This window comes from Peromyscus leucopus, chromosome 5, assembly GCF_004664715.2.
Source record: "Peromyscus leucopus breed LL Stock chromosome 5, UCI_PerLeu_2.1, whole genome shotgun sequence".
NCBI lineage: Eukaryota > Metazoa > Chordata > Mammalia > Rodentia > Cricetidae > Peromyscus > Peromyscus leucopus.
Window position 1 is genome coordinate 63,816,982 of NC_051067.1, and position 105,199 is coordinate 63,922,180.

Here is a 105,199-nt window from a genome sequence, read left to right on the forward strand (position 1 = left end):
AGACAGTTATGAGTTACATGTGGGTACCTGGAACTGAACTTGGGTCTTCTGCAAGAGCAGCAGGTACCATTAGCCACTGAGCCATTCTCCATCCTTGATTTTACCATTTACTTATTTTATTTTTGAGATGTGGTTTTATTATGTTGCCCAGGTTGGTATTGAAAGTGACCCTCCTGCCTCAACTTCCCATGTACTGGGATTACAGGTGGGTGTGTGCCAGTCTGTCCAGCTAATTGTAGCATTTTTTGTTTATTAACCATTTGATTCATGATTTGAATAATATATATATATATATATATATATATATATAAGTTTTCAATACAGATTTTATCTTGCAAATATGCTTCTCATTTTATAATTTGCTTGTGGTGGTAATCTAATTGTACTGAAATATTATTTTGATTGTATGTTAATAAAGTTGTCCGGGGGTCAGAGCTATTAGAGCCATAGACAGAGTGTGGCGGTGGTGGCACACGCCTTTAATCCCACAAGATCTCTGTGTGTTCAGGGTCAGAGCTATTAGAGCCATAGCAAGAGTGTGGCGGTGGTGGCACACGCCTTTAATCCCACAAGATCTCTGTGTGTTCAGGGTCAGAGCTATTAGAGCCATAGCAAGAGTGTGGCGGTGGTGGCACACGCCTTTAATCCCATAAGATCTCTGTGTGTTCAGGGATACAGTCAGCATTGGAGACATATACCTTTAAGACCTAGGGGGCTGTACATTCAGACGGTGACGAGGCAGTCATGTGTTTGGGTTTACAACCAATGAGAAGGCAGAACAACATACTTTAAAAAAACTAACCGACAGGAAGTAGGTCTCTTTTCGCGAAGCTGGGACAGCAGAAGGAAGGGTGAGATTTAGCTCTGAGCTCTGACCTCTTGGCTTTCTCTTTTACATTGTTTCTGTGTTTCTTATTTAATAAGACGGTTGGTTACATCAACATCTGGCGCCCAACGTGACAAGAATCCATTAAAAACTGCTTGGCTTGGCGGCAGGTCCGCTTTCCCGCAAGGGCGGCAGGCGGCCCGCGGCGGCGGCGGCAGCGGCGGCGGCACGTGGCGGCCGGCGGCGATCGGCTTCTTAGTCCTTAGCCTGGATCTAGTTCTGCTTGACCTCAGGCTGGACTATCGGTGAGCTGCTTGCTTAAATCCTGCTTGCTTAAAGCCGGTGCTACAAACAACTCAGAGTTGCCCTGCCGAACAGGGCCCTGCCTGTAAAGCCAACGCACGTGGTCGGAGCTTAAGGAAGCCAGACCCAAGCCTTGATTCGGCACAAGAGGGAACACGTGGCTGCATTTAAACTTTAGCCAGCTACGCTTTCTTGCTCTCTCTCTCTCTCTCTCTCTCTCTCTCTCTCTCTCTCTCTCTCTTTCTCTTTGGATTTACACCTGGGACACTAGGTGGCTGCTTTGAAAATCCCCTCAGATTTCCACTGTTCTACGCAGATTTGGTAAGTCATAATATATCAGATATTTTAAAGGAAACTATCTAAAAGAGAATTTTTTTTTCCACATTAAAAAACAAATGGGTTTTATGTGTACATTGGAAGAAAATTGGTTTTTGTTCGAAATTTTAGGCAGTCTGGCAATGGAGCAACTATATAATATTAGTATTTGTGGAATTATGCACCTTATCACTATAATAATCCACATTTTAATATTTAAAAAGATAGTCAATTTAAGTGCCAGGATAACAGCTTTAGAAGAACTTGTTAAACCTGTAAAAATTCAGACAGAAGAAATTAACAGTGAAGTTGTTTCAAGTCGGGATCATAAGGTTGCAGAAAGAAAGCCTGTTTTCACACAGTCACCCTTAATTTATCCTGTAACCGTACAGCAGATGCCTGATCAAATGGCTACACAAAATACTTGGGCTCCAATTGAAATGTTGGATTTAAAAAGGTTTAAGGAGGCAATAGTATCTTATGGCATGCATTCCCCATATGTAAAGCAAATGTTAAACTCTTGGTCAACATATAATAGGATAGTACCACAGGACTGGCGGGACCTCGCACAAGGTGTTCTGGAACCCAGCCAGAGACTTCAATTTCTGACTTGGTTTAAGGAGGAAGCTAAAAACATAGAAAAACAATGGAGGGATAAAGGAATACAAGTTTGCCAGGATCAGCTTATGGGCGAAGGCCAATATGCTTCAGCACAAACACAATGTTTATATGATGTCCAAACCCTAATTTTATGTCGAACGGCAGCCTTGAATGCATGGGACAAAGTTGAGGAACCAGGAAAAAAATCTGAGTCATTTACAAAGGTGAAGCAAGGCCAAAAGAGTCTTTTACAGATTTTTTACAAAGACTGACTTCAGCAGTAAAGAGAATGGTCTCGGATTCAGAAGCTAGTAAGGCAATAATTGAATCTTTGGCCTTTGAGAATGCGAATGCAGCATGCAAAACAATAATCAGGCCATTAAGGGCAAGATCTGCACCTATGGAAGATTGGATTAGAGAAACAATTAATGTTGAAGCTGATGAGCATGATGATACATGGGTAGGAGAAGTAATTTCAAAAGGTTTGAGGAGTGTTAGATGTTTTGGATGTGGAAAGCAAGGACATTTGAAAAGGGACTGTAGACAGGTCATTCCCAGAAACAATGTTTCTTCAAGGAACAATGGCAACAGAATGCCCCTTCCTTCTGGAGTATGCAGAAGGTGTGGTAAGGGAAAACACTGGACCAACGAATGTAGATCAACAAAGGACAGACAGGGTAATCCTTTGCCTCAGTCTTCGGGAAACTCCCAGAGGGGCCTCAGGCAGGCCCCAGTGCAAATCCAGTTCAAACCTTTCCTGCAGCCATAGAGGAAATGCCTGCTCTGGAGAGCGATTAAATAACCAAATGCCTATTGGAATAAATCATGCTGGTCAGGAAGATGAAACAGAGAGAATAGAAAATTCAGGAGAAAACATAAAGAAAATTTTTTGGCAAACTTCTATTAATGAACAAAGACCAAAATTAACAATAAAAATAAATGGTGTTTTGTTGTCTGGTCTGGTAGACACAGGTGCGGACGTTACCATAATTGCACCAGAATTTTGGCATCCAACTTGGCCTCTTCAGGAGGTAAACGTTCAACTGTTAGGAATTGGGACATTATCTCAGGTGAAACAGAGTGCAAGATGGCTCGAATGTATAGGTCCAGAAGGACAGAGAGGAAAATTAAAACCATATGTGGCTAACATAACTATGAACCTGTGGGGTCGAGACTTGTTGCAACAATGGAATACTCAGATTAACATCCCTCCAATCTCAGAAACAAATCATAAACCAGCACATGTTACTGAGAGAAATATTAGAAGATATTGTTCTAATGAGTGGTCACCAGCCATCCATATTATACAAGAACAGGGCACAATAACTGATGATCTTTCAAAGACACCAACAGCTCTACCTTTAAAATGGTTAACAGACAAGCCTGTATGGGTCCAGCAATGGCCTTTAACAACAGAGAAACTCCAGGCTTTAGAAGAGCTGGTAGAAGAACAGTTAAATGCTCAGCATATTGAAGAATCAACCAGCCCTTGGAATTCTCCTGTATTTGTTATTAAAAAGAAATCTGGTAAATGGAGAATGGTAACAGACCTTAGAGCAATTAACAAAGTAATTCAGCCAATGGGCTCTCTACAATCTGGGATGCCTTTGCCTACTCTGTTACCAAAAGGATGGCCTCTCATAGTTATTGATTTAAAAGACTGTTTCTTTTCAATACCCTTACAAGAAAAAGACAAAGAAAGATTTGCTTTTACAGTGCCTACTTATAATAATTCTCAACCGGTTAAAAGATTTCAATGGAGGGTCCTCCCACAGGGAATGTTGAATAGCCCAACTCTGTGCCAATATTTTGTACAACAGCCATTGGAAGTGATACGTAAAAAATTTCCTAAATCTATAATTTATCATTATATGGATGATATTTTACTAGCTGACTCAAATGCAGATACTTTAGAAATAATGTTTGAAGAAGTAAAGAAAATTTTGCCTTGCTGGGGATTACAAATTGCTCCTGAAAAGATACAAAGAGGAGATTCTATTAATTATTTAGGATATAAAATAGAGCTACAAAAAATTAGACCCCAAAAGGTGCAAATTCGGAGAGATAGACTACAGACTCTTAATGACTTTCAAAGATTATTTGGAGACATTTCTCATCTACGAACTATTGTTGGGGTAAAAAATGATGAACTGACTAATTTGTTCAAAACCTTAGAAGGTGACAAGGACTTAAATAGTCCAAGAGAATTATCACCTGAAGCTGAGAAAGAATTAGCCTTGGTAGAAAAGAAAGTGCATGAAGGACACGTGAATCGTATTGATCCAAAGCTGGATTGCATTTTAGTTATCTTACCTTCTAGGCGTTCTCCTACTGGAATATTAATGCAGAGGGAAGATATTATATTGGAATGGATATTTTTACCAAATAAACCAAATAAAAAATTAAAAACTTATGTGGAAAAAATCTCTGACTTGATTTACAAAGGAAAATTGAGACTTCGTCAATTAGCAGGCATAGACCCAGCAGAAATTGTCGTACCATTAACTAAGGAGGACATTGAAAAATTATGGACAGAAAGTGAACCTTGGCAAAGAGCTTGCAGTAATTTTTTGGGAGAAATTAACAGCAAATATCCCAAAAGCAATAGAATTGATCTTATAAAGAGAGCTGAGTGGATCTTGCCTCAAATTGTACGGCAAAAACCCATATCTGGAGTTCGTACATTTTATACAGATGCCAACAAAGAAGGAAAGGCTGGTTACAAATCAGAAAATTTAAGTAAAGTGGTTCAAAGTCCGTATAATTCAGTTCAAAAATCAGAATTGTATGCTATTCTGCTGGTATTAATGGATTTTTCAGAACCTCTCAACATAGTAACTGACTCTCAGTATGCTGAAAGAGTGGTGTTACATATTGAGACTGCAGAATTTATCCCTGATGCTTCAGAATTAACTTCACTATTTATTCAATTACAAGATACAATCAGGAAAAGGGATCATCCTTTATATATAACTCACATTCGATCCCATACTGGTCTGCCAGGCCCTTTGGCACAAGGCAATGATGAGATTGATAAATTATTGATAGGAAATGTGCTGGAGGCCTCAGAATTTCATAAAAAACATCACGTCAATAGTAAAGGTTTAAAAAAGGATTTTTCCATAACCTGGCAACAAGCCAAAGAAATAGTAAAGAAATGTCCTACTTGTTCCTTCTACAATCAGACGCCATTACCAGCAGGATGTAACCCAAAGGGTACTCAGAGAAATGAGATCTGGCAGATGGACGTGTTTCACTTTGCAGAATTTGGAAAATTGAAATATGTACACCACACTATCGATACTTATTCAGGATTTCAATGGGCAACTGCTTTGAGTTCTGAAAAAGCTGATTCTGTAATCACTCATTTGCTAGAAGTTATGGCCATCATGGGTATACCTGCACAAATCAAAACTGACAATGCTCCATCATATGTCTCTGTTAAAATGAAACAGTTTTTTGCTTATTACAATATAAAGCATATTACAGGCATACCACATAATCCTACAGGTCAAGCAGTTATAGAAAGATCAAACAGAACTCTAAAGGATATGCTAAACAAACAGAAATGGGTAACAAAAACCCCCAGAAATAGACTGCATAATGCTCTTCTAACTTTGAATTTTCTGAATGCCAATGAGAAAGGAACAACAGCTGCAGAGAGACATTGGATAATAGAAAAAACTACAGAATTAAATCAGCCTATATACTTTAAGGATGTGCTGACCTCAGAATGGAAACCAGGGTATGTATTACATTGGGGACGTGGTTTTGCTTTTGTTTCTACAGGAGAAGATAAGCTGTGGGTACCATCAAAATTGATAAAGGTTCGATTTGAACAAGAGAGACCTCTTAATTGAGGAGGTGATAGTTCATCAACCAGCATGAACATCCAATTTAAACTAACTTGTATCAATAACACATGCCTTTTCATTTAATCAGATAATAACTTGTCAAAAGGAAACATCCCCAAAATTAGTCTTGGGGAAAGGTTTTTGTTTTTGTCTTGTAGGAGAATGAAGGTTAAGGAATCTGAAGAACACTGGACAAATGAGACAACTGAAGAAAAGTGACAAATCATCTATCCCAAGAAACAGAGTGAAACGGTGTATGGGTATATATTATCTAAAAAAAATTTTATGTCTTCCTAAATGTTTGTTTCTGCTTTTCTCTAAAGATTTAACACTATTGGTCTTCTAACAGTCCCAGTTCAATTAAAATTTAAAGCTGACTTTGGAGTTGGAGAATGGCTCTCTCCTTCTTTAAAATCAAGCATGTTGTTAAAAGGAAAATGCAAACTCCCTGTATCATGCCAGAATAAGAGCCATCTTCTGCTATGGTACAGGACAAAAGTAAAATTAATTAAGGGACTATTCTATTACTAATCTCAACTCTTTTGATTCTATTCTGATTCTTTAAACTTTTCTTAAAGTATAAATTTTATATCAAAATTTACAAGATTAATATATATATATATATACATTTTAAACTTTGTTAAGATATGAATGGTCACATAGAGTACTAACTAATTCTAGAAAAAAGGCTAGCTGCATATATATGTTTTTGTGTTCGAGTCTCTTATCAGTTTTCTGCAGGAAATCACGGCCAGGCCTAACATCAACTGAAGTCTCCAGAAAGAAGATGGGGCCCCACAACAACAACAATTCCACGTGGACAATAATAATATCATTAAGCTGACAAACATCATCCACAGATCAGCTTTGAACGACAAGGTGCTCAGAGCAAATTTGAGATGACTAGCTGAGATGATCCAGTCTCAAAGACTACTTGAATAAGGACTTGAGATAAACCCTGAACTTTGGCATTATACACAGACTGGATAATGAAGGATATAGTTACCTCTCCTAGAATTTGACAATTAACCTAAAATTTTTCTTTCAGGATAAAGAAAACTTCGCCCATACCCAGCAGGAAGCAATTTTAAAAATACGACGCCCACATTCCCAAAGAGGTGGTGTGGGGCGGGTGGTTTTTTGGTCTTTTTAATGGGTTTTGGGTCTGGGATAAATTTCAGTATTTAGGGGGTTGGTTACAAGTTATTGTCAAGGGTTAGGAAAAGGCTAAGCAAAGGAGATTAGATTTAAGGTTCTTGTTTAAAAAAAAAAAAAAAAGAAAGAAAGAAAGAAAAGAAAAAGACAATTACTAATTTTAAATACTTTACATTGGATTGGATTGTTTTATATTGTATACAAATTTGAAACTGATATTGTTAGAAAATGCTATATGTATATTTCTAATTGTATTTATTCCATCCATTTAACAATGTAATGCAAATTTCTGATCCTTGAATGTTATTATTATCAACTATTAGGATATAAAGAAATGAAAGCTAGTAGTTAGACATTATCATAGAACTTGTAGTCAGATTAGATATGTTTTAAAAATTAAGCAGAGATGTTTTAGACAGGTCATCTTCAAACCCTTCAGAGATCTACAGAATATGGCATTTAAAATGTTTTAATAACTTAGAAAATTTTTTCTTTTTTGAGACATGTCAGCTCCTGGCAGTACTAATCTACTTCAGAGAAAATATGGGCATTGAAGAAACTGCATATGGAGTCAACTTTCCTTGTGGCAAAAGTTAGCCACTGGACAACAAAGTATCCTCGAATCAACAGGACAAAATGGACAGACAGAACACGAAACAAGGGACTACTGATTCTTGCCAAAACAAGTGTGGTGATGGCTTTATCAAAAGGCATCTTCTGAGGCCAGGACAATACGGCCCCATCCCTGAAGTGGCCTTCGCATCCGGAAAAGGTACGGTGCCCTTTTCTTCAAAGCAGCTTAACAGGCAGAGGGCCGATGGATTCTGTTGTACAATGGAACAGCAGCTGAAAGCTCATGCCTCTCGAAAGTAGACTGGCATTTAATAGAGGGATGTGGAGAAGAAGGGGATGCTGAGATGAAGCCATATATACACAGCCAAGAAGAATGGACAGCTGAATTAAAAAACTGTCAACAATTTCCAGAATTTAAAATCCTGAATCATGACAGGACACTAGTGGAATTCAGGTGTTTCTGGTACGTGGACTGCTCTCACCCAATGTGAGGTTGAACTGTTGACCTTGTGTACATCCTACTTCACAAATGAGTCTGTCAGATACACTAAGCCTATAGGCTGAAGATGATGCCCCAACACTGCGGAGAAACCTCAGGTGACTGCCCAGGCAGCTGGCTGTTTCTGTCAACTCACAAAATTTTTTGGAAGTTGCTTGCATGCACTTCCTGTTTTTATTTTTGTTAGCTAATATTATTCCCTTCTTGGGTCTCTGAGGGAGTTGAAGATTAGTTAGTTATGGTTGAAGATTAGTTAGTTATAGTTGAAAATTAATTAGGATAGAAAGTGCATTAGATACATCTTGGATTTACCAAAATAGGATAGATAATGGAATTATTTCCTCTGATTTGTCAAATACCTGTTTAGGTATTTATTACTTGTATATATTGTATATAGTTATTGTACTTTTGTATATAGTTTTTCTTTTGTTAGTTATAACCTTTTGCTTTTTTTCTTTTTATTAAAATAGAAAAGGGGAAATGTGGTGGTAATCTAATTGTACTGAAATATTATTTTGATTGTATGTTAATAAAGTTGTCCGGGGGTCAGAGCTATTAGAGCCATAGACAGAGTGTGGCGGTGGTGGCACACGCCTTTAATCCACAAGATCTCTGTGTGTTCAGGGTCAGAGCTATTAGAGCCATAGCAAGAGTGTGGCGGTGGTGGCACACGCCTTTAATCCCACAAGATCTCTGTGTGTTCAGGGTCAGAGCTATTAGAGCCATAGCAAGAGTGTGGCGGTGGTGGCACACGCCTTTAATCCCATAAGATCTCTGTGTGTTCAGGGATACAGTCAGCATTGGAGACATATACCTTTAAGACCTAGGGGGCTGTACATTCAGACGGTGACGAGGCAGTCATGTGTTTGGGTTTACAACCAATGAGAAGGCAGAACAACATACTTTAAAAAAACTAACCGACAGGAAGTAGGTCTCTTTTCGCGAAGCTGGGACAGCAGAAGGAAGGGTGAGATTTAGCTCTGAGCTCTGACCTCTTGGCTTTCTCTTTTACATTGTTTCTGTGTTTCTTATTTAATAAGACGGTTGGTTACATCAACATTTGCTATTTAATTTGGCAAACTTTTTGATACATGACTTAAAACTGGTACTGAATAGAATGAATTAATTTTTACTTGGTAATTTCTTTTTTTTTTTTTTTTTTTTTGTGATATATATTTTTTATTTTACAATACCATTCAGTTCTACATATCAGCCATGGGTTCCCCTATTCTCCCCCTCCCACGCCCTCCCCTTACCCCCAGCCCACCCTCCATTCCCACCTCCTCCAGGACAAGTCCTCCCCCGAGGACTGTGATCAACTTGGTAGACTCAGTCCAGGGAGGTCCAGTCCCTTCCTCCCTCCCAGACTAAGCCAAGTGTCCCTGCATAAGTTCCTGGTTTCAAACAGCCAATTCATGCATTGACCACAGGACTTGGTCCCACTGCCTAGATGCCTCCCAAACTGATCAAGCCAATCAACTGTCTCACCTATTCAGAGGGCCTGATCCAGCTGGGAGCCCCTCAGCCTTTGGTTCATAGTTCATGTGTTTCTATTCATTTGGCTATTTTTTTCAATAATTGAGTAAAACTGAAATTTATTATATGCCACAGTCGTCCTAGGGACCTCCATGCTATATATATATATAGCCTTTATGGTTCTATGGGTTGTGGTCTGATTGTTCATTTTATATCTAGAATCCACCAATGAGTGAGTACATACCATAACTGTCTTTCTGGGTTTGGGTTACCTCACTCAGGATGATTTTTTCTAGTTCCATCCATTTGCCTGCAAATTTCATGCTTTCATTGTTTTTCTCTGCTGAGTAGTACTCCATTGTGTATATGTACCACATTTTTTTCATCCATTCTTCCGTTGATGGGCATCTAGGCTGTTTCCAGGTTCTGGCTATTACAAATAGTGCTGCTATGAACATAGATGAGCATGTATCTTTATATATATATAAATTATATATATATATATAAGTTTTCAATACAGATTTTATCTTGCAAATATGCTTCTCATTTTATAATTTGCTATTTAATTTGGCAAACTTTTTGATACATGACTTAAAACTGGTACTGAATAGAATGAATTAATTTTTACTTGGTAATTTCTATAATGTCATATTTTCAAGTTCCCTTTCCCCCTTAGCTTATGGAAATATTAATTATAACATTTTAAACACATTTTTATGACTTTATCTTACTTAAATGCTTGGAACTCATGCCCTTTGGAATCTGCTGCTGCAGATGCTCTCCGTTCCCTGGCGTCCACCACATGGCAGGTGAAGAGGGATTTCATTGTGATTTTGTCTTCCATTTCTCTGGTGGCTAATGATGGTGAGCATCTTTTCATATATTTATTGGCCATCTTGCCCACTGTGCATCTTTTCTGGAGAAGACTGTTCAAAAACCTTGCCCATTTTAAATTAGGTATTTGTCTTTTCACTTCTGAGTTGCAAAAGTGCTTTACATAGTCCGAATACAAGGCCTTTCTATGAAATGATTTGCAAATATATTCCCCCATTCTGTGAGTTTTTTCTGTCCTGGATTATTTGTTTGCACTGTGAAGATGTGGTTTTGCCAAGGCGCCCTCTAATTGATTTAATAAAGAGCAGTTGGTGGCACACGCCTTTAATCCCAGCACTTGGGAGGCAGAGCCAGGCGGATCTCTGTGAGTTCGAGGCCAGCCTGGTCTACAGAGTGAGATCCAGGGAAGGCACAAAGCTGCACAGAGAAACCCTGTCTTGGAAAAAAGAGAGAGAGAGAGAGAAAGAGAGAGAGAGAGAGAGAGCGAGAGAGAGAGCGAGAGAGCGAGAGAGCGCTAAATGGCTAGTCAGGAAGAGGGTAGGTGGGACTTCCAGAGACAGGGAAGAGTCTGGGAAGAAGAAAGGCAGAGTCGCCAGCCAGACATGGAGAGGAGACAGGAGGTGCAAGATGGAAGAGAGTTGACACCATATATGAGAGATAGTTGAGACAAGCCTAAGTTAAAGGTCAAGCTTTCATTATTAATAACAAGTCTCCAGGTCATTATTTGCGGACTGGCAGTCCAAAGATAGTCCAACAGGAAAGCTTGCTACATTTTTCTTTCTTTCTTTCTTTCTTTCTTTCTTTCTTTCTTTCTTTCTTTCTTTCTTTCTTTCTTTCTTTCTTTTTTTTTCATGTCTGCACCTGTGTGATATAAATGTGTATGTTTATGTGTGTTCACATGTATGTGTTGTGTGTGTACTCATGGAGGTGATAAGCTGATATCAAGTATCTGCTTCTGTTGTGCTCCATGTTATTTATCAAGGCAGGATGCTTGCAGAACCTGAAGATTGACAATTTGGTTACTCTCCCCAGCCAGCTGGCTCCAGAACTCCACAATGGCAGCCTCCCGGTGGCTACGGTTATTGGTGGGCCACCACACATGCCTGGCTTTCCTGTGGCTCTGAGGAACTTCAGCCTTCACACCTGTACAAGTGCTTTAATCCACTGAGCTGTCTCCCCACCCCATGCTGTGAGTTCTCTTTCAGGTTCTTGAAATTCTCCACAGCATAAAACCTTTTTGTTCCTATCATGTCCAACTTACTTATTTTTTCTTTTGCCATTTGTGATTTTGGCATCATCTATAAGCAACTGTTACTTGACCCTCAAAGCATGAAGATATGTGTCTGTATTTTCTTCTAAGAGCTTTATAGTTTTAACTCTTATTTTGAGTTGATCTTTGTATATGTTTAACCTTATTTTTTACAAATGACCTTGTCAGTTGCCCTCAACACTACCCTCGTCCCTGCAATTAAAATGGCATTGGTGACATGATTAATATTGTTCCAGGCATTAACTCTTCTTCTTGTATTACTAGAACCAGTTTTTTCCTAAGCACGGAGCCATCCAGTTCAAGGCTCTGTGCCTTTGCGGCTCGGTGTAGCCATCCGATCAAGTTCCAGCCCAGGAATTGTAAGCGCAAGTGAGACAGACATACAAGCCCCGGAGGGAAATTTTCACAAAGAACTTGCTTCCTCTTTGCTAACCTTTCTTCTCAAAGGCTTTGGTATACACGCACGGGAGCCAGTTTTGAGGATGCACACATGAGTATCTCTAAAAGGTTGACAGAGAAACAAAATGGACCAACCCGTGTTTCTGGATGACCCCCAGGGGCCAGCGAAGTGCTGACTACTACTCGTCCACCCAGCTTTGGGCTGTTACAAGCTAGAGAGGAAAAGCTTTCAGTAATGCTACCTCTTCCTGGGGTCGGGCTTTGTCCTAGCGGCTTACACACGATGCTGATGGTTATGCCACCTTTAGTGTCTATTTACATAGAATAGGTTTTGTCTTCCGTCTGTCTCCACAACTCCACCCCTCTGTGTGTGTGTGTGTGTGTGTGTGTGTGTGTGTGTGTGTGTGTGCGCGTGCGTGTGCACACTGAAGCCTGAGGACAGATGTTTTCCTCAGACGCTGTCTACCTTGTTTGAGACAAGGTTTTTCATTGGCCTGGGGCTTGTCACATAGGTGAGACTCGCTGGCAAGTGGTCCCCAGGGATCATCCTCATCCTGTCTCTGTCTTCCAGTGCTAGGATCCCAAGCACACATCACCATGCTCAGTTTGTTAAATTAATTTTTTTTTTTTTTTTGATAAACCTGGGTACTGGAGGTAAAACCCAAGCCTTCCTGCTTATTTGTGAAACACTGGAATGGCCGAGTCGTCTTCCCAGCCAATGTCTGTCTCACTTTCATACGGCGATCGAAGTTTCCATTTCTGCAGTTCTACAAACCACTTGACTGAAGGTAGTGGAAGTCTTTCACAGTCTTAACGTTCATCTGGCTCTTCACCTGCATAGGCCAATGGACTTTCAGACCAATTTTGTTTACTCTGTCATCCTCTGCTTTCTGCTCCCAAAGTTTTTGGATTTTCATTTTCTAAAACTCTGTATTATCACGAGAAATAGCTATAATGGCACAATCATGATGTGTGTCACAGTCTGTGGCCCATGTACAGGAGTCAGTCCAACATTTCTAGTATGGTCACACTCAAGACTGGCCGGCCAGTCCCACTGGAGGAAGGCACAGGACCTGCCTCAGACACCCTGACATCAATGGGCACCCATACCTCTTGACTACTGCTGTACCTCTCACTCAGGAGAGCCAAAGCTTTCGAAATTACTGGTCCATTTTACAAGGGGCATGGGTGAAGGGCAGGAGGGGAGGGAGTGGGTGTGGTCATGTGAGGTGAGGAGCTTCCCCTTCAGGATGGGGCCGCATGATGATGTTCATAGCCAGAGCAGGGTGGGGCCAGTCCAGCGCTGGTTAATTGCCTTACTTCTGACTTTCCTCATGAGGTGGTTAGAAACACATCGCCGTGGGATGCTATTTAATTTGGTATGACACCAGGTGAGTGCCCTCTATTAAAACAGCCTCTTCCCCACTCCGGCTAGAAGATACAGAAAGTGGTTTTTCTAACAAAATATGCAGTGGGCATCAGTCACTTAGTCGTAACAATTTAGGATGCTCCATTTCCCCTGTAAAATTGATTTTCACTTCATATTCACCAGGGCCCTCCACCTTTTCAAAATTGTCTCAGCCTTGAGTAGAAGAGTTCATGTAACAGGAAGAGAGGGCTGGTGAGAAACCGTTCAGCGCACCTGCATCGGCTGCACTTCCAGAGTAGTTAAGAGGAATGACCTAAAGTATATTAAATGTAGGCTTTACAATGGAATTTTATCTGTCTGCATGGGTGTTTTGCCTGCATGTATGTCTGTGTATGCCCGGTACCTGAGGGGGCCAGAAGTCATCAAATCCCCTGGAACTGATTTCCAGGTGGTTTGAGCTACCATGTGAGTGCTAGGAGTTGAACTGGGTCCTCTGGACGAACAGCCAGTGCTCTTAACCATCAGCCATCTCTCTAGCTCCAAATTTTAGTATTTAAAATGTCTAACTTCTCAATGAACAAATCTAAGTGATACCAAGTAAAACAATGAAAAGGCCTTTGAACATCAACTTAATTTGGGTTGTAAGTTATATGTAAAATGTACTGGGGTATTATATCATCTGAATTCTGTTTCTAGAACATTCTTTGGCCTTTTAACTATCCTTCTTTGAATGTTCATTTTCACTAATAACAAAATAAGCACTAACCATATATACATGTGCATATATGCATGTAATACATATCTCTATATATTGCTGTTTGAGGGATGTCCAATTTCATGTACTTTGAGTTATCAAATATAGGAGTTGATCTGTGTACACCCAGAGCATTGGTTGGAAGTCTGAGTTGTGAAATCCTCATCAAACATGGCCAGTGTCTCTTTGGCCACCAATTGTCATAATTTTGCCATTGTTTATGGAAGCAGTAGGTGGGTGGCAGAGTAGCCCACATGATCTAAACTATAGGATGAAAAAGGATGGACAGTATTGTGTTAGGTCTCGGCCTTCCTGCAGAGAAACCAGCATGGTGTAATGTTGCCAGTGGCCTGGTTCTTCTTGGTTCTCTGATAAATGATTCAGCACTTGGGTTGGTGAGAGGTGAGCTGCTTTTTTAATGGGTGGTACTGGGGTGGGGGAGGGGTCTAGAATCTAGGCTTGGACTTCAGGGCAGTTTTCAGAGGTGGAGGTCGCTGAGGGGTGGCTGGACTTCCACTGATGAGTTTATAGATGGATGGGCTAGTCAGAGTGAGCCTAGGTAGAAGAAGGAGGTCACTGAGGGCATGTCTTCTAAAGGTTCTGACCCCCTCTCCCTTTTCCTGCGTCCTGGCTACTATGAGGTGAGCAGCTATACTCTGCTATACATTCGTTTTTAGAGGGAAGTTTCTTGGTCCTGCCTAGATTTGTCCCTATGGTCTGGATGAATCTCTCCTCTGAGCTCTCAAAACCACTTATAAAATAATCACACAGAGGCTTATATTAATTACAAACTGTATGGCCAATGGCTCAGGCTCTTTATTAACTAGCTCTTATAACTTAATTCAACCCATTTCTATTAATCTGTGTGTTGCCACATGGCCATGGCATTACCAGTCTGCTGACCTTGTTGCTCCTTGGGCGTCGGGCTGTCATCTCTTTGACTCCACCCTTTTGCCTCCACCTTTAGTTTTACTGTACCGCCTAATGTAGCATGAATTGTTAGAAGGTCTTATTAATAAAATCAAACCCGGTGCCAGGTATTGGGGTGAATGCTGGAAGATCAGAGAAGCAGAACAAGCCACAGCCACCTCACCTTGCCTGTTCCTCAGCTGATCCTGTTTCCTCAGACTGGAAGCCTCTCATTCCCCATCCAGAATGAATCTCAGCTGAACTGTTGCTCAAAAGCCTAAAAGCTTAACCAGGCCCTAGTTCCTCATTTTCATACCTTATATACCTTTCTGCTTTCTGCCATCACTTCCTGGGATTAAAGGCGTGAGTTACCATGCCTGGCTGTTTCCAGTGTGGCTTTGAACTCAGAGATCAGGATGGATCTCTGCCTCCCAAGTGATTAAAGGTGTGAGTGCCACCACTTTCTGGCCTCTATATCTAGTAGCTGTTCTGTTTTCTGACCCCAGATAAGTTTATTAGGGTGCACAGTATTTTGGGAAACACAATATCACCACAGCCTAACCTTATTCTGCCTCACCACTGGCCAAAAAGCTTAATTTATCAACCAACGAGAGCAACACATATTCACAGCGTACAGAAAGACATTCCACTGCACTCTCTCCCATGATCCTCTGCATCAACACAAGCCACAGCAATGTGGGATCTGTTACATGTCTGAAACTGTGAGCCAAAATAAAAATTCCCTTCCCTAAGTTGGTTTACCCCAAGTGTTTTGTCAAAGCCAGGGAAAGATGAGTCATACACCAGAAGACCACAATTGCATGTAAGTTTCTTAGCCAATTCACCTTTGCTGGGAAAGCTGGCTACAAATGTTTTTAGAGGGCCAAAAATCTTAATGGTCTCCTAGGTGAGCTCCCTGACATCATGAGGCCTAGATCCCAGCAGAACATTAATAACCAAGTACACACAAATGATTCCAGAGGACATTAAGCAACCTGGGTAAAATTTGATTAGATGGAGCTTGGTGGCTACTTGTGAGTGGATAGTCCTTGACGATTAGCTAAGAGATGAACTGAGAGAAATGAATGGTGCTACAGATGGTAATTGCTCCCACTTTGGGACAAAGCTTGCAAGTTGAAAGCCTGTCCTTTCTGGTAAAGTTGTTTAGGAATACAAACAGGCCTCAAATGTAGCTGTTTCCCACAGGGTTCTGCTGGATGTCCCAATGGGTAACATGTTGTTGAGTGAGTGCTCAATGAGGACATCTTAAACTATTTTTTTTTTTTTTTTACTAATTCTCTGAGGCTTTCAGACAGTGTTGTTTTGACTTTATTCACCCACTCCTCCTCTCAGATTTGTCACTACCTTCCAACCCCCTCCCAACCTCATGCCCCCCCTTTAAAAAAAACCCACTTAGTCCATTAGTGCTGCCCAGATACTCAGGGTGTGAGGTCCGGTCCCTGGAGCCACACCTTTAAAGAAAACAGACTCTCCTTTCCCTAGAAGCCATCAACTGCCAATCAACAGCTCCTCAGTTAGGGGTGGGGACTTGTGATTCCCCCCTCCTCCATGCTAGAACGTTGACTGGTTTAATTTTGTACAGGTCTTGTAAGGCAAGTTCATGGATACAACGGTCCTGTCAGGTCTGAAGACAGCTTGGCTCCAGTCTTCCCTCCTCAACCTTTGGCTCTTATTTTTTTGTCCCCTCTTCCAAGAAATGAGGACATCTTCCCCATTCCTCATTTTCATGATCTTGATATAGTTCCAAGCATGTTGTCAACAGTTACAGAATGAATCACTGTGTTTATATGTAGATGAGACTCACCTATCCTTCTCTGAACCACTCACTACCTGTGGTCTGTATCTGGGCACAAAAGAGGGTCCAGCTAGCACCTCCAGCCCCAGCTAGCACCCCCCTCCATTCTCCAACCTCAGCTGGCACCCCCCTCCATTCTCCAACCTCAGCTGGCACCCCCCTCCATTCTCCAACCTCAGCTGGCACCCCCCTCCACTGTCCAAGCCCAGCTAGCACCTGCCCCCATTCTCCAGCCCCAGCTAGCACCTCCCTCCATCCTCCAACCCCAGCTGGCACCTCCCTCCATCCTCCAACCCCAGCTGGCACCTCCCTCCATCCTCCAACCCCAGCTGGCACCTCCCTCCACTGTTCAACACCAGCTAGCACCCCCCTCCATCCTCCAACCCCAGCTGGCACCTCCCTCCATTCCCCAGGCCCAGCTAGCACCTCCCTCCATTCTCCAACCCAAACTTGTCACTTTTTGTTTTCTCCTCTTGCGCATGCACGTGGCTGGGTTTGCCCTGTGTTCCTTATCTCTCTCCATAGCTCTTCCCACAGAGGACTGACCCTTACTTCATTCAAATGGATCAGCATAAGACACTAACCAGGACCTTATTCAAACTGTTCCAGTGGCTGACCTGATGTCTAATGTTTTGGGAGGGAAGGAGCCTGGTACAGTTTGGTGCGAGGTGCCTTGGCCCTTGCACCTCAACCTGGTTGTCCGGAAGCCATCACAGGGTCTGACCGGGTTGTGATGGGTACATGGTGGAGCTGGGAAATAAGCCCATGGCACCAGTCAATCACTTGGTAAGGCTGGGGCACTGGAGGAAGACCACTGACCCATTTGTTGGGCTTCCCCTGCTAGTGGGTCCTCCTACTGTGGACACCCCCTTGTTCACACCAGATTAGAAAGGCCATGGGAGACCCTCTGCTAGGGCCAGTCCTTGCCAGCATAAGGGAGCGAGTGCATCCCAGTGGCCCTGGGCACTAACGCATCACATGGACCCTTCAACAAGTATTTTCATGGATACAAGGAACCCACAAAGGAGAGGGTATATGGCGGGAGGGGATGGCTTGTGGCCGGCTCCCAGCTTCAAATAGGGAAAAAAAGAGTGTGAAGATTTATATCGACTGCAGAGTTTCTTTTGCAAACAGCTCACTCTGCTGCCTCCTTTCTTCCGGTCCAGCTGTGTTCTTAGCAACAGCTACCCCTTGCCGCCACAAGTCACCACTCCAGTTCTAAACAGCTCAAAGGCCTCTTCTTGGAACAGACCCTGAAGTAAATCCCCAGTGGAGCCAGATCCCAGCCTGGGAGTGCCACATGCTCTGGGCAGGGGACTGAGTATGCACTTGGGCACAAGACTGGAGCAGTCCCAAGCGAGGCACAGCGCCCCCTGTGCTGAGAGAAGAGAACAGCACAGTCCGCTTTAGCTGCCACTTTACACACTGGCAGAGATTGATTTGGCCTTCTGGTGTGTTGTTTCCATAGAAGCAGGGCTTAACCTTTTAAGTGAAGATTAAAAGGCTACCTAATTCATTTAAAATTAGGCTTTGAGCCTCTCACTACTTAATGCCCGAGTGTTTCAGCGGGACTTGCTGTAGCCATTGATCCGACTGCCAGACAGAGCTGTGACTCTAACATCTACCAGACTCTCACTCTGCTAGAAATCTGTTTGCATTATTTGTAAACATAATTTTCCACAGAGGCATAGTTCCTAAGAAAAATCATCAGAATATTCATAAATACCTTTTAATTAATGAACAGCATAGACTTCATAAACACAGAAGACTGGGATGCAAGCAAGACACACGTGCATTCAATTAAAGTAATTTTATTTTTCCAGAATGGACATAAAGGGCATCTTGGGAGTTGATATCACAACACAGTGTTACACACCATTTTCACAACTAGCTTTGCATTGAATTCTTTTTAAAAGAACATAGTAATTTTAAAAAATCTGAATATTTACATATTAATAAAACATATGTACAGAAAGAAGGTTGAGACACATCCATAGATATGGACCTTTTTTTTTTTTTGCTAAGAAAGCCTATAAAAGGGGTTTCTGAACAAAGCTGAACAGTAGTCACAGTAGGTTAACACAAATACAATTTAAACTTAAAAAGTATGATTTTACTGTTGCAGTTTTGATCTGCCTTTCCAATTTGTGAATCCATTGCACGTATCTGTGAGTTGAACGATGCCCACCCTCCTCAAGTACCATGAACTCCACGCTGTCACTGAGGCTCCGAAGGAAGTGTGTTCTGAAGGTTTACAGTGCATATTGATCAGGCCTACAGTGGTGAGTACATGTTCTCCCTGTACTGAAAACAAATTCACCACCATTTCATAGTCTGAAGGGTACTAATTCAGCTTCTCTATTCCCTTGAGGAGTATTTCATTCTAGGAGGCAGAAGACTTTTTTTTTCCTTTCAGGAACTGTTGCAGAATTAAATGAAAGTCCTGGTATGTCTGCCACTCATCAGTCCACTCAATAAAACAAAGGGTTTAGGACCGGCTGGAAACATAAATCAGTAACTGAAGGATGTGATGGGAAATTTCCAAGCTGTCCCTGTTGCTTCCAAAGAAGGAGACATAGAAGGAACACATATGAGATGTTGCTGTCTAGTTGCTAAATGGACTACAAGCAACACCTAAAATCACATGTTGTCACATTCCAGGGATATCACACACCATCTTCATTGATTAGCTGGTCTCAGTGGAGTACTGCCCTAGTCCTCCGATCTTCAGTAGTACATGTTCAGTATGAGGTAACACGGTACACTGGAGGTCTAGGTTCTATGTCCAGCTGGCCACGAAGGGTGACCTGACCCCAGGCAACCGCATCCCTACTTCTCAGTTCTGTCAGGCAAAGCAGGGGGGGTGGGGGGGCTCAGCCCCAGCAGCGTTAACTGGTGGTTCTAACCTGCGGCTGAAACGAACACTCGGCAAAGGCTAAGTGTCTGGCATGGAAGTTTTTATCCCTGGGGTTTGGTGGATTGACAGTCACATACATGACTTTTATGGCAATTTTGGCTTTCTGTGTCAAGTGCCCAAGATTCAAGGCAATTTGCTTTACATGATAAATAAGGTGTAAATGCGAGGTTTTCTAAATGAGTGGTATTTTCAATGCACTATTTCACTAGCAAAACAAATGTGGAGGTAAATATTTCTGTAAAACAAATATCCACACAGCAAAGATTTCTTTAAAATAAACCCAGATTTTTCTCATATTTAGTTTTACGTAAAGTGGAAGGCAAGTGTATGAGGGACCAAATAAGCTCTAGAATGAACATGAACACAGGGTCAAAGCCACTCCGTTTAAACCGGATTCAACCGCTTGGCGGCTGGTTACTTTCACTTTTTTGCAACTACATCATCATAATTATGTGAAAGTGCTTTATTTCCTAAAAACTCCTACCTCATTGGTACTTCAGTTCTGAAGGACTGTTTTGGGTTACTATGACTGACGTCATACAGGACTTCACAGACCAGGTCAGAGCTATCCCATCGCCCAGAACGGCCTTTCCTTCTCTAAGCTGAAGGGTTAGTTAGGGCTGCTTCGTAACCACCGTCAGTCCTGGAAAGAGGAGGTTTCCTCTGCATGCAGCTACGCATTTACAATCAAATAAATATGTTTAAAAAGACTGTATCAGGCAGAGACTATGAATGAATAAAAACGGGAAGAGAACTGCTTCTTTATGATGGGTCACACACGCTGGACTTTTAAAAGGTAACAACTCTAAGCATGGTTTCTTTTAAGAAAAGATTATGCCAAATTGGAGTTGTGATACCACATGTTACAAAGAAATTATTCAGACAGGACAAGCCACCACAGAACACCCACACTGCAGGAACCTCAACTCCTCCGTGGACCTTTGAGAAAATGCAAGAGTGTGCTACAATCCAAGTCTAGGCGATGGAACCTGGCTCGGGGTCCTCCACGGTCTCTCTCCTGGCGACAAACACATTACCTACGACAAAGACAACACAATGAGGGAGCTGTGTCTCCAAGGCAGAGCTGTGCATTTTCCCCCACAGCCGGGGCTGGGTGGGGAAGGATGGGGGTGGGTACACACCTGTGCTGTCCAGTTAAGTCACTAAAGCATCAGCTTTAACTGTGCTAAATGAATGATCTCAAGAATTAGGAATTTTTGATGATTTTAAAACAAGAAAGCCCATGACTATATATTACCATTAGTGAAGTATTGTCCAGCAATAGAAAATAGCTAACTATGACTTACCTGAAAACAATATTCAATAGCTAGTAATGTGTGTGCAGACTTGGATAGAGTGGGAGAAAATGCTTAGGTGAAACTCAAAGAACTCAGAGGACAAACTCCATGTATTTGATCTCCATTAGATAAATAAACGAAATAGAGAAAAGTTGAATGTAGGGAAACAGCACTAACAGTGTCTCTGAGTAGTAATATTATGTACATTTTCTTACTCACGCTTTCTAAAACACAAAACCCACAAAAGAACGCTGCTTGATAATGTAAATTGCTAAGTTCAGACAAACGTTACCCTGTCAAATCCAGAGGCCCAATCTTCAAACTGAAAAGGAACCACTTTGATTTGACTTTACACACTTTTTCTTTAAACGTCAATTGTTCCCAGATTCTGGAAGCAGTTCCTGATGGACCGCTCCTCCACATCTATGCCACAGTGTGCAAGTAGTTGCCTCTGTCCCGCCCCGTCTGAGGGCTGCATCAGACCCCAGGACGGTGCTGACTGCTGCTACCAAGGCTCACAGAACAGGTTAACACATTTCAGCAGGGTGTGATGTCCATGCCTGTGTCCCAGCCCTCAGGAGGTGGGGTAAGAGGATCAGGAACGCAAAGCCAGAGGCTAGCCTGGGCTACATGAGGCCCCTTTTGAGGCTTAACTGTAGCTGGAAACAAAGGCCATCTGACTGACTGAATATAATTCTGCCCTGATCGTTACAGGCTCACAGCAACATCTTCCCTCATCTCTCCTTGATTTAAAGGGGCAAAAGGACATTTAAAGTAAAAGAGCACCACTGAATCTTCACGAAGGATCAACTTCTGTCAGCTCAGATGAATGAGGAGCTGGGGATGTGGTCTGAATGTGTTGTTTCCACAGGTCTGCGGGTGAGGCTGAGCCATTGCAACTATGTGTACACGACAGGGGTCTACTGCTTTGGATGGCCGTGTCAGAGCGTGTGGAGGGGTGATGTGCAGCAACACTGTAACCATAGCAACCGGGCCACATTGTGGATTTTACTTTAGAAGGCAACCATGAAGTGTGCTATCAAGATTATTTGATACTCAAAATTTAAGAACCAATCTATGACCTCTTTCCCCCTTCTTCCAAAGTGATAAATACTTTAAAAAACATGCTGTTCAGTAGTTTGTATCTGTATCTATCAATAGTCTACTTCCTTCTTTATCACCTCTGAGTCTCAACAGAACTTAAGAAAGGAAGTGAAGAAATGAGCTACACTGGAGTGAACTTTAGGTAGACTGATGCCAAACATTGTAATGTGAAGACCGAAGCACTAAAAACAGAACCCTAATGGGACTGCACGCCCATCGTCTCCCAGGGTCTTTAAGAAATACCGAGAAAGCTGGTTTGGGGTTAGGTATAAGAAAGCCCTATGCTATAATGGCTGGGAGTTGAGGAGACTGGGCTCAGCCATGCTATCACCAGCTGTGACACCTTGGAAAAGTCATTTAATGTTTCTGGGCCTCGGGCTTTTTTCCCTGGAAAATAAAAGGGCTGGATAAAAAGGAGGGATTGGTCCAGATGAGCTCCCAAGTTCCCTTCTGTACAGGAATAATGCTCCTGTACACTGTAAAGATTTGTCACTTGAATTGGTGTAATAAAATGTTGATTGGCCAGTAGCCAGGCAGGAAGTATAGGTGGGGCAATCAAACTAAGAATTCTGGGAAGAGGAAGGGTGGAGTCAGGAGTTGCCGGGCAGATGCAGAGGAAGCAAGACAAGAATGTCATACTTAGAAAAAGTACCAAGCCATGCGGCTAAACATAGATAAGAATTATGGGTTAATTTAAGTGTAAGAGCTAGTCAGTAATAAGCCTGAGCATTTGTAATTAGTAAAAGCCTCTGTGTGGTAGTTCGGGAAGCAGCTGCTGGGTATTTGGAAGTTGCTGGCAGGACAGAGACTTCTGACTACACCCTTCATTTTCAGATTCCTTTGCAGCTTGTCAGTCCTGTGAAACTCCTCTAGCATCCCTGGGCTGTCTTTTCCTCTGAAATATCTCTGCCTCAATCTTCAAACAGTTAAATGCAAAGGTATATTTGCAAGATGCACAGTCTTCAATAATAAAGCAAGAGCCCACTATGTCATGTGACACAGGACAGCTGCTGCAGATGCCCAAGGGACAACTAGAAAGTATGACATTCCTCTTCAAGGCCCCTGAGCCATAATTTCATCATTATATTAGTATTTCCTTCACCTGCTGGGAATGGGTCAAAGATGATAGAAGAATTGTCAGTATGAGTTGTCCTGGTACTCAGAGGGTGGTAAGGAACAACAGAGATCACATATTCTACTCCCTCCACTCACAAGTACGGAAACACAGACAAACGAAGTGAGAAATAAGAAGAAGATCCTAGGAACTAGATATACGTAGACATTCTGTGCACTATTGTGGCTCATTTCATTGATCTGTCCATTGATCTGTTATTTGGCTACTCAAGGCAGAGAAGCAAGGTGTAATTTACATGGCTGGGGTTTCTGTCAACTCTGAGTTTACCTATGAGCTTCACTTTAGTGAACACCCCAAGACCCATGTTATTAAGACCATGTGACCACCAGGACTCCACCAAGAGTTCCTGAAAATATACTACATACTTCATTCATATTTTCTCAGTTTAATTCAAGTCTCACTGCCCCAGATCTAGGAAAAACAGACAAAACAAAAAACCCACTGAATTGAGCTTATTTATTTATTTATTTATTTTTTTAAAATTTTTATAGCTCAAGGTTTGTTTGTATTGTCTGGATTTTATGGATGGAATATTCAGAGAATCTTTGAAGGGCAACGAATAGGGAGTCCCGGGACTAAGTGAGGGATACATGGTTTGACACATGGCTCACTGATCAGGCACCTACTCTTTTACTCTTGGGTGTGAACTCATACACAGGCAGGAAGTCAGGGTCAGAGGCATCACACCAGAGTCTTGTGATGAGGTCACAATCAAGCCCACAGTTGAACACAAGTATGCAGCAAATGCTTCAGTGCTCTGTTGCATTTTCTGATCTGGTTCAAATACCAGGAGTGAGCCATCCACACCGGATGGGCTGACTTGTTCAATCACACTTAACACAGGAGTTACTAAGCCAAGAGTGCGGAGGCATGCCTCTCAAAGGCCTTTTGGTGGAGTAAGACAAAATGGGCCTGAATTTGGTCACACGAAGTTGACAATCCTGGTTTAAAGCTAAATGTTGTTTTATATTAAAAATGCCTTTTAATGCCTTAGGATTCACATTTCTAAGATTTTTATGAATATGAAATAGGGTGTGAGAAAAACATGGCATTTCATATCTAATGTAAAAACAGCTCTGAACCTAGGCCTCCAAGAAACTGGGGACTGTGAGGGCCTGGGCCTATTCCAGAAGCAGCTTGCTCAAGCCCTTGCATCCCTAATGGTAAGAGCATTTTCAATGCAAATGTTTCCTTGCAGCGGGCGATGAAATGGAAATGTGTTTTACCTGTTGGTGGTAGAGAAATGCCGTCCAGTCTTTCATCACCGTCAGCTGCCTCTGCTGGTTACAAACATAAAACACAAATCTCATTAGTTGTAGGGAGCACATTCATTTTGCTGAATACAGGAACACAATTAAAGAGACTCCAGTGTACACAGTGCCTTTCATCTTTCTTTTCACCACTCACTTGGCTCGGTTCACATTACAGGTTTGAGCATCATTATTTAAACACAATTTCGTTTGGATGATCATGACAGGAAGTCAACCTTCCTGTAGTAAAACTTGAAAACTCCCTGACCTTATTTTGTCAATCATGGGTGATTTCAGTTCATTCTGTCTTATTCTCATACGCTTAAACCTCCAAGCAGCAGTGGATGGATTGTTCGACCACACACTGGAGGCACTTAACTTACTGCCTCCAGTAGGTAGAATTGTAATTTTCACACACACCCAGCCCACACAACCCCCCAAGCCACTCATAGTTGGAATTCTCAGAATGAACTTTCTTTGGAGATGCCTGGTTCTGGAGCTGTCAGTCCAACTCTTGGATCCATTTAGTCATAAGGAAAACCATGGAGAGAAAAATCTGTATTTCTTCAAAAGATTCCTCTCTATTGTGATTTAAAATGCAAGCCTTGCTCTTCTGATGTTTCAGTCTCCTTAATGGTTTTGCAAAGTGTGATCCTTCACACACACACACACACACACACACACACACACACACACACACACTCACACACTCACACAAACCTTCTATTAAATGTAAAGAGAAGCAGTTTATAAGTCTCCTGGTAACTCAAGGGAATGAGCCTTTCCTCACATACTAGGGACAGAGGAAGCATTCACATATGGCTACTGGGATCATTCTGGTGGCATCCTCTATATCCTTTCTGCACCCCTCCAAAGCCCCTGCTGACTGCACTGTGTGCCCTGAGGCTGCCTTTTGCTCCACCTTGCTGTGTGGAGATGGCAGGAAAGCCAGAGCAGTGCTATATTCTCGATTTCACTGTTGGTGCTTTAAACACACCAGGACAGACACAGTCAGAAACGTTCCAAGCGGTCTACCTCTAGTTTAGTCTCTAATATCTTGTCCTTAGGTGAGTAGATCTGGCATCAGTGTCTGCTGGCCCATGTGATTTACCAGAAAGAAAACAGAGAAGACATGGAATAGTCACAGCCAATTGTGATTGGAGTAGAAACTATTAAAAATGATGTTGATAATATTTAATAGCTGGGTAAGGTGATTCACAGAAAATTTGTCAGACGTACCAAAATTCTCTGGATAAAAGGCATTAGGTATTCTGGCTGGACTCTGTGTGTGCACATGTGTGCATACATGCCCTTGAACACACGGAGACCCCAGGTTGTCACGTGTCTTCCTCTGTCACTCTTGACATTAATTTTTGGGATAAGTTCTCTTACTGAACCTGTAGCTAGCAGTTTTAGCTAGACTGGCCAGTCAGTGAGCCCTGGGATCTGCCCGCATCTACCAGCATCTAAGTGCTGGCGTTACAGATGTGCACCATCACACCTTGCTGCTTTATAAGGGTGCTGCTGAGGATCCGAACCCAAGTTTTCCTGCTTGTGCAGCAAACACTTTACCCATGGATCCAGTTCCTTAGCTTGGTTCTTAGGGTTTTTGAAAAAAAAACTTTTTATATGTTAAGAAACAATGAATGCCTTTTCTATTTAGAAATCATCATTTCCTTCTGACTGGTTTCAATGAAGCAGAAAGGCAGGTGGTTTACATCGTAGTTGTCTTATTAGCAGAGCTTAAAAATTCTTCAGTAATAATAAATGGCCTCAATAATAATTGAGTACTTTATGTGCAATTTGTAATCTGACTGATAGAAAGTCTTATGGGGTATGTCTGATGCTATGCTTGGTTTAATATAGGAATCAGAGGTGAGGAAACTAAATTATGGCTAGTAAGGGACAATGCCAAAGGTAAGAATGGGCTTCAAGTCTGGACTCTCAATCTCTGGCTCTTAATAATACATATACAGCCCATGTGCAGTTACAAGCTAGTTTTTTAAAGTCTTCAAATTCTAGTTCACTTTTTATTTTAGTAACTTCTTCTACCTTAACATACGTCTGCTTTTCGTTTAGTTTTGACAAAAATTAGTTTGGGGTCTGAGGTGGCCTTCCTTTGTAATTCAGCTACTCTTACTTAAAAAAAATATATTTAACAATTTTGTTTATTAGTGTTTTGCTTGCATGTATGTCCATGAAACACTTGTGTACCGGGGCCTGTGGAGGGCAGAAGAGGGCAGGGGAGCTCCGGGAACTGGAGTTACAGCCTGTTGTGAGCCACTGTGGAGGTCTGGGAATTGAACCCAGGTTCTCTGGAAGAGCAGCCATGGTGTTAATTGCTGAGTCATCTCTCCAGCTCCTACCCATATTTTTTGTGAGCCGTCATGTGGTTGCTGGGAATTGAATTCAGGACCTCTGGAAGAGCAGCCAGTGCTCTTAACCTCTGAGCCATCTCTCCAGCCCTACCCATACTTTTTATATGCAAACCTCCACGATCATGTGCTTTTGACAGAACAGAACATATATAGTTTACATATACTTAGGTTATATATTTTGTCAGAATGTATAACCTAAATATATGTAAACCATATAAATTCATATATACTGGCTGCATGTGCAGGGCAAGTGTCATGGGTGAAGAACATCAGGGTGTTAATTATAACACCCGTCTGTAACAACAAGCTCACAGCCTCTCTTCTCTGGCGATGATCAAGTTGTAAAATTTGGAAAAGACTGAGCAAGTCCAATAAAAATTTAGTAGCAGTGACAGCTTTACCCCTAGATCTAACACAAACAATAAATTGTGATTTCAGCTCTGAGGAAGTAATCTAATAAAGATGATAAAAATCCACACCAGGAACGGAATTCTAGTTATAGAAAAAAATTATTATGTGTGATGAGAGCCCCAAATGAATTTGTTTGGATTTGCATAACGACCTTTCCAGGCGTGTGGGACATCGCTTTCTCCTCCAGGCAGCACAGGCTTCCCTATGTGGTGAGCTGATTAGCTCCGTCTGGTCAGAGTCTGGACCCAGTTCTAGGAACTGAGCCAAGGATGATAAATAAGGCTGTGGAAGTTGTGGAATACCTTTAACACACTGTATTATCATTTTGATGGGAAATAATCAAGATGAAAATCCCAGAGCCAGTCACATTCTAGAGCCTGGCCTCATTCAGGAAGGGCAAGTGGTTCTCATCTGTTGCTGGAGTCTCACTCAGCTTTGTGCTATAGAGGAAGTGGACCAGTGTTTCACACACAGAAACAAACTCTGTCTGCCATGGCTGGGGTGCCATCCTTTGATCTAGTTTGGCCTAGATGTCAGGGTGGTTCTTTCTTAGAGGCACCTTCCTTCTCAGTGGTTAAGACAGTCTACTCAACACATCATAAATGTCCAGGTAGAGCATGTGTGTGTGTAAACCTGCTGATCAAATGTTCCAATGTCTCAAGTCATATCCTTGCGCTGATGTCTCAAGTCAATCTCCAGAGCTAAGCAGTGAAGGGCTTCCATAGGAAAGGGGGAGTTAGGGAGCATGCAGCAGTTTAGGTCTCTTTCTGAAGAAACAGGTGTGTGTGTGTGTGTGTGTGTGTGTGTGTGTGTGTGTGTGTGTGTGTGTGTGTACATTTGGGACGCAAATTATTAACAGAAATGCTGTGATGCTTAAGAAATAGTCACTGGCCAGTGTGGGAGTAAGGATGGAGGGAAATGCAGGGGCGCGTCCCTTCCGTGTGCAGATGTGTGTGCTGGTGTGAAGAGTGGAAAGGCAAGAGAGACCAGGACCTTGACCTTGGTCTCAGCATCTGACAAAGGAAGGATTCAGGTCTGCAGCCCCCTGCCCCGCACTGGCCTCCTGTGTCTGAATACTTGCTTCCTAGCTGGTAGTCCTGTTTTGGGAGGCTGTGACACCTTTAGGAGGCCTGGCTGGCAGAAGGAGGTAATTGGGAGTAGGCTGATGGGCTAGAGCCTGGGCCTGGTTTCCTGGTTCCAACCGGAGCGGCTCTACTTTCTGTTTTGCAGAGATGTGAGGAGATGAGGAGTCCCAGTGACATTCCTGCCATCAGAAAGTCGCCTTCCTCATCAAGATGGACTACATCTCTTCAAACCGAACCCAAACAGAGCCTCCCTTGAGTGCCCTTTGTCATGTGCTTGGTCACAGTGATGAGAAACCCACACAGGTGACATGGAGAACTATTTTCACCTTGTGGTGCAGCAGGACTGTGCATCTCTTTTCCATAGGAATAGCCTTCTCCAGTGTCCTGACTTTCTATGATTCCCGCCTTTACAGATTTTCTTAAAATGGACCATTTTTAGGTCCGACAGGACTTTCTTTTCCTCCAGAGGTGCCAGCCCTGGGACACAAAAACCCTGTCTTTTTCCAGGCAGTCCTGTAGTGTTGTAGCTAGGAGCATCATTAGTCTGGGTCCAGATACTTCCTTTTCCTTAAAATCCCAAGGAGTGATCTGGGCCATGGTGGCTTACGCCTTTAATCCCAGCACTCGGGAGGTAAAAGCAGACGGATCTCTGTGAGTTTGAGGGCAGCCTGGGCTACAGAATGAGTTCCAGGTCAGGCGCCAAAGCTACATAGAGAAATCCTGTCTTGACAAACAAACAAAAATCTCAAGAAGCTGACACAATTCTCACAGTTTCCTGTTCATTCTCACCAGTCCCCAGGAAATGGAAAGGGAGCAGCCGCATGCGCAGGTAGTTGCTTGCCTATGGAGACATCTGAAGTCAGTACGCATCTGGCAGCAGGGTGTGGCAGAGGCAGTAAGGGGGCTGACTTGTGGATCGCTGGTCCTCTCTTGCTTTTGGCTTGCTGATACTAGATTTATCTCTCTTCCTCATGACATGTTTATATTTCTCTCAAATCTGAATATTTGGTGTTTTTGTATTTTGGGCCAACAATTTCTCCTTTCAGATGCACATGGATGAAGTCCTTACATATCCAACAGCTGAGCCGTTCAAGGCAGAAGCTAGGAAACACAAACCAACTTCATACTTACTGGCACAGGTGCCACTCAGGCCCAAGGCTTGAAACCTGCCTGCCTATAAAACTGAAGGAACACATCACTGCCCAGTCAGGACTAATACTGGGTCGATCCAATGGGGCCACTTACGGGTCTCTCACCTGTGCATTTCCTCCTTCCTTTCTTCTTCTTTCCTTCCTATTCCTGTCTTAGTCCCTCCCAGGGGTGGGAGATGGGTATCAAGTACTACAGGGGAGGGGCTTTTGTGATGTGACTTAGGGCAGAAGCATGCACCCGAGTGGAAAGTCATGTTAGGAGGTTCATCTCCTGGATGAGGTGAGTCCACGGGATGTGAGACTCTGAATCTCTGGGGGAGGACGGGAGAAGAAAAGAGACCGGAAAGGAAGTATAAAAGCTGAACCGGAGAAGGAAGTGAGAAAGTGCTGACGAAGCAGAACTAGGAGGATTCTGAGATGACGCCATGAAGCGACACTAGGGGTCTGAAGGACTTTCCTCCAGGGGGCAGAGTTCAGGACACTGCTGCCCATGGTCTACAGGGAACGGAATCAACATTTGAACCGTAAGTGAGAAACTACTTCCTACACTACTCTGCAGGATTTCCTCTTCTGACCAGGAAAACAAGGTGTTTGTTGTGGACCGCTGTGTCTTTCTTTTTGTAATTACTGACGTGTTCTTGATTCACTCAAATATTTCTTGAGAGTCAGCCCTGGCTCACACTGTCATGTGGGACACAAACATGACTTAGAAGCAGACCCTGCTCTTTTGAGGAGTTCATCATCCAGGGGACAGGAAAGGGACCCTACAGGCGACAGAAGTCAGTGTGCTGGAGCCTCTACCGAAGGTTTCAGGAGAAGGGAGGCTCTGCAGTGCTTGTGAAGGGTGGGAGAGAGCAGCCAGGTTTAGTACCACAGAGAAGGCCATCTTGGCTGTCGAGTCCGAGGCCGGAGACAGGGCTGTACTGGGAAGGATTCAACTAACAAGCACCTGTTACAGATTGCTATGGTCTGAATGTGTCCCCCAAAGATGAGGTGCTGGAGGCTCAATCCTTAGATAGCAGTGCTGGGAGAAGTCTGATGAGAGGTGGCCAGGACGCAACCCTGCCACCGAGGAAGGGTGAGTTTGTCCTCCCTTCCCCTCTCTCTCACTTTCTCTGCGCCTTTCTTTCATGGGCTGATGCAGCAAGAAAGCCCTCAGCCTTAGGTTTCCAGCCTCCAGAACTGTGAGCCAATAAACTTCTGTTCATTAGAACGAACAGACTCAGTTGTTCTGCTATGGCAGCATCAAAGACTCAGAGATGCGGAGTGTGCCCTCACACACCTCCACAGCATCTTAAATGAGGAGCACCTCAGTCCCCAAGTCTACCTTCCAAACTGTCTAACGCTCCAGCCACGCAGATCCCCAAGGCCTGCTGTAAAGGTGATCTGGACTTCATTTTCATTTGACAAATAAAAATCATGCAATAAATTTAATAATAATAAAAAAGACATAAACTAAGTTCATGTGTCAGGGCAGTTCCTTTCTGCAGGAGGCCAAATACTAGTTCATGAGTGTCGTGTTAGCTTGAACTATCAACGTGACACACCTAGATGAGCTTGGGAAGAATCTCAAGGCACTGTTAAGATGATGTGGCCTGTGGGAGACTGCCTTAATTATGTGGGAAGATCCACTCTGAATGTGGGCAGAACTTTCTAGTAGCTGCTTGGATAAAAGACACAAGAGGAAAGTTTTTTTCCTCTCTTGGCCTTTGCTCTCACTGGGGAATTCATCTACCTTGCTGCTGCTGCTGCTGGTGCTGACTCCTTTTGCTGACGTTAGAAACAGCTTCTTTAGGATTCTCATGTTGATTAGGGAAGAGATGCTCTCTGGGAATCCCCAACCTTCATTCAGAGTAGGACTATGAGGGCAGAGTGGATGTGGGGGTGGGGGAGGGGAACCTAGCCCCAAGGACCGAATAACCATTGGGTTCTGAGACTCTCTACTGTTGAACCATTCTAAACATATTATGGAAGCAAACCTAATAAATTCTCTTTTAATATAAAAAACATGCATATTTATGATATACAACATGGCATTTTTGAAATCATACACATGTAGAATGGTAAATGTGAGAATTAATCTATGTATCATTCACATACTTTTAAGAAAATACATGATATGAGCTCAATTATTTTCAAGGATATTATAAATAACCCTGTGAGTCATGACGTCACATAATCACTCTCACTCCTTTTGTCTAACTGAAATGCTGTTCCTTTGCCCAACATCCTCCCAGACCCCCAGGCTCTTGGTGACTGACCATCACTCTCTCTGCTCTGCTTCTGTGAGTCCAGCTTCTTCAGATTCCTCAGTGCAAGTCCGTGGTACCTGCATTTCTGTGCCCGTTCACTATCCTTAACATAATGTTCCCCATGGTGATGCAAACCAGGGCATTCCTTCTTTTAGAAGATACGTACGTACGTACGTATACACAGCACATTTTCTTTATCAATGATCTGGTAAAGTGGATGCTGATGTTAATTCTATGTTTTAGAAGCTGTTAGGAAAATGCCTCCATGAACACAGGAATATACTTTTATTAATTTTTTTTTTTTTTTTTTGTGTGTGTGTGTGTGTGTGTGTGTGTGTGTGGCACCAGAGGACAACCTCAGGTATTGTTATTCAGGTGCTGTCTCTCACTGGCTTGGAACTCATCAAGTGGGCTAAGATGGCCGGCCAGCCCGCCCTATGGATCCAGTGCTGAGATTACAAGGACATGCTTTATTATTTACTTATTTTCTTATATGGGTTCTGGGAACTTAACTCCTTGTGCTTACAAGGTCAATAAATTACCAACAGAGCTATCTCCCTGAGACCCTATTTTTACTGTTTTTGAGAAATCTCCCTATTTTTTTTTTTATAACAGGTATACTAATTTACATGAAATTTAGAAATAAAACCTAGAGACTTGTGATCTAGTAGAGATAACTATTCTCGGATGATAGAGAAAACTGACCCCAAAGGGATTTCTAACTGGTAAGGTGGTATACGCAGTCAGATTTGGGAGGCTGAGACTTCGATGACCGAATCTATATAGTCACAATTCAACTGGTATTCTCTTTGCCTAGAAAAATAGCTGCCAAGCTGCCAACTCTCAAGTTTCAAACATGCTCACATGTACGCGCGCACGCACAAACACATGCACACGCACACTGCTTAAGTTCCTTCCAACTTGATGTGGTATTGTTGACAGGATGAATTTTGCTTATTTTGGATTTTTGAAACAGGGTCCCTCCACATAGCCCTGGCTGTCCTGGAACTCACTCTGTAGACCAGGCTGGCCTCAAACTCACGGAGAGCTCTGTCTCTAGCTCAAGGGCTGGAATTAAAGGCGTGGACCATCCTGCTACTCCCCCGACCCCTTTTTAAACTTTGAGCAATTAGTCCCTTAAAAACTCATGTAGATATAAACAAACAGAAATCAATAGTTAGATAAAAGCAAACCACAGAAGACTCAATTCTGCATGGGAAACACATTAGGCCACAGATGAGATTAGCAATCTTTTCCTCTTATACTATTAAAAGCAAATGGCCTACATAATTTTTACTATTCAATCTTAAGACAACTTTCAAAATTCACTAGAGCCAACCAGAACACATTACATAGAACGTCTCCTTTAAGAGGCAAAGGATGCCACAATGCCCGAGAGAGAAAGCACTGTGTTTTAAAAGGCGGAGGGTTCAACAAGGTACTTCCACAATGGCTTCTTTCCCAGCTTATTCATACCTGAGCCTCTTTTTAACCTTCTTCTGGCCAGTTTAATTTGATCCTGCAGAATCTGTACCCAGTCTCTTGGGCCAGGAAGTTTATCCACATGGTTCGCAGTACAGTACTTTTCTGTAAAGACTGAAAGAAAACATGAAATGCTACTAAATACCTTAACAACAACAAGAGGATGCAGAACAAAATAGGAAGATGGTCTAAGGACAAAACAAGTCTTTTGTTGTTTCTTTGCCGGTGCTGGGAATTAATCCTAGGAACGAGCACATGTGCTCTACCACATGTTTCTTCCTCAGCCCTGCAGTGAACTTCTAAGGGTGCCAGACCCACAGGGCACATGGTCTGCAGTGGCACTATGCTCTTTCGGTGAAGATGGCGAGCAGCTGATCACTGGCTATCTATGATGGCTTGTGCTTAACATGAAACTGCTGGAAACACTAAACAGTTTGTGTGGAAACTGTTCTTTGTGTGTGTGCATGTGTTGGATGGGCAGAGAGGACAACGCTTCATGTGGCTCTGCCAGGCCCATTCATAACAGAATTGAGCAAATGTGCTAAATGACTTTGTCTGTGGTGTCAACTCAAAACCAAATGCAGCACTGCACAGAGATGTTCTCACTCTGATCTGTAAGAACTCAGTACTCAATAGAAATAATATTGCTCTCCATCTTGCTGAAATTCTACGATTCGGTCTAGGTAGGCATCAACACCCTGCATACTGCATTAGATATGAGGAAAGACTGGCCCTATTAAGTGCTAAGAATCACAGGGCAGGACAAAAGAGAGGCAGGAAATGATCCCAGGAAAGTCATATAATACGTGAGATGTGGAGTTAACATTTCTGCCTGGGCTTTGTTCCTGAGCACTAGTCAATTCTCCTTCTTACCTTGCTGCTGTCTGTGCCTGTGAGGTCAGGAAGCAGTCCCAGCACACTGCCTTTGTGATATTTAAAAGGTTGCTAATTTCAATGTGTTAAAAGGTCTCTTTCAAAAGAAATGCACAGGAAAATATTGACAGATTTAACTATACAAAAATTGAAATTCCCATTCAATGAAAAATGAACATTTTAAAAGAGCTACAAAATCTGGCCACATTATATGTCTCAGAATGTTCTTTAAAGAGTGCACTCAAATAAAAGAGCAAGTTCAATAATCCCATAGATCAATAGTGTATTTGAAGTACAAAACACTAGGGAAAACGTTCAACTAATAGGAAAATCAAAGAACCGAAAAGCACACATTGTATACCTAGCCTAAGTTAGAAAAACAAGGTCAAAAAGGCTGTATTTGATAATAGCAAAACTGTGGTGACCTGGCCCAATCAAACATTACTATTAGCATAAAAATGGGATTTTTTTCTTGAGAAATAAGAATAAAACTAATGAGATCTATAAAATGGTTACACCACTGATCAGTAATGTTACTTCTAAAATCATGTCCTAAGGAAATACCAGGAAGAGGAAAAAAACTGTGTGTGAACTCAGATGCAAGCAGTTCAAGTGTACAGGATGGATCTGCAGGCCACAGGGAGAGGGGTTCCCTTTCAGAAGCTAACACTTGTCCCAGTTGATCAAGCATCTAGGGCAGGTGACTGACACTCTGTGGCAAAACACATGACATAGTCACCACAGAAGGTGAGGTAAAGGTGGAACACCACAGACTTTGGGTGGACTGTTTGTGGAGCAACCACATGATGTGGCCAGAGGAAAGGTAGACAGAGCAGCGCAGGGAAAGAGGCTGGGTCAAGGACATCGCCATCTCTGCGTCTATAGGAATCAGTTCCAAGACCCTGGAAGATAATCTTTTTTTTTTTCTTCATTTTATTTATTTACTTATTTTTGGTTTTTCGAAACAGGGTTTCTCTGTGTAGTTTTGGTGCCTGTCCTGGATCTCACTCTGTAGACCAGGCTGGCCTGGAACTCACAGAGATTCACCTGTCTCTGCCTCCAGAGTGCTAGGATTAAAGGTGTGTGCCACCACGGCCTGGCTGGAAGATAATCTTACAAATGATGCATCACCTGTGCCATCATCATATACTTTAAATCAAATTTAGATTACTCAATGTTAACTAATACAATGTCAATACTAAATAAGTTGTTGTATTGTTGTGTTATTTAGGGAATAATCATGAGAAAAAAGTCCATACTCTTGGAACTCTCTCTTGGACCAGGCTGGCCTTGAACTCAAGAGATCCATCTGCCTCTGCCTCCCAAGTGTTGGGATTTAAAGGTGTGTACCACCACTGTCCAGTGAAAGCCGACATGTTAAAACATGCACTTTACCACTGAGCTATGCTGCCAGCATCAAGGTAAATGTCTGTGTATGTGTGTGTGACATGCTGGATTTTTTTCCTCCTTGAGTATTTTCAGTCCCTGATTGGTTCAATCTGTGGATGCTGAACTCACTGAATACGAAGAGCCCGCTGTATATGTGGTAGTTAAAACAATGAACAGAAAAACTTAAGAAGAGAGGACATATGGAGTGAAAGGCACCTGGCTGAGCACAGGCTGTGGAGAAGACAGTGCTTAGGAGAAGATGATGGAGGCAGAGAAGCCCACAAGGAAGACCAGGATGACTGCAAAGCCAAGGGACTCAGGAATAGTCTTGTCAAGGTGACAAGTGGCTCCAGAGCGCAGTGAGACAGTGGCTAGGCAAGTGTCTGCTGAGGGCCACTGAGGGAGTAGCCACCAACATCACTCTTGAAACGCCTGGACTCAGGGAGAGGAGGAGAGGAAGGATGAAGGGTGTTGATAGGCTGTGTGAGCAGGCAACGTGGCAGATGGAAATAAGACATGGGGAAAAGGTGGGGATGATTCAAGGAGCCATCTTGGAGGAACTAGAGGTGATGGGTTATAGGACTGAAGCAGAGAGGCCACCTACAAACAAGATGGAAAGCCAGAGGATGAGGAGATGTGCTGATAAGAAGGGGCTCTAGACGGGAGGCTCTAGGCTCCAGAGACTCCGTGAGCTCAGTGCTGAGGCGCCATGGAGATGAAGAGTGTGGGAAGGTTTGGAATTGTTGCTGACCACGGGCCAGTGACAGGCTGAGGACAAGCAGTAAGGTGCTAAACAGTGAATTGGGTGCAGCAGTCTACAGGGGGCTATTAGGTGGAAGGGATGGCCTAGGGTTAGGATTAGCTGAACAGTTTCAGCAGCAGAATGGGGGCTTAAAGCACTCGAAGATGTTAGGAAAAGGACAGCACAGAGGGGCTGACGGACAGACTCTGAGATGCCGCCCACACCAGTAAGTGGAGATACCAATGGGTTGGCAGGCAGGGGTTAGACAGTAGAAGGAAACATTCAGAATAGTCTGATGGGATGCAGAGCAGAGTGATGTGGGAGGATGCTGAGTGACATGGGCTAGCAAGCAGCAGGGAAAGGCATGACTACTGAGCTCCTGACACCATGTGGCCAGGGATCAGACGGATTTTCATGTGTTCAGGGGAGTGAGTCATACCAAGCCACACCAAGTTGTTGGAGGGAGATGTACAGATCTCCTAAGAGCCTTCATGGAAAGGTCCATCGCAGCCTTACATGAGTGGGGGCGGGAGATGGTTAGGAAGCAGAATCAAGGAGTAGGGCAGCATGAACCAGGTGACCCACTGGAGGTCCGCAGGGCAAAGGACAGCAAAGAGCAGAGGAAACAAGCCACATTCCCGGGCAGAGATGTGCTTTCAACTTCCTACACAAGCTCCTTCATTTCTCTGTCGCCCTTCAAGTAGCCAGTATAGTGAAGAAGCTCAAGAAACATGTGGTGAATGAATCAATAGAGTTCCTAGTCTTGTTTCTAATGTTAACAAATAACAGAAACTCAAAAAATGTAGACTAATTAGAAAATGACCTATTGGAATTAGCAGGAAGTCTTAATTAGTCAAACCTATTTAAATAAAAAAGGTTTTATTATACTCAAATGCTCACAATAACATTTACTAACTGAAGAACTGACAAAAGGTGCTTGAAGTTCTGTTTTAATAAATAAAATTATGAAAACAATGCGTTTGTATCTAGCATTCTATTCACTTATATGGAAAAGCATACTATAAAAATGACTGAATAGACTATCTTAATGAGGTAAACATCTTTCCACTTATAATGCTATGTATACAATTAATTTCCATAGCAACCTCTTTTCTTAGATTGTGAAATGCTTGTGCTCAAATTATCACACATTAGCAAGTTGTGGTTCCAAAATAACAAAGTAGTCCTGGGCTATGCCAGTGCCTGCAGGGCTCCATGTGTGCCCGCATTGGTGTGTAGGAGAACCGAAGTGAAGGCTGGGGATGCTCTCTCTCACTCTACGAGAACTTACAATCTAACCTTGAGCTCAGTAGCCCATCACTCACTTAAAAAGGCAACAGCTTCTGCTCATTTTTTTCTTCTTTCAGTTAAAACTTTTCTGCTTTCAATAGAAAAATGCTAGAAAAATCACTGTCCCCTGGGCCCGTGACTAAGATCTTTGAAGGCACAGCACAGACTTCTCAAAAAAAAAAAAAAAAAAAAAAATGCCTACACAAACAAATACTTCCACCAGGCACATTATTGACATTCTGATTCATGGATTATATCCAAACTTCAAAGGGGCTTTTAACTAGAATTTACCTATTGAAGATGAAATTCTATTCTCTCCATTACAATCGCAGATGAGACCTTAGAACAAGGCCCAAAGACGACATTGCATTGATGTAAAAACAGCTGATACACTATGGGAATAGAGGTATGGAGTAAGCAGAATATATTTTGCTATCAGAATCTATAGCTAAAGGTCAAGCTATTATCCTGGTAACAGTTCCATTAGGAGTAATGATGTGAAAAGTAGCATTGCATTAATGCACTGGGCTTCCTACTATGTTAATAGTGGGTCATTAAGAATCATAGTAGGATAATTTGCATTCATCCTCAGAATGCAATGGGTTCTAAAAAGAAATTTCCCTCCTTCCTATTTTAATGCATCAAGGAGACAGGAGGGCTAATTTTAAATGAGCCCAAATAATCTGAGCAAGTGGAATGAGACCAACGATTAAACTAAATAAAAGAGTTTAAGCATCTACTTTGCTTAATATAATTTGAGGTCCCAAGGCACAGGGAGGATGTTAAGTCACCAGGGAAATGACAAATGCTTGAGTAGATTTGTACATGAATAATGACTTTCCCAGATGCTTGCATTCATTTGAACCATGCCCTTTAATTGTTTATAAATAATGAATAAGCTTGTGGTGGCTGAGCAGAGCCTACCCTGGGAATGCAGCTTTTAATATAATCGTCAACGAGCTTGGTGCTGGGGAGCGTGTCTGACACACCAGAGCAGACTGGCCATGTTCCCCCAAACCAAGTCAGGGGACTTCTTATGTAGATTTTTCTGTACTGGAAGAAGAGAGTAGAGTGTGGCCTTTTAAAGACATCACTGTGTCATGCAGACACCTGAGGGAGTGGGAGATTTGTAGAGATTCAATCTCTCTGGGGTTTGTTTAAGAATCCTCACCAGCAATGACGACATGCTTTCAGCTATAATGACTCAGTTATAACTCCAGCAGCCACGTGGGAACTAAAGTTTGCATGGAGGAGATCTGAAAAGTGGGTCTTCATTAGACACCAAATACCCTAAGCCTCAGAGGGCCACAGCCAATGGCCTTTGTAGTAGGATCCCGCCTGGGGACCACTTGTAGCGAAGGGTCTTCAGAAGCAGAGGGAATCTTAGGCACTACTGTTAAAGACACTATATCCTTCTGAAAGCCTCCTCTGTTCTCTTAAGGCTGTTATTTTAGCATCCCACGTGCTAAGCCGTTTATATAGTCATTTAATCTTCACAATAACCAGTAGGGTGGGCATCGTGATCTTAATTACAGATGACAAGATCCAAGTACGGGCAAGTGAAACAACTGATTTGAGATTGCACAGCCAGAAAGGACTGTTTTCCATTGAAATAATTAGGTTTTTAATCTTTGATTTTGTAGGTGAGTATACAGGTAGTATAAGAGAAAAGTGGTTTAATCCTAAGCAGAAGTATTGCAATGACTAAGTAATTATTTCCATGCTGAAGAAGAGTGGTGATGTTATTCTCAACCTCACAAAGCAGAAGTGTAGAGACATCTGGGGAAAGAACTCAGGCAGATCTCCTGTTCCTGTGGCCCACAATCCCCAGACCAAGGAGGCCAGTCCAGTTAATGAGGACAAGCCACTCACGGGTACTGGACCCTGTGGGGGACAGATGTAAAGAGTTTTGAACTCTAATGATGTGCTGCAGATGTCCAGTGAAGCAACAGTCCAACACTCTAGCAGAGGGTGAGAGCTGGACCTACTTCTTCTACCTTCCCCTCTGAATAGTGGGCAATGATAACGAAAACATGGCATGCAGAGCTGAAAAGTCATGGTGTGAAGAGTCCTGTTGTATCAGATGTAAAACCAGAGCTGGGCGCTGGGGGTAGGGGAGACAGGAGGAAGAACCCAGTTGACAAAGAGAGAAAAGAAGGAAGGAGATGTGCAGAGAGAAGCAAAGTCATGGAGCTGCAGGGAATACAAGATACAGAATGCAAGCATGCAGACCAGTCCTAGGGCAGACTCACAAAGACAGCTTGTCCCCAAGGGTACCTGAGGAATACCCACTTCTGGAAACCAAAATGCCTCCATGAAGAGTGTTTCATATCTGTTGGGGGAAAGCCCAGGTCTTCATGTACCATCAATTACATCAGAGCACACACTCGAATGCCACCGGACCTCTGGATGCCCCAACTCCCTTTCCTTTCACTGGCCTCTGTGCATCACGAATCTTGGAAGCACATCATGAGACATGCAGTCACAAAAGATCTTCTGAGATGTGATTGCTTCAGCATACGGTTTCTCTCACCTGTTTCTGTGGCTTGTTAGGGCCAGTTAAAGCAGATGATGTTGTCTGACCCTGTACACAAACAGGGTGATGCTTTTTATCTTGACTCTTGACATCATGTGGCCTTATTATAAAAATCACATGCGCTCATTCAGGAAATAATTATCCAGTACCCATAATGTTCCAGGATAGACTAGGTGCTAATGAATAAATGGCCTCTTGTTCTCAAAGAGTCTGCAGTGGAGTGGAAGATGAAGGCAAATAAGAGGTCAAGAACAGCAGAGGGCTGGGCATGGTGGTGCGTGCCTAAGAGTTAGGCAGAGGATTGCCAGTTCAAAGCCAGGCTGAACTACCCAGTGAACAACCAACAGCAGAGACCAAACCAATACAACAGACACCTACACAGGATCAGAGAGAAGCGGGGCATCTTACCATGCTTGGGCGGGAGGGCAGGCAGCTGGGAAAGCTTTTGTATAAAGTGACGGCTAAGCTGAACCTCAGGGAAAAGTAGATACTAAAGAAAGACAAAAGCAGTCAACGCAGAGATGATAACTGATCAAGTGACAGTTGAGTGCTGAGCCCCACATGGGACATGTCTATCCTACCCTGCACGGCCCAGGAACACCACTGAAAAGGTAGAAAGCATATAAAAGCGCCATGAAATGCTGTCTTTTGGACATGACATGACCATTCCACTCAGGAGCCCACAGCAGCTTGGGTTACCTGTGTAAGACCTAGCCAGTGAACATTCCATCACGATGGGAAAAGGCTCATGAGGCCTCACCCCTACCCGAGGAGCTTTTATCAGTTGATGACTGCTGGAGTAGATGACCCCACCCCCGTGAGCACGCAGGCAGCGTGCAGGGTAGGGTCGGGGTGGGATGAAGGTGGGAGAGGGGATCTGGGTTGGCTATGATCAAAATATGTTATATACATGTATGAAACTGTCAAAGAATAAAACCAGTGTTCGGAAGAGTTAGGAAGGAAGGATGGATGAATGGGTATTTCAGACACTGGGAAGGTTAAGCAGAGGTGAAGGCACACCCTGAGGCTATCCCAGGTGGCTGCAGTCTCTATGGGAGCTCAGGTTTCATGCTGATGAGGGAGAAGGAAACGAGGTCCTGGGAGCACCAGATAGAACCCAAGCCTTTGCATGAAGCTGTGAAGGCAGTCTGAGAGGCCAGTAACACAGGGAAGGAAGCACAGGCAAGCTCCGGCTAGATTTTGCAGGCAGGAGACTCTTCTTTTGTAAATTATAAATGCCAGCTTTTACCTTGGAGAGGTCTGGGGTAGGAGGGGAAACTGAAATTATCGAGGAGTAGAAGCATTGCTGCTGGCATTCCTAGCTCCAGACAAAAAGGAGAGAAAGGGAGAGAAGAGTCACTTGGAAGAGAACTTCTAAGGTCAGTGTCACAGAGAGAAGGGAGAGGAGAAGCAGCCCACCACACAAGAGTTCTTCTTAGACAACGAAGAATGCAGGAAACAATCTGGCTGGAGCCAGATGCAAGAAATCAGAGTTAGACTCCCACCAACTTAAGACAAGGATAGTAAGGAGGTTTGTGGAAGACGCTGAAGGAAGGACTTCATTCATCAAGAAACAGCAAGGCCTGGCTGGCGAAATGGCTCAGTCTGTTAGGGAGCTTGCTGCCAAGCTGATGACCTGAGCTAGAGTCCATATGGTGGAGCAGAACCCCTGACTTCCATAAGATGTCCTCTGACTGCACACATGCACTGGTTCATGTACACACACACACACACACACACACACACACACACACACACAGAGAGAGAGAGAGAGAAAGAGAGAGAGAGAGAGAGAGAGAGAGAGAGAGAGTAATTATGAATAAAATATAACTTAGAGAAATTAAAAAGATGAAGTAGTTGAAATAAAAAAACCAAAAACCAAAAACCAGAACGGGGCCAGCCAGATGGATCAGCCAGTTAAAGGACTCGTGTTTAAGCTTGATGACCTGGGTTTGATCTCTTGAACAAAAGAGAAGAATTAACTTCAGAAATTGTCCTCTGACTGACTCTGTCTCTGTCTCTCTCATAAATAAAGAAATACAAGCTTAAAAAAAAATCAAAGATAGGTTAATTAAAAACTTAATTATTACTGAGACAGGGGCAGAGCAGACAAGCACTCAGATTGTAACGCAGCAAAGAAGAGACAGAAAACAGACAAATGAAGATTTGGGAAAGAAAGAAAAGGGCCAACAAACACAGATGATTCAGAGGGAGGGAGATGAGAGAACAAAAGAAGGAAAAATAAACTAAAACACCCAGATCTGATGAACCAAACTCTGGGTCTCAAGAAGCATAACTACTAAAGCAGATTAATAATAAAACAAATACACACCTATACCTGGAGTAAAGAAACGAAACAACATTGACAGCAGAGACATTTTGGAAGCAACTAGAATGGGCAGAGGCCAAAAAATGCCACAGGCTGAGAGCAGCCTCACAGCAACTGATCTTAGAAGATACTGGAATACCTTCTTCTGGTCACTCTGACAAAAGCCATCTAAAAGAAAGAGCTCACTGGAACACTGTATGATGGGGATGATGAAATAAAGAGATTCTCAGAACAAAAACAGAAGAAAAGTTCATGTAGATTCCTGTGCAAAGAGATACCCATATATCCCAAGATGGTCTTAAACCCACCGTGTGATCAAGGATGACCACAAACGTACTCTCCGCCTCTACCTCCTTAAGTGCTGAGGTCCCAGGCATGTACCATTACATGCAGTTTTGTTTGGCACTGGAGATCAACCCCAGGGTTTGTGCATGCTAGGCAAGTACTGTATCAATCGAGATACATGTGAACACACACACACACACACACACACACACACACACACACTTAAAAAAAATCTCTAAAAGTTTGCTGGGGGAAAAAATAAGAGAATACTATTAGATTGTATGAGCAGAGGTGATTTTTCAAAAATGGGCATTAGGAAACACAAAGCCTAAAGGGAAAGAAACCCGGCCGTCAGATCCCAAATCTGCTATGACAAAAGGTAGCATGTGCCGCGCTTTCTCAAGTGGGGAGATGAGTGGCAGTATCTGTATCACATGTGACTTACAGAAGAACTCAGAGAAGACAGCGAGAGAATGATGACCTGACAGAAACAGGAAAACACCGACATTCACGCAAGAGCCGAGGCAATAAGGGAAGTGGACGGCGAGGTGACTCATTAGTAATCGGGGCCTCAAGTGTCAGCTGAACTTCAGATGGCAGGTGAAAATGAAAGTCTGGCGACACTGGACATCGGTAAAAATGAGGGCAAGTAGGACTTCTCATACACTGCTCGTGAGACCACTTGAAAACGCCCAGTGAGGCTGACAACCATGTTCCCTGTTAGCCATCCCACTACCCAGAGTATCCCTGAGGAAAAGTCAGCTATAAACTCCAGGAGACAAAAGCTGACCACTGACATTGCAGGGGAGGGGAGGGAGACTCACTCACTGTCTCAAATAAAGGCCACAGAAAGGAAGGGCTTGACTGTGCTGTGGCTGGAAGTTGAAATCAACAGTTTAGAAAAACACTGTCAAAAATAACATATATTTTTAAAAACAGGACTTTTGAAGTAAAAGCTAGTGGCAAAAGTCCAGTATGAATCTGTTTACATCAGTTTGTTAAGTATATAAAACAACAGTAAATGTCATGTATGGATACACAGTTACATAGTAAAATTAAAAAGAGAAACGGGAAAGATACTCATGAACCTCAAGTTACTTTGAGACAGTAAGGAATGAGAATGGAAGACACAGGAGCATTTTGCTTTTTAAAAAGTAGAGAGGCTCTACAGTAACTATAACATCAGTTCCAAATCTGGGAGGTAAGGCAGAGAGAAAGACAAACGTCAACAAATGTCTTCCCTATGTTCAAGATGAGACTATTAGTTTACTTCTTAGTCTCAATACTATGCTAATGGGGACAAGTATTATACTTCAGTCTGTGAGACAATCAAAACTTCTCCTAGGACTTGCATAGAAAAGTGAATCTTGACCATCCCTTAGTCACACACCTTACAGACATGGGTCAGGAGAGAGCACCGGAAGCTATCTTTAAGAGGGAGCTAGGAGAAGGCTCGCATTTCTCTATCGGGATCACCAGGAGACACCCAGTGTCTATCTTACCCCTCAGAGCTCTGGTGTCCTCAGATAAGGCCTCCCAGAGTTCCTGTACCAGAGGGTCCCCCCAGCAACAATGTCTCTTGTTCATCTAGACTGCAAACTCAACAAGAGTGTCTCTCATTCCCTGCTGTCCCACAAGAGGCAAACATGGATGTACTGCTCAAGAAAGAATATGAATGGAAAACTTCCGGCTCTGGTGTATTACTTATCCTGAAAGAACTAAGGGGGGGGAGGGTTCCTTTTTTTTTTTTTATTAATTTTCACATTTCTATTTGTATGTGTGTTTTGTGTATGTGCTCATGTGTGTGCAGGTGCATGCGCCTGTGTGCATACACACAGAGGCCAGTGGGGGACAGCAGGTACCCTGCTCCATTGCTCCCAGCCGTACCCCTTATTTAAAGCTGGGGCTAGGCTGGTGGCCAGCACGCTCCAGCCATTCGCTTGTCTCTGCTCCCTACAGTGTTAGGGTTATAGGCACATGTAGCAGGTGCTGGTATCAAAACCCAAGTCCTCATGCTTGAGCAGTACGTGCTCTTACCTGCTAAGCCACTAAGCCACCTCCCAGGCTTACCCCTTAGTTAAAGCTGGGGCTAGGCTGGTGGCCAGCATGCTCCAAAGGAAGTCTATAACCCTAGGACTGTAGGGGGCAGAGACAAGTGAATGGCTGGAGCGGGCTACATGTGCCTATAACTCTTGTTGAGTTTGCAGTCTACAAGAACAAGAGGAAGATTTCTTCACTAAATGCCATAGGTCTCCAATCATACAGTGTCCAGAAGCTCATTTCAGGTTTGATTAGGTAGCAATGATTTAGTATACTTCACACGCTAACATACTCTAAAATTAAGCATTGTAAGCAATCGTTAATTTAATGATAAAAGAATGTTCTCCGCATTATATATCTGAGATTGATGGAGGAACCAGCCATGTAGTCTACTGTACAAGGCCAGCAGGCAAGTATGGTAAAAGCTGGTTCGAGTGACCACCTACCACTCACAGCCGACTGCTACTGTATGGGACTATTATTTAAGTTGGTGGCCATTATGAAAAGGATCTTAGACACGTATAACATTGATTCCCAGCCATATTTAGTTAATTCTATAGGTTTACTACTGAGAATTGGATCAAAATTTCTGAACCATAGAATTACTGACTTGGAGACTTTAAAGACCAGTCAATGCATACTCTTTCAGAGAAAAGGTAGTGTTTCCAAGGTTTAAATGGTACTCAGGAACAAACCTGCACGCTTACAATGCTCCTTTCACTGCCCTCAACCTGGTGGGAAATGTGAGGTTTAGACAATCTTGTTTAATCACAGTGATTCTCAAAGACCTGAGACCAACAGACCTGGAGGAAAACAACCACATCCTCTGCCTGCCCTTACTCTCTTTTGCTATAGCTGCATCTCTGTCTGGAAGGGCGGGCTGAGAAGTGCCTATAATGAGTTCTCAAATTAAAGAAAGCTAATTTAAATTTATATCCAGTTAAGAAAGCCCACAGCAGAGCTCATTTATAACACAATGATTGGGAAATATGATTAACACTTTCCGTTGGCAAACTGTGATACAGCATACCGTTGTTTAACGCATCTGGTACAGTTCAAGGGAATAATATCTGCAAAATGTTAATACCTAGAATAATAACAAGCTTTGATGCATGCGTAATTTACTGTTTAATTCATTTTTTTTCCTTCAGCAAAGAAAAATGTTTCAAAATGACAGATTTATAGGAACCCTATTGAAATGTACCTTGGAATCTTGAGTATAACTCATTTATTTTATAGACCAGGAAGTCACCTAGCAAGTAAAACAAAAACTTAAAGACTGAGAATCATCAAAAAGGCAGGCAAGCGGCAGAAAATGGGATGCATCCTACCATCTCTTTTTGCCTAAGCACTGCACCATGGAACTCGCCTATGCTTGTCTGCTCTTGAGACGAATGATTGAATGAGAATGTAATGAGTTTTTCTCACTTTTTAAAGCTAGGGCTTCTGGGTAGACGAACTTACAAAGTCAGTCCATGGGTTACAGAGCTCATGTCATAGCTAGTAAGTCTGCAGAGGGCACCTGCCAATGCCAGTTTGACTCCGTGAGAAATCAGATCACCAGTTGGTCCTCACAGCCATGCAAATGCAAACGTGGGCTGAAGGGATGCACTTGAAGAGTGCGTTGCAGGGGACCTAGGTTAGCTTCCCACCACCTACATGGAAGCTCACAACTGTCCCTAAGTCCAGTTCTAGTGCATCGAATGTCCTCTTCTGACCTCCACAGGCTCCAGGCACACATGTAGTGTACATATATACATGCCACTAACACACACACACTTTCTCACTCCCCCCTCTCCCCTAACTGCAGATGTGAGCAGGCTAGAAGAATAAAACACTGCAAAGGTTCAGCCCCCAGGACAGATGAGTGTGCTCACATCATGTCTGTTGCCACATCGCTGCACAGCGGATGTTAGAGCAAAGACAGTGGGGCTCATTGGTGGGATTTTTTTTTTTCTTTTTTCATTTTTTTCTAATTGAGATTGGCTTTAGGAAAATTTTGGGTTCATATTTTGAGTCTTAAAATCAAGTTCCCACACTTTTTTGTTTGATACCCTGTCTTCGAGGCACTGATTTGCTGTGATGAGAAGTGCTAAGGGAAACACGTGGCTGCATGTGTATAATGATACACTACTAAGTCCTGAGACAAAAAAGAGAGGAAATAACAAAGTAAGCCTGACTATGGACACCATTATTGGCTTTACTCAAACTCAAACCCTATAGTAAAGTTACTGTATTTCACCTTTTCTAGATGATCATTTGCCAATGCAAATGAGAACAGACTCTCTCTTGCATATGATGGAGCTTGTTCTTGGCTCTCAGAGAGTAACACATTTTCGGAGCCCTCGGTGGATACAAGTTTGGTTTTATATTTGGATTTCCTTGATGTTCTTATCAATAAGTTGTATACATACTTAATCAAGATATATCATCTGATCTTTTGTGTTATTTCTTTTACTCTTCAGACTTGTATTCCACCTTCTAGAATTTCAGCTGCCCTTTCCAGTTGCATATGGGCAACTATATTGCCATCATATTCAATTTCTATGTATCTAATATGGCGTTGTGTTTGATTGGGTATGTGTGCCTAGGGTTCATGTGAAAGGACATCACCTTTATTGTTGTCTTGAGACAGGGAGCTTTCTGAACCTGGAGCTTGCTGTTGGACTCAACTGGCTAGGCATTGAGACCCTGGGATTCACTGGTCTCTGGAATTCACTCCTCGAAGTGCAGGGGGTCACAGACACACCACTACCCTGAGCTTTTACATGGGTACAGCAGACCCAAATTCAGGTCCTCATTCTCACAGAACAAAGACTATCAGCTGAGCCATCTCTCCAGCCTGTGTGTAAAAACAACCCTTCTGAGGGAAGATAAATTGATCGCTTGGTTCTTTCCTTCCTTTCTGGGTTTATTGGGCATTTGTTATATTAGTGTCACAGTTTCATGTATCAAAAAATTTCAGAAGTAATACAAAAGCACTCTCTGCCGACAGGAACTTAGAGTCTTTACTAGGAAGACTACATGCTCAAACATCAAAAGGCTGACCACAGATCCTCATTTATCTGTTTTCCCAATGAAATTATAACAGCACAGATTTGATTCCTGAACTGTTCCAATTTAGGCCATCTTCCACACAAATGATTAAGACTCACAGCTACAGCATATAAAGGCTCGAGTACTACTGGGATTTAGAGCAGGCTGCAAACAGCACAAGTGGACGTCTGGAGAGAGTCTCACGGTTGACATGATGATACCTGGGTCTGACCAGGAAAAATGACCTGATCTGTCCAGAAAGAATTGAAAGAGAGAACCTTAGAGAGACTATAAAATCCAGAGTAAAAACCCAGGAGTGTGCAGTGTCTGAAGGAAGGTGTCCACGCTTAGGTGGCCCTCCCAGTAGGAGTCACTGGGAAACACAGTTACAAGGAGAGAGAAATCGACTGAGACTGGACTGGACTGGACCTCGTTTAGTCTGGAAATGAAAGCTGAGTATGGAAAACAACATCACAGAATTTGGTTTTACAAGTACGACTGTTAGTATGCAGGATAAAGGAGAAAAGGAACAAGGGTAGATGCTGAGATTTGGGGGGGGAGGACTTTTGAGAACAAAGTGATGTACAGATAGAGGGGGTCAGCAAAACTGAAAAATAAAAATGAATACGAGACGGTGGACAAAAAGATTGAGCAGAGCCGGGTCAGGAAGCAGGATGTGTTGCAAATGGACAGAGGCACTAAACATGACTAAGTTTTCAACCCTGGAGGGTAGAGCACGGGTCAGTGCTGCTGCTAAGAACAGCGTGGCTGAAGCAGGTGCTAGGACTGGGAGACTCAGCCCACATTCCAAAGGACGGCTCTGTCAGAGGTTAAAGCAGGCCCTAAACACTGTGATTAAGTCACAGTGTCCCGTGTGTCTTGTGCTGGTCTGTCAGCTGGCTCATTTGCTTCTAGCTATGGCCACAGGTCTAACTGGGATGTGGTCCTACTTAGTTGTACCCAACTCAGCTAAGTCAACATGGTACATTAGGCTACAGAAGGGCAGGGGAGGAAGGCACTGAAATATTAGACTGGCTCCCATCAAAGGAACGGGGTAGGTAAGAAGCCGTTAAGTCTGAGGATAAAAAGGGTTCTGAGAACTACCGTGAGCTGACCACTGAGAGGGGCCGAACGCTAAGGCAGAACAGCATGCAAGCTTACAGCATGTTCCAGCACACACAGCCTGGAGTCGTGTGTGCAGAGAACTGCAGGCAGGGAGCAGTGGAGGGAAGCCCAGAGTCCTGACAGAAGGCAGCGGCCTTTTCTTCTACCAGGGCTTTTAGCAAGATGGATACAGCCATGCTTCCTCCTACAGAGAGGTGTGTTTTAGGGGCAACCCTCACGTCAATGACAGATTTTGGTTCCATTTTAAATGGCTATGGATTTAAAAAGGTTTTCTTATTCAAAGCTTACATACAACTGTAGTTTTTCTGTGGATTTACCATTAGTCTGTAATACTAGAAAGACAACAAATGTTCCATGATCATTTGTATATACACTTTTAGGGCAGAAATACCAGCAAATACCAGTTTTCTGAGTCTCTCATATTTTTGATGCATATATTGTATGACCCAGTCAACACTGGCTTATGGAACTGAACTTAAAATGTTACTGACATCTGTTTTTAGGTCCCAGAAAAAGCTACAAGGAATGCGACTGACCAGTTCAGGACTTACTATACAATTCTGCTGAGAACATCTCAGCTACACAGACAATTCAGCAAGCGGCAAAGAGAAGCGCTGGCTGTGTGGGAAACGCCGGCTGCTGATTGTCTGGGACCCCAGTTCGCCCATGTGGTAGGTACTCTATGCAGGTAAGAGAAGTGTCCTCCAAGACACCGCTCTCACCTGCGGGGAAACTTTTATGATAAATATACAAACTGGCAATGTCAACAAGAGCAATGGTGCCCGTCATGCTATGCAATGCTGCCATGCCTTACTTAGTGGCTCTGTTTATTTGATGGAAACTTCTCTTGGCAGGAGGTTGTCTCTGTGAACCCAACAGTAGTGTTAACATGCAGGCTTGGTGAGAATTCAGCAACTGGGAATTACAATAGAGATTTTGGAAATTAACTGTGGGAGACCAGCCCCCATGCTTATTTACCCCAGGAATCCTTGAGGATTGAGGGATAAGAGACTTGGTTAGAAATAGAGGAGAGAGAAACAGAGAGAAAACACAGGATAGACTTGGGTGGACTTGGATTCATATCCACCGGCCCAGAACTTTATTCCAAAGGTCTATTTATAACAATGCCATGGGGTAGAGCAAAAGACAGGCCCATGGTCCAATCAACCTCTTATGCAGTCCTGCTGGGTACAACCACTAGGAAACCTAGTGGGCTCCAACAATTAACCAAAAATTGTTTCTAGCCATGTATGAAAGGCTGAAGAAAAATCAAGGAAAGCTACCAACTTGTTAAGTTTGTCCACATCTCCTATTGCTCCTTGCACAGGGAACAGGTGGAGCAATAGTTCTAAGGAAGAGGAGAGTGCCCTTTGAGCTTACAAAAGACCAGTTACGGAGCAGGACACACACTGAGACTCACTGGAGCCCCAGTCTCCAGGATCCCAATTCACTAGGGATGAGATGGCACCTCTGTAACTTTAGGAAGGACCACTCAATGAAAACTTTTGTAGGTAAACTATGTCTGAGTTCATTCCATTGGTCTTATGTTTCTGAAATTAAATAATTTACAGTAAACTGGTTGTTGAGGACTCAAGGTCCAATAACTAGAATAAGCGTTAACTAGTTCTGAAGGCAAAAGGTTTTCCTTTCATGTTATTGATAAGCTTTACTAAACAATTCCATAGCTAACTTTGCCCACTCCCTTTGCATTCAAGGTCTATTTTAGAGACACCTTCAGGTCTTCTACTAAGGCTCGCGTCCTTTGTGCTTCTTTCCCTTTAGACAATGGGCATGTGGCATTTATTTTATTTTGGCTCGGAATATGGGTCTATGCTATTGGTTGTTGCTGACATTTCTGTAGCTCTACCAAATGGAATGTTCCCTATGGTCAGGGGCTAGGATTTTACTTATCTTTATGTGGCCTGCTCCTGGCTCACCGCACTGGGTCCTAAAGGCTGTGTTTTAAAGAAATTCTCACACATGCTGATGATGTCCTAAGGTTTATGAAAAGCTGTTTTTCTCATAACTTCTACGGAGTGTGGACAGCAACAGAAACTACTACTCGGCGTGGTGAAGAAGTCGGCAGAACAAGTGCTTCACAAGTCATCGAGGGAGCTGGGTCAAGAGACTGCCAAGGATGGAGAAGGCAATGCTGAGACCAGGAGGACGACCACTGGCATGTGTTTGCTGATTCCTATGTCTGGATCTGGAAATGCTTTTCCTTCTTCTCAGTGAAATGAGAGAAGTAGATATTGTAGAGTTGTTCAGTCTACTCCTGGAGAGTCACTTCAAGTGTGTTAAAATCAGGACCCGTGTATAACACAGGATTAAAAAACAAATCTCTTCAAGCCAGGTAGTGGTACATGCCTTTAATCACAGCACTAGGCAGACAGAGGCATCTAGATCTCTGTAAATCGCAGGCCTGCCTGGTCTACATAGATAGTTCCAGGCCAGTCTGGGCTATACCATGAAACCTTGTCTCAAACAAAACAATGAAAAAGAGAATCCTTAAGTTCAAAGAAGGAAGAAGAAGGATTTGAAATAATGCTATGTTATCATTTACTCCAGAGGAGAAAAAGAATAGTCTTTTTGTTGTTGTTGTTGTTGTTTGTTTTTTGAGACAGGGTTTCTCTGTGTAGCTTTGTGCCTTTCCTGGAACTCACTCTGTAAACCAGGCTGGCCTTGAACTCACAGATCTTCCGCCTGCTTCTGCCTCCCGAGTGCTGGGATTAAAGGTGTGCGCCACCGCCCGGCAGAAAAAGAAAAGTCTCGAACAGCTAGGGACACTAAGTTTCTGGGGTGAGCTGATGTGTGCTGCCATGGTCACTTTCTCAAAATCCAGATTTGAGGACTATCTCTCATCTACTGAATTAATCTCTGAGGGTGGAGCCCCAGGACCTAGATTTTGATCAACACCCTAGATGACGTTGATGTATATGGAAATATAAGAACCACTCTGAAAGGAACTAAAAATTGAGGGCTGCTCATATAGGATTGTTGGGATTCAGTAAGCCCCATTTGTCACCGAGCCTCCATAAAAGGTAGGAAAATATAAACAAAAATTAGGTGAGGGCTGCAGATGAAGCTTCCGGGTGGAATGGTTGCCTAGCATTCGCGATGCCATGAAGCCCTAGGCTTAAACCCCAATAATGACCCACCAAAATAAAAGGCAACAAAACATCTCAATGATCCAGGTAAGAGCCAAGCTTTCTACATGTAATACTGTGGCTGCTATCTAGTTATGTCCTGTTTTAAGCAGATTTGTATATCAAAATACCAGCAGGTAAATTAGTAGTCGATCACTCATCTTTCAAAAGGATTCCTGAAGCAAAGCATTCATTAACTGGCTCTTGTTGCCTAACATTTAACCAAGAATTTAATTTACATACAACTTGAGGAGATAAGCTCTATGCAGTATTTGCTTTCAAGCTTTTGTTAAATTCAGTTCTATGCACCAGACAATGTAAGAAGTGTTTCTTTCACTAGAGAAGGAATCAACCTTCTATTTTCTTCCCTAGCATCATAGGATTAGTTCTCAATATCATCAAGAAAAGGCCTACCCTTGAATCCAGGAAATAAATGGAAACAGAGCTTTTGTCTTACTAGAAATTCACTTTGAATATGCTTTGCATCAATGGTACCTGACTGGTTCTCTTAGACCACTAGCAGAGCCAACTTCCCAGCAAATTTTACAAAGATCCAAAATGCTCAATTTTAAGAGAGAAATATAAGGGTGGGATACTTTATTTTCATACATTTCTCTATGAAGAACACATGCTAGAAAATGACTTTGGAGTCAGAGACGACAATCTGATGTGGAAGTTCAGTAAATTTACTTAAATATCTTATAGCCTCTGTCCTCTGTACAAAGAGAAGTAACATAGATCATCACCACAGGAATATGCAAATTAAAGCTAATGTTTCAGGGAGTTCTGAGAACACAGGAAAGTTGCCATCAAATAATAAGAATAAGCCAGATACAAACTCCATGTCCATATTATTTCAAATCTTTTAAGGTCAAATAATGAATAATAAACTTTTAAAATAGTATGTTTAGCTAGAGAAATATGACAAAGAGTTAAGAGAATTGTATCCCACCTACACTCTAAATAGCTTTTCTTTTAAAAAAAAAATCAATTCACCATAAAATGAATTATTTGCAGTAACTGTGGAAAATAGAGATCCTATCAAATAATAGATATGGACTGCAAGTGTCTAGAGTCATGGGATGAAGTGGGAGCTTTGATGGACATTCCTGTAAGTCACATGACAGAGCTACATTAAAGATACTGGGCATTCAACTTTGAACTGTCTGGAATACCAAATCGATAAGCTGTCCCTCCCATAGTTCTGGGCCCTTGAGGCTCCCTAGACAGACCAGTACTGACCTCTTGGAGAATGGCTGGGTTGTTCAGGGGTGGAGTGAGGGGCACCGACCATCTCTTCCACTTGACATACATAAGTGGTATCAGTTGAATGCAAGGAGATTCAAAACTCCAGCCCAGTTACATAGCAAAAACTTTCTTACCCGTTTACTAAAAAGCCAAATTAAGAATCAGAACTAGGGTTCTAAAAATTGCTTTGTTGTAATTGTTTTTGAAGAGCATCCAGACAGTCAATGTCACATATAGGTAACTCTTAAGTCAAACTGCATGGTCCGCTGATCATATCACAGAAACAACAAATGGCCGGCCAATGACAGTCTTAGTAGAGACAGAGTGCTGTGAGGCCAGGAAATGGAGTACAAACCTCCACTCTAGGTCTTGGGTACAAAACCAATTATGAATCCCATCTAAGCTACTCAGTTTCACCCAGCACTGCCCCTAAGTCTCTAGTTAATGAGATAAGTTGTTTCCTGCTGCTCAAAATATTAAGGTGAAGTTTTTATTTCTTTATTTGTTTTGTTTACCATTCTGGGGATCAAACCCAGGGCTTCACAAATGCTAAACAAGTGTTCTCTGCTCCCAGCCCTCAGGTGAGTTTTTCCTAATTAAGGGTCCTTTCATTAGCAATACCCTAATTCATACTTATACATTAATTTTTAATAGATTATCATTAAGTCCAAGTCCCTATTAACCCATAAAATTATGTGAAAAGTACCATGTCTACAAAGAGGCTTATGTTTTCCTTTTGAGATACTGTCATGGGGAAAATTATCACACAAAAAGTTTTGTTAATTATCCCCTAGTAGCCTTATTTCCCTGGTGCACTTTATTTTTAAATGAACGACGGTCGAAGCTAGTTTATTTAAGAAAATAAATATCACCTTGAATAATCCCTCTCCTAATCTGGACTTCATTTAGGAAGGTTGCATAATACCAACAGTGAAAGCAGAAAGACACACAATAAAAACAAAACTGTAGACCAACTTCACTGACGAACACAGGTGACAGAAATCTCACTAGAATACCTGCAGACTGGAGCTGGACAGAAAGGCCAGCAGTTAAGAGCACGCCTACTCTTACCAGCACCATCTGAAACTCCAGTTCCAAGGGAACTGATGCCCTCTCCTGAGTTTCATAAGCACTACACACATGTGATGCATATATACAGACATAGGCAAAACACTCGTAAACATACAATAAAATAAATAAATCTAACTTTAAAAAACACTTGTGTGGTAGTTCCAATGTAATTGGCCCCCATAAGCTCAGGGAGTGGCACTATTAGGAGGTGTGGCTTTGCTGGAGTAGCTATGGCCTTGCTGGAGGAAGTGTGTCACTGTGGGGATGGGCTTTGAGGTCTCATATATGCTCAAGACATGCTCAGTGTCTCAATTCACCTCCTTTTGCCTGAGGGATCAAAATGTAGGACTCTCAGCTCTTTCTCTAGAACCATGTCTGCCTGTGTGCTGCCATGTCCAGTCATGATGATAATGAATTAAACCTCTGAAACTGTCCCCATTAAATGTTTTCCTTTATAAGAGTTGCTATGGTCATGGTGTTTCTTCACAGCAACAGAAACCCTAAGATAAATTGCAAACTGAATCTAAGAACACATAAAAAAGATCATCCATCATGATTAAGTTGGCTTCATCCCAGAGATGCAAGGGTGGCTCAGCATATGTATACCAATACATGTAATCCCCACAACATCTCTGTTCCTACTTACAGGCATTTTACAGAATGCTATCATTTCACAACTGGTGTTTTAACCAATCTAATCACTTTGGCTACTTCACTGATATTTTTACATGTAAGAGTCTATAAAATTAACCACTTATCTCTCCCTAGTTTGTACAACTTTTCAAAATAATATACAGTTGGTTCACTATCTCATAAGGGATAGAGTCAGGAAGAATGCATACTAAATGTACATGAAATTCTTTCTCAAATATGAGGCAGACAATGACAGCAGCAATCCAAAGAGCCTCGAGGTTGGTATGTAGGAAGAAATCATTTTACTACTTCTCCAGATAACTCAGATTCAAAAGACTTGAGTTTGGAGAATGTTTCTCTCTACCGATAGTAAGAAAAACTAGAAATAGCTATTATTATATAGGACTTTCAATACCACCTACTTTCAAATCATTTATAATATGTATAATAAGACCATATAGAGAGAAACATCACAAAGAAAGATATATGGGTGGAGGCTTAAGAGATTTATATTAAAATTTACAATCCATTTTGCTTTCTACTTTATAATTTTCACAGACAATTTATTAGATAACTTGATTAGACATTTACAAGTATATTTTGATGTCTCCAATTCCAAACTGGTTATGAGAAGATAGAATACTTAGCACTAAACCTATTAGGTTAATGAAATAAGGCATAAGTCAAGATGAAAAACAAAAACCTGTGTCTACTCACTCACTCAATGAGTATTTACAGTGTGTAGAGGAAGGAAATGTTCCCCTATATCCCATTAAAATTCAACGACTGAGGCTATAAAATCAACTGATAACAGGCAGGTAGGTTGAGAGGTCGAGTATACACAGAACGAAGAGTGAATACCCCACCCATGGGGCCTAGAAGCTTCTACCCATTCTTCTTAGGGGAGAGAAAATTATTTGGGGGCAAGTTCAATAGACTTAAAGAAAAGTGCTAGCTTGTGACTGGGTGTGAGGTCCCTCTCTAGTCCTCTTCTATGACCTGACATAAAATTATGAAGGAGTTACATGGACATGATGACGATGGACTCCTCGTGGGGGTGCCTGTCTTAAGGCACCTTCCCACAAAGCTCTTGCTGGCGGGTGCTGCCTGCCAAGTGCCTCTAGCTGAAGCCACCCGAGGATCAACACATTTGGCGGTGGTATACTCTGACTTCCTGCTAGTGACCCAGGTAATACGAACAAAGCTTGTTTTCAAGGTGCTTGTAAGAAATCAGGAAGGATAAACAAATGAAATGTCTTACAAAGCCCGCAGATGCCACCTTCAGAGTTGAATAAAGACTATAGGAGGCCACAGGGTAATCTCTGAAGAGGGAAGCCTGTCAGTTTTCGGACTTACAATTTCTGTCAGCATGAATTATTTTTTTAATTAGAGAAAGAAATAAAATTGGTCTACAATTAGATATGTGTTTTGTCACAGCAACAGAATAAAACCAGAACAGAGTTTTAATAAAAGTAGTATATGGGAATTTTGAGTTATTTGATTAAAATAATTTGCTTTTTTTGTAGTAGGAGTAGGGGATCCTGTTGCTGTATTTATTGATAGCTAAATGTAGAGCTTGGAAAAAATTAAGGCATACCTTCTTTTTTTATTATTATTAAGAAAGTTTCTATTCACTTTACATATCAACCACAGATTTCCCCCCTCTTTCCTCTCCCCACCCTCCAGTCTTCCCCCCAAACCCACCCCACATCCCCACATTTCCCAAGTCAAGGTCTCCCATGGGGAGTCAGCAGAGCCTGGCACACTCAGCTGAAGCAGGTCCAAGCCCCTCCCCCTGCACCAAGGTTGTGCCAGGTGTCACACCATAGGCACTGGGCTCCAAAAAGCCTCCTCATGTACCAGGGTCGGATCCTGATCCCCCTGCCTGGGACCCCCCAAACAGTTCAAGCTAAACAACTGTCTCCGGTGTCCAGAGGAAGGCATACCTTCTTTAAGGATTTGTAGTGTATTTTAAACTCTTGTCTGATGTCTAGTCTATTACTTGGTAACAGAGTTTTAAAGTCTTGTCTGATGTATCAGTCTACTTGTAATGATGTATTTCATTACCATCTATTATTAATCTAGCTCTCCTAATGTCACTAAGATGAAATGTGGTCATTTATAGTTCCCCAATTTCAAAGTGCCTCTATAATGTTAATATGCTGTCCTGGAAAAAAAAAAAAAAGAAAATCAAACCAATTCCCATGTGTATTTCAGAAATGCATCAGCAGCCTTGACCCTCATGTTTGCGAGGCCCAGTCTGTGGAGATGGAAACAGCCCCTTCTCCACTTCAGTGAGTCCTAGTTATATCATTGACTGGTTTTCAAATTCCATAATCTTGTTTTTAGTGTCACTGCAGGCTGAATCATTCTTTTCATAAATGGCAGGGACTGTGGCGCTTTTATTTAATAGAACTCAACTGTCATCCTAAGTGAAAAAAATTTTGATGGACTATGAGAAATTCCTGTTAATGAAGGCTATGTTCTAGCCATGAACACAGGGTGTCCAGTACTTGCTAGCTCCATTTAGAAATTGGATTATTTTGTAAAGTTAATTGTGAATTTCTAAGTATCCTTTAAGCATTATTGAATTCATTTACTCATTCTGCAGGATAATGGCCAACAGAGGAGGTGGGGCAGCTCTGAGTCAGTCTCCCTGACAATCATGACAAAGTAGAATGGAGCCAGCGAAGAACATTCAGATATTTGAGTTTAAGTGAAGCCCCAATTTAAGGTTTCATTTTCATGGTAGTGTTTACTGAGACTTGGAGTATATTTTTTTAATAATAACATTTACATCTTTCTCTTCCTAAAGTTATAGTCATCAGAGTCCTGAATACAGATACTGAACAGTGAAGAACTAGGTGTAAGATATGGAAGTGGCCAGAGATGAAGACATACGTATCCATATACTTCCCTGCTGTGGGATGTCCTGTAAGCTGTAAATATATGTTGCTATGATTGATTGATAAATAAGACGCTAACTGGCCAGTAGCCACGTAGGAAGTATAGGCGGGACTAGCAGAGAGAATTAGGGGAACAGGAAGGCTGAGGCAGAGAGATGCTGCCAGCCACGGCCATAAAAAGTGAGATATGAGGTACCAGTAAGCCATGAGCCACGTGGCAACTTAAAGACTAATAGATATGAGTTAATTTGAGATACAGAAACTAGATAACAAGAAGCCTGAGCCATTAGGCCAAACAGTTTAAATAATATAAGTGTCTGTGTGTTTATTTTGTAAGTGGGCTTGGCAGGAGCGGGAGAGAAACTCTTCAGCTACACTTCCCAGAGCACGGTGGAACACAGACACACATTCAAAGGAGGTAAAGGAAGAACGTAGGAAACAAAAGGAACTAAGTTGGTTAGGAATGTGTGGGAGGGACAGTTAAGTGGCTTCATGCATACATATTTAAAATATTTTCAGATGTAATATCTTGATAACACAGTTTCTGAACTTTTCAAGAAATGTACTCCTTTATTTACACTTAAAAATTTAAGATTAAAATTTGCCAAAATCATATTTTAATGAAGTTCCTTGAAATTACTAGAAAAAATACTTTGACTTCCCAAGTCTTTTTGGTTCTGCAGCAGATAAAATTGGCTCTGAGTTCAACAATTTCTATTATCTTGAGTAGTATTCTAGTAGTATCTGGGGTGGGGACTTACAGACAAGAGTCATACCCAAGGGTAAGTTGCTAACAACAAATTAAATTAACCTCTAGTTAGCTCAGCATCATTTTACCTATACCTTAATGGAATGGAGGCAAAACTTACCAATAACCCATAAAATAAAATGGCGTGGACCCACCTTTGATTGCACCCACGATGTTCTGGTCTAGTCCTTTTCGGTTGTCATTGAGTCCTCTTTTCCTCTTCCCATTGGGTAAGGAGTTAGCCAGAGTCTTGTCATCAAAAAACGCACACACCAGTTTTCTAAACAGAAGGCTTCCTGAGCGAGTGTAGTTTGACAATATAGAGTCCAGCTGAGACTTAGGCATAAACACATCGAAGCCTTCAGCAAGTTGCACTTCTGGCTACCAAAAGAACAGAAATGTTTCATTAAAAGCAAGATTGTGAAACATGTTACTTTGGGCATAAGTGCAGCAAAAATACCAGTGGCCAATGAAATGTCCAAATCTGGTAAATTACACAGTCTCGGTTATATGTGCTAGAATTTACAATTTATAAAATCAATGACCACTTATAATGTGCAAAATGGGATGCTGTAATTCCAATAGAAGTCTTATCCAAGTACACTGAAAACACGCTTCTATTCATGCAAACATTTCAGAGAAGGCTGGATAATTACACAGTAATACAGTTCTATAGCTAAGGAGACGTGAATCACCTATACCCCAGACCCTCATTGTGTAAACGAAGAAACCAAGGAGAGTGTTCCAAAAATGACTTCAAAATAATTCAAATGCCAAACAATTTCTTTCACTTAAGGTTACAAATACAGGACTATGCCCACAGGTCCCCTGCTCCTTCTATTAGCTATAAATTTCATTTTACCACAATGTATCACTTTACAGAAAGTGATAATGCAAAATAAAAACGGCAGCTGGTCCCAGTTTCAATCTATGCCCCACACTAACTTGTGGGAGCAATGTCCCAGCACACCCCGGAACACCACTGCAGGGCTTCCTTGCTTGTCAGGAACTTCCTAAAGTCCTTTAGAGAACATTCTGGATATCTGCAACCTGCCTTTTCACCTTGCACTTCTGCTCAGGGCACTTCCTTCCAGAGCTTTTAACTCCTTCCTGCCCAGAGACGTAGCCATGCACTGTTATTGTTTGTTCTTTAACATAAGCACATTGGTATTTATTATGTTATGCTTTGTATCTCTGGTGTCTACATAGTAGGCACTTAGTAAACTTAAAATTTCATTAGCCATAATCTAAAAAAAAATTTAAAAATTAAAAATAAAATTTTAATATTTATATTAATAATAATGCTTATGTTGTTTCAATGTTTATATTATTTATGTTATTTCAATATGAAAACTGCATTTGGTAGATTTAATCAGAATGAAAGGAATGCCCTACTTACACAAGCTGTACATATAATCACAGCTCACCCCTCGATGTTATATTGGCAACTCTGTAAAGCAGTCCCCTTGGATGAGAGGGTTTGGGATCAGTTTCTCTCCTGGTCAATGGAAGTTACTCTTTTTGCTGTCCTACTTTGCTCAAATGCTCAGCACACGTAAAGTCAAGAATGTTCAGAAGACAGCCCACATCATTCCGATAGCGAAGGAAGGTGCTTGGGCCTTGCCCCTTGAAAAAGGAACTTTGGACTGGATTAGCCGGAAAGTGATCTCATTCTTCTGCTCCACTCTGCCATTTAATGTTTGGCTTCTGAACTCCTGGCAAACATCACTGAGAACAGAGCTGTCAGACTGTCCCTGGCTTCCGCATCTTGCTGCTTGCTGGTCAAAAGTACAGAAGGAGCCTGACAGGAGCCAAAGGCTGACCACCTAATTCCTGCGACGGAACGGGCCCACACCGAGCATCGGGAAACACTTGTCAAGTCATCCAACATGGAATCGTAAGAATGGAGAGAATTCTATCATAAGGCTGACATGGGGATTTATTCAAAATGGAAATTTTATTTTGCATATCCTATGAACTTTAATTCTAAATAAGCTTGTCTCGGAGTTTTCAAAGGAATTCCAGGATCATGTAGACTCCATGGGACTCCCACGAGTGTAGTCTGCAGTTATCTGACCACCGTGGGTGGCGCAGGAGCTCTTAAGTTGCAAGAAAGGAGAGGGAAAGGCCTGCGACTTATTTAATGCACCTCTGGGCTGGATTCTGATGACACTCACCTGGTGCTTAAAGCTCAGTCACCTGACTTCTGAGGTTTCCAGAATTCCCCCTGGAGGACTTGGACCCTAGCTCAGAAACGCTGACCTGAATAAAAGGCCAGGCAGCACAGCCGCTCCCTTCCCTTCTTAATGCCTGCGTGTACTTTCTACGGAATGTGTTTACGGCACCTTTTCACTGCATTGATTTAGTTGGATGTACAGCTCGTAAGTTCACTGGGCCAAGAATCTAGTTGGCACCCAACAGATGGGTACCAGAATAAACAAAATGCTCCATAGGAACTCAGCACAACGACTAGGCCAGAGTTTCCTTTCCCTCTATGGAGGGAGTGGCCTGCAAGTCTCACGCTGTGACAAGGCACACACCAGGGTCTTAGAACGCTCACGTGCCGGCTCCAAAAGGAGGAGACTTGGAGAAACTGACCACCTGACTCAGTACCTACTTACTAAGTACCTTCTGTGGGGAGGGATTCAAGGCTGGCTCTGCAGCAGAGACTCACACAAACCACCACACACACTGTACGGTAAGGAGAACACTAGCTGAGAGGTTCTGAGCAAGGGCTCTAAGTGCTACCATCAGGCAGGCTTGGGTCCTGGAGCTGGGGGCAGAGGGGATACCAGAGGCCGAGGAAGGAGTGGGACAGCACCCTAATGAGGTCTTGAAGATAAGCTTTAGGAGACCGCAGTCTAGTTAGTGTTTGCGGCACCTTCTATGACGCCTAAACTAGACATCTGGAGGTTTCTGTGGAGCCAAGCCTTCTCATGACACTGTAATCCTATGGTGTGTGACTGCAGAGGCCATCAGGGGCCAAAGCTGTCACTGCTTTCTGTTCTGTCTCCCGCTGCCAGGCTAACACTGTTGTTTTGAGCTATCTTTCCAGTTCCGGGAACATGAACTCACCCACTTGCAAGTACCTTACGGAGGAGTAAGTAGTCTGATTAGCCTGATGAGGGCAAAGGTGGCTGAGCCAGCTTCTCCCTGCCCGACCCTGCCTCCTATTCAGACTTCTTAGCAGGTAACAACAGAGCACTAACTCCTGTTTAAAGGTGCCACAAATCACCATTTCCTTTAAAGAAAAAAGAAGAGGGGAAGGGCTGGCTTTATGCTGTGAAACATGATACTAATGATCTTGTTTTCACTATGAAACCTTGCTGTAGACAATTGCTAACCGGTCTTATTAGTAAAACAGGAGCCAGATATTGGGGTAAAAAGCTGAGCAATCAGAAAAGCAGAAAGAAGCCAGCCACGTTCTTACCACTTGGAGACCCTCCACCAAAGAGACCCACTTCCTGTATACCTACGCCTATGTGTCTTCCTGTTCTGCAATCTCATTTCCTCTTTCAGGCATGTGCTACCAGTGCCTGACTTCTATGTTTACTATAGTGGATGGCTCTGTCCTCTGATCCTCAGATAAACTTTATTGGGGTACATAGATAAAATATCATCACATTTCCCCTTTTTTGTCTAAATAAAAGTTATAACTAATGTAAGAGAAACTATGTAAGTACAATAACTATATATAATATATATAAGCAATAAATACATCAACAATGTCTAGTCCATTTGCATTTGACAAATTCAGTGAAAATATTCCATTATCTATCCTATTTTTGTGAATCCAAAGGATTGTTCTAATTTACCTTCTATCCTAATTTGTATTACCAAAACTATTTTTGATGTCTTTCAAACTTATACACTTTACACCTCTTAGTGAGTTTCTTTTCTGAATTTCTTAACAAAGAAAACTATAACTATTTAATCTTCAAGTCCCCCAGAGACCCAAGAAGGAAATAATATTACCTAGTAAAACAGGAAGTGCAAACAAGTGACTTCCAAAAAATGTGAGTTATGACAGAAACAGCCAGCTGCCTAGACAATCACCTGAGGTTTGGTCAGGCAATGGTAGCACACACCTTTAATCCTGTCACTGGAAGGCAGAGATCTGTCTGCATCTCTGTGAGTTCAAGGCCACACTAGGAACAGAGCCAGGCATGGTGGTATATACCTTTAATCCCAGCACTAACCATAAAGGTCTGGAGGTCTGTACAGACAGACAGGAAGTTACAGAGCTGGGCAGGAAGAGAAAGTGATGTAGCTGGGTGGAAAGAGGAAATGAGATTGCAGAACAAAAAGACACATAGGCATAGGTATACAGGAAGTGGGTCTCTTTGGTGAAGGATCTCCAAGTGGTAAGAATGTGGCTGGCTTCTTTCTCTGATCTTCAGGTGAACTTTATTGGGGTACACAGATAAAATATCACCATACCTTGCTTGCCTTTTGTACTACTTTATAAGCATAGTCATAGTACATTATTACCATATAAGAAACCACAACTCTGCACATATATTTGAAAACAGGTTAAAACGTTCTCTAGTTGTAGAATCATTATCTTTTTGTTTATTGGCTTCAGTTTAAATGAATCTTTTTACTGAAAATAGTTACAAAAACAAACACTTCTAAATAAGCATCATTAAAAAAAACCCTCTAGACTTTCCTTGATAGATGTATTATTTGATGCTCAAGCCAAGACAGAGAGCTAATATACTAATTTACAGAGTCTAATGTTATGGAAATAAGATGATGATTAAATGATGACATCCAAATTAGGGGCACAATTTACAATGTTTATAGTAATTATTTTTAGGGTTCACTACAAATTTCCACTATGCAGTGTCTTACTTTAGGTACCTCAGCCAATGAGTTCACTATATCAGTACTGGAAATTCCTTATCCAGTGCGATTTCATCTTACACTGGTGATGTTCTGGAAGCCAAAACTGCTCCATCCTAATGGTTCTTGAAAATGTCCCTGGACCAAGGACAGCTACATTGACTGTATTGTTTCTTTGCATTTCTGGTGCAGTATTCCTTCAGCTTAGATGTAGTTGGGGTTAAGATCCAATTTAGGGATAGATTTTCCAACCAGGTAACTGGAAAGCCACTTCCCCAACCCTGACACCCACAAGTCCCTATGAGCATATCAGAAGATACTTAAAGAGATCATATAAATGAATCACTCAGAGAACATATCTGATACAGGCTATTTTATATAAAATATTAATAGCACTACAAAATTACAGTAAGACATCTAACAACTTTCATATTATAATTAAGAGGAAAAAGGAGCACATAGATGCTTATGTTTGCCATTAGCCCCAGGTTTTTAACTGTAAATTAATAAATGATACACAATGATTTTCAAGTTCTATGTTGTACAAGCCCCACATTTATAGGCACGTGCACAAGGCTGTGTGAATAAGGTGATGTGAGATGGGGACCGGGGAGTCAGGCCCGCTGGCAAGCCTGAATGGCTTAGGACAGACCTTTAAAGAAAACTACGAAGGTGAATTCTGCTGAGTACAATGGATTTATATAGTGAGCCTTTGTCCTATTTATGTAGCAGTGTATTTGATATATTCCTAGGAAAATGAGTTTTAGCTTATGAAAGAAAAAAATTTAAAACAAATAAAACCCATAACATTTGTTTTTGTTTTGCTCGTAAGTGTTAACACTGTATCCAACAAATCAAGTCTGCTTGGGGTAGACTCACTATTACCATTTTTTTTTTTTTTTTTTTTTTTTTTTTTTGGTTTTCCGAGACAGGGTTTCTTTGTGTAGCTTTGCGCCTTTCCTGGAGCTCACTTGGTAGCCCAGGCTGGCCTCGAACTCACAGAGATCCGCCTGGCTCTGCCTCCCGAGTGCTGGGATTAAAGGTGTGCGCCACCACCGCCCGGCTTCTATTACCATTTTTTAAATGCTACCTCAAAGCACTTGGCCAATGAACATCTGAGACAGGGGTCAGGTCTGCTCAGGCTGGCTAGAGTCTGTCTGCTGTTGTTAAGCAGTCGAGCCCAGGTGTGGCCTAAGGCTGTGGCTGAGCAGAGAATTCCCAGTGGTAATGGAACAGAAGTCACTGGCTGTACTCCACCAAGACCAATATTGTAAGACAGATATTAAAAAGTACTTAGCCACATTTCTATGAAAAAGCAAGTGTAATAACACAGCATAAAAAGAAACCATTAACGTTCTAATTCTTTTAAGTTTCTTTGCTAGAATTCTGGTAGAATTAAGGATTTTAGAAGAGATGATACAATTTGGTATCTTCATGCATTTGCATAATGAGTTTCTAGCCTTTCAGAAATGTGGCTAGCCTTTTCCTTCTCAGGCAGTAAATTCACGATGCTGAACATTAAGTCCTGATTTATGTTAAAGATGACTGAACTAAATGGACAACGTGAAGGTTTTAACACCACAACTGTAGCTTCTTCTCCCCCAACTCCACTGAAATTGCTCCTCTGAGAAGATGGCCACGTTGAGACCCCTGTCTTTGACCTTCCAGGTAGAGAAGTCCCAGTCTCCCCAGTTTTCAGGAGGCATTCTGATTGCCTGTACTGCGACTATAGCCTAAGGTACTGCTTGTGAATTTCTCCCTGTGCACTTTAAAGAGCAAAGACTATTATGTTCTCTTTAGAGCATCCGGGAAAATAGTGGGATAACTGACATTTATTTGTTACTTACTATATTCTAGACCTAGGGCAGTTGTTTTCAACCTTCATAATGCGTGACACTTTAATACAGTTCCTTATGTTGTGGTGACCCCCAATTATAAAATTATTTCATTGAGACTTCATAACTGTAATTTTGACAATGTTATGAAACAACGTAAATACCTGATATGAAGGATATCTGATATGTGATTCTTGTGAAAGGGTTGTTCGACAGCTAGGTTGAGAACCTGCCCTAGAGTAACACAGAACACATCAATTTTCTATTTTTTCTCATTCTATGAACTGGCTACCATCATTAGTCCAAAGTTTCACATGAGAAGGCCCAGGGAGGTTGAGCAACTTGTTAAAGACCATCCAACCAACGTGACGAGGCAAGCACTTGAACCCAAGCAGCCTGCCATAGAATCCTATGCTCTCACACACATGCCTTCATGTCAATGAGTAAATGGAATAATGATTTCCGCGATTTACCTTAATTGATCCTAGCAGAATATTATATCTATTGAGATAAGATGGTATCAAGAAAGCACCCTGAATTAAGAAGCTATTTTTGTTGAAGGCACCAATGCATTTAAAATTATTTAAGAAGCATACAAAATCAGAATTAACAAAATTATCTTAAACTGATGAATATTCATCATTTGTCTTCTGTTAACTTAGAATTTTTGCCATCTAGAATTACTGGAGAATATTTATAATAACTCCATCAAATAAAAACATTTTCTATGATTAAAAATTATGAAATAGTTTTTAAGAGCTTCTCTGAGTGGTTCAATAAAGCAAAGCAAACAAAACAAAACAGAAGTCAGCCATCAACCAAACCAAAGCTAACATAGTTCAGGTCCACTGCCTTAAACAACAAATCAACAGATCCAGCATCGAAAAGCAGGGGCTATAAGAAATGAGCAACTGTTTTGTCTCAGTACTAATAGAACACTGTGCTGTGAATTCAGGAAAGAAGAATTAAATAATGTATTGGAATCTCAGAATTGGGTAACTTAGGTCTGAGTTCTATGTAAGTGCTAATTTGAAAAGGGTCAAATAGTCATGCTCCACACGTGAAGCCCCGCCCCCTAGCTATTGCCGCCTCTGAAGCCCTATTTGTTCACGTGAGTCTGATCATTTATACAGACAGCTAAATGTACTTAACTGTATTTACATTTGTTCCTCTAAAGGTATTTACGTAGGAACAGTAAGGTTAAAAAAAGAACCATTATTTACTGAGTGCTTGAAATGTGCCAGGCACTGTTCTAAGCTTTACATAGAAGGCTTCATTAATTCTTCCGGGAGACCAACTTTGTGAAGAAAGCATTGTTATCCTTCTTTATAGGGAAGATACTAAGTGAGGACCAGGGTTCACTTGCTCAGGGTCACACAGCTGAAACCCTAATCCAGCAGCCTGCTCCTTTAACCACTTACTTTCCCCCAAAAGAGTGCCAAGTAAACAGAATGAGAAAGTCCCAGTCTAACCACTTGGTTCTCTTCCACATAATGATCAGTCATAGAGAGTGACTGATTGCTCATCATGTCTAGGAAGTGTGCTTGAGGGCTGGAGAGATGGCAGCTCAGTGCTTAAGAAGAACGAACACTGGATGCTTTTCCAGAAGACCAGGGTTGGACATGGTGGTTCACAATCGTCTGTAACTCCAATTCAGGGAGTCCCAACAGTTTCTTCTGGCCTCCATGGGCACCAGGCATACACATGGTACACACACATACATGAAGACAAAATACCCATACATATAAAAAATGAAAGATCCAAAAAAGGAAGTGGACTTGCATGGACACCCAACGTCTTTCCCACAGTGAACAAGGGCAGATGGTGACTGGCGTGGAGACTTAGCTGGACCTCCCCTGACCCTGCCCACTTGCACAGGCTCCCTTTAAGAGGATAACAGTAAGAAGCCCTCCAAGAGTAAGGATTAGTGAGATGACTTATTTCACACAGGATGTCACATGAGTATTATTACTCCTAACATCTGACCCTGTTCTTAAGGATCTGGGATGAAAGGCTACACAATCATGAAAATAATTAAGAAAAAAAACCACAGACGGTTCCATAAAGGCGAATTTCTCAAACTGGATCAGAGCGCCGACATGTTTGGGGCAGAGAGGGGGGCAAGAGGAAGTAGGTGGCAGTTATACTGAGGAGTGGGCTCTAACTGACGCCAGATCTGGACCCAGTGTTTTCTCAGTTCATTGTGCACCAGGTGTTTCATGCATGAGTAAATATTTTGTCATTGTAGATAAAGTAAATTGCATTTATCAAATACCTTTTATATGTAAGGCATTGCAATAGGATTTTCTCATTTATGACATATCATTAAATGCACTGGTATTTCAGTGGGTCTTGGCTGGAGCTTTGTGCGTTCCTGGACTTGAGAAGGGACAATCATGATTCAGAAGATTTGAGTTACCTAGTATTTCTACAGATCCACATGGGCTCTTACATTAGGGGTTGTGCTATGAATACACACAATTGCATTTTTGTGACTGGACAAGTTCATGCAAAAAGAGTAGCTCAATACATTGCAAATCTTCAAAAATAATTCAGTTTTTAAAAATAATTTATTTATTTTTACTTTATGTATGTTGGTGTTCTGCCCACATGTATGTCTGTGTGAGGGTGTTGGGCCCCCTGGAGCTGGAGTTAGAGACAGTTGTGAGCTGCCATATGGGTGCTGGGAATTGAACTTGGGTCCCTTAGAAGAGCAGTCAGTGCTCTTAACCGCTGAGCCATCTCTCCAGCCTAGCTTTTTTGTTCGTTTGTTTTAATTTAGCAATTAGCAGAGGTGTGATGCTTAACACTAGTCTTTCTCCTGTGCTAACAGGGTCTAAATATTTGAAGATACTAACCTGACTTTTCCTTCCTATCCAGAGCAGAGCACCAGCTCTGTGCTTGCTCCTCCTGCCGTGGGTAAAGCTGACGAGGAAACAGCTAGCCACCCACCTCCTTCCAAGACAAAGAGCAGGGTTTGCTTTGCCTTCAGCAACCAGGTCTTTCCTCAATGGCTTATCACTCTTGCCTGGTTAACTAGAGGAGGGATCTTCTTCCTGTCTGTGTAGACTCTACATCGGTGGTTCTCAACCTTCCCAATGCTGCACCCCTTTAGTACAGTTCCTCATGTTGTGGGGACCCCCAACCATAACATTTTCATTGCTACTTCATAACTGTAGTCGTGCTACTGTTATGAATCGTAATGTAAATATCTGTGTTTTCTGATGGTCTTAGGTGACCCCTGTGAAAGGGTTGTTCAACCTCCCAGGGGGTCATGACCCACAGGTTGAGAAGCACTGCTCTAGTATTTCCTTTCTTCATCTGTCTGTCATTCATAATGTGACTCCAGTCACTATTCCCAAACAAGTATTTGTTCCTCTGCATGAAACTTGCACTGACTCCCTATTGCCCCCAAGATGAAAATGGAAGGGACCTTACATACCATATCAAGGTTTCACTCCTGGAAGCATTCTACTTTTCCAAAGCCAGTCAGCTATTCTAGTAACAATAGACAATATGCTCTATACTATGACTTTGAACTTGGTCCTCTGAACACTGAGGATTTTTCATAGACCATTTTCAAATAAATTCCTATCTCCTTATATTTTCTTCAACTTGTTTCATAGAATAATTGCTATAAAAATTAGAAGAATTATTTCCTCTATACTTCCAGTAAAAATTTTATAGCCTTAGAGTTAAGAAATATTAAGATTAGAAAGGGACCTAAAGTTGGATACTTTAACACAGAGAGTCCTTTTTGGGGGGATTCAAGCCCTGCCCCTCATCCCAGGAATTGCACAGGCCAGCCTCATGAGTGTCTATGAGCACCACCCATGCACAGCATTTTCGCAGCCAGTACTGAGACTCACTGCCAAGTGCTCTTGGTGCAGGTTTAGTTTCCATTGAAGAGATGAGTCCAACAGTGTTATCAGATGGGTTCTGTAAAGATGACACACTCACAGCTTTCTGCCTTGTTTTAAAGCTCACTATCGTGCAAAGACAATTATCATCTGAATTTTCATGAACAATTCTGAATGTGCTTAATCAAACTTAGTAGCTAGCTCTTGTTACTAAAAATGGCCATGAATAAAATGTAAACTGTTTTAATGTATTAAATAAATAAATACTGACGTTGGTAAAAATAATGAAAATTCTATTCTATTTTGTAAATATACAGAGTCTTTACCAGACCTCTAGTTTATAGTTAAAATATACTAGGAATTGAACAATAAAAAGGGAGAATTCAGTTATTAATGGCAGTAGACATAACTAAATCGGAGATGATCTAGTCTCAATTACCGTTCCTAATATATCAATGCCTATCAGAAAAGAAGTTTAAGGAAAATATGACAGTGTGTCAAAAACAGCTTAACTACTCTGTGGAATAATTTACCTGTTTTCAAATACATGACTTACCGAGGGCTTGAACTAGGCCTTAGCTGTAGTGATGACATATACCATCAGATGAGGGAACTGGTCCCATACAGAACCTCATTACCACAAAGGATTTTGTAAATTAAATAGTAATTTACAAGAGCTTAATGGCTGTAGCATATACTTAGGATGAAAACGAAATGCCTCATTCACACTGAGGATTGGATGAAAGTGCTACAGATTTTCTAATCTGAAAACATAGCGAGATAATTCTTTCATTGCTTCTCTTCATTAAGGACCAAAACATGGATCTATGCCAGCAAACTGTGTTCCTATAATTCAAAATATACTACTTTAAAAAAATTACAAATTTATTTCTTATTTAAAGTTTAGAAGGTAGGGCCAAACTCCAATCCTATAGGAGTCTGTGGGAGTTCTCAGCAGGGGCCTCATCCTATGCAATCTGCTAATAATGAATCACTTTTTCTTGTTTATTTTAAGAACTCTGCCAACAAGTTGGGGTTCACAACATAAATGTACTTTAGATAAAGATATTGTAAATAGAGTATGCAGCTGCAAATTCAGCACATTATGATAGAAATTCGTTTATGGTCCTATGAATATAAAACAGCAAGTCAGATGGATATCTCAGATGCAATCTACCATCCTAGACTGCAAAAACATTCTAGCCATGATATTAAAATAGCAAACCTTTGCAGAGCGTTAACCTATCATTACTCGGAGTAAATGGCACGACACTGCCACCTAATTAGCAGTGTGGCTTGCATCTATAAAACAGAATTAGCACCACTGCTCCTTTTTTATTCTTAGTTTGTGTTTCCACAAAGGTATGACCTTATCTGTATGCTTCTGTGTTCATTTATGCCCATCTACAAAGGATTTAATTATGTTCTTTTGGTTTTCTACACTGAGGAAATTGAAAACTGCCACTTGGAAATTAAAAATCTTAAAGAAATTAGTGAGCAGATTATTTACAACACACCCTTCTTTCGGAGATAAGGAACGGAATGCCTTTGATTAAGGGAGGCATACATTTTTCAGAGAAGGAAACCCCAGGCAAGGAGGTTCTTACTAGTCTTCTCTTCCTCCTCCCCACATGAATTCCTCCAAGTTTCTCTACTTGTTTGGGCCAGAACTAGTTAAATGGAGAGTGTCTTAACACTATAAGGTTCCTAAAACTTCTATCAACTGGGTCGGCAGCCAGGAAACATCAACTTACATCTGAGGAAGGCGATTCGAGAACAATGCCAAATCCCAGGACGTGGCTCTCCTCAGTGGAGGTGTGCTCTGCGGCTTGGAGAGCAGGTGGCCTTGTGGCCATGGCTGCTGGCTTCGTCTCAATTTCCAACGGACTGGGCTTTGGTTTCACAGTCACAGGTTCCATAGTCTTTGGAAGCACCTTTTTCTTTTTATTTCTCTTGCGTGAGACAGCGGTTCGCTGGGAGCATATAAGGGAAATTGGGGGTTGTTGTCTGTTTTGAGTTCCAACTGTGGACAATAAACACAAATATGGTACAGGCACTTGTGTCTGAGGAAAACCTACCCGGGTGTGTCTCTGTGACTTACAAACTGACAGTGCAGTGAGGTTCCCTCAGGAGGAAGCACAGGTAGGTAAGTCTCACTCTGTACAGCAGGGCTGCCAGAGGCAGCCAGGGCCACCTTACAGTCCTAACAGCAGAGTATCATCCAGGAGAAAACCACTCTGAACACAGTGGACCATGGACCACTACAGCATCCTGGCTTCAACGGAAGGAAAGGGTTAACAGCTATGGAAAAATATGGCTTCATGAATCATGTGACAGGTTGGAATGAGAACTCCAGAACTTAAATTTAGGTATAGATGCTCATGCTCTCTGGTAAGCTCATTTCAGCAAAACCCCTAATGTCCCTTAGAGTTCAACTGATCAGTTACAGTCTACAAGGGCTGAAATGATGATATTTTGGGCAAGACTGGTTGAAAGAAACCGTTTGGAAGAATTCTATCTAGAACAGAACTGGGTAAGCACATGGGCAAGTCATGTTGATCACTTAATCCTGCCAAGTCTTTCTTTCCTCATCAAGTATCCTCTGCACGTCAACTAGCTGCAGCGTGCTGTGTTCCACGGCATCAGACCAGGCCGCTTGCTTCTCCAGCTCTCATTTTTACATAGTGAAAAGCAGGGATGGCATGGCTGTGAGCAGGTCAAGTCCATCAGCAAGTCAACAAATGATACAGTGGCAAGTGTTCACAACAAACACATACTTGAGGAATCCAAGATGGCAAGTTTACTTTTCACAGGGTGCTCTGAGAAGGAGCGTATCAACCATTCTGATGGAATGTGAAATAGGAAAATATGGCTTCAATTTGCATCAAATCCTCCCCTATCAACATGGCTTCCTAAATAAAGACCACAAGGTGTGCCTGCTTTTTTTTTTTTTTTAAACAGAAAGAAACCTATAAACACAGCCACATGAAAACCAAGTCTTTAAATGCACATCAACACAGCCTACTTCCTCTTACTTATTTCCTGTAAGTCTGGAAATCAAGAATATTTACACTGATCCAAATATTTTTCCTCTGCACTAGAAGGTAAATTCCAAGTTTTACTAGCTGGATTGTTTCACTATGCCCATGGTGATTAGTGACAATGGTTCTAGATCTTAACTACACATTAGAATCGGTGTGGAGTTTTGAAAAGTACTCCTATGCCTTAAGAACCTGTCCTGGACTCAGTGGGTCAGAATGTCCAGTCATGGGGCCAGGGCATCAATATCATTGCAAGGATTCTCCAGAGATTCCAGCACACAGCCAGCTGCATTTTAATTCCAGACAAGCCTGTCTTGTCCACAGGGTCAAATGGACTCCAGAAACTGTGAGCAGGAATAGCTAGGCTGCAGCCCCCAGACCCAAGCTCTTTCTAAGCTCAGTTGTTGAAATGTTTTTGGTGTTCAGACAGGGCTACTGAGTCTCGCTTCTGCAAGTCTTGAAAGAGCCCAGTCTTCCTGCGCTCAGATCTGCTTGATCTAAGTCCTTGCCTCCCTGTAAAACAAAGGTGAATCTTTCAAAACAGAATTTCAATCTAAGTCTCATGGGCAATAAACTTAAAGTAAATCTGCCCACATAACATGAATTTTTAAATTGGAGAAAATTAAAAGAGAGTCGTTTATTTAGTTTATCCTTTTTGTTCTCCACAGCTCTGGAATCATTTGCCTCGCTAATCTGCAAAGGTTCAGAAGGGAAAACATGGCGACAAAATGGCATTTACTTAATAGATTCTAAAAAGGCTCCCGTCAAGGATTTACATGGGTGCAATTTGCAGTCTGCCATTTCAGTAGTAAGGAGCTTAAGTAACAAAATACATCATTACAATTTCATATGCATGTTTTTTAAGTACTAACAAATTCCCTCTCTGTGAACAGCACCTACAGAGTGAAGTGACCTTTCTTTCTGAGGTCCTCACGCAGGAGATGGCAGCCTCTGCCGGCTAATATGGACACAGGGTGTCATGGTGGAACACGTGAACCAGGTGCCTACTGACTTGACAAAATGCTCATTTCTGCCTTGGGACAAGGCCAAATTTGGTCCTTAAAAATATGTTGCCTAGAAATCCTTTTGGTTTCTCTATAAATTTGATTGTGGGTGACTGATACATCTAAGTATTGAGCTTTGTATATCAAAACCACATCACGGAATGTGAGGATTTTACTAGAATGCACTGGCTGGTACCAAGTGCATTTTCTGAGGGATGACTTTGTGAACACCAACCATGATGGGCAGAAGAGCCATCAGCACAGGGCTGGGCTGCTTTCCTACATTAACATCAACCAGCAGCTTCCCCATCGAGAGGGATTTGTTATTTTTTGCATATGTGACAAAATAAAAATTCCAATTTCCTTACTAATTGTGAAGATTGGAAAATAAACCACTAACCCTTGACTTCCAAACTTCTACAGAATGCTGAGGGACCTTTAGAAGACACTGAGGTGTGCATCCTACCTTACCAAATCTAATTTTCTGTTGCTATCTCCTTCACATTTAAAAACAACACCAAGAAGTAGATATTAATAGTCCATTCAGAGAGGAGAATGGGAAGGCCTAGAAGTCGTCCAGCTAGAGGGTGAGAAACTGGGAATTCAATTCCCAGCTATACACACCCTGTTCCATTGTTCACCTTCCCCAATGACAAAGAGAAGAGAAAGTCAAGTGAAGGAAGCGGACAGACACGAGGTACGTCTGATCATCTACACCCTGATGCAGGCAGCGAAGTCACAAGCAGAGCCTGTGGCTCGCCACTTCTCATTTGCTCAGGTCCTTGAGCGTCTTTAACAGGGAAGCTTGTATTTCCTGAAGGGCTCTTTCACATAAGATATTCCAAAATTTAATTAACTGGCATTTGTGAAGTACCAGGAGATCATGGGATGAAGTACGCCGAGTTCATGTGCATAAGCCTGACAGCAGTATTGGGGCAATAACAAAATCTGTTTGATTTGCTAAGAAAATAAAGTAAGACAAAAATCACAGGTTGTTGGAAAAGTCGAGAAAATGAATAGTTGAAAAGGCACAGCAAGACAGCAAGGGGGGAGGAGTGTGGGACAAAAGGACAACGCACACAACTAAAGATGTCAGCTCCACACTCACAATCAAAGGATGCATTGGAGGGCTGAGCTTTGTACCTGCTTGAAACTGCATTAATTTCCTCATGGTCTTGAGTTCTTGGAGAATGGCCTGCAACGTTGACTGGCAGTTACAAGTACAACAGTTGGATCCAGCTGATGAATTCACCCCTGGAAGTTCTCCTAAGCATGAAAGAAAAAATGATATACTTCCAAAGCATGCAAAAAAAATAATTATAAAGAAAAGGAAAAAAAAAACGTATCTTGACAGGATTTTGAAGTATGTACAATTATCATCAAACTGTGCCAGAAGAAAATGTACCTAGTAATTTTCACAACCTGAATTCGGGGGTCTGACTTTATCTAATTACCCAGCCTTCTGTTTGTAAGGAGCATGCTGTGTCACAGGTAGCGGGGTCTGTGTGAACGCAGGCACACAATGCTCTGCGCCAAGGCAGGCCTGTCTACTGGGAGGCCAGTTCATCTTGGAGAACAACACTCTGACAAGTTGTGATAAACACTCATGCGACTTTCTCTTACATTTCTGGTTGTGAGCCTAGCCTTAAATGGCTGGGCCATCTCTCCAGCCCTCATGCGACCTTCTCAAAACCAGAAAGTCCCAGGTCTGCCTCAGCCTCACAAAACCCCTGCTAGCATGCATGTTATAAAGTTCACATTAAGAACCAAGGCAGCCTAATGGAGACTAGCCTGACTGGTCGGCCTGCCATGTCAACAATGAAGAGCTGTGGCTACAAAGAACTTCCGGGACAGTCTCTGCTGGGCTGGGGACAAGCAGGAGGCAGGTGGCAGGGCCTGAAAGCTCCGAGGTGTCTGTAGGTTGCTTTTCTTCTTGAAGGAGTACCCCTCTTTTCCCTACCCTGCTTCTTACAATCTCCATCACCACAGTCTCCTTCTCACTGTTTAAATTGAATGATTTTCCTTAACAAAACTACTCTCCTCTGTTTTCCCTGTATATGCACAAGTATTTCCGCATTGTTTGTGAACTAAAATAGCACATTTGGGAAAAAAAAAAGCTCCGCAGCTGGATCTCTCCAGCCCCAGGTTATCGACCATGAATTGGGGAAGTCTAAGGGGCAGCTACTTAAGTTTCCAACAGGCAGGGGAGGTCAAGTTTTAAGGTTTTGTTCCAATTCTGTGTTTTATATATTGGCTATAAGCCAACTCCTATAATACTCATTATTTGTAGATACTGAAGTTTACCACAGCAAAACCTCAAAAGAATTAAAGGCTACTTCTGCAGCCGTGCAAGTATTAACATTCAACGCTAGCAAAGAAAGGTGGCCCAACTTGAGTACTACCAACTATCCCAAAGAAACACATGGCAGTCACAGCTGTATCCTAGTGACCCTGGAGCAGATCTAGGAGGTGCCCAGGGCATAGCCTCAAGTGAAGCTGAAGATCCCACTCACTTTTAATTCCCCACAGTAGTAACAGGAGGTAGCTGAAAAATTTACATTTGTTTACATTTCTCTTAACTGCAAATCACATCATGAATAGTCTATAGTGTTTGTGTGCCTAAGTTGTAATAAATCTTGATTTTTTTTTTAAAAAAATAAGAGGTGTATGTATTTTGGTAGTAAATGATAATGGTAAACAATAAATTATATTATCTACATATTTTATGCATTGATGACATGCCTAACTTTCCCATAATTTTTTACTCTCTCCAGGCTCTGAGGTCCGTCTGAGAATTTGCACAAACTGTTGCAAATCTCTAGAAAACAGCTTTCTACAGGCAGACGTGCATAATTCCAATATATGTTATTCAAAGGCCAACTGTATAAAACGTTTATATGTCTATGTGTGCATGGTATGTGTGTGAGTATATATACAAAATCCTATGAGCGTGCATGTGGGTGTGTGGAGGGCAGAGGTTGATGTCAGCTCTCTTCCCTGAACTCTCTCCACAGTTTCCTGAGACAGGGTCTCTCAATGAACTTGGAGCACACTGATCTGCTCAGACTGCGTGGCCAGTCTGTTCTTTCGGACTTCATCCTGCTGTGCTGGGATTACAGGAGCTGCATCTGCATTTTATGTGGGGTCTGAGGATTTGAACTCAGCTCTCCACACTACGTGACAGACATTTTAACAAGCTGAACTCTCTCTTCAGTCCCTTGTATAATATATTTTTACTGAAATGATACAAGCAAGAAACATGAATGATCTATTTTGACTCTGATTTGGAGGAATTTTTGGTGAACTTTTAATATTAGTAACAGTTTCTAAAGTAAATCCAACATTCTTGTACATTGGTGAGTAGAATGTTACCCCCAAATCACTGATGCGGGAGGATCACACTCACTCTATACCCAAAGGACCCCCTTGTTCTTGTATTGGCAGTAGAGTGAAGAGGGCTTTCCAGAATATTCCTAGGCACTAACCTGAGCACTATCTTTATGATTTTTAGAGGACAAAACGAGCCCTTCTCAGCTCATTATAAATCATTTTCCAATTTTAAAGAGAACTGACTTTTAATTTTTATGGAGGAGGCTTTAAGGAACGACCGTCCTCAAGCCTGGAAGTCTGCCAGCATGTGAACTTGATACTTGCCTATGGAATACTGAGAAGAGAAGACACCGTACAGCTCTAGGGTCCCCTACTGTCTCATCAGTGTCTCAGGATGGCTTCTCAGTCCCCTGAACTGGTTACTGTGAATTGTGTTTAAGGAAAAAAAAAAATCAAAACATTTTCCTTATACCAGAGGATATCATAAAATGAAGACGAAGGGAAGAAAATCCTTAACTTTTCAAGGAATCTGAAATGCCTTATTTTTCCTTTGTTCTCTGTGTAAACTATAGATCTGCACATCCATACATAATTTATAAAGCAAGTAACATCCAATGTCACTAGATGAGAAATTAATATTACCAAGAAAAGCATCAATTATTTCCCTTAAGCTTTGAAAAATTTTGGAATCCCCACTCCCTACTTAACTAAAGCAGGGATTTTAAAGAAATTTTACCTTAAAGCAGTGTTTCTCAACCTTCCTAATGCTGCAACCCTTTAATACAGTTCCTCATGTTGTGGTGACTCCCAACCTTAAAATTATTTTGTTGTTACTTCATAACTGTAATTTTGCTACTGTTATAAATTGTAATGTAAGTATCCATGTTTTCCAGTGGTCTTCGGTAACCCCTGTGAAAGGGTCTTTCAACCTCCCCCACAGGGGCCATGACTCACAGGTTGAGAAACACTACTTTAAAGGGATGAGTTTCAGCTTTGGAATACAGGTAAAGGACAGGGCTTTTTACAAGAGGTAAAGCTGTGAGGCCTCTCTAACTAGGACTCTCCCGATGATGACATGAAGCAAAGGGATAAGCAAGAGCATGCATTAGCAACACAACACAGGACCAGGAAGCTTCTATTAGTGCTAACGGGAGCTGCTGCTGCATTAATGTCCAGTCTCTGGTGACAACCCTGTCTGTGTACTGGTGGGTAAGAATTCTTACCTCATTAAAACTCTACTAGGAGCCTGCTTTTATTTAGCACAGACCCGCTGACTTTCCTGTCAAGTCTGGAGCTCTTACGCACTTAAGACTTTCTCTTTACGCCTTCCCCTTCTGCCTCTTAAAACAACACGGCAAAGGAGAGGAGCTGCTGATGAGTAGAATACTTGCCTAGCCGTGTGAGATCCTCAGTCCCACACAGAGAAAGCTAAAAGAACCCAGCGAGGCGGGTGACTAAGGGAGGCCTTCATAAATTGATCTCCAAGAACAAACTCATTATCTAGGAATGAAACAAGCCAGGATACCTGCCCACAAGGGTATTCTGAATGTTGGACAATCATACCATTGGAACTTGCAGAGCTGTGGGGCTGACTCTGGAAGGTTCTAGAACGTGTACCATACTGCCCTGAGAACTGCCCGCTTTGGGTTGGTAGTTCATTCCATGCCCCACGTGAAGGAGGGTGGAGGCCCTGCGGGGCCTCGGCAGCAGAGTTCAGACGCTGAGGCCAGACTAACTCCAAATCCTGGGGCTCTTCTTTGAGCTTTTCTCCTTCTTTGCCGACACGCTGGTATGTCCTGCCAGTGCTGTCGTTCAGCAATCTTCTCATCCCTGTGATCTGCTTTTTAATTTCCATGTTTTCATCTCCTAATGGAAACAGGGTCAAAGTTAGCACTGCAACGCAGCAACAGAGAGAAAACACGAACAGTCCACGGCCATAATCTCCAAAGCAAACAAGTGGGAAATGGGAAAGAAGACTGATCCCACACTCTTAAAAAGTTCACAAAGTGGAAAGGAAGGAAAACTGGCTACAGTCCTGACACATCTCATTTAAACGACTTTCTCACCAGGTTCCCGATGAGAAAAAGCTTTCTTTAGTGTATGATCAGAAACCAACTTTCACTGTCCTCTTTGGAATTATGGGAGGAGTAAGGGTTCACAGGGGAAAAGCTGAGCAGAAGACCGAAGATGGGCAGTAGGCTCAACCACAGCCGTCTGTGTGTAACTGAAATCGACGGCAGGTAGGGAACCAGTAACTTCTCTGCACCCTTATCTGTCAGCCTCAGTGAGCAGAGGCCCAAACAAAGAAGGCTGGAAGCAGAGTTGTTTAAAGCAGGTACTTCCTAGGATGGTACACTGTTGGTGGTGGCAACATTGCCTTCACAGGAGATAATGGGAGACAGAACCCCGAGGGCCAGCACAGCGAGCAGGGAGGTCTGTGCTTCTCCTGAATGAGGCTGTTGCACGGATCCCTGCTCTAACCACTGGTTGTGTCGGCCTGAGAAGGGAAGAGCAGCCTCTCTGCTCTGCCTTCCGCTAGAAACCCAGGTCATCACGCTGGACTCTGCAACCCAAAGCCGATGCACATTCCTCGCAGTGCCGACTTGGAACTTTGTGCACAAGGTAACCACTGTTTCTAAACTTCCTGTCACTCACACTGACTTCTTTTGTGACGATGAAAAAATGTGTATGTTCTAAAGTTCACCATCCTAACTACTTCCCAGTTTACAGTTCAGGAACACATATTTACATTATTGTGCAAATTGTCTCCAAATCTGTTTTTTGAATTTCAACTTCTTTATTAAGAATCTTTTCCCCCCCAGGGAATTTTTTTTTTTAAACATAGGCACTTCAGCTGGGTGGGGTGGTGCATGCCTTTAATCCCAGCACTCAGAAGGAAGAGGCTGGCAGATCTGTGAGTTAGAGGCCAACCTGGTCTACATAGCCAGTTCCAGGCCAGCCAGAGTTACGTTAGATCCTTCCTCCACCCCAAACAAAACAAAACAAAAAAAAAAAAAAAAAAAAAAAAAAAACCCACTAAGCTATCTCTATGCTGTACTTCTATTTAATAAACACAATTATAAAATTGTACAGATATTTCAAGCTGCTACAGACACACTGTCTTCTCTCCTTTCCTGTGGTGCTGGAGGAAAGCCAGGGCCTGCTTCATGCTGGATGCATGCTACACCACCGTGCTACCTGCCCAGGCCTCTGTGACCTTCAACTGTGCAGTAACAAGCATCATCTTAGAAATGAAGTGTGCTTTTTTCTAACATAAGCATTGAAAGTCTTATTCCATACTACATACTTCACAGCCTAATAAATGCTTGAAATTTAAAATGTGAGAAGAAAAACACAGAAGAAATGATTAGGAAAAATGTAGCATCACAAATAAACATATAATGATGTTTTAATGAATCATATAAACCAAATTTTTCAGGTAGAACCTGGTGGTTTCAGAAAAACCCATGCACTCTGTAGTATCTAGTTAGATATTCAGTTCATTAATGTATTTTATCACCAAATGTTGTGCAAGGAAATTTTATAAGCTATTCTGAAATAAGTAACTTCAAAATTTGGGGGTGGGGGTGGAGCCTGGGGATCAATTCATGCTAAACATACTCTACTGCAAGCACCCTAGCCCCTTCGATTTTAAAAATGGTAATAAAACTATGAATTCTGCCTTTCATATTGAACAGAATGCAGAAAAAAAATTCCTAAATTTATATTATTATGTGCTAACATATGATTGAGAGGAGAAATATCTTAATTGGTTATAAATTTTTTTCTGTTTCAAACTCCAGCAAAATTATAATTCAGAAACAATAAATCACATTCCAGATTTTATGAGAATGAATGACCAAGCACGATTTAAATAATGCAGAGTCAACGAAATCTATACCATTCTCACTAGGTCTGTGGGGCAGGGTGTGTCTGGAAGAGCTCCCAGAGGGATTCAGGAGACAGCCTCAAACTGGCAAACTGGCAAACGTAGACTCTCGGTGTCGGACACTGGCTTTCCCGGCCACCTGACAGTGCATCCTCAGCAGGAGGAAGCACCTTTCCCGTGTTTCCACTCGGCCCCTTTGCTCAGACTGGCCAAGAAGCACTGAAGCTGTGCACAGGCCGGTCTCCACTGGCACAAGCTAGCTGCTGCCTTTCCCCTCACTTGTGACTCCCGGGAAAGGAGTCTAGCTAGGCTAACAGGTTCCTGAGCGAGGGTCAGGCCACCTCTGGGCACTAACCCTATACATAACAGGAAGAGAGATGCCTCTTGACCAAGGTTCGCCTGTGTTTGGAGGCTAGCACTCTATGATAAAGTGCTACCATGGGGGTGGGAGGAAATCACGAGGATTCTAGAACCAAGTAAGGGCAAAGATGCTTTGTCATGATTTAGTTTCACAGTTCTACAACTTGGGCCTGTAAAGATTAAGACTGAAAATAAGCCGGGCGGTGGTGGCGCACACCTTTAATCCCAGCACTCGGGAGGCAGAGCCAGGTGGATCTTTGTGAGTTCGAGGCCAGCCTGGGCTACCAAGTGAGTCCCAGGAAAGGCGCAAAGCTACACAGAGAAACCCTGTCTCCAAAAACAAAAGACTGGAAATACAACCCAAGTTTTGCATACAACAAAATACAACCTTGGTTGTGTCGATGTCCAGAATCCTAAGCAGCCTGGAGTAAAGAAAGAAGAAGGTGGTAGCACACACAAGGACCTGGGGGTGGGCAGCCCCTCTGAAGGTCAAAACCCCTTCCAAAGGAAGGATAAAACTGAGCAGAACCAAAACCCGAAGTGCCAGGGGGATGGCGAAAGCAGGGGAGCTGGGAAGGAAGCGGGTTCAAGGTCCAGCGACACAGGCGCTTTAGAGGACAGAAAACAGAAAACTGCACACGACTGCAGAACTCTTCGGAAACTAGTCAAGAGACCAGAGGGAAGGCTGGAAAGGACTGCTTGAGGGAAGCGTCTTAGAAGAAGCAAGTCGGGCTCCTTAGTGGACATCTCGGCACTCAGGAATGGCCTCTGGATACTTACTGTCTGGAGAAAAAGTGAGGGAACGCTGAGGGTATCCTCTCTGACAGTGGTCCCAGGGTGAAGGAAACCCGGAGACTCTCGGACAGGCAGTTTTGGCAGAGAGCAAAAGAGCTTTGCTTGCACATTCAGGACAGATGGGGCAGAAGGTCAGAAATGAGACCCGATGACTAAAGTAGGCACCACAGAAAAGCTGAGTCAACCTCCAGAAAGTGGAGGCAGACAGATGGGCCGAGACACGTGTGCCCAGACAAGTGTTAGTTAGCCTGTAGAACGGTAGATTAGGATGGTCTTCTGAAGATCTAGATTCACTTCTCAACTGCACTGACTTGCCATTGGCTATTAACAAGTTATTTTAGTTTCCGGAATCATAAAGTTTGACTTAGAACTGAACTATAATAACCTACGATAACCTGAGAGGTGTGCAGAAATAGTCTAGAAAGTTCTAGGCAGTTCATAGTTTCCAAGATGTTAATTAAACACCTAATGCTTCTGGAGGAGACATGCATCTTCAGATAAAGGAGCCTAATCTATCCTAGTGGATTCTAAGTGCTTTGATTAAAAAAAAAATGGTGGAAAGTATGTAAGAGGTTGAGATTAAGGTACTGGTTGACTCCTCGTCTTTCTGAGTCTAACACATCTTTTCTGTGAACAGGTATCAGAAACAGTTTCAGGAGCGAGGTGCTATTTAGAGATACAAGATTCTATAGGAAAACCTGTGACCTCGTGATATCTTTCCAAGCCCATGTATATCTTCACTTATACTCAACTCCAAGAGACTACTCTACTTAGGAAAGACAAACAAAAGAAATCACATCCTAGTTGAGCTATGCCATGCGGCTGTCTTGCTGGCCTCAATCTAATTCCCTTTTAGAGTATACAGTAATGGAGCCCATGAGACAACTCAGTCAGAAAAGTACTTGCGATGCAAGCGTGAGGCCCTGAGTTCAGATCCCCAGACCCATACAAAAGCTGAGCACGGCAGTGTACACCTGTAACTCCGGTGCTGGCGCGGGGAGGGCAGGGAGACAGGTGAGTCCCGAGCGCTGGCTAGTGAGCCAGTCCAGCTGAGTCAGTAGGCTCAACGGAGGTTCAGTAAAAAATTCTGTCTGAACAAAGTGAGGTAGAGAGTAACCGGAGAAGACAAGGTCCAGAAAACAATAGAGGCTGACTCTACTCTTCACTCAATGTCAAGACCATTAGATCACTTTCCTTCACATAAAAAATTCATGTGATGCATGATGTGATAAGTAAGAGGACGACATGGCAGTCTCCACACAGACTCTCTCTAATTTGGCCAGGTTATACCTGACAGGACATAATTATTCACTCTGGGTACTACAAGAAAAAGATAATAATACGTCAGCTCCATGTGTCTTGTTCTCTCATGAAGGCACCATGCATCTGCACTGCAGATCAACAGTGCTAGTATATAGTAGACATTCTTTAGGCCCCTCTTAAGAAGGTGAAGGAACTGACTTACAAACAGAAAGAGGCCGAGTGGAAATAGAGGCCAACACAGAAGCAGTAAACAAGTAATATATCACTAGGACAGACTGAAAAGGCACTTGAATACAGTCAACAGACATTTATCGGGGCTCAGAGATACAAAGACCACCGGGTACAAACTGAAAGACACCCCCTCCAAATTTCTCAGCATTTCCCCCCAATTCTTTTGTACTGATTTGTTGCTCTGAAAACTGTCCTCAGTTCTCCCAGGCCCAGGGACCCCTTCTCTTCTGTGTCCTAGACTTCAGTTAGCAGACTGCCTATTCACCAAGCACATTTTCAGTCTGCTTCCTGAAGCTGGGACACGATTCTTCCCCAAGATGCTGCTTTCTTTGCAGTCCCCTGGATTAATTCATTCTCACTGGGCAGGGAGAGCGAAACTGGCTTTCCTCTGGCTGCTAACACCACCGTCTTCTAGCCTCAGAAAGATGCCCACAGAGACGTGTGACCGCCCACTCTTGGTGAGTAGGAGCTCTGTGTACCAGGAGTTTCATAGTCCTAAAGACACGGCAGAGGAGGGGAGGGGAGGGGAAGGGAGGGGAGGGGAGACACAGTGAGGCCACCATGGCACCAACGGCCTTACATGCCAGGTCAAGGGCGAATCTTTCTCTGGAGACAATGAGTTACTGTACTGGGTAACTTAAATTCACCATCTTTTTAGCAGAAAGATAAGAAACGATCAGATAAGTCCTTTAGAAAAACAACCTGGGAAGATATGGTGAAACTCATGTGTGGAGAGAAATCCAGGTGAATATTGCTAAAGATTGCATAAATGAGTTTTTGACACAATTAGGGGTGGGAAAGGGAAAGAAAACATTAAAGGAGTTTAATCCAAAGTGTTAAGTGTTGAGCTTCTGGGAGGGATGGGGTGGAAGGATGTAAAATAAAAATCAATGACAGATAACTCCCAGGTCTCTGGCTCATGTACCGGAATGGATATTAACAGCAGCCAAAGAATTACAAAAGTCTTGTTTGCTTATTTGTGGTGCTGGGGACTGAAGTCACAGCCCTGGAGTCTGCTGGGTCTCTGAGCTATACCACAGCCCCCAGAACCTTGTTTTGACAAAGTCAGGTAATACGCAGGCACCTGGAAGTGCAAACGTATAAACTTGACCAAGGAGGCAAAACTTGGGCACTAGTTCTCAGTTGGCTGCCCTCTCTGGACAGATACTCCTGAGGGCTAACAATCCCAGGGATTGTTGGACCCCTTCCAGGGACCTGGATCTTCTCTTAGTATATAATAGGATGCAGACAGCTCAAAATGTGCATTCAAACATTAATGGGGTATGACTACATTTGTTTCTAAGCTAGAAGGTGAGTGAAACCTATTCCTTCTGAATTCCACAATCTTGAGGCAATCAACAAATTCCATTCCTCACTCTCCTTGTCCCAGTATGGAATGTACCACTCACTTGCTTTAGCAGAGCAAAAGGACAGAGTCAGGGTAGTTGGTTATAATCTTACTATGCTCACTGTTGTGTGAGTGTTTATTACACTATTGTGTCCAGTTTTGTCTTAAAGAGGCTGAAATAATGAAAAACTCAACAAAAAATGATTAAAAGCAGCAGACGAGAGGAGTTGTGTTTTTTCACTAAGAAATAATAGTTACTGAGTGATTTAATTATTTTCAAATACACAAAGGGTGTTATGGGTAGGACACTGTTCTTTATCAACCAGGAAAAAAGCAGACTGAAGAAACAGCTTCCAGGCTAGAGGGGAGGCACTGGATGGTCCTAAGGGCTGGCCTTTCCAGGTATAAGTGCTAGCTAGCATCAGTGCACAGAAGCCGCTGCACAAGAGGCAGCCATGAGAATACTTTCCTGTTGGAGATGGTCAACGTCCTGAAACCAGATAGGGATGAAGGTCGCACAAGACCCAGAGTGCTTTTTAAAAACGTGCTTAAAACGCCTCGCATTTTTCAGGTAACGGCATGCTAAAGCAAATACAAGCTGAGCTTACCACTGGGAAGCAGTATGCTGACAGAAATGGTATAATGGCCTAACACATTTCCTCTCAGACTCCTGCACAGGCTGGTGAGGGACCATGTCTTGGGGGAGACTAAGCTGTAAGCTGTCAAATGCCAGTAGTGAGGAGAGAGCAGAGAGAGCCAGGTTCCTCACGTCTACAGTGCAGTTCTTTCTCACCACAAATCTCAGCCAATGCGTTGGAAGAAAAGGAATTTGAAGTAGGCTCTGCTATGAGAGGACTTGAGATTAGCACCTCATTCCAGACTCATATTAACGTGCAAATATTATCGAGGCTCCCAACAGGCATCCCTGGGGGGCGGGGCGGTAGGGGGTGCTTACCAGGAACGTGCAAGACTTGGGTTCCAACTCAGCAAAACATGATCTGAGAAGCAATAGTTGACAGCAACAGTTTTCTAAGTGAACCCTTTTTTAAACCACAGTCTTTAGTGAAACCCTAATACATAAAGAAGAGCAAGCTCTGCAGAAGAGTCTGTGCCAGGTCCCGGCTTCCTGTAAGGCCTTGGAGGGCATTCAAGAACTAACTCCAAGGGCTCCACACAGCATAGTCTGAATGCCACTGAACAGGAAAGAGGCAAAAAGTGGCCACAGATTATTACACTGGTGAGTCAGATACTTTGGGAAGGGCATCTAGACTCTAAATATGCTGTCACATGTTTGAGAGCTCCACTAAACTGAAAACTAGACAAGTGACACAAAGATAATTCACAGGAGGAATAAGCGATTTGCTAAATATTTACATTTTCATGTCTCTGATGATTAATATAATGAAAATTAATGTGAAATTCATTATCCTTTAATTTGGTAAATATCATCAGCTCATAAAGCCCATTTTTGAACAGGGGTATACCTATCTTAATATGCTCCTGGTAGATGTATAATGTGGTAAAACAAAACAAAATATCTTTTTGGAGTGAAATTTGGCAAGCCCACTTGCAGGAATTAATCCTACAAGAAACAGTTCAACAACCATCTAAGACAGTCACTGTAACATCATCTCCTTAAGGAAGTGTTAGGGACAACCCAAACGTTATTGACGGAGCAGTTAGAGAATGTCATTACAGATGAGTAGGGAGTGAAACAGACCATTGCATAAGAATTTGAGAGCATGTATAAACTCCATGAAGGCCATGTTCATAATAACCACGTTCATTCCTGGATAACCAGGACCTACAACTGCCTGGCTGGTTTAAGGTAGGTAATAATTATGAGTAAAATAAATGCAGATTTAGTAAAGTAAAAAAAAATTGCAACACATAATGATGTAATTCCATTTTTCTCTCCTGGTAATATATACACATTTACAGACACATATTTCCACAAACATTATTATCAACATTGAGGGTGCAATGGTGATGGGATCTTTTACTTTTTACCCCATTTTCAACTTCACAAATTTTACCTTTCAAAAGAACTTTCAAATATGCATTGCTTTTTTGAAGAAAAATTATTTAAACACCCACCCCCGCACTTGGTATCTAAAACTAAGTATAAGGTAACTGGTAGCAATAGCTTTGGGAATGAAAACATGATGATGGAGTTAGGCAGAAAAGACTGATGTAGCCTGGGAGCAGCAAAGAAAGCCAGGGAAGGAAGGTTCTGGAGTGTTGTATATTTTGTAACACATGGAATATGTGCTTGAGATCATCTTCCATTGAAATCCCATGTAAGTTCTGTGTTTTATAAAGGAATTTCTATGTATTTAGGGGAAATAATGTTAAAGCTACTTTTTATAGAGCTTTTACTATGGCGTAGGCCAAGAGTTCTCAAGCTGTGTGTTACAACCCCTCTGGGGGTTGCATATCAGATGTATATCCTACATAGCATATATCTACATTATGATTAATAACAGTAGCAAAATTAGTTATGAGGTAGTAATGAAAATGATTTTATGGTTGGGGCCACCACAACATGAGGAACTGTATTAAAGGGTCACAGCATTTGGAAGGTTGAGAACCAGGTCCTAGGCCCTCTAGCAAGTATTCTCTTCAGAAGTGTCCAATCTCTAGCCATTACAACATATATTATCATCTAAAATATATTAAACAGCATTCACGGTTATCCTGAGATGGACAGTGGCAGCAGAGTCAGACATACCTGCTCAGCCCAAGGATAAGCAGAGAGTTTCCAACTGTGTATCTACACTCTTCTCAGGAGAAACTGGAGGAAGTGTTAGGGAACTGAACTGGATGTAGCCAGGTTCTAGGTCCATGGGCTTCACTACATGCCAGCCCACTCAAGTAGACAATAAAAGGCAGAGGGAACTCTGTGCCAAGTTCACAATGTGTAGTGTTCAGGGAATTGCTGTCACATAATCTGGATGCAGCTTAGTACCTTGGTCACGTCACTATGTCAACATATGATGGTAACCATGGAATCCTTATAGGACCATCTTTATGTGTCTGACTTGGCTGTGCTACTCCAGACTAAGAACAATGAGGCTCATACATTTCCTCTTAAATTAGAAACTTGATTCATATAAATCTGTTAGTTTATGAAAGACAAATGTTTTATTGGGAAAAGTAGAATCTGAATGTATTTATGTTAGTGATTCTATAACACATATAGCAAAAATCTGATAAAACACATAGGACAAAAATAACAAGATTGTAGATTAAGAACTGTCTCCAATTCCCAGCACTGTGAAGGCAAAACAAACCAACAGCAACAATAAACACACAGAAGCAACAATAAAAATGAGATGCTCTTGAATTCCTACAGTAACGTAAATAAAAACCTTGCCTTCATTCAGTAAAAAATGAAATATTCATAACTTACTGTTTGGAAAGAGACAGCCTTTTCAATATAATTTGAAATGCTGATCCTCTAATCTACTGTACAGAAATCTTCTGACGGAGCTCTAATACACAAGTGTAAACTCTGTTTCCCAAGATGTTAATTTCCATATCTACATCATGGATCAGTTAAATGTGAACATGACTGAGTACTGGCTGAATTACATTTCTTCAGTAATTAGAAAATTTAAAATATTGCAAGTTAAGTACACATGCTATCACACAGTTTTGTTTTCGATGTAAATAACATAGATGATGCTGAAATCAGGTCTCATTTGCAGTCTTTTTCTTTAAAGAGCTCATGAATTCGAGTAACCTTGCACCCAAAGCACCTGGAGGGTGGTAACCTTCCATGAGTGAGACTAGTGGGAAATCCCTAGAGTTAAGCAATGGTAGCTGAAATGAGTAGTTTTCAAAGTTCCTGACCATGGTTCAAGTAAGAAACGCTTTCCATGACAATCTAGAACATGGGTAGGACATACACAAATATGATGACAGTTTCATGAATTTCATTAATTCATTATGCCTGCATGCAGTGCACTTTGATATTTTCTATTTATTCATTATTATTATTATTATTATTATTATTATTATTATTATTATTACTGCTGCTGCTGCTGCTGTTATTGTTCTCAGTGCTGGTGATAATCCACTAAATCACAACCCATTTCCACGTCAAAACCACTGGTATGCAAAACAGTCTTTAATGTATTAGTTTCACAGGACACCTGTTCAGGTGTCTTCCTGCCCTCCCTGTACTTTCTGGAGTTACTGATTCTCTCTGGTCTCCACTCACCATCTGTATACAGAAATCCAGTGCAGACTTTACTTCAGAGCCCCAGACCCATATATTCAATCATCTATTAGACAGTCTCTCTTAGACATCTCAAAATCAATCTTAACAGCATATCTCCAGCTTTATTTTGCTATGACTGTCTCTATCTCCAATCCTTAGTAAATGGTACCAACTCAGCAGTCCAAGCCAGAACCCGGGGAACTATTCCTCTTCTCTCCTACTCCTCTAGCCATCGAGCCATTAAGTTCGGCTTCTTGTCATTTTTCAGTTACTTTAGGATGCTTCCCCATCACTACCGCAACTCCATTCCTTGAGTTATTACTTGAGGCTTCAACCCAAAAGCCTCGGCGCTATTCTTCTTCAATCTGTTCTACCCTGACCTTAGTGGGCTCTTTCAACAATGCAAATCTAATTATTCTACCTGCTGCTGTGAAACACCAGAAACTTCAGGATGAAGCCCCAGCTCCCTGACATGGCTCACCGGCCTCCCTCTCTGGCCCCCTGGCTCCTTTCTGGAGTCTTGCTTCCTGCCACCTCTCCCCTGACGTCTATGGCTGGGCATTCAGGTCTAGCTGCACATTAGAATCCCATAGGTAATGTCTGCCTCCCTTCAGAACAACTCAATCAGAATCTAATTAGTGACTGTCACATCCAGCCAGCAGGCCACTGCTTTAACTACAGTAAAGGGCTTCCAGCAGTTCTGAAGCTCCTCCATGTCTCAGCTTCTACTTACGCCATCAACTCTCTGAATGCCCAGCCCCACCTGCATGCTCCATCTTTAGGTCTCAGCTAAAAGGCTTCTTTCTTTCTTTCTTTCTTTCTTTCTTTCTTTCTTTCTTTCTTTCTTTCTTTCTTTCTTTCTTTCTTTCTTTCTTTCTTTCTCTCTCTCTCTCTCTCTCTCTCTCTCTCTCTCTCTCTCTCTCTCTCTCTCTTTTTCTTTTATTGAAAATAGATTTTTTTCCTTCACATAATATATCCCGATTATGGTTTCCCCTCCCTCTAATCCTCCCAGTTCCTCCCCATCCCTCCCATCCAGATCCACCCCCTTTCTGTCTCTCATTAGAAAACAAACAGACTTCTAAGGGATAATAAAATATAATAAGATAAAACAAAAACTAACACACAGAAGGAAAAGAGCGCAAGGAAAGACAGAAGAAACACACACAGATGCAGAGACCCACTGGTTCGCACACTCAGGAATCCTTAAAAACACTCAACTGGAAGAAAAGGCCACTTTCTAAAGGGCCATGTTCCTGGCTACCCTGGAGTCCCCTGCTCTAAGTACACATAGTAGCCTTACTTTCCTTCTCTCACCCCAGTGGGTTTAACGTCTCTTAGTCTGGCACTAGTGGCTGTTCAATAGACAGCCACAAAATGAATACAAAATAAATAATTATATTAACAGATATGTTGGGAAGATTCAGTTAAGGAAAGCTTTAAGAAATTGACCTAGCCGGGCGTGGTGGCGCACGCCTTTAATCCCAGCACTTGGGAGGCAGAGGCAGGCGGATCTTTGTGAGTTCGAGGCCAGCCTGGGCTACCAAGTGAGCTCCAGGAAAGGCGCAAAGCTACACAGAGAAACCCTGTCTCGAAAAAAAAACCAAAAAAAAAAAAAAAGAAAAAAAAAAAGAAATTGACCTAGAAGAAGTAAACTGATGGGGACTGGAGAGATGGCTCAGTGGTTAAGAGCACTCTGACTGCTCTTCCAGAGGACCCAGGTTCAATTCCCAGCACCCACACGGCAGCTCACAACTGTCTGTAATTAAAGTTCCAGGGGACCCAACACCCGTGGCAAACACCAATGCACATAAAATAAATAAATTAAAAACAAACAAACATAAAACGAAGTAAACTGGCAACTGAGGCATCTTTGAAAGAACCTCTCCTTTCTATTGAGCAAGTGTGGGATGGCAAACAGGGCCACTGGGTGCCTCTGCCCCATCTTGTCTTATGGAAGCTTTTCCCGGGGGGTATCTGTCTCTTCTCCCTGGTGCATCCAAGGTGGAAGATGTTAGAAAGAGTTTCTTCTAGTTGACAAATAAAGAATGGCCAAAGTAAACCAGGGGGAGTGGGGTCAGGTGGGGGCCACACATCTCTGCTGTGTCCCAGCACCAGGCTCTCCCTTCCAGAGGAGCATTCAAAGGAAGAACACTGAACTCGTGGAGAGATCCTAAAGCTAGCGTTCTGTGGCAGCAGCTCCCCGGACATGGTTCATGCAGTGCATATTAAGGTGCCCATTACAGTCTTGCTGTAATCGAAAAATTATATATGTGCGATGAGAATGAGTTAGTATTAATGGAAGAACCTTAACTTCTGCCTCCCCTGACTTTGTACTTTTTAGCTGTATCTTAACCTTGCATTTTTTGTGGGATTCTGTACATTTTATATGTAGGCATAAAGTCATGTTTGAGATATAATTCCATTAACCACATATGCAACTTCATAGTCTATTATGTTGCATCAACTTTTTCTGTAAAAATAAATTGTTAAGGATATTATTCCTGGAACAGAATAAATTCTTGGAATTACTGAGTAACTTATGTACCGTACCACTGTTCCAAGAACACATTACTTATTTTATCATGACAAAGTAAAGTTATTAATCTTCTGGCTTCCACTTCAACAATGAGAAATGCTGTAAGACGCACAGACACCTGCATTCCATTTCAGTTCAACTTTATATCATCCATAAACATCTCTGTTTTGGACACCTCATCCAAACAAATGCTACAGCATACTCTATGTAGCACTCGATTTTATGAAACTATAAAAGTTCCTTGCTGTTAATTACAGAGACAAATGTCTCATCACACATTTGGTTACCAGATAGCATAATTAGTTTTCTCCATTAACCTTTCAGATATAAAATTTGATTTCCAAGTAAAAAACATTATAAAACCCTTGGAACTCAAATAACACAGTATATTTGTACATGCTTGGAAAAAAATTTAATACTCAGAACAATTTTATGGATTCTTATTTACAAGGATACTGATTATCTGGAATAGGGAAGAAAATCTGTCTCAACTTTGCAATGATTTTAAATACACTGTCAAGTACAGATGTAATAAGCCATCCTTTGTACAGAAAGGAGGCACAGTAACCTGACCATCAAAAGAATGTGCCCTCCACCTCTCTCTGTTCATCACAGTCTCTCATCTGTGAGACAGACAGACAGACAGAGAAGGCTAAGACAACAACCAAACAACCAAGGGAAGAGTGTTCCGTCGGCTAATGGTGATGGGACAGTGCTGTGTCACATAACAAGGCTTCCATGAAGAAACCACAAACGAAACAGTGGACAGCCAGACTGGATTAGATCACAGTGTTGTAGCATCTTAGCTTTGTAAATATGTCCTATGACTGGCTTTCCCAGAGCTGTACAACTGTCAGGTTACCCCCCCCCCCCCGCCCTGGTTCAAAGCTAAATTGCCCGCAAATGACTTATCCCACACCATGGCCAGATAAGGATTATGCTGTAGGTCACATATGTAGGAGGCATGTTTGACACGTCTAACATGTGGCTAGGATCTACTGACATTTATGTACAGTTACACTGCCAACATGTTAAGGATCGAATGAAGGCTTCTATACCACTCCAGGGGACACTCCTATGAAAGAAAACTGTCTCTGTTCAATGTATTGTCCCACTCAGACTAGCTGACAATTGGTAGAAAACTACAGCTAACATGTTTCAACGTGGTACTCATTCCCTCAAGAATGGTTATTAAAGCTGGTGGTGGTGGCACACACCTTTAGTCCCAGCACTCGGGAGGCAAGGGCAGGCAGATCTCTGTGAGTTCGAGGCCAGCCTGGTCTACAGGGCAAGTTCCAGAACAGCCAGGGCTACACAGAGAAACCCTATCTCAAAAATCAAACAAACAAGTAATGGTTATTAAGAGCCTGTCCTGTACCAAATATTGCAATAGGAAAACAGTAAGCATTTACACTCAGAAGTCTTGCCCTTAAAGAGACTTAAGCTGAGCCTGGAATGATAAATAAAAGAGGACCATATAGAGGGTGGAAAAGGTCACTCTAGACTGAGCCCAGCAGCGGATCTTCCCAGGAACGTGCACTGCAATATTTGAGGACACCTTCACAAGTGATGTGAGTATCTACGGCCATGGAGGTAGAAGGTTAACACACAGGGTCACAAACAGCATCCTGTTTCAGAGGGATAGGTTGGGGGTGGAGGGCTCTTACTAACCTAGTGAAATAGGGAACAACACAATTAAAACTAAACACCCCATTGTTAGGGTTGACATATTTTACTTATGAAATGAGAGTTCCAGTTAGTTAATCAATGTGTCACCAGGGTAAGAACTTTTAAGAGGTAAAGGATTTGAGTAACAAGTTTTAAAGGGGACAGTTTCACTTCAAACCAAGTTTAAAACCAGACGCTTCTTTCCTTCATTCATCCATCAGCTGCTGATGTTCTGGGCAGAGCTGACTCTTAGTCTACGATGTAGCAGGGGAGGTCTATGAATAAACTACTTATGTTTCTACTTTAACAGGGATCCCAGGGATGCTGCGGGGCAGAGGCAGGGGAATGAATGCATGCTGACTACCTAGAGGAAGCTTCAGGAATGACAGAGAGAACCAGGGAAGCAGAAGATGGGTGGCAGGGAGTGGTGAGAAGGTGCATGGCCTACTGCCTGAGGAAGCAGGCCCGTTGTAAGAGTGAAGAGTGGCTGGTCCAGCTGAGTACTGACTGAGAAGGGCAGTGTCGGGAATAAATGGGAAGGAAACATGGTTTGTGCTGGAGACCATATCACGCTAAGGTGTGGGCCTTAACTAGAAAGCATTACATGAAGGGGTAATATCAGGCAGGGGAGCAAGCCAAAGCATGTCTGATACAGGAAGGAAACTAAAGGTGTCCCCTGGATCAACTACTCCATGTCTGGGCTTCTGGCATGCCCAGGCTGTCTCCCCGCTGCCGCTGCTGCATCCCTGTCTAGGTTGTTTTCTCTTTAATAATCGATTACTGTAAGAATGACAGGTTTTCTGTACCAATGTCCTATGTCTATTTTTAACTTTGAGATACTAAATACATTGTTCCAAAATCTTTACTTTTCTTATGGAAGTCCTTTATACTTTTTTTTAAAAGTATAAGCATTTTGTCATTGGAAGCAGGAAGGAGAAACTATCAATGTTTCAGAGTCTGCCCTTTGAGGACATTTTTAAATGAATCACAGTGTCGGACAAGTAAACTGTGACATCTACATTTCTCATTTAGATAGCAGTTGTTGAAAGACACAGTCTTTCTGAGAAAGGCAAGCTTCCCCAAGACAAGTATTGCCCCCGTGTGGGTCCTCAAGAGTGGGTGCAGAGGATGTCAGCCTCACTTGTCCCTTGTAGGGAAGTGTGACTGGAGCAGCTATGCTCATGGCCTCTGTTCCCCCAGAAAGGTAATGGCTGACAGGCTTATTGTTGGAATTGTATACTGTATGGCTTTATTTTCTTTTAAGTTAAAAACCTGCTTTGTGTGGACTCTGAGAACTAGACAGAGTAAGCCCCAGGTTTTAATGGGTAAGTCTCATCTAGGGCACTTTGCCTCTATGAAGTGGTTCCAATGTCATGGCAAGGTTCAACACAAGGAGAGCATGCGACCTTTCAACTTTAGTTTTCAATGTGTTACTACTGGCTTTTACATGCAAGTTTCTCTCCTTTTGAACTTCTCTAGATTTTTTTTTTAAAGAAAATATTTCTAAATGTATCTCACAGACTAACATCAGAAAATCCAAATTTTAGCTTTAACATGTGTGGTGGTTTGAGTGATAATGTCCCCCCATAGGCTCATATGTTTGAATGTTTGTTGCCCAACTGGTGGACTGTTTAGGAAGGATTAAGAGGTTTGGTCTTGTTGGAGGAGGTGTGTCACTTTGGAAGTTTCAAGCCAGGCACAGTCTCACTCCCTCTCTGTCTCTTGACTGAGGGTCAGGATGTAAGCCCTCAGTTACTGCTCCAGGACCATGCCTGCGGCCACTACGCTTCCCACCGCCATGATCACGGACAAACCCTCTGACACTGTAAGCAAGCCCCCAAATTAAATATTCTCTCTCTCTCTCTCTCTCTCTCTCTCTCTCTCTCTCTCTCTCTCTCTCTCTCTCTCTCTCTCTCTCCTCTCTCTCTGTTTTAGTGACAGGGTTTCTCCATGTAGCCCTGGCTGTCCTGGAAATCACTATATAGACCAGGCTGGCCTTGAATTTAGAGATCTGCCTGCCTCTGCCTCCCAAGTGTGGGGATTAAAGACCTGCACCACCACCTCCCAGTTAAATACTTTCTTTTATAAATTGCCTTGGTCATGGTACTTCATCACCGCAACAGAACAATGACTAAGACAGCATGATGGATTGTAAGGTCCTTGTAAAGACCTCTGCAGAGAGGTTCTGTGAGACACTAAAGTTTAGTTCACCAGTGTTGCAGAAGTTGCAATGGAGTAGTGCATTTTAAGATGACTCTTCTTCGGGTTGATGTAAGAGCGTGTGACATGTCCATGTACTTGATGAGTATCCAGAGACTGAGCAGGCCTGAGCCATTACAATCCCAATACTATACTCAGTGCTTCTGAGGATGGGAAGAGGAATCCAGGCCACGCTTGCCTCCAGGATTGGACAAGCTACATCAGGACAGATTAGGAGAGGTGGTGAAAATAAACCAACGTTCGATGTGACAACTGTTAAAAACAGGGCTGGGGAAGGATCTGCACGGTTACCTAGACCACAATAAAGCCAGGTACAGAGATAAAGACTAGGCGGTACATGGTGAGCACTGGGAAGGACTGATGTGAGCCCCAGTAGTAAAACATTCCAGGAAAAACACTTGGACTTTGGAGGAGATCGGGGAAAGGAATAACACAAATTACAAGCACAGTGCTTCCCAGTCTGAAGAGATGCTTTTTAGGACTCTATATGCTGAAGGAGAATCTGATGAAGTAGTTTGGCAGGCAGTATTACTCTATCACAGGAGGTACAGCTAATTCCTCAAGAGTTTTATTCAAGGTGTCATTAATTGTTTTAATTTTATTTTTAAAATGTGTGTGGGTGTTTTGCCTGCATGTATATCTGTGCACCACATGCATGCAGTGTCTGTGGAAGCCAGAATAGGAGGTCAGGTCCCCTGGACCTGGAGGTACAGAGGGTCATGAGTGTCATGTGGGTGCTGGGTCCTCTGGAGAGCAGCCAGTGCTCTTAAGCACTGAGCCATCTCTCCACCCCCCCCCCCAGCCCAGGTGTCATTAACTGCTAACCTGAGACCAACCCGAAGTTTTCTGAACCGGTCTGCTTTTTCTCTCCTGTGCTATAACTGAAAAGGCTTGTGGTGGAGGCAATATTGGAAGCGGACTTTAAACACCATCAGGACAGCCAACATTTCCATAGTAGTCTGGAGATGGGACAAGGCATGATAGGACGGCAGTGGAGACAGGAGAAGCAACCACAGGGCAGAGATTAGAATGCAAGGCGCTTCAGGGGCTATGAGAACAGACCAGTCTGACACAGAACATGTTCTCAGTGAGAGTAAGATAGAGGAATGGAAAGGTGAGCTAGGAAGACAATGAGCAGGAAGAGGAGGAGGAGGAGGAGGAGGGGAAGGAGGAGGAGGAGGAGGAGGAGGAGGAGGAGGAGGAGGAGGAGGAGGAGGAGGAGGCACACTTTCTCCGCGAAGCAGAAGCAGAAAGAATCTGGCCAGGCCACATTCACACCCAGCTCTTGTTACCGTAAGGCTCCAGGGTGAGTAAACACTGCTACAGACCCACTTCTCTCATCTACAAATGGAGATGTCTTCTCAGAACCAGTGTGAGCTAAACTAGGACCGTGTGGAAGTACACACAGGAGACCATGAACACCCCCCTCTTCCTCAGTGGTTCTGAGCTTCTCCAGCTCTGAGCTATCACCGACCTCCTACTTGGGGTGCCCCTCTTCATCTGCAGAAGTCCCCCTTGCTGGGGAGCAGGCACTTGGAGGCGGGGAGGTGCTGGCAGGATTCGACTATGGATGCGGAATGGTCAGTTCAGAGAAACACACTTGATTCTACTGACCCTGCAGAGAAGAGTCACTGGGTCAGAGCAGCTCACATGAGCAGAACGGGGAGCGAGGGAGGATTAGAGGCAGCTCTGCCATGCCAAGAAGATCTCAGAGCGGCTGTCTAGAGACCTGATTTTAAGTATGGTCAACGGCTAACCACTGTACGGCTTTATGCAAGTCACTTTTATCTATGAGCTAAGTCTCTCATTTGTAGAATAGGCGAGGGCCAAGGTCTACTTCCTAGTCTAGTAGTGGTAGTAATTATGTGATTAGTGAAAGCAGTGAATAAGACTAACTACAAATGCCCTCCTACTCCAGGTAGCCAGTAGCAGTTTAAGAATGACCAACTCTGCATCCAAAGCTACAATGTATCTAATATACACAGGAGACTTGCTAGCAATTGAAGCAGGTTGCCAGTGTTTCTGAAGCCTTTGGGGGAGCCTAGAGCGATCACATTGTGGTGCTGATTGCCATCTCAGAAAAAAACATGGGAGCTCAAGGTTTACTGAATGACGACTGCAGTACTCCAGCAACCTAGAGCTTCAGAGGACCACAGGGGGCACGTGAGGTGCTCTGAGTCTCCTTCACCCATCTCGGGGCAGCTCTGCTTTCCTTTAACAGCAGTGCATGCTGGGGGCCCTGCAGGGGAGTACATCTGAATAAGCGTGTCATGTGGCCAAGGGCAGGATCTGGGGGGGACACTGGTTTACATCCTAGTTCTCTCACTTCGCAACTCTGTAAACGCTCAGATTCTCCGACAGAATAGAATGACAGTACTTTTATTAGGATAATGAATGGAATAACATACAAAGTTCTTAGCATTATATTGCATCTGGCTTTTGGTAAGTGGTATCTACATTTGTCATATTCCTAACACACAGAGATGCCCCCTCACTGTACCATCCAGGGAGAGAAGCTTATATGAAGAGGGGCAGGTACAGAGACTATAACTGGGTGTGGTTAAACTTCTGCTAAGAAGGATAAGTGAATCATTTTAGATCCCCAATGCTGGTATTTAAGGTTCTGCCTTTTTCCATTTTCTTGGTTCCCTTGCTCCCGAGGTTATATCCAATCCTTGGCCTGCTATATGATGAAACACCAAGAGTTCTTTCCTTTAGGGATGGCCCCAGGCAGTACTTTTTGAGGCCATCTAAGAACTGAGGTGGGACCCAGGCTGTCTAGTCCCTAGGTAGAGTGGCTGTCCAGGGAGGGGCACCGCACTGTGGTCAGGGACTAAGTTCCCAGCTTGCAGCGGTGTATGGAAGTCTCAGTGTGTTCTCTTGAGGGACATTCTGGAGCCCGTGCGTGGTAGGGGCGGCTCTCATCAAGAAAGAGATTACTAACAAACCATGTACTTCATCTGCTGAAACCTGTGTTACTGAATGAAATATGGAGAAGACAAAACAAAACAATACAAACAGGGGTTGGTACAAATGCAAATGGAGCTCAAGAAATATTTACTAAATGAATAAATTAATGAGACTTGAACACCTGACGAAGAAATATGCCTCAGATTTATTACACCACAAAAGTAAATCTGAATTGAAATCTAAAGTATAAAAAGAGACTTCAGTTATATCACTGTTACAAAGTAACTGTCTCATTAAAAAGTGTCTTCTTACTGTTAAAGCCTCAATAATCCTTGACTTGGCTTGGTAGAGGGGACTTTAGGTTCTGTCACTAGTGGTACATGTTGTTTGCTTTTGCTCTTTTGAGGGACCCACCACCCAGCTCCCAAGTAAACACACATGGAGGCTTATTATTAATTATGAATGTCTGGTCTTAGCTTGGCTTGTTGCTAACCAGCTTTCCTTAACTTAAATTATCCTATCTATCTTTTGCCTCTGGGCTTTTCTTGTTCTCATACTTCTGTAAATCTTGCTCTTAACTCTGTGGCTAGCCCCTGATGTCTTCCTCCTTCTTTGGATCCTCCTTTCTTGATTTCTCCTTCTATTTATTCTCTCTGCCTGCCAGCCCCGCCTATCCTTTCTCCTGCCTAGGTCTTGGCTGTTCAGCTCTTTATTAGACCATCAGGTGTTTTAGACAGGCAAAGTAACAAAGCTTCAGAGTTAAACAGATGCAACATAAACAAAACAACAACAAACACACCTTAAAATAATATTCCACACAGGTACATCCTTTCACTCTGAGCTTTAGTTTTCATTATTATGGGAATAATAACTCCCCTGATTATTCTCAGATAACAGGAGAATATACTCTCCAAACTAAAGTACAACACTCACTTAAGGTCTAACTGTAAAGATACCTATCTGCTTATCACTGTGTTGGCCAGTACCACCCTTCTCACCAGGAATCTTCTGCCTATGCAAATCTCTGTAGTTCAAGGTCTAGCTCCACACCCCTACCCTTCCAACCAGCTCTTGTTCCTTTCCCTGTTCCTTTTCAACTGCCATTTAATCACCGTTCAGGAAGAGAGAGACACACAGTGCAGTGTTTAAAGCTCAGGCAGAATTTGCCCTAAGCCCTATCAAAAATGAGGATGATGACACTGTTACAGATGTGCTGTTACAGATGTGCTGTGAGGAGTAAACGAGAACATTCATACAAAGAGCCTTGCAGACTGCTCTCAAACCTTCATGGTGTGATTGCTGCATACTGCACCTCACTGCTTCCAGAACTGTCTTATCCCCACATCCCCCAAGGGACGTTAGTCCGCAGAGAAGGGTCCCTGTCCTATCCATTTCTGATCCCATTCACATTCCAGAAAGGGGCTCAGCTCACAGTATTTTCCCCACAGAAACACTTGAGTTCCCCTTCAAACAGTACTCAAATCTTCACTGTAGTTTCATAAAGCTAGCTTGAGAAAGTCAAAGTCCACAGGGTAAAGTTACCTCTTATAACCCTTAATCAAATCAAAAACATGTGAGTAATTCCCAAAACACTTATACAAGCCATCATTCTTGGGCGCTACTTTACCATGCTGCACTATCTAGCTGCCTAAAAATATTCCAAAGAAATAGATTTGATGTGGGAAGCTCTGCCAAACTCTAGGGGCTCTATTCCCCTGAGACACGTATTTGAATCTTATAGATGCAGAGCATTATAGAGAACACTCATGTCTGAATACAGAAAGTCTGATGTAAATCATGGTACTGTATGTAGTACTTTATTTTTTTTTTACAGGTGTACAGTTCTCAAGTATTTAAGTATCACACTCTCTTAGATCCACACCCTATGAATAGGCTTCAGCAAATGAAATAAGCCTGATATAAATCTATGTTTTAAGAAGAGTAACATAAACTGGAACACAGTCAACAACACAATTCCTAATTTCAGATACTATCTGGAGCTATTTCTTCCTCTAGAAATCATGCTTCCAAATCATCTGCACTTCTTTCTAATTGACCTGGAGGGTCTTTGAGAACCACAACAGGTACTTACTCAATCTCGGAGCCGTTGTTGTCAAAAGCCTTCTACAAACCACTTCCAAGATGAACTCCACATCTGCTGTTTTAATGTTATTCTTTTATCTTCAATTCAGATAAGGAAGAAAGAAGATTTGCCCTGTCCAAAAGCTTGCATTTTACTGAATTCCAAGTCCCAGCACCCTGCTATTCTCCATCCTTTCTTTCAGCCTATCTAATTCATTACTATCTAACATCACCACTATTTTTCAAGGAACTAATAGGAAGGAGTTTCAAAGAGACCTTTGCTGCACAAGAACTGAATCCAGAACATGATGTTCCACTTACATGAGAAATGTAAAATTTCTACCCGAAGGCAAATTCATTTTCTCAAATGGCTAAATCAAGTGGTCCTTAAGGAATTCCTCTGACCCAGGTTAGAGCTCTGAAGAGTCTGAAATGTGGTCAGCGCTCCCAACAGTAATAGGTGCTGGGAGTGGTGCTGGTCTGGGGAACAGTCTCTGCCTGACCAGAAAGAGCTGAGGGCCTGGGATGACCCTCCTGGGACAAACTGCCCATGTTTCCCTCTTTCCCCTTTGTGAGTGTGACTTCCGCCTGGTCCTCTGCACCCTTTGCTCCCTTTCTCTTCCTTAGACCAAAACAGAGAGAATGCACACTCCACTCTTGAGCTGTTAAAAGGTTTTCATCTGAAAACCCCACCAATGTGGGTCTCAGCAGCAATCCAGCCATAGGCATCTCCATCCCCGGTCACTGGGGAGTTCCGGCCCTTAATCTCAAGCCCTCCTACCTGACTTTCTCACATATTCTGCTTCCTGGTTAGGCAGTACCTGGCCCTCACCCTACCGCCTGGGGTTGTACAGAGTCCAGTGTGCACACAGTTGAAGGTAAATGTCATCATTTACCTCCACTTTGCCTTGTTAAGCACTTTTAGAGGAAATATCCTGGACAGTTTGATTTTTGGCTCCAAGGCTGCAGATGACAACTGTATATGTAAGATTCTTCATGTATGTGCTTTAGCCTCATGCTACACCTGGCAAACAGGCTACCCTTTTGGGCACAGGGAATAGCACTTGTCAGAAGGGTTAGAGGAGGCTGCATTTGACCCTGAGGTAGGTAAACCGGCAAGGATGGTGGCAGCTCTCTCGTCTGACCACAAATGTTAGTGAGAAGGACACAGCCAGGAAACAAAAAAGCTGTTCAGTAGTAACTGGCACTATCAGGAGGTGGTTAGGCAGACAATCGCACTTTTATCCTCCTTACACTTTTTGACTATAGATTTAATTTAATTTTGTCATGGCAGGATTAGCAACCAGGCCATAGAGGTGAAGGGACATTATAATAAGACAGCACATTAATCCTCTATCCCACCCAAGGCAGAAGCAAAACCAAACAAATAGCAGCTTCCTGGAAATTGAATTTCTGTTATCCAGATGTCAAAGATGTAATACCCCAATTACACAAACTATTGCCAGTGAAGCATGCCAGCGAATATGCAATGTAAATGGGGTGAGCACCGAGCTACAAAACTGCGCAGTCAGCATCTGGCTCCGTGACTGAGTGATAATTAGCACTGTGTGTAGACACTAATAAACATTTATGTCTGAAATTACAACTTTTAGCAATGTTAATAAGGGATATATTGGCAATCTGTAAAATAAAAGGTCTTGAAAAGAATGTCATACATTAAGCAATGGCAGACATTTCCCGCTCTTGCACAGTCCCCCTACCCTGCCCCTGAAATTGCAAATGGCCACGACATGCTGTTTTGCTAAAAAATTAATTGACATAGGAACCTACCTAAAAAAATGGGTTGTGTCTCTTTGGTCTCCCCATTAACATCGTTGTTGAATTCTGAGATCTTATACACCTCATGGTGATAATCTGGCACGAGAAAATAACTGAAAATTAGAATTTTAATGACTTCAAGAAGTAGGAATAAGCAATTAAAGACTCCCATTCTCTATATGTATAATTTATAGGTATATTTTCAAGAACTCTCACAGAAATTATAGTCAACAGTAACCATTCAAACTTTGCTCACTGCCAAGCACACAAACTTGAAATATTACCTTGACTTCACAAAACAGCCATGCTTGGTTACAGTTTTCACAGGAAATTTTGCCCTCAGATACCAATGATCAGGGTTCATTTCTTTGAGATAGCAAATCTATTTGTACGAAAAAGAAAAGTCTTGCCAAATTGTAGGCCATGGGAGTTTCCCAAATTCATTTCCACAACCCATTTTTGTGAACATATCCATAGTAGCATGCTTCAGAACTGCCTCTTTACTCAGTTTAAAAGCACATTAAAAAAAAAAGATACTGATGCTTTATTTCAAAAAAAGTACACTTTGAAAAGAAGCAAGATTTTTACTTTTCACATAAGTGAGTCTTTTGCATTCAACTACTGCACTTTATTGAACATGCCATAGTTTATCCTGCAAAAAAAAAAAAAAAAAAAAAAAATTGAAAAGCACTGCACAGCAGAATCGGGCTCATCATAAAAAAAAAAAGAAAAAAAAAAACAAAGGAAGAACTTGCTATGTCAATCGAATTTTCCAATACAACATCTCAGAATCTCCTGTGGAAGCTACAGCACTTTGGTAACGTAGTTCTTTACAAAGCGGGATCACTCAGGTATGAAAACGGAGGTCTCTTTTCCTCAACTATCCAAACTTCGGGTGGGTTTGTTTGTTTGCCTTAGATGTCACAGGACAACACAACAAAACTACCCCCTTTTAAGATAGAGTAAGTCCCCTGAGGTCATTAATAAGAAAGCAGCCTGATTCCTGAATGGAGCACATTGTATCAACTGGGCCATGACACATGGAGAGATTTACAAAGTACAAAAACCGAGTAATCAACATCCTTGTTGGTGGGGTGGGGTGTACCAAGAAAGAGTAGCCAAATATTTTGAATACATACACTATTTCAGGCCTCTATCATTAAACAGTACAAAACTAAATTAGGGGAAACACAGATGAGCAGATCCTCAAAATGTCTATAATTAAACCATTTCCAGACTAACCAAAAGTGGGCTTTCTAGAATCCTCATTTTAGCTTAGCTGAGTTTGAAAAACTTGATGGCTTGAAATCACCCTCCAATGTCCATCTGTTTGCACGTGACTTCTGCAGGTCCTTGGAACAATCACGTGGCTCTCTACTCTGATGCCAACGCCAGATAAAAATCACTCAGGGAAAAGTGGACAGATTCTGTGATTTGGCTTTGACCTCAAGTGGATTCAAAGATATTTAAAGAGGGTGGGCTGAAACAAGTATTAGGACTTGTGCCATTGCGACAGGAAGGGGGGTCACCCCTCTCATTTATTAAGGTGACACACGACATTTTGACAGGTGTATTCCTTATCTTGAGTTGTCATCATTTTTTTTAAAAAGACTCCAATCAGGAAGATAGCTTTGAACAAGTAACAGAACCCGGAGGAGACACTATTCAACTTTCTCCTCCTCGAACAAAATAAAGGCATAAAGAGTGTGCTGTACACCTGTTAGTCGGCAGGACCTAGTTGGGTTTTTTTTCTTTCTTTCTTGTAATGACACTTGTCTGACTGGTATGCAAGCCAGTCTTAAGACACCCTTCCACCCAAATCACTCAACTAGAAAAGATGCTGTATGTCAACAATTTCTGTTTTGAGCTTGGATCCCTAATGAGCTGATTCTTCTTAAAAAGAACAATGATCATCTTCCCCCCACCCCCTTCTCTTTGCGCGGTGGGGGGAAAAAAAACGAAAACAAAAAACAAATCCCAGTATATGCTCGGCCTGCCGGCCAGGCAAACCCTCAGCCACCCCAGCCCAGCGGCGGCCGCGGTGGCGGCGGCACCCCCGAGCGGGCTCGGCTCCCCGGTGTCATTGTTTGCTAATTTCCTGACGTGCCCTCCGACTTGTTTACCTTCAATAGCACCCCGTGGGTCCCCTCAGGCACAACTTTGCCCGCGGCGGGGCGTGTGCGGCCCGCGGGGCCCCGGGTTCGGGCGGGGACGAGGGGGTCGTGGCGGGCGCGCCCCCGGCGTGGAGCCCGCGGGCGGCCGGGGCGCGCGGGGCCGAGTGCGCGGAGGGAGCGCGGCGCCGGCTTCCCGCCGCTGTCCCCGGGCCGGCCGCTTACCTCGGCTCACCAGTTTGAAGCTCTGGGATTTCCTGCTTCTTTTCCTCTCGGAGAACTCCATGGTGCGGGCAAGGTGGCGGCGCGGCAGGAGACCGAGGCGGCGGCTGAGGCGGGCTCGTGTCACCGCCGCGGAGCCGCCGGGACCAAGGTCCGCGTCTCGATCGGCGGGGGGGAGGCCGAGCGAGGGACGGGAGGAACCACCGCGAGCCCCGGCCGGGGGCTGCGGGCGCGGGCTCCCCGGGCGAAGTTGTCCCCTCGCGCGGCGCCGCCTTCCCGGTGTCTTAGGCGCCCCCTCGGTGCCCCCTCATGCCGCCTCGCTCTTTCCCGAACGCCGCCCGCCGCAGCCCAACTTTCCGCGGGGAGCGGGGCCGGGCGGGGGCGCGGAGCTGCGGGGTGCTCGCCGCGGCCCGCCTGGGCTCAGCCTGCGGACGCGGCCCGGGGGACGCGGCGAGCCGAGGGAGGGCGGCGGCGGCGGCGGCGGCGGGTGCGGAGCGGCGGCCGGGGCGCTGACCGCCCCCGCGGGAGGAGGGGCCGCGCCGGCGGAGGGGGCGGCGCCGCCGGGACCCCGGGGCCACCTGCTGGCGGAGCCGGGCCGCCGCCATCCCCCGGGGGCGGCCGCCGCCGCTGGCCTCGGCCACACCGCGCCCCAACGAGGCACGGAGGCCGCGGCTCAGCGTCCGTGGCGGCCCGGGCCCACGGAGCTGCCCCCGGGCGGACGCTGAGCTCTGCGGGGCCTCCCTCCGCCGCTCCGGGAGGCGAGCTTGCCTTTAGAAATAAGCCAGGGATCGCGGCTCCTCCGTGGCCAGCCTTCGCTCTGTCTTGAGAGCCCG

The 105,199-nt window shown here is 42.7% G+C and overlaps 1 protein-coding gene across 2 annotated transcripts; it reads right to left on the reverse strand.

Annotated features, from left to right (window-relative positions):
• Positions 1–18,747: 18,747 nt before the first annotated feature.
• Bend7 (BEN domain containing 7) lies at positions 18,748–104,770 on the reverse strand. Of its 2 annotated transcripts, XM_028895091.2 has the most exons (9): positions 104,370–104,769; positions 102,046–102,129; positions 78,291–78,593; positions 74,541–74,663; positions 71,107–71,375; positions 58,968–59,193; positions 33,410–33,529; positions 24,633–24,686; positions 18,748–20,906 (listed from the first exon to the last, which is right to left on the reverse strand). In XM_028895091.2, the coding sequence occupies exons 1-9, from the start codon at positions 104,428–104,430 to the stop codon at positions 20,845–20,847; spliced, it is 1,302 nt and encodes a 433-aa protein (XP_028750924.1). In that variant the 5' UTR covers positions 104,431–104,769; the 3' UTR covers positions 18,748–20,844. The 2 variants fall into 2 exon arrangements, with proteins under 2 accessions (XP_028750924.1, XP_028750927.1); XM_028895094.2 differs by lacking the exon at positions 102,046–102,129 and having other exon boundaries at positions 104,370–104,770.
• Between the last annotated feature and the right edge of the window lie 429 nt (positions 104,771–105,199).

Excerpts from the sequence above, each read along its gene's own strand:
- Bend7 (XM_028895091.2), bottom strand. The coding sequence starts at position 104,430 with ATGGAGTTCTCCGAGAGGAAAAGAAGCAGGAAATCCCAGAGCTTCAAA. Across the intron at positions 74,664-78,290 it reads CAGCTCTGCAAGTTCCAATG|GAGAACTTCCAGGGGTGAAT; the intron begins GTATGATTGTCC and ends TTTCATGCTTAG. Across the intron at positions 33,530-58,967 it reads CATCGTGGGTGCAATCAAAG|TCTTTACAGAAAAGTACTGT; the intron begins GTGGGTCCACGC and ends GTTTTCTTTCAG.